At 40.1% G+C, this 122,764-nt stretch overlaps 1 protein-coding gene and 1 non-coding gene across 2 annotated transcripts; both read left to right on the plus strand.

Annotated features, from left to right (window-relative positions):
* Positions 1–22,916: 22,916 nt before the first annotated feature.
* Positions 22,917–97,443, plus strand: FREM3 (FRAS1 related extracellular matrix 3). Its single transcript, XM_010983765.3, has 8 exons — positions 22,917–28,227; positions 29,715–29,804; positions 66,195–66,341; positions 70,872–71,102; positions 73,734–73,859; positions 82,875–83,126; positions 93,675–93,824; positions 97,161–97,443. The coding sequence occupies exons 1-8, from the start codon at positions 23,049–23,051 to the stop codon at positions 97,400–97,402; spliced, it is 6,417 nt and encodes a 2,138-aa protein (XP_010982067.1). The 5' UTR covers positions 22,917–23,048; the 3' UTR covers positions 97,403–97,443.
* Positions 97,444–107,824: 10,381 nt separating this feature from the next.
* Positions 107,825–107,899, plus strand: TRNAG-ACC (transfer RNA glycine (anticodon ACC)). The gene has a single exon. It is a non-coding gene; the product is annotated as a tRNA-Gly (tRNA).
* The last annotated feature ends 14,865 nt before the right edge of the window (positions 107,900–122,764 follow it).

Below are 122,764 nucleotides of genomic sequence, written 5' to 3' on the forward strand. Positions count from 1 at the left end.
AAGGGGGTTAGAGTGTAAATATAGATTTGGGACTCATTAGCACAGAGCTGAGAACTGCAGCTATGGAAAAGGATAAAGTAGGTGAGAGAAAAGATGTAGTGTGAGAAGAAAAGAATACCAAGAACAGACACAGAAGACACCAACTTTTAGTGGCATGCAAATCAATATGGAACTGAGAAAGGACTCAGCGGTGCTGTACACCTGAAACCAACATTCTAAATCAACTACACTTCAATTAAAAAATTTTTTTAAGAATTCATATTGGTTGGTCAAAGGGCAAGAGGAGAAGAGGTTAGAACGTGATGTTCTAGAAGATAAAGAAGCATTTCCAGAATGAGTCACAGTGTCAAATAATTCACAGATCGAGACTGTCAAAGTCACTAAAATTGTCAATGTGGCGCTAAAGAGTTTTCAGAGGCAGAATGGAGGCTAAGATTTCAGTGGATGGAGGAATCAGAGAGAAGTGAAATACATGAATTCTTTTTAAAAATTTGTAGTGGTGGCAGAAGGCTACTGATGGAGCTTAGCTCAGAAAAGATGCAGGATTGATACACACTTTCAACATAAAAGAGGCGGTAGAATCTTTGCTGGTAGGAAGGAGAGAACAGTATTGATGGGGCATCACTGATAACAGGAGATATAAGGTAGAAGTGATGGTTTAGGAAGGAAATTTTCAGAGAAGAGAGAGTTGGGGGTTTAGACCGCATGCAGAACAATCATCTCATCCTCTGAGACAAGAGGAAAGGAAGTGAGGGAGCCAAGGGAGGTTTGGGATAAGAGTTCCAGATTTATAATAAAGGGAAACTACTTAGTGTTCCTAGACTCTGAGCCGGTTGAGGAAACTTGATGGGAACTTGGATTCTCTCCCTCGGGGACAGGGTGCAGGTGTTCTAGGAGTGAAAAGTAGTATGTAGATAAATACTTAGTCAGAAGAGCTACTTGTCCCCTAGTATCCATTTTCTTCTTCTTCCTTTTAGTAATAGAAGCTGGAAATAGGTCTACCATCTAGAGATTACTTTTCTCTCTTTTCTTTCCATATAACCAGGTTCAAATTAATGAGGTATGAGAGGAACTACTGTGTGCAACTTCTGAGTCATCTCTTTAACTAAAATGCTTCTTGCTCTGAACTCTCTCTTTCACCTTCCTAAGGTCAGGAGGATGTACAGAGATGTGAATTAGTCTAAAATATTCAGACAAGGACACACTATAGTGAATGGCAAAGCAATAAGGTGAGACATTGTGTCCATGGAGCTTGGCTGTGGATGAAACTCTTGTTTTTCTTTGTAAGATGGGTACAGATGGAAGACGTGGTTCAATTCTATTTGGACATTTTAAGTAATTCAGAGGAACAGAACTCATGAACAAATAGCTGAGAAAGGAAATAGTTTTTGTTTAAGTTAGGGTTGGACTTACCGCTATAACAAACAGATCTCAATATTCCGCACTTTATATGATAAAACTGTATTTCCTGATCACATAACAGTCTGACCTCTGGGTATGGCTGATCAGATAACTCTCCTCCCTGCAGCAGCAGGGACACAGAGTCCTTTTCATCTTGTGTTCTCTTCTTCAGTATCGGGTTTTCAAGGTCACCATGGGGATCATTTCCATTCCTGCCACCTAGAAGTGGAAAGAGCACGGAGGATTGTGTTTCAGAAGTGTCGGTGACTCAGCCAGGACACAGCACATTCACTTCCGTGCACATCTGATTGGCAGAACTGAGTCAAAGAGCCTTACCTGACTGCAAGGAAAGCTGTGGAAGAGGCCCAGGGGGAGAGAATAAGCTTGGTGATCTCTTCTACCAAGTGAGCATAAAGTAACTATTGAAACCCTGTAGACTTGTATCTATCTCCTGGAATCTAGATCTTTTCATCCCTGTTGCCCCGTAGGTGCTTTGCATCCTCCATCCCTTTTAATGACAGGCATTAAAAAAAGCAGATGCAAAGAATTGTTTTTATTAATAGAGCTTTAAATTTTCTTATGAGATCTGTATAAAAATGTCATGATCATTTTACCACATATTCTCCCAAACCCGTGTCCTTTCCTATTCTGTGTCACCAGTCATCCCCAACCGGTTTCATTGCCCTCAGAATTTAAAGTTACATCAGTAGCCAGGAAGCCACTCTATTCATGTTACCAGATTTTGTGATAATCCCAGAAATTTTAAGACTTACTCCCAATGTAGGGTATGAGACAGGCATGTAAGCAGACTGTACAATGTGATAAATGCTACAATAGAATTATGTGCAAGATGAAACAATAAAGTAGAAGGAGGAACTCCTAAATTAGGCAAAGAGGTGAGATGAATTCACAGATGAGAAAAAGGCTTTAGCTAAGCTTCAGAGGATGAAGATAGCTCACTAAGAGAGAAAGAATGTGTGAAGGGACAGAGACACGGTCAGATAATAGCAAGAAGTTCAGTTTGTCTGGACCAAAGAGTAAATGGGATGCATTACAGTAGAAGAGACAGTCGAGAGGTCACATTCGGATTATGAAAACGGCATGCATAGACTGAAGATCTTTGTTTTCTTCCTTTGTAAATTTGGGATGCTCTTAAAGAATAATTGCATAAGTAGTTAGCATATGGTGGCTAAGCTGGACAGTCTGAGACCGGAGACGGGAAGACTACCCAGAAATTTCTTCAACTGTCTAATTGAGAAATCATGGTGGATTGCATTAAGGTGATTCCAGAGAGAAAGAAATAGGAAATATACTGAGTATGTAGAGTATGAAACATGGTGAGAATTAGTGATAAGTATTAAGAAAGAGGACTTTGACATTAAGCCCTGGGTGTCTGGCTTAGATTCCTAGGAAAGAATGTAATGAAAGGAATATAATGAAGGAAGCAGATATCCCATCTTCCAAGGAGAAGATCAGGTATGATGGCTTCAACATGGCTAGACTGAGTTTGAGGTATGTAGAAGAATATCACCATCTGGAGATTCTCAGAGGAGATTTTATAGAATAGATCCATTCAAATATTCCCATTTCTCTGAGCCTCTGAGTCCTTCCTCAACACTGTGCCAAGGCAACTGTGGCATCTTCACCTCGTTTAATGTGGGCTGTTGTTTCTTCCAAACTTAGGAGCCATACTAGCAGTGTAAGAATGGTTCCAGGAGCCCTTGCCAGAGTGTCATAATCTAAGTCATTGGAGGATGACATATATCAATAAATTCATCCTTATCCAGCCTTACCTTCTGCCTCCACGCCCTGGTCCAGCTTCCTCAATATCCATTTCCACACCCCTGTCTAGGGATTACTGTTCTCCAGCACATCTACCCTGATGTTTCTATCCCAAGTCTCTGAGTCCCATCACTTTCCCATCAGGGTCTAGCTTTGGCTTAGAAGACTTGTCAAGGCTACAAATTCACTTCTTCCTTTCTGATATTCTGTTTTTCCTTTCTGAATTCAGGTCCAAGGACAGGGTTTATAAGAAACTTCAGAGACATAAGAACCAAATGCAATGAGTAGTTCTTGATTGGATTCTGAAGAAAACAGTTGTAAAAGACATTTTGGAAAAAAATATAAAAATGTAAATAAGGATTGTGTGCTAAGTAGTACATATGATGGGGTTCTCGGCGGGGGTTTGTTTGGTGTGATGGCAGTGGTGTGGCTGTGCAAGAAGGAGTCCTTGTCTTTGAAGATGCAGGCTGTGGTATTCAGAGGCAGAGCGTGGTGATGTACGTGGTTTCCTTTGGAATGCTTCAGCAAAAAAAAAAAAAAAAAAGAAGCAAGTATGGCAGAACATCAACTATTGTTATATCCAAGTGTTGTAGATATGGGTGTCCATTATAGTATTCTCTCCACTTTTCTGCATGTTTGAAATTTTTTATAATAATAAGTAATAAAAGGTATTTATAGAGGAAGGAGAAGCTTATACAGGTGTGATAGGTCAAGATGAGGAAACGACCAGGAATCTCACAGTAGAAACCTTTAGGATGGAATGGTCCCAGAAGTGGTCCCAGAAGTGATGCCAAAACTGTCTCTCCGGTTCTTGGAGGATGACATACTGGGCAGCCTGCAAAGGGCTCTCCCCACTTACATGCAGAGGGAGGAAAGATTCCCTACTATAGGAGTCAATGCTCTGAAATGCTGTTTCAAAAGAAAATCAAACAAAATAAGAATATATCTGCTCCTAAAATATAACACTTGCTTTCTCCCCTCCTCCACAAATATTTCATTTTAAATGAGCAATTAACTCTACAAACTACCAAAATACCACACAAACTCTTTCTACAATTCCTCCTTGTATCTTAGAATACGTTTAATCCTTGGAATGAAGTCCAAAACAGAATCACTTCATACTAAGTTCAATTTTAGTATTGAGATTCTACTGTACAGAGAGAAAAGTATTGCTCACATTGCTATTAGGACACATAGTTTGTTCCAGGAGTCCCACCTCTGGGTATACATCCAAAGAAAACAAAATCATTATCCTGAAGAGATATCTGTACGCCCATATTCACTGCAGCATTATTCTCAATAGCCAAGGTATAGAAACAATGTAAGTGTCCATCAACAGATGAATGAATGAAGAAGAAAATGTTATATATATATATATATATATATATATATATATATATAAATGATATAATATATAAAAATATATATAATGACATATTTTTCAGCCTTTAAAAAAAGAAGGATGTCCTGCCATTTGTGATGACATAGAATAACTTGAAGGGCATTATGCTAAGTGAAATAAGACAGACAAATATTGAATATTATGACTTATATGTGGAATCTAAAAAGAAAAGAAAGAAAAAAGTCAAATCTACAAACAGAGTAGAACGGTGGCTGCCAGGGGCTTGGGGGTGGGGGTGAAATATAGAGAGGCTGGTAAAAGGGTACAAACTTTCAGGTGTAAGATGAGTAAGGTTTGAAGATCTAATGTGTAACATGGTGACTATAGTTGATAATACTGTATTATGTAATTGAAATTTGTTAAGAGAGTGAAACTTAAATGTTCTCACCAAGAAAAAGAAAAAAAGCATGAGGCAATGGGTATGTTAACTCGATGCTAGAAAACTTTGCACAGTGTATTCATATATCAAATCATCACTTTGTACACTTTAAATACATTACCATTTTAATTTATTTGTCAATTACATTTCAACAAAGCTGAAGGGGAAAACAGGAACATAGTTTGTTGGTCAGATTAAATCCATCACATAAATTATCTTTCCTTCCACAAGTTACCTCTGTCTTTGAACTTGAGACTTTTTGAGTCTCAAATTCCAGAATCTTAATTACCACAAGTAGATTTCCAGGGGCTTAGACCATGAAGTCACAGAATTCCTAAAATATTGAGTGGTGTTCTGCCTGATGTGCTATATGCTTGACATCTTCACCTTGTAACAATTTAAACATCCATATGAAACTTCTGTATTCTCACTTTTCATCTCATGGTGAAATATGCTCTTTCTATGTCTTCCCAAAGATTTAAATTATTTTCCTATAACACACTGAGGAGACAATTCTGATACAATTTCTCCTTCGGCAGACACTAAATATATAATTTCTCTTACTTGCTTCCAATTCTGGAAAACTTAGTTTTTGTTCTTTTTAAGTAGTAAGTACAAGTCTCCTCCCAACATAGAGTGAACATTTGAACCCATTTCTGCTTTTTCAAATAGAAAAACTGAGGCAAAGACCACATTACCTTCTTAATTATTAGCACAGTCATTACTTTCTTAATTATTAACATAATCATTACCTTTGGATGAACTAAAACATTTTAGCTCCCCTGAAGACTTGAAAATTTTGAGTTTATGTTTTTAAAAAACTGTTTCTGAATTTTAAAAATCAGAAAGGATTGGACTGTTGCCCGCAGGCTTCCTGGAGCTATGTAAAATTTCAGTGCCAGACATGGGTAACTCAGAGGCAAGTAAATTCTCCTTATATAATCCAATGTTCAAATGCTGGCATGTAAACTGGATCTTTTGTTATCTATAAGAGTAAGAAGGCATATGGTAAAGACAGCCTTTCAGAGCCCTTTATGTCTCATTTCAGGAATACAACACATCTTATTCCAAAAATGCAGAGCTCAACATTAAAAACCCACCACAGATTTTACCTGTTGAGGAGAGGGGTGAGGATGGGGGCAGACTGTAAGGGAGAAGTCAGTTACTTGAGGGAAGCCAAGAGCACCATGAGAAACAGAGAAACTCCCAACAGCCGGGTCAAGTCAGAGGACAGAGGGCAGCACAAGAGGACAGAGGTAGGTGTGGAGTAGGGAACATGGGACAGGATGCAGAAAACAGGGCTCCAGGTCTGGCTGTTATTTACATGATAGAGGAATTCACGTATTACAAATAGCTCTCACATAGATGGCTTTATTCAGACCTTATCGTGGGCAGGCAGGCATTATTAACTACATATTGCCCTCAGTGGTACAGAGACTCAGAAGCAGGCCATGAGCTGTGGCCCTTCCCTAAAGGAATAGAACTTATAAGCAGAGTACAGATCTTCCCACCACAAGCCCAGGACTCTTCCCAGGACCTCCGATTTGGACTCCACTGTCAAAACCAGAGGCACTGAACTTCACGGCAACTGTGACAATTTCTCTTACTTACCAGTACAAATTTTAGATGTTTCATCAGTTTAGGATCCTGTTTGTTTCTTTATTCTGCTTGGAAGGAAATCTGATTCCAACAGATACACAGATGTAAATGGTAACAATTTTTTTAATAGCTCCCCTTGCAATTTCAGGAAAACTCCAATTAAACAAAGATAGCAGGAAAAGCTTTTTTCCCAATAACTGCCCAAAAATGAGATCAGCTGGCAGAACAAAGTATAGCCTCCCTGCTATCATTGATTGTCTCCAACAGTGAAGGTACAGAATTCAATTCAATGTGCCTGTTTTTAAATAGTGTCTGTGTGTGTACACACACACGTATGTAGATATATATATAGATATATAGCGATACATATAAATATAATGACAAAATTAGAATTTGGAAAACAAGGTATTATGCTATGTGTGTGCCACCAAGGTTTGCTCTGAGTCTTTGAAGAAACAACGGAGGAAATAATCAGATGACTTGATCAGCGGGAAATGGATTGTACAAAAAGGCTGTGACAGACGCTTACCATGCTGTAGAATTGGCCTTAGATAGTGATACTCTTGTGTCTGCACTTTTATGAATGAATGAGTAAACAAATGAGTTCATTCATTTTTATTTGAAGAAATCAATCCAGAAATATTTACTGAGTAAATTTTGCTTGCAAAAAGCCCCGTGCTGTGAACTTGAGGGCTATAAAGACACTGTCTAAATAGAAGTTAAGGCTGAAGTATGAACAGGAATAGATAAGCCACCTTACAGAGAAGTGAATGATTCATCCCTTGAGAGAAGTCTGAACCATAAGTAGTCAAGGGATTTCGAAGTCACTTCCATTCCAGGGCTCAGGAAGAGCTTTGTTGTAGTTGGGGTTCTGCTAGCCTTTGACGGACAACTAGATTGAAACAGGACTCAGAAAAATGGAAGACAGGACTTGCAGGCAGAGCAGCTAACCCAAACCACTTCACAGGAAAAAAATTAATAATTTTTTAAGGCAGGCTATAGCCTTTGGTTGGGGGGCTGTGTTATCTCACAGACTGCAGAGTTTGAACTTTATCTGAGAGGTAAGAGGGAGCCACAGGAAGCTTTGAGGGAAGAGAGTAGTAGTTGTGCAAGATGATTAGAGACTTGGAAAATAAGGTACTAGTCCAGGTATGCAGTGACAAAATCTGACAGAGAGTAGGTGCGGGGGAAAGGGAAAGGCAAGTGAGGCGAGGAGGAAAATGACGTAATCACCAGCCAGAGCGCTGAATAGACTTTGCGCCCCCTAGAGGACGGAGATTGTATCGTATTCATCACACTACCTGACACTTCACAAGCTCTGGGTATTTGCGGAGTGAATACAGAAGGCAAGGGACGGGAAGGATTTTAATTATTGCACTTTTGAACGTGGGCCACTTAGAAGAAAATGGCGCTGTTCACTAAAATGGGAAAATTGGTGGTGAGAAAATTCTGATAAACAAACTAAAATGAAATGTGATGATGATGTGGAACTGGAGTATCTCTGCTCTTCGGTTCCTCTTAAACACCCCTGATCTGTAACTGACCTACAAAATTATTTTTTTAGGTCCTATTAGCAGTTCTGCAATAACAGGAGTCATTCCTTTGTTCATGATCGTTGTCTTCTTTCCTAAGTTCCTTGCACGCATTAAAAACTGTGACTCTATGAAGTAATTAAGACGATGAAGGGGGGGAAATGGACTGATTGTGTTTTGCCTGAAACTGCAGCATGAAAAAGGCTCAGTAGGTGGGCGTGCTGTCTGGCCATGCTTAACATCCAAGGAGATAAAAGATAACCCCTGGCAAGGTTCCACAGACCTCAGATTTTAAGGACCTGCATTTATACCAAACACGAAATGTATCTGGGATGCCTCGGGCTGTATCACAGGTACAGAGAAGTGGTTAAACTGTGATTCAGTGAGTCCTACTCATGGATTTAACCATTTTAAAGCCCAAACAAGATTTTTTATTGCAAGAAACAGATTATTTAGTTGGAGAATCATTCTCTCAGTTGTTCATCATTTTTTATGAAGGCTTCTGTGGGTCTTTTTTTTTTTTTTTTTTGCATAAAAGGACATTCTCTATGTCTGCCAAGTTTGGAAATGTTATCCAATTCTCTGTCATAGAGATCACAGTTTGCAAACTTAGCTCGCAAATTCAAATAACTATGTAATTTCCAACCACATCTTTAATTTAGAGCATCTGACACTATAAGGCATGCCAGTGAAAGTAATGGTATCGAACACCATAAATGTCTTGAGAACAAATAAACCAATAAAAATGTTACTCAAGATAATGTGTGCAGTAAGAAAACTCACAGGGAATTTATGTCTGCTTAAAGCATCTATTCAAAATTTGCTTTTACAACTACTTTAAATGAATAATAAACATGTTACATTACTAAAAATAAACCCATTCAACAATAACAACAGAAAGCAGCTGGTGTGATGGGCTGTTCTTCCACTGCAGCTGCTGTGTGTTATTTAAATTTTACATTTTGCAAGCGATATAAAAGCAGTCTAGACTTTTAAAAATGCTGTATTCATTGGGACTACTTTAAAATTTTCTCTTATAACTCAGAATTATAATTTTTTCAACTTGAAAACATAAATTTTCACCCCTATATTGCAGTGTTTGTGTTGTAATGTCTATGCTTTCAAATATATGAAATGGATGTGGTCAAAAGCTTAATAAACTTCATATACTACATATTTTCATCTGTTTACAAGACTTTTGTTCAAGAAGTACCAAAGAGGAAAATAGACACAATTTTCCAAGTACAAACTGTATTTATTCTTCTGCATATTAGAGAATAAAGCAAAGCCTAGAAAAATCTATACATGAAATACTGTATCATTATGTGAACTATGACAGCTGAACATAAACTTGGGAATGATTCAGTTAAACAGTCTAAATGTATCAGGTCCTGGGGAACACGAGTAAATGAAAAGCCACTTCTGGTCCCAAATGGAAGGAATAAGCATGGAAACCAACAAGATGCTGGGAGTCTTGGATGCCTAGATGTCAGGCACTTTTCCCACTTCATTTCATTTAATTCTCCGTCTGGGTGGTTTGTCCTGATGCCTTCATCCCCTCTCCCGCCGTGAGTCCTCTCTGCTCTTCTGTGATGTCTTCCCCTACAGTGATCCATCCCTGTTTCCCTTTCCTCTCTCTTTTCCTTCCCCTACAACATCCTAATTTTTTCCCTATGTATCCTCCAGAATAGAATAATAATAATAGGATAATAATGAGTGGTTATTTGTTTAAACAGATGCCCTGTATACAAAATTAAAGATTAATCTACAGAGGACCAACTCTATGGAGTCCACTCCTGGCTTCAACATCCCTTCCACATCACAGCCCACCAAGGTCGAGAAGTGGGTGACTAGGGTGGGGGGGTGCTTCTTTGCCATCCCTACTATGGGGTCAAAGGAGACAGCTCTATACCAATGGTCATTTCTTACGATCTCTATTTAAAATGAAACTAAATGTGTATGAGATCCTTTCTCCCTGACCCATGCTACACTATACACCCTGGTGTGCTAAATATTCCCATAGTGCCTAAAACACGGACATCTTCCAAAAGTCTTCTGTCTTAGCAGGCAAAAGACACTTTGTGAAACAACACTGTGTCCTTTCTAGATGAAAACCATGCTTGAGTATAAAGCATGCACTTTATATTTTCCCAGCAGAGACTGACATGTAGTCTCTCCTTTGTCTTATGTCCCAGTGGCTTAATTAATCCATGCCATCTGCCCAAGCCTCTAAGTATTTGAGTTTAGAGCTCCTTTAGATTCCCCAGCCACACTCTGATCACACCTGTTAACCTTGTCAATCCCCCCAAAATTATAATTAGCAATTGACTTCAATGATTCAAAAATGAATTTGTCTCTTAAGCAAAATTTCCAAAGTGACTCCAAAGTGTACACACCCATCCTTGAGTGGGGAAGGGAAGAATGAGAGATCTTGTTACCTGCTGCGACTTCAAGAAACCTTACCTACTGGTCTAAGGAAGGGTAGCCTGCCTTCAGCAAATCCAACATGTTTCACCCTTGCTAAAGAAGAGCGTGCAAACACAGCCACACATGCAAATTTAATCTCGTTTGATCATCCTGCCACTCTTAGAATCTTCTTTTAAAAATAACTTTGATATGCCAATTATTAATTCGTCATTAACAAATGACTAAGTTTCTTTCCATTGGAATCTCTAATAGAAAATATTTAAGAAAATGTATTCAAGTTTACTGAATGTATTGGAAATGCCTTGAAAGTCAAAATTAAATAAATTCACGACCTTAAAAATATTCTGAACATCAGAATTAAAATATCCTGTGTAACCAAGGAAGACCCTATGAGACCTTCCCAGGGCAGACCCCTCCCCCATATCCTCTACTGTAGCTCCTCCCTGAAGTACCCAGATAACAGCATCTCATGCATATTTCCTGAGTTTCTCAGATGCTGAAAACCACCACCAAATGGAAGAATTAACTACTTGATGATCACGAGCAAGTAGCTCCCAGACCTTCTGACATCTAAGGATCAATCACCATCAACCAATCAAAACTGTACACAGCTGATCACATACCCTGGGCTGCCCCGCCCTCAGCTGGCCTTTAAAAAGCCTCAGCTGAAACCCTTTAGGGAGTTCAGGTATTTGGGGCACTAGCCACTCCTCCTTGTTCAGCCGAGCAACAGACCTTTCTCTGTTCCAGACTTCAATGTTTTGGAATAGTTTGGCCTCACTGTGTGTTAGGCACACAAATTTACGTTCGGTACAATGTTGGCAAAGCCAGCCTAGGAGTTTATGCCCATGGAGATGGAAGGGACTGCCCCTTCCCTGTGTCCCAGCAGCTGCCAGAGCTCACTTCCCTCAGGAGAACCAGCAGTCACAGGCCGGCGGCCCTGGTGCGAGGCTGTTTGGAGCTGAGACACACCGGAGCTGCAGTCCACATTCGCTGTCACTTGGGGGTGAGTGGCTCCAGCTTGCTCAGACTGGGAATTCTCTCCACTCCATCTGGGCTCATCTGCTTGCAGGAGGTTAGCTGTCCTGGGCTCATTGTGAGCCACTCTGAGTCTGTTCTCTTTCGAGAGCTGGGGCAATCTGTTTGGAGGCCTCCATCTGGGAGCGGAAGAGGAATTTTTAGACTACACCTCCTCTGACTCTGTGACCGACCGTAGCTTATCGGTTGTTTGTGTTTTTGTGGGACCATGTTTGTTGTTTGTATGTGCAGGTGTATCAGGACTTGCATTGGCTGGTGAGACGTCTTTGGTGAGTAACAGGGCTCGCGGTAACGACGCCAGGGTATCCTACCCTATCGCTTTGGCTTCACCTGCCATGGAGTTTTGGTTGGAATTTTCCCTTTCTTGCCTTGGTCTTTCATTCAACTTCATCTCTGATGGGGCACTGGTTGGGGTTTACCCCTTTTGGACTCATGAGGCATTGGTTAGGAATCTCCCTTTTGGAGCTACAGAACTGTGACCCTGAAAGACTGTTTTGGATCGTTGTTTGCTTGACATTTGATAACATCAGCTGTGAATAATTAAGTATGGATGATCAGGGCTCCGTTCCATTTTATAGTCCTCCTAGGGCATATTTGCAAAACCAGGTCTTCAGCTATGCTCCCATAAATGAAAGAAAATGATACTTTTTATTGTAACACTGTGTGGGCTCAGTACCCCCTGAGATCTGGAGAACAATGGTCCCTAATGTCTCTGCTCTTATATCAAAGTGGGCCTTTTGCAGTTTGGCTTTTACCCTTGGCAGGGTGGGGTTGGGGTGAAGTGTCTGGGTACTTGAGCCCAAATCTTGTTCTTGTCCCGGTTTTGTGGAAAGTGAGGCATGTGAATGTGAGCGAATGACATATACATACTATTGTCTATTACTGTGAGTTCTTTAAACTGAAGTGGATATATGGGAACTGGGGAAAAAATTCCTGAAAATAACCAAGACGGCTGGGTTTTGTAAAAGCAGTTAGAGGAGGAATTAGCATTTCTCTTCTGTGCCTTTGGGATGTAGGTGATATATCTGGTTTCTCAAGGAAAAAAAGAGGTTTTTTTAAAACTCCAGTGGAAAACTGAGAGATCTCTGGTTCTGCCTGTCTTTACGTTAAAAAAAAAAAAAGACTTGTAAATTATTTAATTGACTTAAAAGTAAGTGCTTACAAATTAAATACTTCTAAGTGTAAAAGAAGATAGAACAAATTTTGGGTTCATGTGATCTGGGAAATGGTCAATACTGAATTGATGTCTTTAATAAGCTAGCTTAAGCTTGTTGGTATAATCAATACAGACGTGTCTTTTATTGTACCTACATTGACAAAAGGTTAATAAGTTCATGTTTCTGTTGCAGAGTTTGTCAGCAGAAAAAAAAAATTAACTTGGTATGATGAAACTCCTATAAATGAATTAAATGCAAATGGGATAACAGCTTTTGAGTGAACTGTTCAGAAATGATTATGTTTTAGGAATGTCTACTTAAAAAGATCCCTCCAGACATTCAGTAACTTGAAATTTTAGAGTCATGCTAAACTGAGTTAAATGATGGAAGTTTATTGAACAGTTGAATAGCTAGGCCATCCCCAAACCAATTAAGATACTGAAACATTCACTGGAGGTTGAGATTTTTGACAATTGAGGGTTCTAATTTAGATGTGTAATCAAAGCTACTGAAAATGATGGGGGAAATATTTCAGTGTGTTTCAATGTGCAGTAGGAAAGTAAGATGTGTTTTTTGAGTTTAAAAAAAAAAAGGTATGAGTAATGGAATTGTCTTTTGTTAAAGGAAAAGAAGGTGATATGGTCCTGGAGCTGGTTGTTTCAAGGTGGGAGAAAATAAAATACCGGCTAACAATGGATACAGAAAGTTGTAGAAGGTTTGTAGAGAGGGAGCCTAAAAAAGGAATTCTGTGCACGGTTGGGCTGAGATAAGATTAAAATTATTTAGGTAAATGGACTTTGTTTTTAAAAGTAGTCTGGTGCAGGACTAGATTTCGTCCCTCTCTCTTAAGAGAACAAGGTTACTTAGAATGCTTCTGACAACAGATTGTGGGAAACATTTTGATATTTTTTTGACAAACTTCCTATTCTAATGAAAGTTCTTTTAACTTCAGCTAACTTTGGGATGCTTCAGGGCCCCTTGAGACATCTCAGAGAAAAATATTAAACGAACTAGGACTGGTTGGTATGTTGAATTATATGGGAAGCATTGACAAATGAGTGATAAGCCTTCTTGGATTATACAGTATGAATAAATGTTGTTAGTGTGAACATTCTAGAAATTATATAAAGTTTCTGAAATTTAGATGTGTCCTGGTATAATGCTGTAGCCATAATTCTGGTTGTTACCTTGAAATGTTGTACATCACAGCAGCGTGATTAAGCTTCTTTGTCAAAAACAATTGTAATCAGATCTTTTACCTTACATTTTTGGGTCTTTTGTCATTCATAGACAGTTAAGCTGATGCTTTGCAGAACTGCTTTATCTTCCAGAAGATTCATAAAAGGAATTTTTTTGACAAGTACAGGTTTCTTTTAAATCTTACTGCTGAGCTGGGTAAGATATTTAAGAAACATAATGAAAACTCTGATTTCATAAAACTGTTAGTTAAAAAGATTGATTGCATAGGATTGAGTGAACTGATGAATATGGTTATAATATTGAGTGTTTGAAGTATGATGGGCTTTTATTCTGTTTTCTAATTGAACTTCTTACCAGATGTTTCTATTGATACTGCCCCTGATGTTTAGGATGGAAAGAGAATTCTCTATGAAAATGAATATATGTATGTATATGCATGACTGGGACATTGTGCTGTACACCAGAAATTGACACATTGTAACTGACTGTACTTCAATTTAAAAAAAGAAAGAAAGAATTCTCTAATGGAGTTGTCACAGTATAACTACTCATGATGTATAACAATGCTTGCTCTAAGTCTACTGCTAAAAGCACATGTACGGTGCTTTTGTAACAACTGGGTATAAGTGATAAAATGTATGGCCTATATAGTGTCTCCCCATTAACGTACCTCTGAGCCTTTTCATGATATCTGATTAGGTTTCCCCCAATATGGATAATTAGGCAAATATAGAGGAGGCCTAGGACCAAGGTACATGATCTAAACCTGGGGCAGGAGCTATCACCTCAGCATCAATGGACAGATATTTTGATCATCAATGCTTTCTACTGAAAGATTTGTAATTAAAGGGGGAAATGATGGGAAAATCTGCACATATCAAGGTATGGGGAATAGTCATTCTGGCTTATGCATGGTTTGACTTAAGCTTTACTGACCACCAAGTAGCCTGTTTTCTGGCCCTTTGGACATGCATTGTACATCTGCTTTGGCCTTGAGGAGGGGAATGCATTTAAAAGTCAAAATGGAGTAGCTGTGGTTCAGACATCCAAGGTAAAACTAGGTAGCCATTGTGGACATAATTTCAGACACATTCCTGCGTTGTTGAGAGCTTGAATTTTCTTAGCTGTGTCATACCTGAGATGCCACCAGCCATTCTCAAAGCAGTGTCTCCTGGCAGATGGCAGCTGCAAACTTATGACCTCAGGGTATCCTCTGGTAACTATTAAATTTTTAGACAATAAAATTGCTTTAGACATTAGGAGAAAAAAGAAATATGTGGTGGCCAGAAGCTCATATGTATATGTTAACACCACATCCAAAGTTAAAACCTACTCAGATAAAAGTAGACAACTGGCTACAAGTCTCCCCTAAAGTGCCAGGTCCAGACTGGTTTTCAGGTTTAATTTTCTTGAATTCCTCAGGGAATGAGATCTTAATCATACAAGACTTGGATCCAGGACTTGGAACTTGGGACTATTTCCAAATTGGATTCCATTCCCTCAATCAAAGTAGGACTGTGCCCCTTTTCAGCAGGAAGGAGTCAGAGTGGTCATCTCCCCAATCCCTGAAAGATTTTGGGAGCGATGAAACAGGATTGGCAATTGAAACTGAGTTCCTCTGCCAAGTTTATGATTAACCTCTATCCAGAATATTATCCTCCTTCTTGTCCAACACTTGTTCTTAAGATTGAGGAGTATCAAAGAAAGGGGTAAGTTGTAACCCAGTAGGACCCTATAGAGCCTTCCTGGGAAGACCCCTCCCCCATATCCTCTGCTGTAGCACCTCCCTGAAGTACCCTGATAATAGTTTCTCATGCATATTTCCTGAGTTTCTCAGAAACTAAAAAACCACCACCAAATGGAAGAAATTAACTACTTGATGATCGTGAGCATGTAGCCCCGAGATGATCTGGTGGTAAGGATTGATCACCATCAACCAATCAGAATTTGCACAGCTGATCACATGCCCTGAGATGCCTGTCCCTCAAATGACCTTTAAAAATGCTCAGCTGAAACCCTTTGAGGAGTTCAGGGTTTAGGGGGCATGAGTCACCTGTTCTTCTTGCTAAGCTAGCAATAAACCTTTCTCTGCTTCAATCTATGACATTTTGGGATTTTGTTTGGTTGGTTCTTTTGGCTTCCTATATGTCAGGCGTACTAATTTGATTTCAGTAACACTTGGAGTGATTCTGAATGACATTTCAAAACCAACAGGTCAATTAGCAAAGCCATGTTTATATGAAATCCTCTCCATTTTTATCCCTGAGTCAGCTTAAATGGGCAAGTTACACTAGTTTTTGGTCCATTCTGAGGAAAATGCATATTGCATAAGTACAGCATTAATTGGAAGACGTCAAACAAGGGGAATAGGCAGCTCACACTCAAAAGACACAAACTCTTCTGTGACTTTCAGGGACGGTTTTTAAGGACAGTGTGAAGGATAGGGTCTCAGGATGCATGGTCAGCTTGTGCTCGATTCTCTGATTGGTTGTGATAAATATACTAACATTATTTTCAGGACTTGGCTGAGCTCTACATTTCAGATCAATACTTAAGAGAGAAAATGTGATTTATTAAAAATAATTCCTCATCAGATAAAACTTGTAGACAAATAAGACTATGCTTAAAAGCTAGACTTCCTATTAACTCATTCAAAATAGGTTAATGAAAAGCCCAAATAATGAATAAAATGGTGTCATCTTTAAGTCATTTTGACATCAGAGTCAACTAAGATTTCTACAAAAACACTACCAATTAAATATTATCAATATTCATCATTATTTGAGCTTTGGCTCCTAAAATTTGAAACTACTCGAAAGGAAATCTCTGCTAAATAGACATGGTACCTACATATACTATCAGTGAGCAATGAACATCAAGGAGATCAGAAATAGTTTTTTACCCTTGATTCTTTTTTTTAACATGTGTTCTTATTGCCTTCCTTTGAAGTAAAAACAATTCTTTTATATGTTGTATGGTTTAAAGTATAATGATCAGTGATCATATGGCAAATCCGTGCTTTTGATTTTGAAGGTCTTATTTTCGACCAGGAATGAGGGCATTTGAATCAGCTCTTTGTCCTGGTACAGAGTGGAAGAGACCCTTCCTCGCTTACCTCCCACGGGCTCCCTGACTTTGACTCCTTGCTGCCCAGCCACAGCCCACACGGGAGCCCTGCGAGTCGGGGTGACACACCCATCAGTCTGAAGGGCAGCTCTCTCTGGCAGGAGTGAGCCAGGGCCACCTGCTCTCATCCTGGTGTCCGTTGGACTCTCAAAAGAGCAGGAAAATAATCTGATTCTCCCTTCTCTCTCCTTCCCCAGACCACTCAGTTCTCAAATGTGCTGACTGTAACCATGACCTTTACATTAACAGGATAACTAGAAGGATTTGTTGGGAGAGTTTTAGAAGCTCATGAGTGCAACATCATATATTTGATACAAGCTGTGTGGCTACTCCCATTCATGATCTTCTCCTTGCCAACTTCTCAGCGCCCGTCCTGCAGGGCATGGAGATCCTTATTCAGATCTACACAAAGGAAGACAAGCTCCTGGGATGTGGTCATTGAGGTGGAACTATGGCCACTGCATTCCTTGCCTGGAAGGGACGATAGGAAATATAGGTGCCCACTGATTCCATGTGTAATGGGGCAAAGCTGGCTCAGCCACTGACAGGCTGTGTGCTTTAACTCACTTCTCTTGAAGCTGCTATCCCGACAAATGACAAATGATCTACATGGCCAATGGATGCCATTTCTTAATGGCTTTTTTGGAGGGAGGGGATTATTGAGTGTGCTTTTTTTTCCCCCAACTTGTAGCCTTTCTGGAACATGTTCTCTTTTTTTTAATTCAAGTAGTCAGTTTATAATGTGTCAATTTCTGGCGTGCAGCGTAATAGTTTAGTCATACATATATTCCTTTTTATATTCTTTTACATTATAGGTTACTACAAGATATTGAATATAGTTCCCTGTACTATACAGTAGGAACTTGCTGTTTATCTATTTTATATATAGTAGTTAGTATCTGCAAATCCTGAACTCCCAATTTATCCCTTCCCTCTGCCCCCATTTCCCCCCTCCTGGTAACCATAAGTTTGTTTTCTATGTCTGTGAGTCTGTTTCTGTTTTGTAAATGATGGAACTTGTTCTTTAATGTCAAGAGTTCATTGCTGATCCCAAAGCCAACTGAAATAAAGTCTCTGTAGGTTTTTTGGCAGTATTGTAATGTGAGATGTTTGTCAGCAATTCGATTCAAGGCATTTATCTTGCAAAATTTAGAGTTTAGGCTCTTTTATTTCTCCAGTTAGCAGAGAAAAAAAAAAAATAGCTTCAGGCAAGGTCAGGTTGAATAGCTGGTCTCTTTAGCCTCGCCGGGTAGCAGAGATACTGGTGTAGAACTTCCTAGTTCGTGAGGCAAAACCTTCCACGTGATCTCAGTCATTTCTCCTGAAGTTGGACATGTCCCACTGAAAACAGACTGTCTCTCTGCCGAAGCACAAGCACAGTATTTGGACACATAGTCTCCTTTCTGTGACCTATTAAATGCCACTTATGAACTGCAAGGCAGACCCGACTATTTATGGAGTGGGCAAGTCCCCAGGGGCATGTGAGGACTCCTCTGTAGGACACACTTTCAGTGATAGTTGAATTAATTTACAAAGTAAAATTTTTCTACCTAAGACCTGTAAATCTCCATTTCCCATCTATAATTGTAACAATAACTTACATTTATTGAACACTTACTGTGTGCCAGGTACTGTTCATAGCCTTTTATGTGCAGTAATCTATTTAATTCTTATAATGGCTCTGTAAGATAGGATCTATTATTATATATAAACTAGAAATAAGACACATTGCCACCTTGCAGGGTTTCACAAGGGTCCAATGATGCAGGGCGTATGAAAACCTCCAGGATAGCACATAGTTTGTAGCTCCTTTCTTTCCCACTTAATGATAGACTTGAAATGCAGCTCAGGTTTAAAGGATATAAATTGAGGATGGTGAGAGATAAAAGAAATACAATATGGATAAGTAAGATTGCCCTGTGGAAGGAAAACTCTAATAAAATAAATATTTGGCTAGAAATCAAATTGTGTTCTCTCAACAGAGCTGTCATCAGCCTCTAATGAGTTGTCATAGTCTGAGGATGGGAGAAAGAGGTTAACCTACATCTGCCCTGGTTTTTTCCGCATAGCACCTCGACTTTATAGTATGTCAGTTACTAATTCCTCTGCTCTTTCATTCTTTGATTCATTCATTGAATCAACAGTTATTATTTACCTGCTCTGTGCCATGAGCATCAGGTACCAGGGATGAACATTGCACACTCCCTGCTCTTATGGAGCTTGAAGTCTAGTGGAGGGGAGGGGCAACAGACCTTAAGTTGTCCGTGAAAGTGTATAATTGCAAACAGATTTAATATGGCTTGGGGAGCATAGGAAAAGATCTTCCTGAAGAAGCAGGACTTGAACTGAGAGGAAAGAGGAAAACCAGAAGAGTGTGGCGAATGAACGATACCAAAACAGTCTCAGGATTTTTCCACCTAGACATTACTAATGACCTTAGCAAGAGTTTTGTTGAAGAGTCTAAAGTGGAAGTGGGACTGGAGTGTCTAAGAGGGAGTTGGTAGGAGGTTAAGAAATGGAGATAGTAAGCAAAAACAAACAAAACACAAGAACAGTAGCAACAAATTATCAGAGAAATGCAAATCAAAACTACAATGAGGTATCACCTCAACCAGTCAGAATGGACATCATTCAAGAGTCTGTGAATGATAAATGCTGGAGAGGGTGTGGAGAAAAGGAAACTCTCCTACACTGTTAGTGGGAATGTAAATTGGTTCAGCCACTATGGAGAACAGTATGGAGGTTTCCTTAAGAACTGAAAATAGAGTTACCATATGGTCCAGCAATCCCACTCCTGGGCATATATCCAGAGAAAAGTCTAATCCTAAAAAGATACATGTACCCCAGTGTTCATGGAAGCTCTATATACAATAGCCAAGACATGGAAGCAACCTAAATGTCGACAGACAACTGGATAAAGAAGCTGTAGTATATTTATACAATGGAATACTACTCAGCCATAAAAAAGAATAAAATAATGCCATTTGCAGTAACTTGGATGGACCTAGAGGTCATCATTCTAAGTGAAGACAGGAAGAGAAAACAAAATGCCATATGACATCATTCATATGTGGAATCTAAAAAAAGAAAAAAGAAAAGAATAAAAGAGGTCTTTAATGAACTCACCTACAAAACAGAAACAGACTCTCAGATGTAGTAAACAATCTTATGTCTACCAGGGGAAAGGAGGTGGGAAGGGATAAATTAGGGAGTTTGAGATTTGCAAGTGTTAGCCACTATATATAAAACAGATTTTTTTAAAGTTTCTTCTGTATAGCACAAGGAACTATAGTTAATATCTTGTAATAACCTTTAATGAAAAAGAATATGAAGACAAATATATGTATGCATATGCATGATTGGGACATTGTGCTGTACACCAGAAACTGACACACTGTAACTAACTGTACTTCAATAAAACTACACTTCGTTGTTACGAGGGAAAAAAATGGGAAAGAAAGAAAGAACAGCAGCAACAAAACACCACTTTTAAGAAGCCTGATGGTGAAGAAGAGGAGAGGGAGTTAGCTGGAGGGGGAGGGTCAGAGGACAAAAATATAAACAGTTTATTTAGCTTTCTGTCATCCTAGCTGCCCACCCCTTCTCTGCCTACAATGAAAATAGCACATGACAGGATAATTGCCAGAGTGAGTGGTGCTTGGACAGGAACCAAAATTACACTCATACAAGAATGTTCACTTGGTAAAATTTAATATATGCAGCCCAGTAAGTTTTATTATGAAAATATCCTTGGACAAGGCAGGAGCCTTATAAAATAGAATGCCTCTTTCATTTACAATGGAATTTTACCTGTGTTTCAATTAAAAAATATATATATGTATTTATTTTTTTAATTGAAGTATATAGTTGTGTTACAATGTTGTGTTTCTGATGTACAGTATAGTGATTCAGTTATACATATATATTCTTTTTCATTATAGGTTATTACAGGATATTGAATGTAATTCCCTATGCTATACAGTAGTACCTTGTTGTTTATTTTATATATAGTAGTTTATATCTGCTAATCCCAAACTCCTAATTTAGCCCTTCCCACTCCTTCCTCTCTGGTAACCACAAGTTTGTTTACCAAAATGTCAATTGACAGATGAATGGATAAAGATGTGGTGTGTATATATACATATATATGTGTATGTACACACACACACACAATGGAATACTAAGCTATAAAAAGTGAAATAATGTCATTTGCAGCAACATGGATGGACCTAGAGATGATCATACTAAGTGAAGTCAGTCAAAGACCAATATGATACCACTTATTTGTGGAATCTAAAAAAAAAAAAAAGATACAGATGGACTTATTTACAAAACAGAAACAGAGTCACAGACATAAAAATATTTTTAATAGTTTCCAGACACACCAGAGTAGCATTGCATAATTAAGCTAAACATATATAGTTTCAAATTAACTGAATATTCTGTTATATGAACAAATCTGTATGTTCATGAGGTATACCCACATTCTACTTTGGTGGATTATACAGACCCACAGTATTTCACTGGCTGGTTAAATTAAATATTTAGGGAGAAAATTAACTCTGTCAAGCCACTAGAAGATTATTTCTGCTCTGGTAGTCAGTTGCTGCTGCTGCTGTGAATAAAATAGGCATCTGTAACGCTGTAAAAAAAAATCAAAAGAATAATTTAAGGATGACAGTCTACTGATTTATATTCCCCTTGAAGCCATTTTTATTAATGCAGTTTGGGATGCATCTGTTTTTTACTGTCATTAGTAAGTTTTTCTCACTTTCATATTAATTGCATAAGAAAGCACATTAACAATCATTTCACTTATAGGAAACGATTACTCTGCACTGTGGCTACATGGACACCTCTAATACTTGAAAAATGAGTATGAGGCTAAGTACCTGACACCACACCATGGAGGGCAGTCATCTTCATCTGAAAGCCGTGAAGAGCCACATTCCATTCCGAGTGTTAAATAGATTAATTCACAGAAATTGATCCAAGGATCTGTGGTATTTTCTCTGCTACTGTTTCTCTTGACATCTTCCCCTCTGGCTACTACATATTTTTCTACAAAGGAAGTAATTAGGAAATAGCATATCTAATCAACTCACAGGGAATTGTTGTTGATCGGATATGGAAACTAGGTTCTAAGAAAATAAAAGGGAAGCTGACCTGCCCACTGGATTTGTGGTACCTGAGACCCACTGACTAGACACAAATTAAAAGCTATTCAAGTTTATCAGGCTCGATGCTAGCGCTTTTCCCAAAAACTGAGCAGAAGAGAAATGCCGGGGTGATTTTGGAAGCACCGAATTGCAGGATCTGGAATAAGCTGCTTTATCAGGCAGACAGCTAGAAAATCCTATTTGCAAAATAGCTCACACTAGCTTCTTTTATGTCCGAAGTGAGACTCAATCTTGGCTAGAAATGCACTCTTGTCAGTGGTAAGGAAGCCGGAATGATGGCTCCCCCCACCATCAGAAGCACCATTGCCTGGATGAATGGACCAAGGGAATGCAGTGTCTCATAGGCACAGAGCTGACCCGGTACAGTCACTGTCAGCCAGCCCTGAGGGACAGTCCCGTTGAGCCGCCCGGGGAGGAGAGTTTCCAGACCAACTGGTCCGAGGCAGGCAGCCTAGGGCTGCACGATGGCCGACCAACCCTCCAGGCGAGAAGGTCAGTAAGATAGCTGCGGTAAAGGCCCCAAGGAGCCGAGGGGAGAGCTCCTGCACCCTCCCAGGTCTCTGGACGCTGGGGCATTTCTGGGCGGCCCCTCGCGCCAGCAGAGGAGAGATTTGGGAAGGGGAGGGAGCAGAAGGTGGCGGAGCCCGTCTTCCCCCACCCCACCCCCCTCCCCGCCTTTACCTGCCACAGCTGAAGCGCAGCCACCGGCTCTTGTCGAGTCCGCTCATCCGCTCCAGAGTGGACAGCGGCCACCGCCGGCACCTGCCGCTGAGCGGGCCACTCTGAGGACGGGGTACCCTCCAGGCAATCCACCGCCTAGATCCCATGGCTAGGATTTCTCTGCGCTCTGCTGGGACGCCCCGGCAGCTTGTTGCCGCGCTCGGCTACCTGCTCCTGAACTACCCCCTGCTACAAGGACAGGTATCCTCGCCTGGGGCTGAGCCCCACCCGGCACTCTACCTGCCCACCTGGGGCTCCCTGGGCCACAGAAGCCCCGACGGCCCCAGGCACAGTGTTCTGATCGCCAACCCCGGGCTCCGGGTGCCCGTGGGCCGCTCGCTTTGGGTCGATCCTCTCCGGGACCTGGTGATTCGAGTGCAGCCGGGAGACCAGTGCGAGGTGACAGTGCTGGACGCCCTGCCGCCGTGCCACGGCGCGCTGTCCCCGCGCCGCTTCCCCTGCGCCTTCGGGCCCCGCCAGGTCCAGTACACTCACTTTGGCGCCCACAGTCCCCGGCGCGCCCGGGTGCGGCTGCAGCTGCGCTACGACGCCCCGACTTCCACGCTGGTGCTGCCCTTCACCCTGGCGGTGGAAGTGGTCTTCCCCGAGCTGGAGCTGGTGACGCGCAACTGGCCCTTGGCGGTGGAGAAGCTGCGCGGCTGGAGCCACGCCATCGACAGGGGAGTGCTGGACTTTGCCTCCCCGGAGTCTGGGCCCGCGGACACCCGCAGATGCCGGCTCACCCCTCTTCCTCCCGAGGGCGGCCCCCTGCCGAAGTACGGGCGTTTGGTGGACGCTGTGGGGGCCCCTCTCCCCAGGGGCAAAAGCGTAGACTGTGAGGCTTTTGTCCGGGCTGGGGTGCGCTATCAGCACACGGCCACCACGCCCTCGCCCAACCGGGACTACGTGCCCATGGTGGCAGAGCTGCTCAGGCCAGGGGACAGAGGCGCCGAGTCAGGGGAGTTGCTGCTCCGAGAACACTTCCAGCTGCTGGTGAGCATCCGCGAGGGAGTGGAGAACACTGCGCCCAGGCCGAGCCTCGGGGCCCTGATGATGATGGAAGTCGATCAGTTGGTGCTGACAGCCCTGACGCCTGACGCGCTGGCTGCCGAGGACATGGAGTCCGATGCTGATGACCTCATTTTCAACATTCTTAATGCCCCCGCCACCACGCCGGGGCACCTGGGCTACATGGTCAGCACTGATGACCCCCTGGGCCTTCCAGTCTCCTTCTTCACCCAACGGGAGCTGCGGGAACTGAAAATTGCTTATCAGCCACCTACAGAGAAATTGGATGGGGAGCGTCTTTTCCAGCTGGAGCTGCAGGTGGTCGACGGAGATGGCGCCACCTCAGATCCTTTTGCCTTCACGGTGGTAGTGAAGTCCATGAACACCCTGGCCCCAATGGCTAACTATACCCGGGGATTACTGCTTTTTGAAGGTCAGTCAAAGTCTCTGTCCAGCGCCCAAAGCCTTCAGATCAGTGATAAGGATAACCTGGAAGAGGTGAAAGTAGTTGCAGTCAAGGGCTTGAGACATGGGCAGCTAGTGGTGCCTGGGGCACCTGCCGGGCGCAGGCACTTCACACCAGTGGACCTGGCAGCAGGGCGAGTGGTCTACCAGCATGATGGCAGCGACACCTACAGTGACAACATCATCTTCCACATGGAGGATGGGCAACACCAGGTGGAGTTCCTCTTCCCTCTCACAGTCATACCTGTTGATGATGAACCCCCGATGGTCAGTGCCAACACCGGGCTCTCAGTGACTGAAGGGCAGGTGGTCCAGATCTCCCCCTTTGTCCTGAGTGCTACAGATATTGACTCTGAGGACTCAACCATCCACTTTGTCCTGGAAGACCATCTTCTGGACAGAAAAGAAGGAAGAGGGTGGGATCCAGCCCCTGGCTCCTCCCACTCAAGTGAGTGTCTGGGGGAGATGCTGCTGCGGCAGGCTGAACCACCTCTGTTCCCTGAAGATGAAGATTGGTATTATGTGGAAAAGGAAGGACTTTATGAGAAAGTGGTGACTGAGTGGCTTCAGCGAGACATAAAGGAAGGGAGACTCTTCTACCGCCATCTTGGACTCCATAGCCCTCAGTCTGTAATGACCCAGATGACTTTCCATGTGCAGGACGACCATGATCCACCCAATCTATCCAACCAACATTTCTTCACCATCAAGATCCAACCAGTGGATCTGCAGAGTCCAGAGCTGTTTCCAGGAACTACCCTAGAAATGACTGTGCAGCAATACAAACTCACTCACTTCCAGAAGAAATTCCTCCAATATGTAGACTGGAACTCAGATGACGAGCACCTATGGTACACCGTACTGACGCCCCCAACTGACACAGATAGCAACCATCAAGTCCAGGCTGGAGAAATTGTGATCACTGATTCACCAGACACCCCCATCATGCACTTCACCCAGGCCCAGGTAAATCACCACAAAGTTGCCTACCAGCCCCCCAAGAATAAGTTGGGGATTGTACCACGGGTGGTCCAGTTCACCTACCAGGTGGAGGATGCTGCTGGCAATAGTGTACCCGGAACATTCACATTATTCCTGAAGCCTGTCGACAACCAGCCTCCCCAAGTCACCAACAGAGGCTTTACTGTCTTAGAAGGAGAAACTTTTATCCTTAGCAGTAATGAGCTGGATGTTACAGACTCTGACACAGACATTGACCAGATTGTCTTCATGTTAGTTTGGGGTCCCCAACATGGACACTTGCAGTACTTAAAAAAATGTATGGTCCCAGGGGAATTTTTCATGCAAGCTGATATTGTTAATGGGAGTATCTCTTACCAGCACAGCGGAGACCAGACCACCAGTGACACCTTTCGTCTGGAGGTAAGCGACGGGGTGCATCACATACCCATCACTGTCCAGATTTCTGTGCATCCCACTGTGGCTGGCAAAAGTCCCACTATCTCTATTACAGGTAGTCCATTATTAGAAGGTTCCATAGATGTACTGGAGAATAGAGCCACTGAGATCCCCATGGACATCCTACAAGGCCAGAAGGACACAGGTGACTTGATGCTGTCTTTCATTGTGGAGGACAGCCCAAAACTGGGCACTATTCTGTTGAATGGTTTCCCCACAGAACGATTCACCCATGAGGATCTCATCAGTGGGGCAGTAGTCTATGCCCACACAGGGGGTGAAGTTGGATTCCAGAAGCAGCATGATACCTTCAGCCTTGCCCTCTCCAAGGATTCTTATCAATGGGCAATGGGGGCCAGCACAGTGGAGAGAGTGCAGGTTCAAGTGCTCGTGCTGCCGGTGGACAGTGTGGCCCCCAAGGTCTTGGTGGGGGAGTCCTACATTGTCTATGAAGGTGAGAAGAGCCCCTTGACCTTACAACATCTCAGTATTGAAGATGTGGACACTCCCCAGGATAAAATCCTCTGCACGGTGACCAATCAGCCAGCCTCTGGCTACTTGGAAAACATCGCATCAGCTCCTGACTCAAAAGAGTCACAGGCTGGTATCCCCATCAGTGCTTTTTCCATCAGAGACATCTGGACGAGACATATCAATTACGTACAGAGTATCCACAAAGGGATAGAGCCACAGAAAGATCAATTCACCTTTCATTGCTCTGATGGCATCAACTCCTCCCCAAATGTCTTCTTCCCTGTAATGATCTTACCCACCAATGACGAGCAGCCTGAACTTCTTGTCCACGAGTTTGTGGTGTTAGAGGGGATGAGTCTGGTCATAGACACCCCACTGCTCAATGGAGCCGATGCTGACTTGCCACCAAATGAGCTTCACTTTCAGCTCACAGCCCTCCCTCAACATGGACGAATTATCCAGCAGCTGGCCACTGGCAGCCAGCCCATCTACAGCTTCACATTGCAGGAGATCCAGGAGGCCTCCACCATTGTGTATGAGCATGATGACTCTGAGACCACAGAGGACAGTTTTGAAGTCTGGCTGAGTGACGGCAAGCACACCACCCACAGGAAGGTACCCATTGTGGTGATCCTGGTGGACGATGAAGCCCCTCAGCTGACCATCAACAGTGGGCTGGAAGTAGAGACTGGATGTACTGAGGTCATCACAGGTCGGGTCCTGAAGGCCACAGATCTTGACTCAGATGATAAAAGCCTCCGTTTTGTCCTCCGTTCTGGGCCTCAACAAGGGCTTCTACAGAGACTGAGGAAACCCAGAGGGGAGGTGAAGGACAACCTCACCCTGGGAATGAACTTCACCCAGGATGAGGTTGACCGGGGCCTCATCTGTTACACCCACACAGGCCAAGGAGTTCAGGACCTCATCAAGTTTGATGTGACTGATGGGATTAACCCTTTGCTAAACCGCTACTTCTACGTCACCATTGGCAGCTCAGACAGGGTCTTCCCTGAGATGGTTCAAAAAAGGGTCACCCTGACGGAATGTAGCAGAGTAACCCTCACCATGGATCTGCTTAGCGCCAGTGATATAAATAGCCCTGATGAACAACTTCACTTCAGCATCTCACAGGCTCCTAGCCTGGGGCACTTGGAAATCTCGGACCACCCTGGGGAGCCCATTTCCTCTTTCACTCAGCTTCAGTTGGCTGGCAACAAGATACTCTATGTCTGCACTTCCAAGGATAAGATAAAGATAGACAGCTTTGAGTTTCAAGTGACTGATGGGCACAATCCCATGTTCCGGACCTTCAGGATCTTCATCACGGACGTGGATAATAAGAAACCTATCATGACCGTCCGTAAGCTGGTACTGCGGGAAGGGGAGAGCAAATGGATCACTCCCTTTGAGTTGACAGCAGAAGATGAGGATACCCCAGACGATCTTCTTCTCTTCACTGTCACCCAGGTCCCCATCCACGGCAGGATTTTGTATAACGGCAGCCGTCCTGTGGCCACCTTCTCCAAGCGGGACCTGAACGAGAACCTGATTAGCTACTGGCATGATGGCAGTGAGACGACCGAAGACAGTCTGTCCTTGACTGTTTCTGACGGCACACATGCTGATTTCTCTGTCTTCCCTGACACTGCCCTGGAGACACGCAGACCTCAGGTAATGAGGATCCACATAAGATCCCTGGACAACAGGCTCCCCCAGATTGCTTTTAACAGGGGCGCCCTGGCCTTAAAGCACCTTCACACTGGACATATGGGCTTCCTAATTACCAGCAGTCCTCTGAAGGCAGAAGATCAGGACAGCTCCCACAGGCTCCTAAAGTATAAAGTGACCAGAGGACCAATGCATGGCTTCATTATCAACACTGGCCTTGGAAATGAGAGCACGCGAGTGTTTACACAAGGTTAGTACACAACGTGCCCTGGTGCCTCTGTCCCTTTCCTTGAACAGATCAGATCTCTCAGTTATGTAAGGAAATTGTCCTGACCCCAGTCCATTAGCAAAAAAATTCTAATTCTATTGAAATACAATGGAACGTGAAATTAACAAACCAAAAAGGTCCATTTTCAGCTATTTAATCAGCATACCCATTTAACAGACACCCTCAGACATTTAACAAGACTTGTAGTTATGTCTTAATGCTGTAAAACACAGGTAGAAAGCTTCTACTTCTGAAATATGAAAAGATGACATTGATTTTGAAAATATCAGTTTAAGTTTGAATTTTACCTAAAGAACTGCATATTTAGGAATCCCTTGCATAGTTTATCAGTAAGTCTAGGTTTCTAAAGATAGTGTTTGGTATCCAGATTTTAGACATAAATATTATACTGCATGTTTTATTATACTTTTCAAATGCCGTTTCTGCATCTAAAAAAAAACTTTGTCTAAGTAGGGGGATATGTTTTAATGATCATTTTTCTTTTATATTTGTCGTTACTACTAATGCTGAACTAGAGGCAGGTCCCTCTGCTTTCCCAGGTGATGTGACACCTGGTGTCTTTGGCTTCTCTTCAGGCTTAAAACTTTTTCAGGTAGCTCTGTGTATGAGATGTAAGAGGTACAAGGAATTTTACGCATTCAGTACTTATAAAGCTAGATGCAATCTAAGAGTAAAACTTATGAAGGTTGTTTGAAAAAAATAGTTTATTTATGTTTTCAGAATTGCTTCTAAAGCAAATGAAATCATGAAGTTCTATAAGAATTATTCTTAGAAATAAATACTCCAAAATGCAAATTGTCTTTAAAATACTAATAATGGGGGGCAGGAATAGCTTAATGGCAGAGCACGTGCTTAGCATGCACAAGGTTCTGGGTTTGATCCCCAGTACCTCCATTAAAAAAAAAAAAAATTGACCAATGCAAAAACAATTATAGACCCAAGTGACAAATTCTCAAAAATCTAAGAGAATGGGCAATAGAAAAAGATCCTGATTTTATTCTCATTTTCTTTTTCCTTACGATGCAGTAGTTATTCTTTAACTTCATTTCAACAAGAGTTAGTGAGTATCCACCATTATTCCAAGCTCTATGCTTGTACAGAAGACCTAAAGCCAGGTGGAATCAGCTGTCTGTAGAGGGCGAGGGTGAAGCATGCATAGCTAGAAGGTTCTCCTTATTGGCCATCACCTCAGAGATCACACATATGGTAGCCCACAAACAGAATTTTAAAACTATAAAGTTCTAATTTTTTTTGCTATTATAACTTTAAGAAAACAGTAGAATCTTATTCACTTCATAATTTTTTTAAAAAAATTAGATCCATGTTCATCTAGTCATTTTTAGATTTATTTATTGTAGTATTTTCATGCCCTATGAAAATACCGAGGTTCTTAACACACTCGTTTTCTGTTGTGCCAATGCGATGTGTGGTGCCTGTTTCTTTACCAGCTGATGTTGATGAGAGGAGGATCTACTACATCTTGCATGAAGGCAGCAAGGCAACAAACGACATCTTCTTCTTCTCTGTTGAAGATAATGGTAAGTCAGTATTGAAACCACAAAAGGGAGTCTCGGTTAATTAAAATCAATGTGAAATGGAAGAGTTCTGTCATTTGCATAGTAATCACAATCAGTAATATAATACCAACAAATGAGTTGTTTTTATTTGTAGTCTTAATGCCAACTGATCCTCGACAAATCACTTTTTAGGAAAGGAAAGCAATGAAGAATTTCAGTAATGAGATATGAAGTATTTCACCTGGCCTGGATTATGTGTGACATCCTTTAAGCAAGTCAGTCTCCTCTTCAGGAGGTATCTGAGAATCTAGCTAGTAGCTTCTGTCACTCGTAAACAAACTTAAAAATGTACTGTTAGATTTTCTTAGGATTTTTAGCTCCAGAACCGAATCTTAGCGGCTCCCCGATCCCAGAATTATAATCTTGGATGGAGTAAAAAATGTATTGACTGGCATAGAGGAAAGTTTGCTTTTAAAAATGCCTGTTTATGCTACACCTATGTTTGTTTATTGTGTCTTCAAAGTAGCATACTGGGCAGCAACTAGTTAACAGAAGGCACTTTCTTCACAGAGCCAGGGATATGCTGATTATGTGGTCAAAGAAAAATCACTTTGCAGTATGACAGGATAATTGCAGAAATTATGTCCATGTACCGCTTGCCACTCCATAACCTCTTTCAGTATAAATCATTACTCATTCTCAGTAAGTAACATGCATTTTCTGCCTAAATTATGTACGATCAGTCAGGACTGTATTTACTGGAAAACAGCCGTATATGAGAGGCTGTATGATATATTGAGTTTGAATCCCTGGTCTTCTTTGTGATCCATTTCCCCCATCTATAAAACGGTGGTCTTCATACATCTTTCCAAGGGTGGCTAAGAGAATTAAGTGAGGTAATATATAAAAAAAAAAACACTTGGCTCATAGTAGGTGCTCAATAAGAGTTAGTTGCCTTCTCCCTTTCTGATGAGACTGACTATGGTGGAAACTGGTTCCTCCTTGCCATCTTCTCAAAGTTTCACGGATCTTTCCCCAAGTGACTAGAAAGATAAAGATGAATTTAAGCCCTTTAAACTATTCACTAAATCATATGTAAGACTCGAATAGTTTATAAGGACTATTTTTCTTTCTGTTCTTGAGAAGGATGATGCCCTAAAAAGATAAACATCTGGTTTGGACATGCGCTTTCTGGTACAAATCAAGAGTTTCACTCTGTGCTTTCACCAAAAACAAGAGTCAGTCTCTGATGGTAAATAATGTGAACTTTACATAGCAACCATTTTTTTTCAGTACTTTCTATGGGCCAATCACTGCAAAACAAAAGGTAAATGTTGGGAGGCCCATTTTAAAATGAAGACGCTGGGGCTGAATAACTTGTCTAAAGTCATAGGGGTAATAAGCAGGTGGGCTGGAATTAAACCCAGATCTCACAGATTCCAAAGCCAGCACCCTTAACCACTAATGCTAGGCTACCTCTGTTTTGGGAAGCTGAAATCTTGGGTAGAAATCAGAGAACAGAGCAAAGACACCAGTGCCTCACCTGGCAAATAAATACCTTGTAAACTAAAGAGGTCAGAATGGTCAAACACAGACTCCAGAACATTTGAACTCATACCTGATCATAGTTGGACCTTGAAATGTATGCATATTCGTTAGCTAAATAAATATTTGCGCATTCACTTATTCAGTGGGCTTTTTAATTGCCTTCTTCTAAGCACCATGCACAGAGCTAAGATCCGTGTCTTTCTGTGATGAGCATTCTTGGAATAGCTTCCAGCTGCTATGAAGGACTTCACATGTTTTTGTATCTGATATTTTCAAGTTTTATGAATTTATATCTTTCAAGAGCCAATGTAATCTATTTTTCTTTTAAAATAGTCCCACTTTTTAAGCTGTTTCCCAAACAGAATGTGTACTGAAACTTACAATGTGAGCTGTTAATAACTGTCTTCCCTGAGAGCACACAGCCCTGGCGGAAGGTAGTGATTCCAGTTATTTAAGCTACTTGTAATGGACACGCTTCTAAGGATGCATTTTTCTCTACTGGGCTGAAGGAGACTTTGTTGCTATTGTTGTTGTTTGTGGTACTGGCATTGGAGCCATTAGAGAAGGTGGTGCCCTGCCTCCAGGACTGGGCACGAGGCATGAGCTCCAGGCAAGCTCCAGGGTCTTATGGATGGAAGTCCTGGCAAGGTGACTCTAGAGGTGCAATTTAGTAAAGCTCCAGGATTGGCAGCAGGAAGGCTTCCAGTTCATAGGCTCTGAAACCAGGCTACCTGCATTCAAACCTTCGTAGCTGTGTATTCTTTGAGAAATCTTCTTTACTTTGCTCATCTGTGAATTGGAGATACCTAGAGCATGTGCCTCATAGGAGTATTATGAGGATGTTGTTAGTTTCCCATTGCTCCTGTAATAAATTGCCACAAATTGAGTGGTTTAAAACAACACAAATGTATCATCTCATAGTTCTGCAGGTCAGAAGTCCAAAAATGGTTCTAACTTGGCTACAATTAAGGTTTGGGCAAGGTTGCACTCTTTTATGGAGACTGTAGGGTGGAATCCATTTCCTTGGCTTTTCTGGCTTCTAGAGACGGTCTCATCCTTCCATCTTCAAAGCCAGAAGTGGTGGAGCATTTCTCATATTGCTTCACACTGACACACGTTCCTGACTCCCTCTTACACTGGGCTCACCTAGGTAATCCAGGCTGATTTTCCTCATCCCAAAATTCTTGGTCACATCCTCAAAGCTCTTTTTGCCATGTAAGATAACATATTCACAGGTTCTGGTAATTAAGATGTGGCCGTCTTTAGAGGGCCAGTATTCTGCCTACCGCAAGCATTAAAGGAATTAACACACACAAGGCACTTAGAAGAGTTCCTGGCACATAGCAAGCACTCAGTAAATTTTATCATCTTTAGAATTATCAGTTGGGATACCAAATTTTGTGTTTTTTCTTTTTCTGGGTAAAAAGAAATTTAATAATTTATTCCTGGAAATGTATAATTAGATGACTTGATTATGTAAGGTCAACTTTTACCCTATTATGGTGAATTATTTTATTGGGGGCACTGCTTGGAATACTTGGCTTCTTGTCTCTCTTCTTCTGTCCACTTACAAATTGGTTCAATATTTGTTAGAAGCCCACTAAGAAGGCAAAGGAAGAAGAGGAGGTAACTTAAATCCACTGTTCTCGTCTTCTCTGCTGTGAGCTAAGCTGCTTAACATGGGAATATTTTGCCTGCTCACATCTTATTTTCTATCTCAATTGTGCCTTTTTCTTTTTCTCTGCTAGAGTGAAATGAAGTAGCACATATACCAGAAATGTAACACGGTGCCTAGCATTAGTATTCCCCAATAAATTTGAATTTTCTTCTCTTTCTTCTCATATACTTAGGAACATAACTGCACTGTGTACACAGATTAACTGGGAATTCAAATGGAAATTTTTTACAGTGTAGCTGTTTATAGTTTCCATCAGTTTCTGCAGTTTTGAGTAACCCAGATGAAGGCTATTTCAGTATAAGATCTTCATCTACTTATCACACTGATGGTAAATGTCAGTCAAGGTTATCCTGAAAGCTACTGGTAACAGGGAATATATCCGAGATTTCTAAAGCTCTGAACGGAGCCAGTTAAGCATAGTATGAAGTTCATTTATTGTCCTCTCCCTAAATTATTGTGCTAACAGATTTGTCTTGAAATGTTGCCCAACTCTACTATATATAACAATGAGTGGGTCTTTCCTACTTACTGCACAATATTACCTTAAATTTATATAGCGCTTAATATTGCTACAAAGTGTTTTCACCGATGTTATTCCATTTCGATCCTTACCACAACCTGTGAGAAAGAAATTGTTATTTCAGATTTTAAGAGGAGGAAATGAGCTTAAGGAGTTAAAAGATTCATAGAAAGGAATCATCAGTGGGGAGGGTATAGTTCAAGTGGTAGAATGCATGCCTAGCATGCATGAGGTCCTGAGTTCAATCCCCAGTACCTCCTCTAAAAATAAATAATTAAACCTAGTTACCTCCCCCTGTCAAAAAGTAATAATAATAAATCAATTTTTTTTAAAAAGAAAAGAACCATCAGAGGATCCAAGTCAATTTTTTCTAATAAGTCACACTGAATAGCTATTGGGAGTGGGATGATTTTAGTTTTGGGTGTGCTATGGCTATTTAACTTTTTTAAGACCAGAAACAGATTGTTTCATTTTCTCTTAAATTATCCAGTGTTTAAAGCCAATTTGATCAACACTATGCATTTTAATATTTGAATTGGACTTGATACTTGCCTCGCGGTCCATGTGAGTACCAGTGTGCTGTTTAGATGAGCAATGGAGGAAACACCTGGAGAGACAGATGAGCCCCACCACCAGTGTTCCCAGGTTCAGTAGAGCCAATCTGTGGAAAAATGAGTTCAGAGCTGTGAAATGTAGGAAATAGCTACAGAGGGCTGAGTTCGCTGACTGTGTGCCAAACAAAATTTTATATCAGCTATGGTACTATCTATATGCTAGCCTTCCCTTTTTGTCATTTGTGGCTTAGTTTGGCTTTGTTCATTTTTATTTTATACTGAAACCATTAATTCTTTTTTTTTTTTTAATTTTACTTTAATGGAGGTCCTGGGGATTGAGCCTGGGACCCACTTCATGCACATTAAGCATGTACTCTACCACTGAGCTGTACTCACCCCTTGATTCTTTAAAGAAGGATGGAAAAGTTGCTTCCTATTTTTTGATCACCGTACAAGCTATCCAGAGGCTCACCTCAGTCTCACTTCCTGTTTGTTTTGAAGGCCAGGCCTGGAGCTCATGTGTTACTGCTGGCACTTTTTTTTTTTTTTTTTTGCTACAAATTAATCATTTTAGAAATGGGAACACCTTTTAATAATATCCAGGATTGAGTCATTTTTAGGAGTCCATTCAATGAATGGCGAATGGTAAGGAACAGTATTAATGACGACCTTAATGACACTATTACACCCTTGTTTTTAGCATTGTTAATTACACTAAAACTGAAGGCTTTAAGTCTAAAATTTTGTGTAAAAATACCTGAATGTACAGGCATCTTTTAGCATAAATAGTCTAAAAAATTTTGAGTGACCTATAATTCCTCCACCAGATAACTGCTCTAAACATTTTTAAAAAGATAATATTAAACTGCACTGATACCTAGTCCCTTTCCCCAAAGAGGAATTTTTCTTTGTTTCCTTACAAAAAGAAATTTATTCACATAGCAGAATATCCTTTTTATTTACCCAAAAGAGGCTGTTTTTGCTTGCTTATGCTTGATTCTGAGCGTTGGCTGCTTTAGCTTAAAATATAGGTACACGTATAAAATAACATATATGGTATACACCTATTATGCACTAGCACAAACAGATACACTTTATCTGCCTTGTTCTTTTTAAACAGCTATATAATATTCCATTTTATAGCTATATTGTAGATAATTAACTGGTTATCTATAAAAGGCATTTTTTTTCTCTTTCATTATCAACTTAGCAGTGGATTTACTTAGCCCTGATTTAACCTGGATGTTTGAATGTCTAAAACATTCTAGCATTTTCTGAAATGTCATACTTGCTTCAGACATGGGTTTTTCATATAAGAATGCCAAGGCAGATGTAACTAGGGAAGAAAATATGACAGCAGTTTACTCTTTTTTTTTATTGAAGTGTAGTTGATTTATAATGTTAGTTTCAGGTATACAGCAATGTGATTCAGTTATACATATATTTTTCTTTTCAGATTCTTTTCTGTTATATGTTATTACAAGAAATTGAATATAGTTCCCTGTGCTATACAGTAGGTCCTTGTTTATCTGTTTTATATTTAGTAATGTGTATAGTAATTAAATTGACTATGAATCCTTAGAAGTTAAAAAAAGGACAAGTAAAGAAAAAAAAAATAAGCAAAGTCTTTTTTGCTGTTAGAGGCTCCAAGATGCCCCTGGAATTAGACACCAAGGTGGTGGTTCTTGCTTATCTTATCTCTGCCAGGGCTGATTCTGGAGGGGTTTCTACCTTTGGTGTTTTCGAGGTCTGTCCTGTTGAACTTGTAAGGATTTGAGTCTGCAGTTTAGAATCAAGTCTGCAGTTAGAGTGATCGGCCGCAAGATGGACTGCTCCTCTGAGTACAAGTCAAAACAAGTTTTGCTAATTCCTGTCGGTGGGTCACCACTCAGTGACAATGAGAGAGACAGGGGAACCTTGTCCACTTACATGTCACATGGTAGAGCTTAGGGCAGTCACAACATTTTATACAACACTGTACATAAATCCTGGGTGCTTGACTGTTGTACCTTGTTCCTGATGTAAGAACAAATGGCTTTTAAACCTTCTCACTCTAGTCAATGCCCACGCCTTATTTTGTATGATGTGGTTTGCCCATGCTCAGGGGAAAAAAAAAAAAGAAAGAAGCTGCTTTTCCCATATACTTACAACAATTAGACTTCTGCAGACCTAGTTTCCCCAGAGAAAATTAAGTAGGGATTCAGGATAAAAGTTCTTTGGATGCTGAGGCATGTGCGAGGGGACTTCCAGCAGGCTTTGTTGGTTCATTATTGTATTCTGCTTGTGCTAAAACCTATGGGTTTTGCCACATTTTAAAAAAATTAAAATATGTGCTCAAATAAAATAAATTCAAATAGTGTAGAAGAGCATAAAATGAAAAGCAAGAGTTTCCTTTCCTGTTCCCATTCATAGTCTTATTCCAGAGAAAAACAAAAACTGTGCCTCTGTGTGTGTGTGTGTGTGCGTGTGTGCATGAGTGTTAGCGCACATACACAGCTCTAGCTGTAATTATGTCTTCCATTAATTTTTAAAGTCCTGGAAGCCTGGAAGATAGTAGATAAACTTAGATTTTATTTACTGATTGTCCAAGTTTTAATCTTTCTGTGAGAGGAAGCTGTTTGGTGTAGCTTGGCCTGTGTATCCCAGAAAAAGAGGAAAGGGGAGCTAATCTGGCTAATTAAAACGATACCTACAATGAAATCATGTAACCCTGATCATAATCTGTGTTAGAATTGACATGCCTCCCTGAATGAATTATTTTAAAAATAATATTAATATTTTAAAAATTGTGAATCACTATGTTGTACCTGAAACTTGCACCTCGATAAAAATTTTTTAAATTTTTTTCAAATTTTTAAATTATATTGATCATAATTGTGGATGATTTGGAAGGAGAATTTTTGAAAATAAATAAATAAATGTACTGTGGAGTTTGACTCACAACAAAAAGCCTCAAAGAAAAATAGCTTTAGTGTCTTTATCTTTGAGTATTTCATGAAAGCATTTTTGTTTAAAGCTTTTTCCCATAAAATAAAACATGCGTTTATTTTTTCATTGTTATTTATTCTTTTAAACCATGCAATTTCACGTACAAAAATAGAAAAGCCAGTCTGAGCATACAATAACCTAAGAAAGTTCCAGTCCAAGAAAATAATCACACTTCACAAAGATGATTAATAAAAGGAGAAAACATTTTTGAGAGAAAAGAAATATTATGAATGATATTCTTTTAATATCCTCTATCAATCAATTAATTAATTAGTAATTAATCAACTACTAGTACTAAATCAATACCTTCTATACTCAGAGTACGTCATTTGGATCACATTGTTGTGTGCCTCTTGCTTTTCATTTCCAGTTGCTAAATATCCTGATTACTGCACTGCATCAATTTAAGAAACATTTTATTGCTTGAAAAGAGAATTTATTTCTTGAAAGAGTCAAGGCTGTTCTTCTCTTGACTTATGTAAGCAGGCTCTTAAATAATCACTTCAGGAATAAACAGATTTTATGAACTCAGGATTAAGTCTTACACTCCACGAACATACATATGTGCCTAATAAATGGATAATTATAAATGAATACTTATGAGTGTCTACACACATACGTGTGTATTAGTATGTGAGGTGCGTATGTACATGTAGAGCTCTCTAAAAAGAGAAAACTGTTTTGACTCATTCGGAATGACGAGTTACCGTGTCTCTGTCTTGATGGTGAGGTAAAATGCTTCAGTTTCAAATTCAGGTTCGGCATTTGAACGTCTTTCTTGTCCCAGGAATTGTGCTAGACATTTAAATACCTTTCTTCTCATTTTATCTCCACAAAGGCATCATGAGATAGACATTAGCTCCCATTTTATGATTTAAGTAAACCTTTATGTCATTGAGTGAATTGGTTGTATCACTAAAGCTGTTAGCATTTGAACATTCTACAGAGTCATGTGGAAAGATAAGAAAATCACAAATTCCTAATCCTTCTGAAATTGTCACTATTAAAATGATCCTTAAATGTACTGATCTATTCTTTGTTCAAAAGTTACATGTTTCTCTGGAATGCTGAAGACATTTAGTTTATAACCAAAATGATAGGGTCACATCTAGAGGCTGAGGCTTCTATACAGTACGTGCATAAAACAGGTCCTTTAGTGAGAAGACAGCAAGGAGCACAAGAGCCTGAATGATGCTGTCACCACTTTGAGGAACCAGAAATGACAGTTTCAGCTTGGGTTGGCTGACCCATCTATAGGCTGGAGTGACTGGAGCCACTGAAGACAGTATTTTTAATAGAAAAAATAGCACAGATTGCGTTCTGACTGAGCTTCAAATTAGTTGGGCCACCGGGCATTTGGCTTGTCGTTCTCCATCAGGACATAAACACGTGGGGTTGTCTCCATGAATGACAATGACTCAAGCTTCCCTAAAGTAATTTGTAAAAAGTGGGAATGAATATGTGTATACTCATGTGCATGCTTCCTCCCAGCCTACATTTGTGAGAAACTGGCAGAGAAACAAAATATATGTAAGGAGCACAGAATGGATATCAAACTCTGGCTTCATTGACAAGGGACCATATAGTAAAATATGCAAAACAGACCCAGTGCTTAACCTGGTCAGGTTTCCGGGGACCCCTGCCCGAGCAGTAGCACAAAGCTAGAAAGTCAGTAGCGATGTGCCTTCAGCCCAAGACGATGTTAACGGTGGGGTCCACTGAGTGACCAAGCACTGGTGTTTTGCCCGTTCGGTGTCTTATTAGAAGGAGGGCCTACAAGTAGAAAGCTCTGCTTTTGCTCCCCCTTCTTGACAGTAGTTTGAGAAAGCCAATACAGGAATGTGCTGTTAAGAACTGTGGCAGAAACAGGGAAATTTGCAGCCCCGGATCATTGTTAGCAGTGCCATCGGTATTCAGTTCTTGGCTTTTACTTTTTTTTCTACCTCTCCTTCTAGTCACTATTCTCATTTTCTTTCTTTCTTTCTCCTTCTTTTTTTCCCCCCTATTCTCTATTCTCATTTTCTCCCTTATTTGCTTTGATTTCCTCAGCCCAGCTTCCAGAATGAGCTCTGGGTTTGCCTCATGCTCATCCTGTTTCTTGGTTCCTGGTTCTCTGTCCAGCCCCGCATATGCTCCGCCTGTGGCTTTGTTTACATTACTCAACCCCACTTATGCCTGACTTTCCATCCTGCAAAATAGTTTTTAGGAAATAGCACATCCTTTACTGGACTTATTAAGAAGTGTGTAAAGCACACAATCCTGTTATTAAAATAATCCTTACATCTTACAATAAACATCTATCTGACTGGAGCCATATCTAATAAATGTGCTGAGGAAGGGGGGCGATTTATTATTAGAAGTAAAAATTCTCTGAAACAGAATGTGTTGTCATGATGTTTACCCCCCAATAAAAGCCAAAACATTAGAAAAGTCTACTAGTCAATTATGTTTTAGTAAAGAGAGAGAAATCAAATTCCCTCTGAGATTGCTATGTAAAATGTTTCATCTGTAGTGAGCTTCAAGGAGTTGGACATCCTCTGTTTTAGGAATCAAGGAAGGCACTAAGCTGTACCCAGGCGAAGGCCCTTGGGGGAGCTGGCAGTGTTACGGCTGGAAGCCTCTCTGCTCAGGAGAGGTGACTGAGTTACTCAGTTGAAAAAAATTACAATAACCTGTAATGGATACAGCTCAGCGGTAGAGCACGTGCTTAGCATGCACAGTGCCCTGGCTTCAATGCCCAGTGCCTCTATTTTTTAAAAAGTTACATGGACTAAAAATGGCCTTTTGTCTCTGCTTCCTGTGAAGAGAAAAGTGAAGTATGCACCAGTTGGCAAGGAATTAGGGGAAAAGGAAATGAGTTTCTTGAGCCAATGACTATATATATTTTTTTAAGTTGCTGGATATAACTACTGGTTTAAATGACTCTTTCAGGGAACACTTGTAACAGATGATACATTGCTATTCCATTGTGTGTATATGCCACGTTTTATCTATCCATTCCCCTGTGGATGAATACATGGGTGGTTTCCACCTTTTGGCTCTTGTGAATAAGGCTGTAATGAACAATGACGTACAAGAGTCTGTTCAAGTCCCTGCTGTCACTTTCTTTAGGTCTGTACTTAAAAGTGGAATTGCTGGGTCTCATATGCTTATTTTATGTTTACCCTTTCTTAATATCTGCCCAACTGGTTTCCATAGCAGCTGCAGAAATTTCTTTTAATATTCCGATAACTGTATAATTGGGTTTTGCATAATTCTATGCCTCGTCTTGTGTGCATTTAGAGATACTGTTCTAAGAAGGGGACCAGAGGATTCCCCAGGCTGCCAAAAGGCTTCCATCGCACAAAAAAAGGACCAGAACCTCTGCACACTGCCTTCTCTTTCCTCTAAGGCAAAATTATTTAAATCTGTAAAATCCTGGCAGGTGTTTGGTGTCAGGAACTGTAATTGAACAATCATTACAAAAATAGTGATTTTGCATTTTCTTGGAAGTGCAGTATGGATGAGCTAGACTAATAAAAAATGCTTTCAGAACCAAGTTTTCCTGGTTGGTAACATAATATGCATTTTTACCAACAGACATATGCTGAGAAAATATAATGTGCAATTCAGTGGATAAATATAAGTTCAGGCCTTTACTATACCAGAGCATAAGGGCTAGTTAGATGAGAACACTTTGAAAAGCCAGATAGTTCCTGAGATATGGTTGATTTGATCAATCAGTTCCATTGGCGTTCTGTAAAGAGAGAAAAATGTGGAGTTTCAACAATTTGCATCCCTTGTGTAGAACTATAGTCAATGTAAAACTTTATGAAACACATTCATTCACAAAATCCAGCTGTCACCAGTATCTATTTTCATCATCCTAAACAGAAACCCTGTAACCATTAAAACAGTACCTTACTGTTAGCATTGCTGTGTCACCTCTATATGGTTTCATCTAACTTCTGTGTTTTAAATAAGAAAAATTCTTTAACCACTTACTCAATTTCAGTGTTCAGAATTCAAAATACGATCTTCATTAAGTATGGAAAGAAACACGTAGCTAGAACTTGGACTCAGATTTCAGAAAAGGCATGATACTCTTCTGACTTGACTATAGCATCATTCATTCCATTAACATCTATTCCTGTCCTATGCCAGGCATATGGGATATGACAGGAAAAAAGGAACTTACAGTCCAATGGGGGATAAATGAAAAGGCAGGGTAAATGCTAAATTAAGAGTCAGCTTAGACTTTTTGCAATAGCCAAGACATGGAAACAACCCAAATGCCCATTTACAGATGACTGAATAAAGAAGTTATGGAATATGTATACAATGGAATACTACTCAGCCATAAAAAAGATGAAATATTGCCATTTGCAGCAACATGGAAGGACTTAGAGGTTATCACCACATGCTCCGCACACATACTTTCGCAGTGTAGAGAATAAATTGCAAGTAAACACAAAAATTTAAAAGGGGGAGATTGCAGTTAAATAACTGGAAAATTATGTTGGTATAAACTTATGTGGTGGCAATAAGGGTGGAGAATAGTGGATAGATTTTTTTTTTTTAATTTGTAGGAGCTAGAATTAACAGTTCTTGAACTTGAGGGAATAAAAAGAGGAAATCAAGATTGATGCCCAAGTTTCTGACATGGGTACCTGGTGACATAGTGGCAGGAATCATGAGTTCTCCTTGGGAAATGTTGAGTGTGAAGTTCCCATTCTAGATCCCATCCTTGCCAGCCCCATGGCTTTGGGCAAATCCTATAACCTTCTTGAACCTCATTCTAAAATAGGCATGCTTTTCTCTTTCTCTTTCTGGCTGACTTACCATACATATCATTTATATGTGGATATAAGTGATAAAAAGACACAAATGAACTTATTTGCAAAATAGAGACTCACAGACATAGAAAACAGACTTACAGTTACCAGGGAGGAATGGGCTGGGGAGGGATAAATTGAGAGTTTAGGATTTGCAGATAGTAACTACTATATATAAAACAGATAAACAGCAAGTTTATACTGTATAGCACAGGGAACTATATTCAATATCCTGTAATAACCTATAATGATAAAGAATATGAAAAGGAATATAAATGCATACATGTGTATAACTGAATCACTATACTGTATACCAGAAATTAGCACAACATTGTAAATCGACTACACTTCAATAAAAATAAAATAGAGGGGCTGATTCCTGCCTGGTTCATAGGGTGTGATGAGTCTCATAAAATTATCTGTGTGGAAGCTCTTTATAAACTATAGTTAACCACTGTACAACTGAAGAGTACTGTGACTGATTTTGGCACTCTAATAACCAATTAAAACCTTATTTATTATCAACATCACTGTGGTGAATTATCATGTGGAAGACAGGCTGAGTGGGAAAGTAGAAGCCTGGGAACTGGAGACCTGAGTGGGAGTCCAGCTGTGCTGCCTGCTAGCTCTGCATGGTGCAGGGCTGGTCCTCCCCTGATGTCTGAAGAGGCTGAACCGTTCATCTGCAAAGGCCCTTCCAGCCCTAAAAGTCTAAGAACGCTATTAACTAGTTATCAGACTTTCTTGAATATTCAGCATGCACCCACTAGGTCTAAGTGGATTATTTTTATTAAAATATCTTAAGAAGAATTTTCAGTCACCATAAGCCTACTGTATGGAGAAACGAAGGCTTAGGCTGTCGGAGAAACCATTATGATACAAACAAGTACATGTATGTGATTAGTATGTTTCTTGATAAATGCAAGTGTGTTACAGAAATAGTATAATTATGACTACAGAATAGTAAAATGGGGCTCATTTGCTACAATGAACAGTCAAGAAAGGTATGAAATAGTTCTGGCATCTCTTGTTGAATTCCATTTGGTGCCTGCAGATATACAAAGCTTGGATTTTTCCTTGTGCTTTTTTAAATTCAAACAGCAGAAAGTTTGCAAACAGCTCTAAACAATTCCCTTCTAGATTGTCTATGTTCTGTATTGTTGAATATAAATGACCAGCCACCCCTGCAGCTTCACTTTTCCCTTAGTTTTGTTTTTGTTTTTGTTCTTTTGTTTTGTTTTTTTTAATTGAAGGATAATCGGTTTACAATGTTGTGTTAGTTTTTGGTATACAGCATAGTGATTCAGTTGTACATACACATATATATATTCCTCCTCATACTCTTTTTCATTATAGATATCTATAAGATATTGAATATAGTTCCCTGTGCTGTACAGAGGAAGTTTGTTGTTGATTTATTTTATATATAGTAGTTAGTATCTGCAAATCCCAAACTCCCAATTTATCTCTCTACCATCCCCTTTCCCCTGTAAGCAGTTTTTTTTTTCACAAAATCAATTTATTTCAAATTCCAAATGTAATTTCATGTAATGTAAAAAATGTAATATATAAAATTATACAATATTTTAAATATTATACTGAATTATTAATAGCTTATATATTAATATATAATGCTAATTTATTAATACTATAGTAATATATTAATAAATTAATATGATTTGTGTAATTAAAGTATACAATTCAGTGGTTTTTAGTGTATGCACAGTATATGCAGCCATCATCACAATCTAATTTTAGAATATTTTCACCCCCCAGAAAGAAACGCATACCCATTGGTAGTCACTCCCATTTTCCTGCACCTCACCTCCCCACCCTAGGCCCTGGCAACCCCTAATCTACTTTGTCTCTGTAATTTTGCCTCCTAAGGACCTTTCATATAAATGGAATCATACCATATGTGGTCTTTCTCTGTCTTCCGTCACTTAGCCTAATGTTTTCAGGGTTCGTCCATGTTGTAGCTTGTATCAGTATATATTTCATTCCCTTTACAGAAAAGTAATATCCCACGGTGTGGATAGGCCACTTTTTATTTATCTACTCATTAGTTGATGGACATTTGGATTGCGTCCTCCACTTTGGGGCTATTATGAATAATACCGTTAAGAACGTTCATGAACATGTTTTTGTGTGGACGTATGTTTTCATTTCTCTTGGGTGTATACCTAGGAGTGGAAGCCTTCCCCTCAGCTTTGAGAACCCAGGGCTTCTTGATATCAGCTCTCCTTGGTGCCTTGGGGAAATCTTTTTTTTTTTTTCCCAGTAGGAAAAGTAATAATGATTGCCAATTGATAGGAAAGCAATTGAATTTCTTTTGAAATTATATTTAGGCTTAGGCATTTTCTGAGTATGCACCAAGGAGTTATTTTCAAGTTTATAATTACGATGGGGTGAGAAGTGTGTAGTGTAATACGTTAGAGACAGTCAGTAACCCAGGCTTGTGATCTTTTTTCTGAAGAGACTTCACAGCTTCAATAACAGTTGTTACAAGTAATATTGGTCATTAATATGAGGTGGTGTCCATGAGCGAGGGGGTGTGGGAAGACTCAGAAAATTTGACATCAACAAACTGACCAGAGTTTTACTTTCCTATCAATACAAGTGCATGTATTATGAAGCAGAATACAAAATCCATAGGGAATTTTAAAGATATCTCAGACTTTAGAGGTCATAGCCATAGCCCCAGGTCCTGTTCCTTGCCCCTCCTCAGGACAGATGCACTCTCTCTGCCCTTTGGATTATTTTGGTGTAAGTTTTGAGAAGCACTGATGGAATGAATTTAATTTTTTCAGGTAGTTTTGACATGACTTCAAAGTAATTTATGTGTCATTTCCTGGATGGAGTCCCATAGAACTGGTTATGAAAAAGGGTCATATTGAAAAGAAAAAATATTCTATTCTGTTTTTAAATATGTTTAAGAAACAATGGGTTTAGCAAAGGTAGGGTGTCTTTAATTTAAAACTTCTCAGATGGCAGAGAATTCTCTTTTGCTCGAAATAAAAGACCTAGAACTCCCTGGACAACCTTTCAAACTGTGATTTCTATCAGTGGCCCTCAAGCCTGTAGAGCATTTTGCCAAAGTTACACCTTTGCCTTTTTTTTTTTTTTGGTTTATAACAGCACATATAACATTATATAAGTTTTAAGTGTACAATATTTTGTTCCTATTTCTGTATACACTGCAGCATGCTCACCACCAAAAGCTTGTCTCTATCCATCACCATACAGTTGACCCCTTTTACATATTTCACCCTCCCCTCACCTCCTCCTCCCCTGGTAACAGCTACTCTGTTCTCTGTATCTGTATGCTTGTTTTTATTTGGTTTAGTTTGTTCAGTTTTTTATTTTTTATATTTCACTTATGAGTGAAATCATACAGCTTTTGTCTTTCTTCGTCTAACTTATTTCATCTGCATGTCTTCTTTAGGAAAATGTCTATCGATGCCTCTGCCCATTTTTCAATCAGGTTGCTTGTTTTCTTCTTGTTGAGTATTTTCAACTCAACAAGAGTTGTGTAAGTGCTTTATATATTTTGGATATTAACCCCTTATCAGAGATATGATTTGCAAATCTCTTCTCCCATTCAGTAGGTTGTCTTTTTATTTTATTGATGGTTTCCTTTGCTATGCAGAAGTTTTTTAGTTTGATGTAGTCCCATTTGTTTATTTTGCTTTTATTTCCCCTACCTGAGGAGACATCCAGAAAGATATAAGACTAGTGTCAAAGAATGTACTGCCTGTATTTTCTTCTAAGAGTTTTATGGTTTCATGTTCAACATTCAAGTCTTTAATCTATTTTGAGTTGACTTTTGTGTATGATGTGAGATAGTGGTCTAGTTTCTTCCTTTCCTATGTGGCTGTCCAGTTTTCCCAACACTATTTACTGAAGACACCATTCTTTCTCCATTGTATGTTCTTTTCTCCTTTGTTGTAAATTAATTGTCTATGTATGGATGGATTTATTTCTGGGCTCCCAGATCTGTTCCACTGATCTATGTGTCTGTTTTTCTCCCAATACCATGCTGTTTTGATTATAGCTTTGTAATAGAATGTGAATATATTCCATAATGTGATACCTTCAACTTTGTTTTTTTTTTTTTTCAGGATTGCTTTGGCTATTAAGGGTCTTTTGTGGTTCCATATAAATTTTACAGTTTTTTTGTTTTATGTCTGTGAAAAACGTCATTGAGATTTTTATGGAGATTGCACTGAATCTGTAAATTTCTCTAGATAATGTGGACATTTTAACAATGTTAATTCCTTCAGTCCAGAAGTACAGACTATCTTTCTGTTTCTTTGTGTTGTCTTCAATTTCTTTCAACAATGTTTTATAGTTTTCAGTGTGCAGAGCTTCTACCTCCTTGGTTAAATTTATTCCTAGGTATTTTATTCTTTTTTGTGATTGTAAATTTTTTTTTTAATTTACACCTTTAACTTTTATTTCAAAAGGTAAGTTGACTGAAACACTTAGTTAGAAATCATCCTAAATGTTAATTTTGGTGCACTGAGAAGAGATTCATGAAAAAGTACTCTCTAAATTTAAACACTCCGATTTTATGAACCTCTGAATACAGTTTGTCCATCTGCAATGTTTCTCTTCCCTCATTTTGTCATGTGTGATGGAGTTGGACTTGGTCATGCCCTTTCCTTTACTGTTTCACCTGAGCTATTTTCTGATAAAATGGCTTCACGCTGGCAGACACATTGTCTTTGATTCATTAAGCATGAAAGGGTAATTTTTTTTTACATAATTTCACCTTTCATGCTTTAAATTGATTTTCCTTTGCAGTTCCAATTTTTCTTTCCTGTGAATTCATTTGTTAGGAAAAGAGACCTAAGTAGGAGATGGCTGGTGCATGGTATAGTCGGAATATCTGGAAGGCATCTCTGACAGTCAGAATTCTACAGAGCCTGTATATCCCAGCCACAGCCTTATGCCCCTAGGACTCACTTACCTGCCTGAACCACCTAATGTGGAAATGGAGGGAACAGCTCCGCTGTGACTATTCTCATCAGTCATTGCTCCTCTGTGCTGGCTCCCATTCCTCCACTTGTAATCTCTCTTTAACTCCAACCTGTTTCCTTACCTGGCCCAACATTCTCTGTGCACAGTAGTGTGGCATAAGAGCACGGCATAATAGAACATAGGTTTGGATATACTATTTCAAGAGTTGTTGTTTGGCAAGTTCAGGAAGGTTGAGTCTTCCTTTTCTTTGGGCAGGAATTCCAAATGCCAAGAAAATCGGGCCAGTCCAGATTATTGGGCCGGCATTGCTTTATTCACAGTTGTTTAGGAAGAACCTGGTGTATACATCATATGGTAAAATCTATAAACCACATTTAATACGAAGCAAGTGTAGCTAGAAGATTGGAGGGAACTGGATTTGCCCTAATTTATCTCTTCCTTTTATCTTTACCAATAATCATTTTATTACTTTTCCATTACACTTCAAGTTACTAATGTTACTGTGAAGACAAACATTTGTTGTACTAATTCTATTTAAGTCAACAGTCCAACTACAGCTCAGCTGTTAGACATTGTTTAGCTTGTTTAAAAATTCTTACTTCTTGTACCTTCTACTGAAAAGAGCTTAATTTAAAAAAAATTGTTTACCATTCTGGTAAACAAAAGAAGAGAGTCTATACTTCCAGAATTACTTAATAGGCACATATAATCCTTGTGACAATATTTGCTGCGTAATTAAATTACCTGAGGAGTTTTATAAAACCTCAAGTATATTCCCAACCTATTAAATACTCTGATTTAATTTGTCTGGGGTAAATCCTGTACATCAATATTTTTAGTAACTCCTTCCCCTTCCCATGTATGTTGCTCTATGCATCTCTTCCATCTGGCTCTCCTGTTATATCCTTTTGTAATAAACTAGTAACCTAGTAAAATGTTTCTCTCATTTCTGTGGGCTGCGTAGCAAATTAATCAAACCTAAGGAAGGGGTTTGTTGGAACCTTCGATCTATAGAAGGTTGATCAGAAGCACAGGTGACAGCATGTGAGGGTGGAGGTAGGGGAGCAGTCTTGTATGACTGAGCCTTTAACCTGTGGGATCTGATGCAATTTCCAGCTAGATAGTGTCAGATCTGAGTTGAATGGTTGGACATCCAACTAGAGTCAAAGAATTGCTTGGTGGTGTTGGGAAAAACACGCAATGGAATTAGTGTCAGAATCATAAAAAGCATGCATAGTCTTTACCTCCAACTCATAAGATCCAAAGGGACTGAATGGAGTTTATTTCTATGTTCAATTTCATTTGTCAGCTTCATTTTCCTTTTTTTAAATTGAAGTATGGTCAATTACAGTGTGTCAATTTCTGGTGTACAGCATAATGTCCCAGTCATGCATATAGATACATATATTTCTTTTCATATTCTTTTTCATTAAAGGTTATTACAGGGTATTAAATATAGTTTCCATGCTATACAAAAGAAATTTGTTTTTTAACTATTTTTAAATATAGTGGTTAACATTTGCAAACCTCAAACTCCCAAATTTATCCCTTCCCACTCCCTTTCCCTGGTAACCATAAGATTGTTTACTAGGTCTACGAGTCTGTTTCTGTTTTGTAGATGAGTTCATTAGTGTCCTCTTTCCTTTTTTTTTTTTTTTTTTTTTTTTTTAGATTCCACATATTAGTGATAGCTATGGTATTTTTCTTTCTCTTTCTGGCTTACTTCACTTAGAATGACATTCTCCAGGGACATCCATATTGCTGCAAATGGCATTATTTTTTATGGTTGAGTAGTACTCCATTGTATAAATATACCACAACTTCTTTATCCAGTCATCTGTTGATGGACATTTCAGTTGCTTCCATGTCTTGGCTATTGTATGTAGTGCTGCTATGAACGTTGGGTGCATGAATCTTTGCGTTAGGGTTCCCTCCAGATATATACGCAGTGGGATTTCTGGGTCATATGGTAAGTCTATTTTTAGCCTTTTGAGGAATCTCCATACTGTTTTCCATAACAGCTGCACCAAACAACATTCTTACCAGCAGTGTAGGAGGTTTACCTTTTCAGCATTTATATCGTTTGTGGACTTTTGAATGATTCTGACTGGTGTGAGGTGATACCTCATTGTAGTTTTGATTTGCATTTCTCTGATATTTAGTGACATTGAGCACTTTTTCATGTGCCTATTGGCTATTTGTATGTCTTCATTGGAGAATTGCTTGTTTAGGTCTTCTACCCATTTTGGGGTTGGGTTGGGTTTTTTTTGTTAAGTTGTATGAGCTGTTTGTATATTCTGGAAATTAAGCCTTTGTCAGCCTTTGTCAGTTCCATCATTTGCAAATATTTTCTCCCATTCCATAGGTTGTCTTTTTGTTTTGCTTATGGTTTCCTTTGCTGTGCAAAAGCTTATCAGTTTAATTAGGTCCTGTTTGTTTATTTTTACTTTTATTTCCTTTACCTGGGTAGACTGCCCTAGGAGAACATTGCTAAGATTTATGTCAGAGTATAGTTTGCCTATGTTTTCTTCTAGGAGGTTTATAGTGTCTTATCTTATACTTAAATTTTTAAGCCATTTTGAGTTTATTTTTGTGTATGGTGTGAGAGAGTGTTCTAACTTCATTGATTCACATGTGGCTGTCCAGTTTTCCCTACACCTGCCAGCTTCATTTTCTATTGTTCATTATGGCCTTTAGAATTCTTATGTTTTTTTCTTTTCTTCTAATGTCAGGAAAAAGCCCATTTGAATGAATAGCTTTGTTATTTTTTAAATTACGCCTTTATGGCACACCAGAAAAACCATATAACCAAGGAAACTCAACATTTGAAATTAAGCACAAAATGGTGAGATGCTATACACAGCTGGGGACTTACACAGAAGTAGAAAACATGGGAAAAACCTTTTGTTTGTTCCTCAGAAACTAAAAAATGTAGCTGTAAGAACTAGACCATTGAAATGAAAATTTAATCTGCGCTCAACTGATTTCTTCTGTATAAAACAGCCTATGTCATCTTCACCTCCTTCTCCCCCTTCATCCTTTAAGAAGTAGAGACAGAAATTACTTTCTCACAAGTCAAAATATTTTCTGATGCTCTCCTTGGATGTACACAGTTCCAATTAACGTAGAAGCGAGATCTTTTCAAGGGTCTGATCAACAACTCATTAATAAAAGAAATAGATTTATAGCATTTTATGTGACCACTTTACTAACAGTATCCACTGAACTGAAAGCTAAATTACTCTCTGTTAGCAAATGAATTTTAAGGCACTCCCCACGCCTCAGCTGCAGCATCCTGTTCTGTGCCTCGGCATTTCCACATCCCCATCAAGGGCATTGGGTGATGCCAGTGAAACTCTGGACCATCTTATCTCCTAGGGCAGTCACTGAGTATTTGAGAATTGCCATGTTGGTCTTTTGTTATGTGTTTCCACCTATCCCCTCAGCTCCTACAGTGTTCTTAGGAAATCAGAAGTCTGTATCTTTCTTGATTCATGTACAGCAAGCCAAATGCTTTAAGAAATTCAATTAACAATAGTTAGAGAAACCATCTAATAGATGAACCATTAACTATTTGCCTGTAAAGTCTGTGAAGAGTAAAACTAGCAACACTTTTAAAAGGGAAAATGGGATGTGTTTTAAAAGCCACTTGAGGAATTTGCTGTTTCTGAAGTCTTTGTTTAGCACTGTGGACTTACTCATCTGTGCTTCTGGCAAAAAAAAAAAGAAAAGAAAAGATAGAATTTAAATAGTAGGCAATATAGAAACATGGAAATTATCAAAAGAGATGCTCAGACCACTGCAGTGATAAAAAAAAAAAATGAGCACTGAGTTTATTGACATGGCAGGAAAGGAAAAACACACCAGTTAAGAAATTCAGAGTGGTTCCCTGGGAAGAAGAGTCAGGGACCAGTATATCCCAGAAAGAGGAAGTTCATCGTGATTATGCTATTTAAGGACTGCACGCAGCAGCAGGTGGAATGATTTCCTGGTACTGATATTATAGATAAAACAAGTCCCACTGTTCAGAGACCATGGAAGTCTCTTCATTTGGGTCTGATAAGGGTCGAGCACATCAAAGTCACTGATTATCTTTGGCTGGTGGGAGCTTTAAGTTCATAGCAGTTTATCCGCTATGGCTGGTTAGAAACAACTGTGGCCGGTACAGCATCCAGTTTTGATATCTCTTAGGCAAGAGCTGCTGCAAGTGGAAAGTTCTTTTGCAGTCCCCTCACCCCCCACTGACAAAATGAGGTGACTATAAGATAGGCAAATTATCCAGTTTTCAGGTCTATGTCACTATTTTGATGAGGGGGCTAATTACACACAATGTCTTGGTCTTTATCAGTCATTCTGAACTCCTTTTGTTGGAGAATCATCAGACATGTGAACTGATGGAACAGTGACTCTGGGATAGCATTTGTGACTTTGTTAGCAATTGACATGACAACAGCAATGATTAGGAACAAGGATAGTAACAGCATAACTCATCTGTATGGAATACCACCAACTAGCTTCCTTTTGTGCCATGAATGGTGTCCAGAGGAATGCAGAGGTTTCTAGAAAGCTGAATGCTGATCAGAAGGCTGTCTGATGAACAACATGAGCAGAGCATAGGAAGATCATAGGGTGTGGACTATAAGTGTGACTAAAGAGAATTTAGATTCAATGAGTTGAAAGTTGCTCCTGCAGATCAGATATGACTGTTAAAATTTTCATACCAGGAAGACAGAACCTACCATTGCAATAGAATCCGTTTAGAATTCTGTAGTGAAATTTAACAGGCATGGAATCTCACTCTTACAGTTTTTTTTAATAAATAGCATTTCCTTGTTTTACTACTGCAATATTATGGTTGGTAAGAAGTATGTATTTGGTCATTCAGGTAACCAAAATACATTTCTCCTACATATTTGGTCTTCACCCACAGATCCTGGCTCACAGCTCTCCTAAGTGTTGAGAATGATGTGAATGGAGTGTCTTTTGGAAAGTACCTAATAATGGGGGATGGTTGTCAGGAGAACCAACCAGATGATGAGAGGGTTGGAACTTTCGGTCTTACTGCCACTGCCACCCCACCCTCCCCTAACCCACTGCCCCTGGGGAGGAGAGAGGGACTGGAGGTTGACTCAGTCATCAGTGACCGATGATTTAATCAATCGTGCCTATGTAATGAAGCTTCCAAAAGGCTTGGGTTCAGAGAGCTTCCAGGTTGGTGAACACATGGAGATTTGGGGACAGTGGTGCTTCTGGAGAAAGCATGGAAGCTCACAGCACCCTTTCCCCATACCTTGCCCTATGTGTCTCTTCCATCTGGCTGTTCCTAAGTAACATCCTTTTGTAATCACCAGTAATCAAGTAAGTAAAATGTTTCTGAGTTCTATGAGCTGCTCTAGCAAATCAGTCAGATCTGAGGAGAGGGCTTGGGAACCTGTTGAGTTCCCTGGGAATTATAACCTGTTCATCAGAAGTACCAGTAACAGACTGGCTTCTGACTGGTTTCTGAATTGAGTTGCCAAGGAAGGGGGTTGTCAGAATTTTCAATCTATAGCTAGTTGGTCAACAGCACAGGTAACAACAGACTGGCATCTGAAGTGGGGAAGGTGGGAGTAGGGGCAGGCAGTCTTGTAGGACTGGACCCTTAACCTGTGGAATCTGATGCCATCTCTGGGTAGATAGTATCAAAACTGTGAATTTTTGCACACCCTGCTGGTATCTGAGAATTGCTTGGTGTTATGTGGAAAGCCATCACCCTCTACATGTTAGAACTGGGTCCAGGAACCTAATTTAACTATCGTAACTAAAATGAAAACTTGGCTCTACTTTGTAAGACTTAAGATTCGTAAGCCACAGAATTTTAAGTTCAGACAAACAATGAATTCTTAGCTCCAGAAAATACACCAGGATATATATCCCAACACAACATTTGATGTAATGCTTGCTAATGCATCACTCTTGCAACTCACGTTTTTCCTCTGTAGCATCTTTGAATGGATGTTAGGTATATTTTATATAAAAACACTCCTAAGTCTTTGTATTATATTTCTAATCTTTTCTACCATTTTGAAGAAGTTCTGAATGTTCAATTGGTTTTATAAACAGAGATTTATTTTTCTTTTCCACCCATTAAGTTTTCTTTCATGATTGATCTGATTTTAAAGAATCCTGACAGCTCTCTGGCAAATTAGCTAGCAGTAAAGTGTTTTCTCTCTCTCACTGGGGAAGGGGAAGGATTCTCCCTACAGAGAGTTTCTGCTACAAAACCTGTGTGCTAAATACTTCTGACTTAATTAAAACAAGCAAATGAAACAGGAAGACAGGGTCTGAATGTGTAAATATGATGATAAGTAACTATGGCAGGACATGTTAGGAGATGCCTGAATCTAGAAAAGTTTTAGAAAAGTTTAATGTATAAGAGAAAAAAGAGGTGGAGGGGAATATCATGGTGACTGTATTAGACAGAGTTCTCCAGAGAAACAGAACAGTAGGAGGGATGTGTGAGAGTATGTGTGTGTGTGTGTGTGTGAGTGAGAGAGAGAAAAAAAGAGAAACAGAGACAGAGATGGAGATTTATTTATTGGCTCACACAGTTGTGGGACTGGTGAATCTGAATTTGCAGGGAAGGCCAGCAGGCAGGAAGCTTAGGCAGGGGTTTCTCTGTTGCAGTCTTGAGGCAGAATTGCTTCTGCCTGGGGGAAAGCTCCATCTGTGCTCTTTCTATCTTCAACTGATTGGATGAAATCCACCCATGTTATACTTCACTTAACATCAACTGAATAGCAGCACTATTTACAATAGCCCAGACATGGAAGCAGCCTAAATGTCCGTCAAAAGATGAATGGATAAAGGTGAGGTGTATATATATACATATATATGTGTATAAATATACATATATATAGTGGAATACTATTCAGCCATAAAAAAGGATGGAATAATGCCATTTGCAGCAACATGGATGGACCTAGAGATGATCATACTAAGTGAAGTAAGTCAGACAGAGAAAGACAAGTACTATATGATATCACTATATATAGAATCTAAAAAAAATACAAAAGAATATATTTACAAAACAGAAATAGATTCACAGACATAGAAAACAAACTTATGGTTACCAAAGGAGAAAGAAGGGATGAATTTGGAATTTGGGATTAATAGATATACATTACTATATATAAAATAAGCAGCAGGGACCTGCTGTACAGCCCAGGAAACTATACTTAATATCTTGTAATAACCTATAATTGAAAAGAATCTGAAAAAGCATATATACATATATATAAAACTGAGTCACTTTGTTGTACATCTGAAGCATGTAATAAATATTCTTTAAGTCAACTGATGTCTTAATCACATCTACAAAATCATAGCAGTATCTAGTCTAGTGTTTGACCAAACAACTGGGCACCATATTTTGGCCAAGTTGACACAAAATTAACTGTCATAGTGATGGTTCTGTCAAAAAGTTGTAATCATTCCTGAAGCAGATAGAAGTACCCTCACTTGATGAAAAGACAGTCAGGGTAAATCAGTGCCTCTTTCTTCGGCTTGATTACTAGGGGAGTTTAGAAGAGCTGGTAAGCAGTTCCAGAGACCACTGACCTCTTCACTCACCCCTAGCGAAAGTCCATGCTGTCACTGATGGTCTCACCAGCCTCCCTAAGTGCTGAGTTATCCTCTTCTGGGAGCAGACAATGTCAGCCTCCTAGAATCTCATGCACACAGGCTGCTTGAGAAGTCTCAAGAAGTATTTCTTCTCTTTTTCCCAGTGGTATTATTTCCAGTCTGCATGTTACCCATTACTGATGTGTAGATGGAAGTCAGTATCTGGGAAATTATGAAAATAATAATTGTAGAAAGGAGAGTCTTGACAGAAATGGTATATTTTAATTCTTGATTCATGACTTCTGCCTGAGCCTGCCTGGAGAAACCAAAAAGCCACTTACTCTGCTATAACTGTGGCAACTCCATGCTGGGCAGAGACAGGACCTTGGCTTAAGGGGCAGCCATATATTTGTTCTATAGCTTGGAGCATGCAGTTCATACACTCTTAGTAGGAAAAAATTTCTTTTTCTTAAAGCTCCAAGAAACACTTTTAAAAAGAAATTCTATGCTTTCCAGATTGGGCTTTTATTTTGTTATTTAAAAAAAAGAGCAAAATTATGGAAATGATTGCTACTGCTGTTATTATTATGCTCACTTAGAACCATGGACCCAAAGACCAGAAATGACTTTGGAGGTCATGCCCATTTTTGTTTCTTTGTTCAATGAAAGATGTGAAAGATTTACCTTGAGATTTTATCACAAACGTCAAGGGAACTGCTAGGTGTGATTCCAGCGGTGGGATAAAGACAAAGAGTCAATTAAGAAACCACTTTGTAGATGCTGCTTATTAAATAATCATTCTTTCTGTTTTAAATTTTAAAAGAGAGACTGTCTACAAATACTAACTAGTCTTCCAGAATCTGGAAAGAGCTCATATATACACAAAAAGAAATAGAAACACAGGAGAGGCAGATACCTGGAAGAGGGGCCAGACACAAGAAAGAGAAGGAGTTTTTGGAAAGCACACACACACACACACACCAGGAAGGGAATAAGAGTAAAGGAAAGACACAGAGAGACAGGACACCTAGACTATCCCATGTGTGTTTGGCCCTGTGTTTGTGTTACAACATTTCTTTCCATGTTAAATGTCCCCTGATCATTATCTAATACTATCCTATGTCAAATTATGCAGCAGCGTCATTCATAAAATAATACATATAATCCAAAGGCGTCAAAACAACTTGTGTTTTAATAAAATATATCTTAAGTGATTTTTAAACTGATTTTTCCTCTGCCATTCATACAGGCAGTATCTGGGGTTCAGTCTGTCGTGAACCTATTAGCTGTGACCTCTTCTGCCATTTTTTTATTCTTGCCAATCCATTGCATCATTCAATTTCCATTTTCCTTAATGGCCCATAAGATTTATGAATTTGACATTTGATCACTTTGGTGGTACCCACTGGGATCGTTTAGAGCTTGTGCTATTAAAAAAGGCATCTTTCTTTTGAGAAAATGAATATTCTACCTGAGAGTTTGTAAGTTGAGTGGAAGCTCTTCATTTACGTAGCAATTGCTGATTTGTGGTCTGGCAGAAAGGAATTGCTGACAAGTAGAATGCTTCCCCTGGAAAGAAAAGCTCAGTGTATACTCTTCGTCTGATACGTGCTTGCCAAGAACTAGGCTGATGACATCTGTCAGCTCCCTGGCTTGATCATTTTTGTAAAGTGCTGATGAACAATGGAAATGATTACTACAGAGCTGGGCTGTGGTTTACTTTAACGTCCAACCTTCCCTCCCTAATTACTGTTTTGTCAAACCTCAAGAAGAACTTCAATCAGAGGTCATCCTCCATTCACTTAGAGGTTTGTTGGATGGCTCCAAGGTTTGGCCAAGCTCACTTACAAAAGTGTGTCCAATCTGGCCTTTGATCAGTAGAACACAAGGCTTCCCTTTGATTTCCTTTTCTTCATGTGGACCTTCAGGTGGCTCCTCCTTTTCTCACATTTACCAGTCAAATTTCTCTTGGAGCTGACTCATATCTTCTTTGAGCATACTAGGTATGTAAGTTGGGGTGGGATGTAATATTTATCTGTTTCTTCTTAGGAGAATAAGTGATTCTGGGTGTTACACCCACTATTTCAGAGTCTCTTGATACTGACATTAGCCTAGCCCCACTGGGAGCTGTGCCCTGTTGCTTGGCACCTGTAAGGAACTGCAGGGGCTTGGTTTGGTAAGGGGTCACGTCTTCCCAAGGTGTGCAGTGTATTAGGGTTTTAAAAGACATAGTCCTTTTCCTCCTCCCTTCCTTTCTTTATCTCATTTCTAATGTCAACCAAGCACAAACTTACATGACCAGTGTTACGGGATCAGTTTCTAAAACATGAGAGGAATGCTGGACCATGGGGAAAAACTTAAATAATAGGTACTCTGGAAATGTAAAGCATTGTTTGATCATTTTTAAAAAGATTTCTCTAGAATAGGGCCCTCAGATGAAAAGAGGGTTTCTCAGCCTGTACACAGTATTCTGTGGAAGAAAAGCTGCAAGCTAAGAATCTAAAGCCTGGCGTGCCGGTCCTGGCTCTGTTTCTAACTAGAATAAAACCCCGGCGTTATACTGTGATATTACTACATTTTTTGAACCATTATCCACATTCTTATGAAACAAGGTCACAGAAGTAATATATTTACAGATTGTACATAAGTTAAATTATTAGCAGTGCTCATTTTATTCTCTAAAGCTACATTTAGGTCAGATTTTTCCTCCAGGAGATATTATTCAGCAGGTACTCATTGAGTCCCAGTCATTTGCTGGGAAGCGTGCTACGTGCTAGGGACTGCTCGATGAAAAGACACAAGCAATCGGCTCCCAATATAGAAAGAGAGTCAGACGTGGGGACAGTTAACTGCAGTACCGTGAGAGGCACTACCAAGGAAAGATGTGCATCAGGGGCAGAGGTGAGCCACTGCCCAGGGAAGTTTCATCAAGAAGCAATGCCCAGGGGGTGGAGGGATAAATTAGGAGTTCAGGATTTGCAGATACTAGTATATATAAAACAGATAGACAACAAAGTCCTCCCGTACAGCACAGGGAACTATAGTCAAAACCTTGTCACAGCCTGTAATGAAAAGGAATATATATATGTATAACCAAACCACTCGGCTACAGGAAACTAACACAACATTGTAAATGGACTGTAATTCAGTTTTTAAAAAAAGAAGCAATGCCCAATCTGGGCCTTGAAGGATGAATAAGGGTTTTCAGAGCTGATTTCAGAAATAGCACCACGAGCTTGGCAAACCGCGCATAGCTTAGTGCAGTTAGCTTCTAGACTCCAAGGCAGCAGGAGAGTCGGAGATGATGGAGAGGTGGAGAGGACCCAGATCGTGGCGGGCTTTGCATATTTCTTAATTTATTGACTAGCTCTGTGACCGCAGGTGAGGCAAAGTTACTGAGCCGCAGGTGCTTCATTTGTCCAGCAGGTGCTTCATCCGTGTAATGTCAGGTGTGATTGCTCCCCTTCAAGGTTGTCGTACTGATTGGATTTTCACATGAGATAATGGATATGAAAGGACTCCTTCCTAGACGCAGCCGAGGTTAAGATCACACCTCAAATGTGCCAGTGAACCTCTGTACCCAGATCGTTGCTCTGCCTGCCGGACAACTCGTTCTCCTCCTCACCTGTGCTGGGAGCTCTGGAAGGCTTGCAGCTCACATTTAATTTGTCAAGATACACTGACTTGGGCTAAGTAATATTATTGTTTGTCCGAGCTGGGACATGATACGTTGATATGTTTTCTCTGTAGCCTCACTCTGACCTGAGTCCGGGTCCCTTCCCACTGTGCTCTGCTGCCTCTCTACATATCCAGTTGAGCTATACAAAATTGCTGATATTCAGCCATTTCTGACCTGAAGAAAACCTGGTTTCCTGTGGTTTAACCTAATAGAAGGACGTGCCCAGCTGGCCAGCTTGCTGCCCAGATTCCCCTCCCTCCATGACCTCTGCCGGTGGAGAAGGCTCTCTTCCCACTCAGATCCCTGCAAACTTAGGTTTAGAGAAACTCAGACTTTTCCAAAACTTCCGCATACATTATCACGTTTGATCCTCATAACAATCTCAAAAGATAGGGAAGAACGTCTGAAAGAAAAGTTTTATTAAGAGTGCACCAAATAAGAGTGCATGCCTAACATGCACGAGGTCCTGGGTTCAATCCCTAGAACCTCCATTAAAAATAAATAAACAAACCTAATAACCTCCCCCACCAAAAAAGAAAAAAAGATATAACCAAATAAATATTTTGGAAATGAGTGTAAATTGTAATGTAATCAGAAGCATGAATAAGAAATAAATGAGACTAAGCACAGATTATGTACCTGGATGTGCTGCTTACCTAGTCAGTCACTGGCTCTCCAGAGTACTGAAGACCACGACCCTCTTGCTACCTCATCTAACCCGTTAGTCTGGTGGGTGGATCTGGAATTCACAGCATCTGTGTCTTCTAGCTAATGATAAATCATGACTCCATTGTGGGCAATTTATTATTTTTTTCACATGAACATATATATATTTGTTTTCATATTTTTTACCATAAATTCCTGTAAGATACTGAATACAGTTCCCTGTGCTATACAATATAAACTTGTTGTTTATCTATTTCATATATATTAGTTAATATCTGAAAATCTCGAACTCCCAATTTATCCGTTCCCCACTTCCCCTACTGCTAACCATAAGTTCATTTCCATGTCTGTGAGTCTGTTTCTGTTCTGTAAATAAGTTTGTCTTTTTTTTTTTTTAGGTTCTACATATAAGTGCTATCATATGGTATTTTTCTTTCTCTTTCTAGCTTACTTCACTTAGAATGACGATCTCCAGGTCCATCCATGTTACTGCAAATTGCACTATTTTATTCTTTTTTATGGCTGAGTAGTATTCCATAGTATAAAATATACCATAGGTCTTTATCCAGTCATCTGGAATTGACATTTAGGTTATTTTCATGTCTTGGCTATTGTATATAGTGCTTCTATGAACACTGGGGTGCATATATCTTTTTGAATTAAGGTTCCCTCTGGATATATGCCCAGGAGTGGGATTGCTGGATCATATGGTAAGTCTATTTTTAGTTTTTTGAGGAATCTCCGTGCTGTTTTTCGTCATGACTGCGTCAAACTACATTCCCACCAGAAGTGTAGGAGGATTCCCTTTTCTCCACACCCTCTCCAGCATTTATAATCTGTGGACTTTTGAATGATGGCCATTCTGACTAGTGTGAGGTGATAACCTCATTGTAGTTTTGATTTGCATTTCTCTGATAATTAGTGATATTGAGCATTTTTTCATGTGCCTATTAGCCATTTGTATGTCTTCAATAGAGAATTGCTTGTTTAGGTCTTCTGCCCATTTTTTTATTGGATTGTTTGGTTTTTTGTTATTAAGTTGTATGAGCTGTTTATACAGTCTGGAAATTAAGCTCTTGTCAGTCTCGTCTTTTTGCAAATATTTTCTCCCGTTCTATAGGTTGTCTTTTTTTTTTTTCCTTATGCTTTCCTTTGCTGTGCAAAAACTTATAAGCTTGATTAGGTCCCATTTGTTTATTTTTGCTTTTATTTCTATTGCCTGGGTAGACTGCGCTAGGAGATCATTGCTGAGATTTATGTCAGAGCATGTTTTTCCTACGTTTTCTTCTAAGAGGTTTATAGTATCTTGTCTTATGTTTAAGTCTTTAAGCCATTTTGAGTTTATTTTTGTGTATGGTGTGAGAGAGTGTTCTAACTTCATTGATTTACATGCAGCTGTCCAGTTTTGGGCAATTTATTTAAACTGCTAGATTGCTCAGGGAACAGAGAGCCCTGTCATCCTGGCCCTAGAGCACAGTAATCAAATAGAGTTACCTCCTCCAGTGGGGAAGCAAAAGAAAACAGAGTGAGATAAAAATGGAGGAAAAGATTCTTTAGTTCAGTACATGAAATGACCCAGTTACTTTGTCTGCATCTGTCTAGATTGTTTCCAAAAATGAGGATGATTATCTGATCTCCAAATAGGAAGTTGCTCCCTTACATTATGTTACATTGCATTGCATTGCATTGCATTGCATTGCATTGCATTGCATTACATTACATTACATTACATTACATTACATTGTGTTGCATTCTCTGGAAAGAAGAGTATGGTCCACATCCTCCCTGAATCCTCTACACTCTGAAGAAGTAAGAATGCACATGGTTTCTCCCTTCCAGTTAAACCGCATGGAACCCCAACTCCCAGACAGAAGTGCCCATTGCATGTGATCATGCAATTAGTGTATTTCTACTTCCCTACTAGTTGCAAACTTCTGCTAATACAACCTTTTTAATTATGATTATTATTACTCTCTCAAGTTTTGCTTTGAGAGTTTTTACGTAATTTTATTTTGTGTCAAAAGCAACATATGTTGCCTCTACTGAGGCTTATAAAAAAATTTAAGAAAAACTCGTGTTCTTTATTTTTTCACACTGCTTCCACTGAGTTTATATTGAAAAACTCTACTTTAAAAAGGAAGAAAAGGGTATGGAAACTTGTATTATTATCCATAGCTGTAATATGCTGGGTTTGTATTCTTCAAAATGGAGAGGCAAATATATCATCAAGACAGTTTGGGGACATCCCCTACCTAACCCCACATTTCCAAAGACTGCAGAAGTGGATTTAGAAACATTGCAGGGGAGGTAGCATTGCCATAGCTTACGAGGATACACCAAGAGAAATGACTACAGGTATCTTATCTGTTTGCTCTGGGTTCCCACCCACCCGTTTCTGGGAAACCAGATGGGAGTTTTCACAAAACAGCCCATTGTTCCTCAAGAAGAAAATGGACAGGAACCTTTGGGGTTGGAAACTCCCAGAGGAGCCAGTTCTCCCTCCCAGCCTGGGGATGTGAATAGCCACTGAGGCCCTGAAAGGAGAGAATCAGGCAGGCCAAGGAATCACTGAACAGAAGTGAATGACACAAAAGAACTGGGAATGGAATAATAAATATCCTTGTGCTGGAAGGGGATGTGGCCTATTTCACCTAACAGAGCACATTTTTGAAATTGCTACCCACAACTCCAAGATCAAAGGGAGACGGCTAGGGGAAAGAAAACGGAGATCCATCTGATAGGCAATTTGACTTTTTCTCTTACCCAATTTGCTAATTCTTCTATCTCAAGTTACTTACTTTTCTCTGAATTTATAACTATTGAAAAAGAAACATTATTTTATAATCTGTAGACATGCAGCTGGAGCTCTGCACATCGAGCCAGAAGTCAGAGTAGCACATTTCCTCACCATAAGGCACTGTGAGCATTTTCCAATTGACTAATGACATTAACTGACACTGAGTGACGATTGTTACTCATGGGTACTGTTTCCAAATGCATGATGAATAGGTGCTTATGTAATTCAAATACATTTTCAAGTTATATTATGCTAGTAATTGTGGAAGCTAAATGCTTATGACAATAAAGCTATTTGATAATGGCATGGAGTAGTAGAAAACTTAAGGATATATATTATTACATTTTCATTGGGTAATTATTAAACATTTAAGATCAAATATCCTGTTTGATCTTTTTCCAAGTTTAAGGTCAGAAACCATTTGACACTTGACAATGGCTGCTGCTTTACCATTCAGTATTTTATTTTACCTAACTGAGCATCAGCATTTATTAGATGTGTTTTCAAAATCTTCTTTAGAAGTATATAATCTTTTTTGTTTTAAAGTTTTATTTTCAATTTTTAAATTATTGTGTTTTTAGAAGAAGAGATGGAAACTAGAATTAGTAAATAATTTGCATCAAAATTAAATCTTCCTGAATACTGTATTTGGATAAAATACTTGGTATATTTTTTCTATTTTTTTTCATCTAATGGGATGTAATTGTGAAATATAAATGCATTATGCCCTTTAAATTTGATAAGTTAGAAATTCTGCAGTTGGGTGTTTTTCTTCATTATTACTTCAATAGTTGCTTTCTCAGTCATTCCTATTCCAAAATCTACCTTTTTTGTACACTCAGACTCTTTCCTTGTCCTACCTAGCCCTGTCAGTGTCTCCTCCCTGACTCTGGTCTCTGCCATCTTCTTTGCCTTCCCTTTTTATCTTTCTATGGCTTCTTTTTTTAGGCAGATTATACTGCCTCGCCCAGTGTCTGGCACATACAGATATTTGGTGCATGTTGGTCCTTCTTTATCCCCCTCTCTGATTCTGTGTTTTCATGCTCTTTTTTAGAACATTAGGACATCAATTTTGTTCTACAGTTTGTTTGTTTTTTTTTAAGTTGATTCTTCTTTTACAGGAAGGAAAGTAGGGCACTTAACAATAATAGCTTAAGCTATAAAAGTCACACTTGCCCACACTCCCCTACCTACAAGGCCTCTCACATACCGTGCTTCATTTCCTTCTGTCCTCAACCCCATTTTACAGAGGAGGGAACAGAGCTGGAGGGACTGGACAAAGGCACTGAGATAATGTGTGAGAAGACAGAGCCTCAGGTCTTCCCATCTGAACCAGACAACCTGATGCTTCCCCTTCAGAATCCTGCCCAGAAAAAGGGTGACAGTAAATCAGACTCCACTAAATAGCTCTTGTCCCCAGCTTGTAAACTCTGATTTTTCTCTCCACAGGAAAAATTATTTAAATGTACTTAATATTGTATCCTTCTCATTTTCCTCAGATTAACTTAGGCAGTGCTCAGGCTACCTTCTAAAATCAATGGGGAGTGTTTGATTATTCAAATTCAAACTTTCTTTCATTCTTTTCCCAAAACACAAAAGAAGTGTGAAACAGATTTTTATCAGAGATGCAATAAAATCCTTTAACTTCATTTACACCAGTGGTTCTCGACCAGAGATGATTCTTCTCCCTGAAGAACATTTGGCAACATCCAGAGATATTTTTTATTGTCACAACTTGGAGGAAGGAGGGACAGCTGGGAGGGACTGCCACTGGTATTTAGTAGGCAGCAAGGCCAGATGCTGAACATCCTTCGATGCACAGAACAGCCCCTTATGACAAAGAATTATCCAACCCAAATGTCAGTAGCAATGAGGTTGAACACCCCTGCCCTAGAGTCTAATAAATAATAGTTATGCCAGTTTGCTGTAGGAAAAACAGTGTCATCCATTGATAGAAAGATTATACTTATGTTTGAAAACATTCTTTTTTTGACTTCTAGATAGTTTTATACCAGACTCCCACATTGTGATAAAACTAACTCAAGTGCTGCTTATTTTCTATTCTGTTACCTGTTTTCCCTTCACTGGCTCCCAAATGTAACTGTCCTCAAAGTTTAATTCTCTGTCTTTTCAACAGTTACTCTCTCTTGAAGTACATACATAGCATCAGCAACACAATGTCCTTGACTTATGTAAATTGAATTTTCATACAATCCAGAATCTTTACTTTTATTCATTATACCTTAAACCACTTCTCATACATGGAATGTAGCTGCTAATGCATCAGCTGGCTGCCTGCTGATGAAGGGGGAGGGGGGTAGGGAGGGGGCACGGGGGGAGTTGTGCCTGTGCAGTGATCCTGGCTAAAGCCTGTGGGGGTCACAGCCAAGGCCAAAGCAGCACTCTCTGGCCTCCACCTGGAGAGGGTGCAGTCACAGTCTTCACCCCTTCTCCCCCTCAGAGTTCCCTGACTTCAGAAAAGCCAGGCATCCTTGCTCAGGGGGCACCGTCATTTCCTCGTTGTAACGTGGGTGGTCAGTGGCAGAGCCAGATCTGGGGCCATCTATCTCCAGAGACCACGCTCTTAACCACTCGATGACAAATTAGCTACATTCGGGGTGGGAACGTGTTTCTGTCTTTATTTCTGAGCCTTTTTTATTATGCTTGTTTTGATTCAGAGGATCTGAACTGCAAAAGATTCTGCCCAGTTTCCTTGTGAAGTTTTTAAGTTGCATTGATCCACGACTCATCACAGTGGCGGCTCAGAGTCAGACACAGAGCCCTGGTCAGACGTCACAGAACTAGGGTCTGGTCAGGGCCGCCACTACCCTGTGTGGACCTGGTCAGGGTACTTCAACAGCCCAAAACGGCTCATCTAGTTATACAGAGAGACTGCTATTTGCCCTACTCTGTAGTGTGATTGTCAGAATAGAATAAAGAGGATGGGAAAGAACTTTGAAAAAGACACAAAAGAAAAAGTAAACATACAGTATAATTTTGACTCATGATTTCAAAATTCAAAGGACTATATACATGAAGAATTAAAGTGGTTTCAAACTGGAAACAAGACCAATCTCATTTTTAATTGCATAGGAGGATTTCTGGGATATTTGTTTTACATTTTTCTGTATTAGGATATCAACAATAATATTAATTATGTGATCTATAAAGAGAGAGAGAAGACAGATGGAGAGTAAACATGAAGTTTGACATTTGCACCCATCAGTGAGGTCCTGGTATGCCAAATGAGCATGATTGGTGACGTAATGAAATTATAATTTTAATTGTATGTCCTTTTAACATTTATTCAATGGTGGTGGTTGGGAGGAAGGACTTGGGCAGGTTACATAACTTTTCTGACGACTCTCAGATAAAAACATCTTACAGTCATATTAAATCAAAAACAGTGTCAGTCTGGTCACTAGAATTCCCAAGGAATAACCAAATCTCAGAACTTGTTCTGTGTTAAGCCTTCTCTATAGCTATGGACCAGAACTTTTGATATGGAGGTGGGGAGGGGCAGAAAGGGAGCAGGGGTTGGGGGAGGAGGGACAGGGACCAACTTCTGCTCTGTCCATGCCCATGGTTCTTCCAGCTTCCTAGCAAGGCTTTGCCCTTTCAGGGTTGACCCCAGAGAGTGAAGGGATGGGGGATAGAGCACAGTCTGGTATGGGAAGTATCATTGCCATCTGATGCCAGGGCACCTGGGTGGCAGCTATTTAAAGGACACACTTTCTTTAGTTGTTATTTTCATGAGTTTCTTGAAGATTCCTGTTGCTGGAGCTCCCTCACCTGCAGTCCTTTTTCTCTTTCCTCCTTTCCAGCCCATGGAATCTGGAGGTCAGTTTCCAGCTTCCTTTCTGCTGAGATTCCATTGCCTTCTTCATTGGCCCTATTGGGAGGATGACCACCTCTGGTCCACACACCTGCTTTCTTTCTCCTACTCTTTGGGATACTTTTTCCCCCCAATACTTTCCAAATGTAGCCCTGTCTACTCTCTCTCCCTGTCAAGACCATTTAAGATTTTTCAGGAATGCATTAGTCAGCTCTCCAGGAGGTTCACTGAAGCCCACTCCCACCAGGCTGGGGATGAAGACGGCAGGCCCACCTCATGCCCACATCCTTCCCGGGTGGTGGTAGAGATTGCCTCCAGTGCACCAGCTTTTCCTAAAGTACTCGCCTCACAAATCCTCCTTTCTTGCCACACTCTGCCCCCTTTTGATAAGCTTGATCTGATGTAGGGGTTCAGTAGTAGTGGAACCGGTCAGTAAAGCTTTCTGCTGTAAGCTTTGCACACAGTGATCTGTCCTGTGCTCACTCTGGTGTCTGATATCTATTATATTGGCCTATCTGAAACTGAGTCAGAGAGTCCTATATGAACATCCTTTTACGAGTGGCTCTTTGCAGCTGCAAGCACTCCCAGCTCTGCTCTTTCTTCCAATTTGTTCATAGTACACAGCCCCAGTAAGGGGCCAGGCTGACCGTCAGCAGAGGCCTTATTTTAAAAACCCTTGGTTTCAGAAGCAAAGTACAAACCACAGTCACTCATCTTATCCATCTCTTTTATCCCCATCAATTATAGGAGGAAATAAGAGAATAAATCAACGTTTCCGTCTCTACTGGGCTTGGATCGCTTTGGAGAGAGAGTACTACATCGTGAATGAGGACTCCACGGGCTTAGAAGTGACTCTCACACGCAGAGGGTATCTTGGAGAAACATCTTTTATCAGTAAGTAACTGGACTGGTTGTTGGCAAAAGGTAATGGAAACATGAAATTTAGGCTTCAAGATTACTATAAGAGAATGGATTGAAACAGAATCAAAAATGGATTGGAGAAAACTTCTGAAAAAAATGTGTGTGCAATTATGCCATGGTTTTCATGCCATGTGAATTACAGGCTTATATACAGCAATTTTTTATCCTCTGTCTCTATTTTCCCCTTTCTTTTTCTTTTCAACTCAAAGGACTACAGGAAAATTAAAACATTTCATAGCCATCACTCAGTTTCTTTCAAAATTGCTTTTAAGCATATAACACATTATTGTGCTTATTTCTAGCTATTTCTTTTGAAAAATTATTTGAGTACATGATCTATTATTGTGTTATTTTCAGCTCTTTCTTTTGATTATGTGTAATTTTTTTTACCCTGCTATTAGGTTATAAGTTCCTCCAAGATATGAACAGTGGGAAATGTTTCTATGTTCTACAAAAAAACTGTGCATCTTTGGGGTAAACAGACATGTAATGCCTACATAATACATCTCATTCGCATCTTTAATAATCAGTGATAATTGCTCTAATAATGCATTTCATTTCTGTAACATTTTTAGCTGCCAGAACTCATCATTTTGCCATTATTTTCATAATCTGTTGTGAAGACAGATAGCAGTGTGTTATCTTCACTTTACAAATGAGCATTTTGAGTTTATCAGATATTTGGGGTCCAGAGTCCTGCCAACCTATCAGGGCTATTGGAGAGAAGCCAGGAAAGAGATGGCTGGGAACAGACAATCAAGGAAAGGCGTGCTTTTCCCCATCTCCTCTCCAGGCTCAGGGCCTCTGAGTCAGGACTGTTCCCCTAGGAGAAGAGGCCAGCCAGAGAACACCCTGATTCCCACGTGGCCCTCAGCCTCCATCTACCCGCAGGTCACTTTGTCAACACACAGTGGAACTTGCTGTCAGGAACTTCAGCTGAAACATGGCCTCTTTCTTCTTGGGAGGTTCTGTGTCCACGATTCTTTATCTTGGGAATTTCTCATGGGCAAAGATTTGGGTTATTATGTTGAGAAGTATTTTCATATCCTGCCTGGCTCAGGGGAAGAAACTGTCTCTGCCCAGAACCGTTTGGATGCTTGTAGAGTAACTAACCTCCTCAGGGAAGTGGCCCCGGACCTCCCCATCTGAGCCAGCACCCCCGTGTGCACTCTCCCTGTGCCCCGCTTTATTGTTTCTTCATGGCATTCACCATCCCTGATATGCATCATATGTCCGTCTGTCCACTGCCTGTCTTCCTCGGTAGATTTCCAGCTCCATAAGGGCAGGAAATACATCTTGGGTCATGGCCAACCCCCCAAAACAGCGTGGGGCATATTGCAGTCAAGCAATATTTATTGTTAAGTGAACTACAGTCAGCTCTTTCGTTCTATAAAATATTACTTAAAACCACATCAACATCACAATATCTACAAAATACCTTACTCGGTGCTCCGGGAAGCCCTCCCTCCCGCCTCTCCCCAGCCCATGCCGGGGTTAGTAGTCCAAGCACAGGATCTAGGAGAAAGCAAGACAAGACAGAACAACTGTGGGATTTGGACTCTTGCTCAGATATGTACTCTGGTTTTTTGTGACACACTAATGACCTTCAATTTCCTCATCTGTAAAGTATCCATCTCAAGATTTATTTGTGGATTAAATGTGATAATGAGTATAAATCAATCTAGCCGAGTCCCTAGCACACAATGAATACTCAATAAATGTGAACGACCACTAGTATTTCACTGCTCTCATCCAACAGAACTGAAATCACCTGTTTCTCTCCCCCAAAGACTTGCAAACCCCTCAGGGGTAGTGGTGGCTGTACCTAGTCCAGCATTACATCCTCAGCACCTTGCGTAGAGCCGGTACTCACCAAAAATTAATGGCCACGTGCCTGCACAATTTATATACCAGTGTCACCTAGCTCTACTTAAACTGTTGCTGAGCACTGTGGGAAGCAATATGGAGGGTTCTCAAAAAACTAAAAATAGAACTACCATATGATCCAGAGATTGCACCCCTGGGTATATGTCTGAAAAAACAAAGACACTAATTAGAAAAGACACATGCACCCCAATGTTCATAGCAGCATTGTTAATAATTGCCAAGATACATAAGCAACTTAAGTGTCCATCAACAGATGAATGGATAAAGAAGATGCCATATATATATTATATATATACATATACACATATGCATACACACAAGGGAACATTAGTCACAAAAAAGAATGAAAGTTTGCCAATTGCAGCAACATGGACATCACACTAAGTGAAGTAAGTCAGAGAAAGACAAACACTGTATAATATCACTTACATGGAGAATCTAAAAAATACAACAAACTAGTAAATATAACAAAAAAGAAGCAGACTCACAGATACAGAGAACAAACTAGTGGTGACCAACAAGGAGAGGGGAGGGGGGAGGGGCAAGGTAGGGGAAGGGAATTAAGAGATACAAACTGTTAGGTACAAAATAAGCTACAAGGACGTACTGTACAACATGGGGAACTTAGCAAATATTTTATAATCACTATAAATGGAGTATAACATTTAAAAATTGTGAATCACTATATTGTACACCTGTAACAGCTACTATGCTTCAATTTTAAAAATAAATAAATAACTGTGGCTGAGGACACACCCTCCTCTTCCTTATCTTTTCCATGTCAACATGGGACTGAAGGAGGCTCTTCCAAATTGGACATCCATTCTCAGTTGCCAAACTAGTATTAATGCAGGCTTTCTTCAGCAGTTTTGAAAAGTCAACGCTAGCTCTTCTATCCTGGAAATTATTTTCATGCTTTAGAGCTTCGGGCATCTTTTACACGATGTCAGATTCTCTGAGAATGAGGCCAGAAATGGCACAAGGGGCTCTGAATCTCATTTTATATAAAGCCTTTCACAATAGCTGGTGTCAGGCCATAATAGTTGATTTCACACATTCAAACAACTGCAGAGTCTAAACCTTATAATGAGACCTGGGTATCCATGCTCCGTTAGGTGTTCATTGGGATGTTAAATCAAAACCAAACAATACTAGAATGCTGAACACTCCCTGGAGAGGGGAGGATCGGTTCAGTTTTGATGTGCTAGTTCCTTCCACCCTTGTATATCACATTGCGGATTTTTAACAGTTTCATTGTTGTTCAGTTCCTTCAGTAAGTTGCTTCTTCCTATTTCCTAACAGTATTCAAATCTATACCCATCTCTCTGTTTCCACCAACGGTGTCTTATTTATCTGGAAAATTACTAACAATCTCTCACCATCAAAAATCAGTAAACACATTTTTAAAAAATCAAGCCACTGTGACTAAAAATCTGCATGAGGAAAATAACCTAGAATTATTCTCCCAGAGGCTGCAGAAATTGAAATGATCAGATACAAAATATTTACTCAAAAAATACTTACTGACTTCCTACTCCATGCCAGGCACCGTTGTAGTCACTCGGAGTCCATCAGTGAACCAAACAGCCAAAGGTCTCTGTCTCCATGGGGTTTACATTCTAGCATCTTCTCCCTCAGACTCTGAGCTTTCTGGAGCTGGAACAGTTTCTTACTCACCTCTGAATCCCTAGCACCTAGCAGAGCTTGGCACATCAAATGCCCTCAGTGAACGTTTGTAGAGTTCTCTGTCCTCTCTCTTCTGTCACTCCTTCCCCACTTTCCTCTCACTTTCATGCCCCTCTGCTTAGATACATTGTCTTAGCCAAAAGTAGAGTTTATAACTCTAATTCAAAAAGATGCATGTACCCCAATGTTCATCACAACACTTTGTAAAACAACCAAGACATAGAGACAACACAAATGTTCATCAGTAGATGATTGGCTTAAGAAACTGTGGTGTGTGTGTGTGTGTGTGTGTGTGTGTGTGTGTGTAAAGTGGAATATTACTCAGCCATAAAAAAGAATGAAATAATGCCATTTGTAGCAACATGGGTAGAACTAGGGAATATTATACTTAATGGAGTAAGATAGAGAAAGATTAATATTATAAATCACTTATATGTAGAATATAAAAAAATAGTACAAATGAGTCTATATACAAAACAGAAACAGATTCACAGACATAGAAAACAAACATGGTTATCCAAGGGGAAAGTGTGGGGTGGGATAAATTAGGAGTATGGGATTAACAGATACAAACTACTATATATAAAATAGATAAACAATAAGGATTTACTGCATAACACAGGGAACTGTATTCAATATCTTATAATAGCCTATAATGGAAAATAATCAAAATTATATATATTTATTTATATATAAAAGTATTTATATATATTAAAAAACTGAATCATTTTGCTGTACACCTGAAGCTAACACAATATTGTAAATCAGCCGTACTTCAATTGAAAAAAAAGTTTATAAGTATCTTCTGGGAACATTAAAAGAAGCAATTTCTGTGTTATTTGCTTTTCATCAACAATAGAATCCACTGTGAAGGAACATCTCTTCTTCAGTCACTTGGCTTTATATTTATAGTCCCTGATTTTTGTTTAGGCATTGTAACCAAAGAAGAAACTGCAAAAGAAGGTAAAGATTTTAAACAAAAGGCCGAGACACAGGTACAATTCAATCCTGGACAGACTACAGCCACGTGGAGAGTGAGAATTCTATCTGACAAGGAATACGAGGCATCAGAGACCTTCCAGATCATTCTGACGAACCCTATCTTGGCTGCAGTAGAGTTTCCAGAAATGGCAACTATTGAAATTGTGGACCCTGAAGATGGTATGTAGTTCCTATTGATACGATCTATTAACCAGGATGGGTTCCGGGTCCATTTCAGGCCTTTTTACCTCCCCCAGTCTCCATAAGCCACTGGACATGTTCATACCATTTAAGATTTAAAGCTAGGTAAATCATCTCAAGGCAGTAATTCTTCCTTTGTTTGTAGGATTTTTGAAAAGGGATATGGAAAATTGAAATAGACAGAACTTTGCCAGCCTTCCTTTAACAAATGCCCAAGTCCTCCTCGTTAGTTCTCTGCACACTCAATATGGCACAGCTTTGCCCCAAAATGGGCTCATTCCAGGCCCACCATCTTCTCACAGTTTTCTGGAAGCTCCCTACCAGATCAGGTGGGGACCTCATATATCCCTTGCCCTAGATGTGGCCTCTGAGAACCAGCCAACTCATTAATTTTAGCACGTGTTCCACAAAGTTCTGTTAGAGTTGTGCATCATATTCTTGAATTCATCAGTTCGTTCCGCTCACTGATTGGTTCATTCATTCAGCAAGTATCTCCCCAGGGAAATTAAAAAGGAAAAAAAAAGAAACTTTAGCCAGTGATTGTGCTATGTGCTCCCCCTTTCTGGGAAAGTAGAACAATGGTCCTTAAAAGAAGATTTTAGCATTCTTATCTGAATTTTAATTAGACACATTGATTATCAAGATAGTTGAAATGATTCAAGTATTGCCCAGAAGTACATGACTTCACTCTCAGGAAGTCTTAGGAAAATGCTACAAGGATCTACGAAGAATCCTCTGTATTAACGTGCCCCAAACTGCATAACAGAAAGCTGTAATATAATAGAATTTCTACAACAGAATTATAAAACTTTTCATGGACCAAATAAGCCTAAAAAACTTTTCAAATAACTCCCCTGTTTTGAAGCATCATAATTCACCTTCGCATACAAGGTTTCTGAGAAACCCTCCTATAAAGAAACCTGTTTAACTATTTAACCAGTTTTCCCAAACTAGACTATAGACCTTTTTTTTTTTTAAAATTTGTTGTCCCCAGAGAATATCCTTTAAAATTTCTGATTTTCTTGAAACACAATTTGAGAAATACTGTTCTTTGGGTTTTGCTCTCCAGCAGACAAAAATAGAAAACACAGCCCTCACCACCCAACGGACTAGGTATCTGATCCATTTTGTTGATAACAACACTTAGACCCATGAATCCATCAGGAAAGCCAGATGTGAGGGCACATGGCAAAAACAGTAAGAGTTCTGAGGTAAGAAAGTGGAGAGATCACCATCATTCTAAGCAGTGAAGCCTTTTGGAGGAGGCAGGATTTGAGCTAGTCTTCAAGAATACAGTGGGCTTTGGATGTGTAGATAGATGCAAACAGATCTTCCAGAATGAGAAAATAGAGCATGTGACTGAATAACTTCATCCTAATGTATCTATTTTTTTCAAGGCAGTAATAACTTTAATTTACTTTTAGCTTCTTCCCCGATGACAACCTTTTGAATCGAGAGATGTGCAGACAGTAGACTACCATAGCAGAGCGAAGTGGCAGAAAGAAAATTATCACTGGTCTTCCTCCTCCGTAACTTGGGACCGGTATTTTCCTAGAGACTGACAGCAGTACTCGTTGGAACCAATTTAGTCAGGAAAAGAAAGAAGAAAAAGATTTAACGTATGATAACTAGATAATTCAATGTTGAATCTGGGTTATTACTTAGTAATAGTTCCAAAAGAAGAAAGGACAGCCTCCTACAATATTTTTCCTTCTTGCTTCCATCACCAAGAGGGGGAATCTTTGTGTATAGATGATGTGGAGGAGAGCTCTGAGAGTCTCCACTTGACTGTGAGTAGGAACAACCTACCTCAAAGTTTTATTTTTTAAACCAACACATATATTTTAACTACAGAATGCATGCTTAATGAAAAGCCTTGGAAAACACTGGAAAGTCCAAAGAAAAATAGTGCATGTAATTCCATCAACAAGAGATGACCAGTATTCCTACTCATATTTTGGTGACTGCTCTGATGATGTACCGTTATCCAAACTGCATAGCAGAGAACAGTAATATAAGAGAAGTACACACACACACACACACACACATACACGCACGTACATACGTACACACGTAAATGTCAGTGGGAATATCATTTTAAGAATTAAGGGTAGGATGACTATCTTATTTTTCTCAGCATATTAAGTAGTCAGCCCTGTATCTTACACATGGTATCTGCTCAATAAATGTTGAATCAAATGTTTGTTAAATAAAGCAGGAAAAATATTTTTATGGTAATGAATTAGATTATCTGATTGTTAAAAGCATTAAAAAAAAATAAAGGTAAAAGAAGGGCAGAAATTTGTGAACTTCATTTAGAAGACCTAAAATGTGACCTCAAAAAAAAAAAAAGGCAACAAAATTCTGTGATTTCTCTTTCCATTTTAGTGCTAGATAATCTTTCCAAAGGGGTCTCCTAAACTCAATTCCACTGCCTCTCCAGTTCCACTTAATGATAAATATTTCCTATTCTTACTGTATTTCATATAGTTAATCATATTGGAAAATATAGGGGTCAAAGATTATGTACATTTCCACTTGGATAAAATATCACCAGTATTGCCAGTCAAATTGAAGTCTTGCAGAAAAATCTTCTTCCATCTTTCCTAGAATCAACAGTTTATATTCCAGAGGCAGAATACAAAATAGAGGAGGACATCGGGGAGCTTTTGATTCCTGTAAGACGGTCGGGAGATGCAAGCCAAGAACTCACAGTCATTTGCTCTACACATCGAGGTATGAGGCTTTGCTGGTACTGATATCCAGGAATAGGGTCTTAGTACAGGACCGCGGTGATGCTGGAGGTGGCTGGGTGGTGACCTCTGCTCCTTGACTCCATGCAACACTGTGTGGGTGCCCTAACTGCTCTGAGCTGATCTCCACCAGGGATAAAATTATACTCAAAACTGGAATTCAAAACCTCTGTTGTGACTATACACAAAATTTTGTGAGGGTCAAATTAGACATTTTATATAAAATAGTGTATATATGCTGGTAGAAAGTATAAATAAGGATTCTTAAATTTTAATAGTCATCATTGCATAAAGGAAACAACATGAAATGGTCTGTATACACCACTCAGTCGCTCTTCTTCGCCTCCCTCCACCCCTCCAACAACTAAAAATCCTCCCCAATCACAGGCCCAGCTGTCCTCACAACTCAAAACAAGCCATTCTTTCTGACCTTGCCATTCTGTACAGTCAAAATTTAGCTCTCCTGTGTCCACTCATATCTTCTAACTCATTAGAACTATGTAATAGACAAAAATGATGGAACTATATGAAAACCATCCAAATGAGAGCAAGAATAGGCTATAAAAGTAAACTACACTCTTCTACACTCACACCAGCATCTCACTTCTGACAGCAGACCTGTGCAGGTTTTCCCCACACTAAGCAATTCTCCAGTTTCTGCAGATATCCAACTAGATGTCCTGAAACTCTATTCAACTCTGACACGATCTACCTGGAGATAACACAGAGCCCACATGTTACGGGCTCTGTCCCACAAGACCGCCCCCACTTCAGATGCCAATAGCAAGTACAGGTTGTCACCTGTGCTTCTGATCAACAGGGTATAAACTGGAGGTTCCCACCACCCCCTCTTTGGATTCGATAATTTTCTAAAACAGCTAACATGACTTGGGAAAACAGTTTACTTACTAGATTACAAGTCTATTACAAAGGATACAACCCAGGAACAGCCAGATGAAAGAGATGTGTAAGCTAAGGTCTGCTGGAAGGGACACAGAACCACCATGCGCTCTCTGGGCACTCATCCTCCCGGCACCTCCATGTGTGCAGCAACCTGGAAGCTCTCTGAGCTCCTTTGGCTGGAATTTTTTTTATGGAGGCTTCATTACGGAGGCATGATTGATGAATTCATTGGCCTTTGGTGATTAACTCAACCTCCAGCCCCTCTCCTGTGCCTGGAGGCTAGGGAGTGGGGCTAAAAATTCCTACCCTTTAATCACCTGGTTGGTTTCCCTGGCAACCAGTCCCCATCCAGAGGCTCTCCAGGAGCCCCAGCACAGTCATCTCATTAGAATACAAAACAACCCATCGCTTTAAAGTCTCTAAGGGTTTTAGGAGCTGTGCGCCAGGAAATGGAGATGACCAAATGTGTATTACTTATGTCCAAGGCTAATTTATTCAGAGCTCACAGTAGCAGGAGGGTCAGCCACCATCTCTAGCATTCAGCAGAGACTCAAAGGCAGGCAGAGGAGTGAAAAGCTTTATAGTGAAAAAAAAGGGGAGTCTTCAAGATAAACCCTGATTGGAGGCTGTCAGCTTGGGAAGCTGGATGCACTCTGTGTAACTGATTAGGGGAGCATGTTTGGCTTTCTCTAGTTGGTCCCAAATTGGAAGCTGGGGCAGAAATTAGAGGAACTGGGAATTGTTAAGTCCTGACCAATTGGGGCCGATTGTTAACAGCAGTTGTGGTTTGACTTCCTACACTAGTTGCTGCAGATTGTAGGTCAGAGTTCTATTTTTATGCATGGTCTGACCACTCTCCTTTCGTATATCCAGTCTGTTGAAATCTCTGCTCACACTTGCTAAACATCTGACAATGCACAACCCCCCCAGTAAAAAATTATCTGTTCAAAATATCAGCTTCGGGGGTGGGTACAGCTCAGTGGTGGAGTGCATGCTTAGTGTGCACGAGTCCTGGGTTCCATCCCCAGTGCCTCTGTTACCCCAGAAGGGGAAGGCCTCGGTTCTTGTCTTGCCAGAGAAGAGAAGAATTCAGATGGGAGACAAAAGCATTGTGTAGTTTAAAATTCTTAAGATTTTATTAGCAAAGCAAAAGTATATGTCCAAGAGCGGAAGACAGGCTGATCCAAGAGAGGATGGCAGCTCCGGTCTTTGTCACTCTGTCTTATACCTTCCTTTAGGGACGATCTCTTAATTGATTGATGGCTCTTGCCCCTGGATTGCTTAGTCATGTCCAACCTCCTTACCCATCATGCACACAGAAAAATCCACAGTGGGTGGGGAGTGTTCCTAAGCCACAGTGCTAATTATATTACAGTGAGTATTGGATCATGTCCAGTTAGGTCCTTGTCACTACCGTGCAGTTGCAGCCATCTGGTCCCAGCTGGTTTCTTGCTGGCACTCATTCAGAGAAAGTAAAGCCCCTTATGCTGAAGGCGGGCATATCACCATCTTCCAGACCTTCCTCCCTGTCCTCCACCTTATCAGCCCAGTGCCCCCACTTATCTAACTACCTAACACCTTCATTTGAAAAATAGAAAAAAAGAAAATATAAGTCAATTTTTAAAAAACAAAAAAATCTCAAAATATCAGTAGTGCCAAAGTTGAGAAGAGGAAAAAGAATAAATTCTCTGCCTCAGAGGACAGGGGATTTGGCAGTAAGCACACAACTTATTCTGAGATACTCGAAACCAACTACAAGGACAAGGCTTTCCAGCACAGCTTCAAGATCTTCCTGTTTGTGTTTGGTTGTATGTTTAGAGTCGGACAGCCCAGTAACCTGTCCTTTAACTAAGGCTCCCTTCTTGAAGGCATCAGATACCGCCAGCTACATGTAACTTCAGCAGTTCCTAAGTTTTACCGTGGTGTTACCTCGTGTGGGAAAAGCAACAAGAAGAAATAACACAGCAAGGCAGTCCTTTGGGTCTTCTTTGTCAGCTGATCCCTGGGAGGACGTCCCAGCACTCTGTTCCAGGTCCACTCAGGGCTCTAGCTGGGGTCTTACAAAGAATGAGGGTTCACAGGGCAGTGGCTGCAGGTGGGCAGAGCAGCTGTTGGAGGAAGGACCCTCTTCATCTGCCCTAGGGTTCCAGCTGGGCTGCTTCCGGGACTGGTGGCATATTCCCTGTCCACAAGCGGAGCGTCTGGAAGACAATGATTCTAGGTCTCTTAGATGTGAGTAGGAGAAATGAAGTGGAAAATGGCCCAACTTGGAAGATAATGTATAATTAATAAATAGAAAGGGGCCATCCTTCTGCCTCTGGAAAGAGCTACACTGTGAAAGGACAAGCAGAGGGAACCGGGGAAGTGCACAGTGTCTGGCAGCAAACCAGCCAGGATACAGGGATGCCTCCTCCCCAGAAGGTTGAAGCTACACCCCAGCTGAGCTTCCCATAAGGGGTTCAGGTTCAAGGGCTGGTGTTCCCGGAAAGCTCCCTGTGTCCCTGGCACACAACTCAGACTCTTTGGCACCTGAGCTTTAACCCTTGATTCCTCACACAAAGGACTATTCTCACACAAAGGACTATTCTCACACCTGCAATAAAAATAAAGGAGAGAGAGAATATGACGGGGTCAGGGTCCTTCCCTGGAGCACGAAGCCACGGTGTGCACACTCCAATCCTGATTCTCGTACACCTCTGTAGAATTGTAAGACAGAGAGCACTTGTACAATTTTAATGCACACTCAAGCATCATTATGGCATCTGTCTTTACCTACTCCCCTCAGACAATTAAATATCTCAGAGGATAAATTCAATTTGGTTATTTAAACTTTTCTGCAAGCCTTGTTAAAACAAATGTCTACCGATTATGCATTTTCATGAATAAAATAAACATGACTCATGTATAAACAGTTGAATGGAAAGCAGACTCACGCTCTATATATTAATAGTGATTCACAGATACAACCGTGTAATAATACACTTGCAAGCAGATGAAAGAGGCAGATTTATGCTGCGTTTTCATGGGAATCGGAAGGTCCCCAAATGTATTCTCAGACAATGATGTGGAAGTATTGTATTTTAAAGAAAAAATTGGGAGAAGAAGAAGAGCTGAAGGAATAAACTCTCTATCATTGGCTGAGAACTATTGCTCTAAATTGTTTTAATCTCCAGGATATATTGGAGAAGGATGTGCAAATTACACAGTTTTGGGCCCTGTTTTATTCTCAAGATAATCATCTTTTTCTTTTCAATAGTCACTTTCTCGTTGGGAAATTGCTCGTCTTGGAAAAATAGCCAATGAAGAACAAGCCACTAGAACCTAAACCCAATAAAACAGAAACAGTATTGAATCATCCTGTGGGTTTGTTTTTTTTTTTCACCCGGTGGTTTTGGTCAGTGCAAAGTCAGATATGTTGAGGTTTTTAAAACAATCAACTTTATCCAGTTGAAGGGACTGTGGTAAACCACAGCCATGGACCACCCCACGTCTGTGATTAGGTTGTTTCTCTGGGTCAAGTTAGGAGGAGGTAGAAAGCAGGTTCCAAGCACATCCAGGCAAAAGACTTTCTCCTTTGCCTAAAAAAAAAGAATCTGTTTTTATTTATTTAGGTATCAGTGTTTTTATAGGTTTTAGAAGTTATACCTTGCATCTCAAAGGGGTTCTTTGGATGATTTAGAAGTCCCTTGACTGAAGGTCTGCCAAGGGTTAATCCTTAGTTTTTTGTTTATCAGAACGTGTCTTCACTTCAACCTCAGTCGTGAAATTCTAGGTGGACGGTTACTTTCTCCCAGCATTTTGGAGTTATTATTCCATTGCCTTCTGCCTCCCATTGTCTTGCTAAAAAGTCTGCTTTTGGTCTAAAAGTCGTCTTCGTTGTGATCTATCTTTTCTATGCATTTTAAGATCCTCTTAAAATTATCTGAATCTGTGAAAGACCTGGGAGCTTTACTTGAAGATGTTTTCCTCCAAGGCAGATTTGCGTGGCTTATCCAGGGATCTGAGAGCAGTGCTGACCCAGAAATACTCCTACTCCCATGCGTCCCAGGCCAGATCGCAGAGTTTCAGATTCATCTCCCTGGTGGTGCCATAGGTCCGTGGCCCAGTCTCCCCTGTAGTGCTGATTCTGAATCCCAGCTTGAGTGGGAATCTCTTCTCTAGCTGTAGTGTTTTGGAGTTTGGGGTTTTAAGGTGTTCTTTTTGGTTTTGCTTGGTTTTGGCCCTTGATGATTTCCCTTACCTCCTGTGAGCACAGAAAAGCCAGAATAATTATTTCTTCTAGATGTTTTGCTGTGGGAGAGCATCTCAGAATACCTAGCCAGCCAAACTGCTGGGAACAGATGTCCCAGACGACTCTAGACAGAAGCTCCCATGCTGCTCCAGCCCTGTTTCTCCTTTCTCCACTTCTCTCCACTGACTCCCGCACCTCCCCCAAGTCAAGGACCCCCCTGAGCATGAAATGAACTGTGCCTGGGGCTTCTGACACTGCCTACTCTGACCAGGAGTTTGATGCGATGTTTTTTACAGAAAGGCAGTATCTTGTCTTGCTGCCGTATTAAAAATATACATTAAAGGAAATTTGTCTATTTAAAAGAATTTGTAATTGAGTAATACAATAAAGACAACATGGGGAAGTTAAAAAATGCTCTGTTGGGAGATGGAACTTTGACTCCTAGACAAGACACTGGGGTGTTCTCTGCCTCGATTTCCTCATTGATAAAGTATCCTAGCCACCTCATAAAGTTATCAAATGCCGTGCTATAGTGATTCAGTCACCCTTTAATGTGGTTTCTTGAGAGATCTTTCTCTCTGACTCTAAGCATCATTTATGGTTTTTATAGAGCAAGTGTACTATGTAGCCGCAGAGACTGAGCCATAGGCACCCTCTGTAAAGCAACAATTAATTTTTAAAATAATTTCATAGATTCTCAGACTCCCTGTCTGAGATGGGCATGGAGGGGAAGCCTATGCTGCTGTCATCATGGATGGAGTGGCATGCTGGATCCAGCCAGTACTCCTCACGAGAGCCAGTTGTGTGCATCTCTTCCCAACTCTGGGTTCAGTAACTTCACATTGATAGTGAAACTGGCCATGGTGGGAATATTTACATGACAAAAATCAGCCAAAGCTACAAATCAGGGATTTTGTGTGGCTTTCTGGTTTGTTTCTTAAACATTTAGCAGCATACCACCATGTTAGTCTGAAATGAATTCTTTGGTTTTAACGTTAATTTTAGAGAATTAAACCCCTCCTCAGTAAGACGGTTCATCCTGCCCCATAATCTACCCCTGCAAACGACGAGGGACGTAGAGTCAGTGCCTTCTGAGCAAATCCTCAGGAGTCACTTTGGAAATAATTCTCATTTTTAAACAAGCTATATTTATACAGGCGGCACACACTCACAGATGACAATCTGTATTTGTGTTGATTCTATTAGCAAGAAGAAGGTGGACGTCGGTGTTCGCATGCATATATGCACGTACCATAGCTATAAGCAAAAGAGACCCTTGCTGGACCTAGAGTGTCTGACCTAGGAGCTCACTGTCGTACCCGCAGTTGCGTTTTACTAAGGAGAAGTGTGGTGGGAAACACTTAGGATTTTCGAAAATTACTTATTTGGTGTATTGAGTTACTGCACAAAATCTCTGTGTCCTAAGTCTGGTCTGTCTGGGTCTTTTCAATCGCTGTGGCTACTTCTTGCTCTTTCAGCTCTAAACCTGTGCATTGCTACGTTTTTAATACTGCAAGGGAAATGCACTTACACTGCTGATGGGCTTGTGAGATGGTACAGCTGCTGTGGGAAACAGTATAGCAGATCCTCAAGAAACTACAAATAGAATTACCATATGGTCCAACATATATCCCACATCTGGGTATATATCCAAAAGAATTAGAAGCAGGGTCTCAGAGAGATATTTGCACACCCCTGTTCATAGCAGCATTATTCACAGTAACCAACAGGTGAAACAACCGACATATTCATGGCTGGTTGAATGGATAAACAAGATGTGGTGTGTCCATACAATAAAATAGTATTTATTCAGCCTTAAGAAAAGAAGGAAAGTCTGACACATGCTACATTGAGGATGTGTAGGTAGCATGAGTCAGAATTTGAGGACATTATGCTACGTGAAATAATAAGCCAGTCACAAAAAGACAAATACTGTATAATTCCACTTTTACCCAGTACCTACAGTAGACAAGTTCATAGAGACAGAAAGTAAAACGATGGTGTCCAGAGACTGGGGTGAGGAGGAAATAGGGAGTTGTTTAATGGGTACAGAGTTTCAGTTTTGCAAGATGGAAAAGTTCTGGAGATGTTTCACAATAATGTGAATAGGCAACCCTACTGAACTGTACACCTAAAAATAGTTAAGCTGGTAGGGGAGGGTATAGCTCAGTGGTAGAGCACGTTCCTAACATGCACAAGGTCTGGGTTCAATCCCCAGTGCCTCTGTTAAAATAAACAAACAAACCTAATCACCTCCCCCCAAAAATAAAAATAAAAATAAATTTAAAAAAAATAGTCAGGATGGTAAATTTTAGATTATGTTCATTTCCCACAAGGAAAACAAGTCACTAAATCCCAGAAACCCCTCCTCTAAGTATTTACTCAAGAGAAATAAAATGATACATCTACTCAAAGACCTGTGCTTGAATATTTATAGCAGCATTATTCAGAATCACCAAAAACTGGAAGCAACCCAGATTTTCAACTGGTAAATGGGAAAACAAATTCTGGTGCAGCCACACAATGAGGAGCACTGTTTAGGAACAAAAAAGAAGAAAATCCTGATGTATCAATACATCTTCAACACATAGTGCTAAATGAAAGGAATCAGGCACAAAAGACTGAAAACCGCATGGTTTCATTTCCATGAAATTGTCATAAAGGCAAGTAAATCTATAGTGACAGAAAATGGACGAGTGGTTTCCCGGGCTGGGAGACAGGGAAGGAGAGATTACAAGGGGTACACATTAACTTTGGTCAGTGGGTAAAATGCTCTACATTATGCTTGTGGTCATGGTTACATGACTGCATATATTTGTCAAAACTCATCAAATGGTGCATTTAAATTGGGGAATCTTAATGTGTAAATTATTATTACAGAATTTTAAGTGTACTGCATCTAAACTAAAATTGATCAATCCTGTACTCCTTGTAAAATAAGTAATTTTGTGGCTGTATTTTGGTGTCATGTGAAGAACTCTAGGCAAGATGTGAAGGTCAGATTACATAGATGGCACTGACAGCTCTGCCACTAAGGGAAGGGCAGGGGCAGGGGATAGATTCTCTGGTTATAATTTTATCTGTACTTCAGTTTTCCAGTCTATAACAGGAACAAATTAAGTTAAACCAGACCCACCATCCTATGATCCTTCAGCTTATTTAGCCCCTAATCTAAACAAACTTTATGCTGGTGCAGCCATTGTGGAAAACAGTATGGAAATTTCTCAGAAAACTAAAAATAGACTTACCATATGCTCCAACAGTCCCACTCCAGGCATATATCCAGAGGCAACCTTAATTCAAAAAGACACCTGCACCCCAATGTTCATAACAGCCCTATTTACAATAGCCAAGACATGGAAACAGCCTAAATGTCCATCAACAGATGACTGGATAAAGAAGTTGTAGTGGGTGGGTGTGTGGGTGTGGGTGTGGGTGTGGGTGTGTGTGTGTGTGTGTGTGTGTGTGATGGAATACTACTCAGCCATAAAAAATAATAAAATAATGCTATTTGCAGCAACATGGAGAATGTCATTCTAAGTGAAGTAAGCCAGAAAGAGAAAAAAAAATCACATGATATCACTTATATGTGGAATCTTAAAAAAAAAAAAAAAAAAGTAAAACTTATGCAATATATACCCTATTTAAAGACCACTAACTGTGGATCATGTTAGAACAGCAGGATCTGTTCTTAAAGCCTTGTAATTATAATATTAATATTTGTGACTGTAAGAGGTAAGTGTGCCTTATAATTCAGATAGCTCTTATCTAAAAATAGTTTGAAGAAAACTCAGTGGGGAGTGGGCTTCCTGTTCAGAACTCCATGTCTTCTCACCTTCTCTGTTCCATCTCCTATTTCCATAGGTTCTGCCACAGGCACCCTACCTCCCACAGTGTTATCTTTCTCTGACTACATCTCACGTCCAAAAGACCACACTAGCATCCTCCATTTTGACAAGGATGAAGTTGAGAACACCTGCCGGGTCCTGATCATCGATGACTCCCTCTATGAAGAGGAGGAATCCTTCAGCGTTTCACTGAGCCTGCCAACGGGAGGGCAACTGGGGGCCAGATACCCCACTACCAAGGTGGTTATCCTCGCTGACCGTGATGATGGTAAGTCCATTTCCTCCTTTCCATTCTTGGCAATAACTACCTTCTTCTCATACTTTCCCTCAACAGTTGAAAGACAAATCTAGCTTAAATGATCTTTTAAAGGAATTTTTTTTTAATTGAAGTCAGTTACAATGTATCAGTTTCTGGTGTATAGCACAATGTCCCAGTCATGCATATACATACATATATTTGTTTTCATATTCTTTTTCATGAACGGTTATTACAAGATATTGAATATAGTTCTCTGTGCTCTACAGAAGAAATTTGCGTTTTTATATCTATTTTTATATTTAGTGGCTAACATTTGCAAATCTCAAACTCCCAAATTTATCCCTTCCCACCCCCTTTCCCCGGTAACCATAAGATTATTTACCATGTCTGCTAGTCTGTTTCTGTTTTGTAGATGAGTTCATTAGTGTCCTCTTTTCTTCTTTTTTTGATTCCACATATGAGTAATATCATATGATATTTTTCTTTCTCTTTCTAGCTTACTTCACTTAGTAATGACAATCTCTAGGTCCATCCACGTTGCTGCAAATGGCACCATTTTCTTCTTTTTTATGACTGAGTATAAAGGAATTTTCGATACTGTTCCTTTTCCAAAGGTGCTGAGTAGCCTTTCAAATACACAGATATCACCAGCACTAAGGACAACGTAGCAGTGCAGGAAGATTAAATATTTGTATATGCGTTTGTTCAAATAAAAAAAGCACATCCCAAGGAAGAGACCTAAGACTGATAAGGAAGCTGAGAAGAGGACCTAGATTAGGTATCTGATCACCCACCAGGACTGCCCCACAAGGACACTCATCTTCACAGGACAGGGAGCCTCCCTCACAGCAAGTACATGAGTCTTCAGATGGTCTAAGGGTACCATGGAGCTCCATATGTAGGCATCCAGACTTCTCTTCCAGCCCCACCTGGCAGGGATTTTGGCTCCAGTCCCATCTGAAACTCAGAGCTAGAGAAGAAGAGAGGGCTCCCCACTGCTCAAACTGTAAGAGGTAAGTGTGCCTTATAATTCAGATAATTCAACCCCTCCCACCCTCAGACTCAATAAGAATCAAGCCCAGTATTATTTTCTTAAGTCTCAATTGCCTTTTCTACAAGAAGCACTCCTAAGAGAAAATATTGATGAAGGTGGGGCCAGGATCAGACTATTTCATTACTAGTCTCAAATTAGGTTGCCCACTTCATCTCCCCAACATGTGTCTGCCAGGACTTGAGGGCTGTGAGTTGCTGTGTTCAGATCTAGGCAGGATTGGACTGGTCTCCGATTACAGAGCCCAGGTTTGTGTGATACAGCACAGAGCTTCCATGAGGCGAGAGCTATGTCAAGAGATAAACCAGATCAAGTCGAGGTTGGAGAGTGTATATACTCTCTAGTTGGGGATGGCCAAATGTATCATATATTAAGTTGTTCTAGAACAAAGGAAAATATGAGTGAGATTAAAGTTCGTTTGTTTTTAGTTAGTTTAGTTGGTCTCCTAAATGCGTTTGCTTGTTGATATCACACCTGTGGACAAGATCTCAAAATGTACAATAGGCCAGTTTTGGTCCACTGAAAAAAAGTTGTCAAGCACTAAGTTCAGTTCCAAAACATATTTTCACAAGTATCAAGGGCTAGGAGTAAGTATAGACCCTGAAGTCTATGTTCTGTTCATCGTGTACTTTCTTTTCAAAAATTGCCCCGTTAGATTTAAGATAGTGATTGTTTTTCTTAAAATAAGGTGTAGGAATTTTCAGTATACGCCATAGAAATTTAGCATTTGTATTAGATTTTCTGTTACACCAAAGAGAGATTAGGGAGTGTCTACTAAGACTATTAACCTTGACTATGTAGTTTTTTGGAAAGAGAAATGTTACAATCTTATATATAAATTATCTGTTGTTTTCCCCACAGAAGAAAAGGAGGCTCTGAGTAAATTTAACTGGTTTTGACTTCTGAAAAATCACTGCATAACCAAGAAAAGAATGACAATATGGTGTGATGTGGTGTTTGAAGCCTAATTGAAAGACGAGATTTTTTTTCGAAATATCAGGGTTAGGATTAGGATTATGGCTAGCGTACCTACCTCTTACTGAGACGTCAGGAAAGGGTTACCTGGACCAAGTTCTAAAGACCAAGAAGTTGTTAGGCAGGCAAAAGAGAAGAGAAAGAAGCAAAGTTATGGAGGCAGGGACTTTTTTTTACACTGTTCTATATTCTCTTCTTCATAGTAGCTCTTTCCTTTATGACTACTTCTCAGTTTTCTATAGTGATGTGGAATTAACATGAAAAAGTTGACATCTGTATCCAAATAGCTTCAAATTCCTCTTCCCTTCACTGCCACACCTTTTCCTGAAGCCAAAGAGTGATGCCAGTACCATATCAGTTCTCTTTCCCTGCCGGACCTAGTTATAGTCAAAGTACGCAAGGGAAGAAATGGGAGAGAAAGGAAGGAGATTGGGGAGGGAGATGATAGAGTGAGGAAAGGTTGAACTGGGGGCTCTTGAATCTGGGGTACCACTACCTGTCCAGGTAACCTTGGGCAGGTGAAGGTATAGAGGTTCCGTTTCCCACTCCATAAAATAAGGAGGTTTCAATGGGTTATCGCCTGAGATCCTTCCAACTCTGTCATTTGATCATTCTTGAAGTCATCTTAAGATCTGCAGCACAACCCACACTTATGAAATGAAGTATCCTGTAGACTATTTGAGTTTTTTCATTAAAATGTTATCATGGACTTTAAAAATCTGTGCCAAAATTTTATTCCTAACAAGTCAGAAAAAGAAAGGAGCTAATCACTGAACTTGAATGGTCTTGTGATTTAAGCTGTTCATTTTGTCTTCTGTTTCTCCAAGGCCTCTCCCTAGTAAACGAATTCTTACTGTTTGACTCATGCTCTGCTTTCCTACTTGGGTGCTGGGAGACCCCAAAATAATGTGTCCATACCCTACATAGTCTTTTATGCTTTAACATTTTCCAAGCATACACTGCATTACACTTTGATAAAGAATTTGATTTTGTGTTTTAAAATCATCCCCAAAAATTAAAGCAAAAGAAAAGAGTAAGATTGTACACTTTGCTATAAGCTTAGAAAAAGCCAGTGTCCTCTGATTGACACCCTCTCCTTAAAGGAGACTCCACATGGACAGCAACTTCATAAGCAGGATATTGTTTGATGAGCGTGGGATCCTAGCAACACCATCAAGTCAATAGAACCAACTCTGTCTTGAGCAGAAACAACAGAATGGTCTTGTGATTTAAGCTGTTCATCTTGTCTTCTGTTTCTCCAAGGCCTCTCCCTAGTAAATGAATTCTTACTGTTTGACTGTCCTAGACCCTCACGGTCCATAGTCAAAATATTCTTTCTCTTAACATGGCTGAAAACAAGCAGCCCATTCTTTACGTTCTTTTGGTTGCGTTCTCTTTCCTAGGTTCCATGCAGAGTGAATGTGAGCTGAAACAGTTGGTCATGCTACAGATGTGACCGTAACTTACCTAGCCCCCGTCTCCTGAAGCTGCAAGGTGACATTACCGTAAGCCCAGCATGACTCTACCCAGTGACTGCCCTGTAACATCTCAATCTCCAGGGTCAGAATTAATGCCATTTCAGATACTAGTTCTGCAAACTATGAAGGTGTGATGTCCTCCATCCCCCTGTTCAGGTGCCCCACAGGCACCCATTTACCCACTGTCCTTGGATGACTTCTATGGGTGCTGCTTTAGTCTCTAGACTATAGATAGTCACAGATTTTGCCACTCATGATGCTAATGGTTCCTTTGAATGGTGCCATTTATTTTGGCCTTGAGGAAACAATCACAGTGATTATTAGCTTGATTATACTGCTACTCGATTATAGTCTTTTGGAAGCGAAATGACAATTTCCCTAATTCAGTTTTTAAGCATTAAGCATTGATCAGATTCTAACTCATGGTATATCATGGGAAGCAGTTTAGTTGTCCTTTCAGCCAGAGATAAAAATGTGTGTCTGATGAAATGGACAATTTAAGAAAAAAATTGGGGAAAGTGCACATTTTCCAGGGTCAGGATTTTACATGTAATTTGGCCCTGTCTGAGCACTTGTTAAATACCGCTAATGCTTTCTTCGTGCAGAAGTGTCAAGTCCATCATCTGGTAGCAAAAGCACATTTTCCTTTGGGCCAGGTGATGACACAATATCCAGCAGCCTAACGATGTACCCCAGCAGCTCCAGGGTTGGAATTAGGATGAAATGTTTTTGTTCTGTTTAGCTAGACTCTGGGAAATGTTTGGCTTCCTTAAACAGAGATCAAATAGCCCCTTGTCAAATAGATCACCTGCAGGAATGCCTCTGTAAAAGCAATTGCCAAGGGATAGTGCTAAGAAAAGAAATGGTACGGACAGAGGCAACCTAACAACCGAGGACCCTGCACTGCCATGGGACCCATTATAAAAAAAAATCAGCTCCTGAGGGCAGAGGCCACAGAATATGGCCAATCAGTGTTAGCTGAACATATGCTCCTTAGACTTCACATGCATGCACCTGGCTTAAGACGCTAGCTTCCACCTGCCCCGTAACAGGGGCAAGATGGAGCTGAGGGCACTTGTTAATTACCACTGTGTGTCTGTTCTGTATACGAACACTTTATAGCAGGTCCCTGCTTATCTGCTGAAGACATTTCCTTCCATTTTCAGGATGTGATTTGAAAACTCTTGTAGTCTGCCACAAAAAAAAAAATGATGTCATTTCACAGGGGGCTATTAATTTTGTCCTGAAGAAATAAGATTTTTATAACATGCATAAAATTTGCCTATAAAGATTGCCAGCTAGATTAGTGTCTTTGTCATTAAATGGACGTCTAACACAATGGTGATGGATTTAAGAAAACACTGTAAGGGAAAATTATGCATAAACAAAGTGTCATTTTGGCAAAATCAGCACATCCAACTTTCTTTAAAAATGTGGTTAATACTGTTGCTATGGACCAAGATAAACTTCAGCACATTAAGTGTTTTTTTAATAATAATTCCCCTCATTTATTTTTGTCCTTTTCTGCTATTATAAAATTTATATACGGTGAATGCACATATTGTAAGTGTACCACTGGATTAATTTTGATGGTTACAAGTACCTGTGTAAATACTACATAGTCAAGAATCTTTCCATCACGTCAGAAAGCACCCTTGTTCCCCTTTCTAATTAATTCTGTCCCATGTTTGGATTTTTGTTACCATAGATTTATTTTCCCCGTTTTTGTACTTCATATAAGTGGAATCATAGAGGGTTGACATTTTTATTTTTCTGGCTTCTTTAATTCAACACTTTAATTTTCAACAACTTTAATTCAACTGTGAGATTCATTTAAATTGTTGCATATACCAGTGTTCCTTTTTTTAAGTCCCTGTCTAGAATTCCAGTCTGCAACTTCTGCATCATCAGCATCCCCCACCAGCATGCTACCTTTGTTACAATTCATGAACCTACATCGACACATCATTATCGCCTGGAGTCCATAGTTTACATTAGCTTCACTCTTGGTGTTTGAGTTTATGTGAGTTTGGACAAAAAAAAAAAAAACCCATGTTTTTAAAACTTGAAAGACATGTTGCTGTGCTGTAAACCCCAGGAAACCATTCGGAAAAATGAGTATCATTATGTCTTATAAGGCTAGTTATATTATAATACAATTGTTACAGGCTTTTAAAGTAGAAAATTTTTATTTCAGTTCTTATTCTTCAACTTGGGTACTTTAGTCCAATTTATGCAGCTTAAGTTTCATAAGATGTATTTTGGTTGTTTTGCCACTGTTACTTGCATGTATCTTAAATTTCTGGATATGCATGCTGCGTTTGACATTGTGATCACTCATATTTTCCAGTTTGCTTTAATCTCTTGATTTTCCTGGATCTACTCCTCTCTCTTCATCAGTCTCTCTCTTTTTTTTTTTTTTTTTTTTTTGAGCTCCTTCCCCTCTGCCAGTCACCCTAAGGGTTGATATCCCCACTACAGTTCTCTTTACTCATTCACTTTGTATGGTCATACCATCTAATACAGGATTGACCACAACTTCTGTGCTTAGGACCCCCAAATCTCATCTGCAGCCCTGATCTGGTTTTTGAACTCCAGGTTCACACATGAAAGCCTTTCTAACCCTGACCAAGACTGTTTCCCCTCCTATATTTCCAGCTGAGTTAATGATGGTCCCACCCTCACACCTGCAGGGCATCCCAGAAGCCACCTACATCCACTCACTGGCTGCTGCTCAGGACACTTACCACATCTATCTCTTCCACTCCATCCCTAGTACGTGCATAGTTCAAACCACCCTCAGGTCTCACTTGGATAATTGTGATTACTTCCTAATCAGCAGCCCTAACTCTTCCTTAAATCTGTGGCTCCCACTGAAGTTAGACAGGTGTAGAGAAAACAAAAAACCAGCCACCTTACCACTGCTTAAAATTGGTTCCCACATTCTACAGAGAGTCTAGAAAGTGAAGTCCCATCTGCTTAAAATGGATCCAGGTTTCTGCAGGATCTGGCAGGACTTTCCACTCTAAACTCATTCTCTGCTTTCCTCCGCTCTCACCTGACACATTTCTAAGAAACACACTCTTGTTTTCCTCCCAAAATGCTAGGATTTTTCATGTTTCTGTGCCTTTTTTCATATTAGCCGCTGTTTGGAACATTCCTCCCACCTTTCTCATTGGTCAATTCCTATTTATTCAAGTCCAGCACAGCGTTATTTCTCTTAAGCCTTCACATTCTGAGCCTCTAGATGGGTTCCTCCTCTTGTCAAAGCACTCAGGGTTTAGCTGATTGGCATTGATGTGGCTGTTCTGTTATGTGAGAAACACCTCAACAGCAAGGATGCCCAGCTCTGTACATCCCCAGTAACTAGCACAGTTAGAGCACATAGAGAGGATGCTCAACAGGTGTCTCTTTAACTGAACTAAAAAAAATTAAATTTGATTTCATGAAGCCAGATGCGGAAGAACTGATGTTGACTCATAGGCATTGCCTCTTTCTTTTCAAAAAATTCAGAAAATATTTAAATAAGCTGTTCTAGAATTTTTCTAGAGACTAACTTTACAAGTTTGTTTCTAGAATCTATTTTTTCTTCTGAAATAACTGAAAAAAAATTCTCCTATTCTCCACCTTTTGGCATCTATCCTGATCCAGGTAGTTTGACCAAGTTTACCAATAAGTTTGTCACTTCACCTGCAAGTCCATTTTGGATCTTGGCATGAAATTTTTCTGAATCTGGACATTGAATTCATTTTTAATGATGGTTATATCTCTTTTGAAAGCTTCACTTCCTGCCTTGTCACATTTCTCCTTCCTATTTCCATTTAAAGAACAGTCTCTTTTGAAGGAGATAAAAACCCATCCAAGGGTGTGGAATCCATTTAACAGAAATATGATGTGGCCAAAACGTCATACTCTCAGAATTGCCCACCCTTAAGGGTTATTGCCAGTATCTCAGTTTTCTAGACAGGGCGAGGGTGAGGACGACCTGGAGGTGCTGCCGGGCTGCACAGAGCTGCCCTTTCCTCTCTGTCACCACATCTCCTGTTGCTCAATACGCAGAGCATCTTGGAAGAGTTTCGTGATTTTTCTTCTAAGTGACATTGTCCTCTTCTTATATCTTGTATCTTACTGTATTCAGAGAGGCTTAATTCTTACAATTTTTCTCTGAACAGTGATGTAACTCAATTTTTAAAAAAATCTTTCTTAGCTCTCTCCCTTCCCCAATACCAGACAGAATAAATTCTCTGCTTAAAAAAAAAAAAAAGAGCAGATAGCTTTGTCCAAACTTAAAAAAAAACTTTTGTAATAAGTTCAAAGTATATCAAAAGTAAATTAAGACGATCCACTTGATAAATTCCTGAGCACGTGTAACACACCAGCCCACCAGATGATGTGTTCCTAAGGGTGCAAAGTCATGTGGGATGTGGTCCCTGATCTTGAGATGTCTGGAGGGCTCTGACAAAAAAGCAGAACAGTGTGTTGGAATGGTGGCTTTAACATGATAGCTTTTCAAATTGGCACTAAATCACAAGAGGGGGTCCTAAGGAGACCATCTGAGATACAGTGAACGGGGTCTGGTTCTACCTGGAAAATCTCAGTGTAGGAGATAAACTTACTGGCTGCTTTGACAGATGAGCAGGAGAGAGAGACTACATTAGGGTTAGGCAATATTCCTAGAGTTTATCAAGGAAAAGGACGCAGGAAGGTTGCAGTGGACCAGATGTAAGCCATGCATGCGATAGAGAGCCAGGATGGACCTGTCTTAGCTCTTGTCCAAAAGCGCCACCTAGAGGGATGAACAGTCCCCAGCACGAGCACTGCCAAGTGCTAATGGTTGAGGAAGGACTGTGACCAGCCAGAATAGAGATGCAGTCATCTTCATCAAGGGAGCTACAGGTGAGAAATTCCCAACTATGGGAGTGAGAGATCTCCAGAGAGGACACAGAAGTGCCCATGAGAGACAGAATCTGTTTTCTTCCATCTTCTAAGACCAGGCCATTACAAATAATAATAATAATAATAATAATAATAATAATAATAATAATAATAATAATAATAATAATAATAATAATAATAATACCATTAAAAATTGTAATAATAATAATAATAAAGGGGTGCAGAACTCAGTGGTAGAGCATGTGCTTAGCATTCTTGAGGTCCTGGGTTCAATCCCCAGTACCTCCATTAAAATAAAAAACATTGGGGAGAGTTTGATATTTGCAAATATTAACTACTATATATAAAAATAGATTTTAAAAATTTCTTCTGTATAGCACAGGGGACTATATTCAATATCTTGAAATAACCTTTAATGAAAATATGTGTGTGTGTGTATATATATATATATGACTGAGACATTGTACAGTACACCAGGGATTGACACATTGTAACTGACTGTACTTCAATTAAAAAAAAATTAAAAGGCCAGGGAGTATGGTCACTATGATGATACCTGTCAAGAAAGACCTTTCCTGCTGCTCTTGCGTCTCCTCCCTCTTTCCTGCGCCAAGCTTGAAGGTATCAGAAACATCCATGAGCAACATTGGGAAGATGGAATGAAAGTTCTGAGTCAGAAGAGAAGATGACCCCATCCTTCTCTGAGTGCGGACCTCTCACCTGCGGTGCACCTGAGGCGAGCAACTAGCAGGTGTGACCAGTCACCATAGTTAGTGATGCAAAGTGTCCGAGGAGCACAGGGTAAGGGATGACTAACCTCTTGAAGGAAGTATGGATGGCTTCCCAGAGCACGTCACTCTTACTCAAGGTCTTACAGAATGGGGAGAAGTGTGTGAAACTGGCACATTGAACAGAGAGTTCCAGCTTAGAGAACACAACCAGCCAAGATGGAGGCCAAGATGACTCCAAGACGGAACCGAGAACCACACGCTGTCCTGGATGCATGTGAGCTGTTCAGTGTCACTAGGACACAGAACACAGTGTCAGGTGTGGTACCTGAGAACTCCAGAAAAAAACAGACTCGGGTCAGATCATGAGAGCTTTTGTATACCGTGGTAAAACTTTTAGTAAAACTCTCCACAACATTAAGGGATCTATTTTAAAAATATATCCTGAGCAAATAATACCTATTAAATTTGATTTCTACCTTCCAAAATTTAAATGTAATTCTGACGTGCTTCTCTGTTGTGTTCTACTTGCAAAAGTGTCATCTCTCTAATGTGGATTTTCTCTCTACTGTGTCAGGGATCATTCCTCTGTGGTGAAGCTGCTTTCCTGGGGTTTACCTTGTTGTTGTTGTTTTTTTTTCTGCCTCTGGATTTCACAGTCCAAAAAAAATGGTCATTTCAAAACCTTTTTCGTGGCAGTACATCCAGTGTTACAGCTAAACCTTGTGCTGTGAAAGGTCAGCTAAGTCCATAGGCTGCTTTTTGGAATGTGGAGAAGCGGATGGATGGGTATATCTGCTTGGCCAAATCTTGGCTTTTCCTCCCATTGGAAGCTGTGTTCCTCTCTCCCACCCACCCTCAGAGCCTGTTGCCCACACTGGCTTCCTTCAGCCTTCTCTTTCTAGGGGGACCTTCTTTACTTCTGGGGGTAGCATTTCCAGCATCTCAGCTGATAGGATACCTCAGATTTCTGTCTATCTTTGTGATAAGCAAATATTAGGGGAAAGGGCACGGCAGTCCCTGGATTCAGAACCCTGGCTGGACTGTCCCTTAACACAAAGAGCACTTCTCTCCTGAGAAAAAGCCTCCTAAATTCATCGCCGTCTTTTCCTCAACAGCAGCTGACTTGCCTGACTGATGGCTAGTTGGCCAGTTTTCCCCAACTGAGAAATTTCTTTGTGCAGTGGCGACCTCTTAAAGGAGAACAATGAGTGGAATTCTAACTAACTTTATCACACTACACATCCTGGAATCAAAGTTATGGCGTGAGACTCCTTGACGTGTTTTTTTTCCCCTGTGTTTTGTTTGTTTCTCCTCGAGCCTGTGGGATCTGTCAGGTCTGATGATTGTGACAAACATCCAGGGCCGAAGGAGACAGGGGGCCTGGGAGGCTGAAGCATTCTTAGTTTGTCCTTTGGTGTCTCCCTAGAGCCTGCCCTGCACTTTGGGGATGCTGAGTATCACGTCTATGGAAGTGCTGGCTCCGTGGAGGTGTGTGTCTGGAGGACGGGCACTGACCTTTCCCCAGTGTCCTCTGTCACCGTGCGGTCCAGGAAGACAGAGCCTGCATCAGCAGAAGGTGAGAGGGATGTTTAAATAAAGTAAGCTACAAAGAGAATAGGGTACAACACGGGGATTGTAGCCAATATTTTATGATAGATACAAATGGAGTATAACCTTTAAAAAAAAAAAGAAATATGTTTAAAAGATATTAAGGAAAAAAATAGCTCTCATTTTTTTAAAGCATGTAAGCAGTTGGGTGAGTCCTCAAAGGGAAAAGGAAACAAATAAAAGCAGCTGATTTGAAAATGGGGGTAAAAAATGTACAATTACCCAGATGTGCGTCTAGGGCGAAGTCCCATCCGTCAAGTGTAGCATGCCAAGTCTGTGTCAGTGGGCTCTGATTTAAAGTTTCTCCCACCTGAGCACAGAGAATGACTTCTGCTGTTTATAAAATAAAGAGAATATTCAAACAGTAGCCTTTACAATTTATTTGTTAACCACTTGCTTGTCATGGGCCCAAATTAATTTTCCAGAGTTGAGAATATTTGTAGATACTGTAAGCAGATCAGAAACACTATTTCAGACCAAGGCACACTGGGATGGCTGAGCAGGTCCCAGCTCCTGGGAGAATCCAGGCATCTTTTAACCCTGGAAGGGTAGGAGGGTTTCCCTCCTGATTCTTGGGCATTTTTCTTGGCTTCAAGCATCATGTCCTCACATCTCACTCACTGTACCTTTCTTGATATAGAAAATCAAGGTCTGGTTGGCAGTGGGGCTAAATGGTTCTGAATACCACTTCCTCTGGTGAGCCTGTCAGCTGCTTTACCAGGAAAACACACACAGACACACACACACACACACACACAGAGTAGGATTCAGCAGGAAGAGAAAAGGAAATTTCCATCTACATTGTCCCTCACATTTTCTCATTTGCCAACAGAGACATTGTAGTCTCCTGGGATATGGAAGGTGAGCCTAGCTCAGGACTAACATCATATAGATCCAAGACACACGAGAGTATTTTAAGATAGAAACTAAAATAAAAGCACAAATCCTGCAAATAAAATTCAGCAATCTAAAAACCTACACTAAGTGACAAGACACAAAGAGAAAATTTATCAATGAAAATGTGAACCCAGTTTCAGCATGTATGCAGAAATGGTCAAGGAAACTAAAGACAACTGGTTAGGTTTCCAGCCCAGAGCTTGCCCTTGGGAGAATTAACATGTAATACCACTTCATTGAGGGTGTTCCATCATGTTGTACGTGACACCAGTGATGGTCCTTAAGAGTTCTTTTGTTGTTATTGTTTTGCTTTTTTTTTTTTTTTTTTTGCTTTCCTTCCTTCCTTTTTTTCTTTTGTTTTCTTAATTTTCTTTCTTTATTAAAATTTTTTTTTAATTTTTAATTTTTAAAATTCAAGTCTTTATTTTTAAATTTTTAGTTATTTATTATTTATTTTTATTTTATTTATTTATTTATCATTTTCTTAATTTTCAGACAGAGCTGTTTCTCACTTTGTAAGGATTTGTGGAAACAAAAGAGAATAGACCAACTGGCTCACTGGACTTTTTTGTTTACGGTGGAGGAAAAAAATTAAAATTTATTTAGATAAATCCCCTTGCATACAAATAATGACGCTCCTGCTGGCTCTCAGGTAGGGATGGATTAATAATCCATGCTCGAGGTGGTGATTTGTGGGTTTAAACAGGAGACACGCAGAGGTAGCAGTTTAGACTTGGTTATCAGTAGAATCTAGTAAATACTTGACGTCTGCTCAGGTGGGTTAGTTAACAATAATAATTATGTGTCTGCATTTATAATATATCATTATTTATTACATAAATGATAATTATAATTTCTGTGCACTGAATGCCTACTGTTTGCCAGAGTCTGTGCTAACATCTTTGCTATATTATCTCTGATCTTCACAACAACCTTGTAAAGTAGCAAAAATTATCCCCATTTTGCAATTAAAGAAATTGAGACTCAAACAGATGAAACCACTTGTACAAGTAAGCACTGGAATTAAGATCTGAACCAAAGTGCATAGGATCCCAAGCCCTCTTTCCCTTACTCTCCTGCCTTGGTAATTTTCACGATAATCTCATTTTGTTTTTTCTTAATGTAATTATTTAATGGCTTTAAAAATTTTTATCCAACTCCAAACTTATAGCAAAGTAACAAATACAGTACAAACATTTTTTTTTCCTGAACCCTTGAGAGTAGGTTGACAGTCAACCTGGAACCATCTCTTCAAACACTCAGAATGCAATTCCTACGAAGACATTCTCCTCTATAACCACAACACAAGCATAAAATCAGGAAATTAACCCATACGTTACCACAATCTAATCTTCAGACCTCATTCAAATTCCACCAGGTGTTCCCCCAAATCATTCTTTATAGCAAAAACAAAACAAAACAAAAACAAAACAAAACAAAACAAAAAAAAACAGTACAGTGTTACCCATTGTATTTAATTGTCAAGTCATTTAGTTTTCTTCCATCTGGAGCAGATCCTTGCCTTTCCAAGACTTTCATGACTTTGATATTTTTCAAGATTACAAACCAGTTTTGTAAAATGTCCCCCGTTTTGGGCTTGTCTGATGTTTGAGCAGGAATGTCCCAGAGATGATACTGTGTTCTCATTGCATTCTATTCAATGGCACAGTTTCAATTTATCCAACTACTGATGCTGTTAACTTTGATCACTTGGTCAAGGTGATATCTGCCAGGTTTTTTTACTATGAAGTCACTTTTCTTCTTGCAGTTAATACATCTCTTATGGAGACATACCTTGACACAATGTAAATACGCTGTTTCTCCATTTATTTATATCACTCAGGGTTTCCTATTTTATTCTATTGATTAGAATTTGTCATTACTTTTGATGATTTTTAAAATAAGTAGCAAATGGGGCTATACGATCAGGTGAGCCAGCTTGCAAAATGATTAATAACCCAGAAAATGGCAGCAACTTCACGGCTGATAAAATGGAGTGGAATGTTGTAAAGGTAAACCAGATTATCTGGCAAAGATGAACGAGTGAAACCTAATCAAAAGTCATGATCATCATCTTAACCATTCCAAATAAAAAAGAGAAGTTCTTCCACTACAAATTGAAGTTGCCTTCAGAGAGCCTTCAGTCTGTTGGTGGGATTTTGGTGGAAGCGCTCAGAAGGTGATGGCTTGCACTGGTGAGGATGGCACATGGTCACAGATGCGTGGCTATTGTGGCATTTGGTAGAATATGGAAATTTCCCCTTTCTGGGGATCAAGTCCACAGAATATGATTCTGAGAGTGCTGTGTACATAGGAGAATGATTCAGACCTTCCATTTTTTTCTCTGAAGGAAAACTTATGACGGTGAATCCTACAGTCTCACTCTTGGCTTTTCCTTTCCCACTAGCTGGAATAGACTACGTTGGCATCAGCCGAAATCTGAATTTTGCTCCAGGAGTGCACATGCAGATATTCCGAGTGACAATCCTTGAAGACCTGGGAGAGCCCATCTTGGAGGGTCCAGAGAGGTTTGAATTATTTCTCGAGATGCCTATAGGTGCGGTGCTTGGAGAACCAAATAAAACCACCATTTTCATCAGTGACATCATCACTGACCGTAAACAAAGTGCTTGTCATTCCCTTGAGTGAAAGACTTCAAGGGAGAAGAAAGAGCCAAAACATGTCCCCTAATAACACAGTTTCTAGATCTTAGCAGTTCTGGGATATCAATGATACTGTACTGTCGTTTGTGTTATATCTATTCTGGTGATATGTGCAAATATAGTTTATGTAACTGTACAAATATATATATATACACACACACACACAGAGAAAGTATTGAACCCAGAAATGATCAATTAGTCTGTGCTCTTTGTGTTTTTCCATTTTCTTTTACTTTGTTACTAAGGCCAGTGAACCCCACTGTCATCAATTAAATCAACAGTTAAAAACAAAAGGATGGACCTTTTTTCGCTGATTGATGCTGGACAGAAAGCACTCTTCAACTATAGATATACCACCATCCTCTTTCAGTTTCCTTACTGACATTTGCAGATAAGCCTAAATCTCCTTTTTTCCAATTGCTCGATCTTCCTCCACTACAAGCCTTAATCGGAGCCACTTAGAAGGGAAATCCTTTCATCGACTCTCTCTTCTCTTGCAAACTCCTTTTTAAAGAGGATAATAAATGAGAAAGTGATAAAAATGCAAGTACCACAAGGGAGAACAAGGAAAAGTTGAAGAGTTGTATAATCCCCAAACTGCCCAATTATTTCTTTACTCATTTTAAGTGGACAGTGTCATTAACCATGAATACATTTCAGCTAATACTACGTAAATTAGAGTTTTCAAAATATTTTGAAATATTTTGAAAACCACATCTTTGTGCCCCATCATTATATTTTAGGCATTTCTTGTAAAAAACATTTTTAAATTTGTATTTTAGACATGACTTAACCTGTTCTCAAGCCAACATAGCACGTGATAAAAACCGTTTCAAGAAGCCAGTTCCTGAAATATGGAGCAGGAGATAAGAAGGCTGTTGACATCCACGGGGTTTGCATGTAGAGGTAAAGAAGTCTTCTCTCGCATCAGCCCAAGTTTTGCTTCATTCGTGGACAACATCACCTTCCCCCACCAGAGAGGAGACCTTTCCAAACTACTTCCCATCTCTTCACCTCATGTCTCCCTCTGTAAAATGAGAGTTTGCACTCCATTTCTGTTAAGATCCCTTCCAATTCTAATTCCTGTCTGGGCAAATATCTACTAACAGAAAGTCACGCTCCCTTGTCTTGCATTTTGTCTGACTACTAGGATCAAATGTCTTTTAAACTCAATTATATTCAACAAACATTTTTGGGGGGCTTCTCCAACACGTCAGAGAGATATGGACTCTTCATAAATGTTTAAAGAAGAAGGAGGAGGAGGAGGAAAGGAGAAAGGAGAAGAAATAATGAGAAAACTACGTCCTGGCCAGGATGATTCTCAGATTCATCCAACAGATCCTACAGATGTCCTGACTCAGTTCCCAAATGAAACATCCATCTTGACCTCTCCAATGAGTACTTCCATGCCCAGGAGAAGTTCACATCATCAGCCTTGTATTTAAAAAAAAAAAAAAAAGCCATGGAGAATTCTATTTTGCACCTGAAATTAATCCCAGTCTTTCAATGTTTTGCAGAAAATCACTCTTTTTCTTGTTCTGTCTTTTGTTAAGGAATTACGTTCAGATAAATGCAGTGTTTCCATCTTTTTTTCTGGGTGATGTTCGCCACAGTGCTTTCTAAGAAGTCAGCCTGTTCCACTCCCAGTTTCCTCCCAGTAACTCATGCCAGGGTAGCAAAACTAAGTTTTTTAGGCTTCTCGGATAAAACCTAGGGTATTCTAGATACCACCTGTGGTGTACTCAGCAGCTGGGTAATGAAAGTGATGTAATGGCTTAAAAGAGAGAAAAATGGCTCATTTCCTACCAAGAATGGAATTACATACTATGGAAAATTGGGCTCATTTTCCGTCCTTGTGTATTCTTCCCCAATGTTAACATTTTTATGGAGAAAAATATATATACTTTTTTTCTCACTTAATATTTTAGTTTTCTTAGGGATTTGGAAGGCATAATGGAGATGTACCAGGTGCTCCATGCAGTCATTGTCACTGTGTAAACTCTAAATGGAAAGGCGTTGTACTTTTCATTCCGGTACCAGGGCCCAATTTAAGGAGCCCACATACAGGGTGAATGAAAAGGACAGGCAGCTAAGGGCAGTCATTTCCCGGAGCGGAGACGTCAGTCACGGGTCCTCACCCACCACCACACCCGCCAGGGCTCAGCCTAGGTGACCATGGGCTACGAGGGGCAGCCCAACACTGATGACTCCACAGTCAGTCTTCTGCCAGGAAAGCATCCTACAATGTATTTGTCTTTAGGCACCACCACATTGCTCCTCCTAGCCTTACTTATAATAACGAATCATTATAAGCAACCTAAACGTCCAATACTTAGGAAACAGTTAACTGAATTATGAGCCATCCACTTGATAGCATGGGATGGATTCTAGATTATCAGTGATCGCATTGCTATTGCAGTCCTTAAGAAAGACTAAAAGGACATCCCTCCAGCAGATAAGAACTTTGTGTTAGAGTAATGAGATCATTGGCCATTTTTTCTCCCCAAACTTACTCTATAGTTATATTGATAAATATATGTGTTCAGTAGCAAGTTGTTTACACCAGAAATTGATACAACATTGTAAACTGACTATACTTCAATTTTAAACAGAACAAATATAGCAACTTCCTGCTATGTATGAAATTAAGGAGATTAAACAGGTTGTAATGACCTCTCGCTATTATATTATCACAACTTGTGACAGAATTACAACATTAAGTCTGACTCTAAAAAAATAAGCCAGACGCCAAGAGGTATATGCAGGTCACCAAAACTAAGTACAGGAGAAATGAAAAGAGAAAAGAAGGGTAAGTGGAGTTCAGAAGCTGGGCCTCACCAAATGTATCTCTAAACATAGTGAGGTAGGAACAAAGGAAACGAAACAAACAGAATTTGGCAGGTGTAGTAGGCTGAGTAACGCCCCCAGAGAATTCAGGTCCTAATTCATGGAACTGTGAATTCTACCTTCTATGGGAGAAGCATGTTTGCAAGTGGGATTAAGCTAAGGATCTTGGGGTGGAAAGACATTCCTAGATGAGACCTAACTGTATTGACAAGCGTCCTCATGTGAGGGAACTGGTGGTGACACGTGGAAGAGGAAGAGGCGAGGTGACCGCAGAAGCAGAGATTGGAGGGACAAGCCATGGGAGGCCGGCAGCCCCCTGAGTCTGGCAGAAGCAAGAAATGAATTCTCCTCAACAGCCCCCTTGAAGGAGTGCAGCCCCACCCCAAATCCCCACTGCGATTTTGTCCCAAGGATGCTCGTTTCAGACTCCTGGCCTCCCGAAGAGAGGCTATGGGAGAGGAAACATCTGCTGTTTAAGCCATCAAGACCATGGTAATTGGTTACAGCAGCCACGGGAAACTCGTACCACCGGCAGTTAGAGATCAGCAGAGCTGCAGATGTTGGCAGAGACAGCAAATGAAGAAAACTAGAAAACCCACTCAGAGAAGCCAGGCAGAGCCCGGCACTCAGTGATCTTTGTACACAAACTCAAGGCCCAGACCTGAAGACATGACTCGGTTCATCTTCCCAAGGTGACCCTTGGCAGGCAGCTTTAACATATACCATGTCATGGGGGTGGGTATGGCTCAGTGGTAGAGTGCATGGTTAGCATGCACGAGGTCCTGGGTTCAATCCCCAGTTCCTCCATCTAAATAAATAAATAAACATAATTACCTCCCCTTCCCCCACAAAAAAATAGGGAAGGAAAATTTAAATTTTATGCACACACACACACACACACACACCATGACATGAAAGCAGTATGAATTCCAACCTCAGCTGCAGTTAAGCTGTATTTAGAAAGAAGCCGTACTGGTCCAGTGTGAAGAATCCTAGTAACCTTAGTATTAAAAAATCCAGTGATTTCAAGACTGTAGAACAAGACTCCGAATTTGGAGCATGATGGAAGGAAAAAATATATGTACATTTCTCTCTATAGATGTAGGTCCTCCTCTAGGTGTCCCTCCGTAAGTTGAATTAATAATAATCACTCATTCACCGATTTCACTTATTTTCTTTTTCTTTCTTTCTTTTTTTCTTTTTGGTTGAGATGTAACTGACACATAACCATTACATTGGTTTCAGGTGCACAATGTAATGATTCGATATGTGTATTTATTGCAAAATGGTCACCATACTAAGTCTAGTTAACCAGCCTTACTTCTTGACCTGAGGTTCGGCTGTTATCTGAAAGACCAGCACTTCCGACAGCTTCGCTCTTGGCATTGTGGCACGTCTTGACACTATGATATGCCAGCTGAGAAGCAGAAAACACCCATGTGGTAAATTTCGTGGACGATGCAATTTATGAAAAAGATGAAGAGTTCACAGCCTTTTATTTGACTCTCAGAAAAGAAGCACCACCTTGGGAGCTGCAGTTGGGGACCCCAGTGAGGCCCTGGTCAGGATGGAGGATGAAGAAGACAGGGAGATTTTAGTTACTTTCTACTTTCAGGGCTGGTAGGAAATACCAAAGTCAGGAGCTAGAAATTCACAAATTAAAGAGGTGTTGATCAACACATGTTCTAAGTCTAGATATAAGAATTAAGTTGCACATACCCTGCCTGAAGATGGAGAAACTATTTTATAGAGCCATTATTAACCGTTTTTCCCACATGAGATTTTTTTCCTACACAATTTGAGAATCCACTAGTTCTCTAAACATGACCGTAGGAATGTCTCTATAGGCATGCATTGTCCAAATTGTAAATGGAATCATAACTTGGAGCAGAACTTAATTAACCCTATTACACTCCATTGTGAGGGTTCACACAAAGGACAGCTCAGCCGCTTCTGGGGGAAACCACAGTCCTGTGTCTAAAGCTGGGGTCACCAGAAATCACGCCCAATGGGGATGGTGTTGTCTTTGCGTCCCATTCCTTCCACTGTGCATTTGTTAGCAGCAGTGCTAATGACCAGTATTTTTTTTTTCATAAAGAGGCATTAAGTGTAAAAATGTGAAAAGAAACGTAGGTCTGTGTTTGGATTATTTTCATGTTGCATCTATAATGATCTAGCGTGGAGACACATTGTGAAATCTGTAAGCAGACAGGGCATCTTGGAGGTTTTGAAATGCCAGGCAGAAGGCACGTTCACAAGAGGAATGTGCGAGGATCCTTGCGCTGGCTCAGTAGATGAACGCGTAGGCAGAAAGTGGCAGATGAAAGACGTGTTACTATGTGGGCAAGACAGTAAGCCTTTTAGAGAAAGATTCCCCACACCACACTGAGAGGACCAAAGTCTCAGATCGCATGAGGAAAGGATGTCGTCCCCCTGCGTGTCCTGAGAGGCTGTCTGTCTCATCTGCCACTGAGGTCAATACCCCAAATGCTGGAGGTCCCCAGGCACTTTATAGGAGGGCCTCAAGAACTGGGGAAAAGCTATTGAAATGAGAAGAGAAATGGTGTGCTGCCTTAGGAAATGAGAAGAAACAATTTCAGGATTTTCACTCAGCGAAGACCAAACCAGCAGCAAGATGTCCATTCATTCAGAGAATACTGTTGGGGAACCCTTTATACCCGAGATGTTTTTTAGGCCCTAGGAATAAAGCAGCAAATAAAGGTGAAGCTTTCAAGCTGAGGAAGAAAACGAAACAGAATCAATAAACTTGTACTATTGGCAAGGAGCATAAAAGCTGTAAAGAGGGAAAAGGGTGAGTAAGGGGATGCAGAATGATCGCGGGGAGGAAGGGGTTAGCTATGTGGGGAGAGAGGATGGCATTTGAGCAGAGACCGGCCTGGAGGTGGAGTGAGCAGGAGGTCTGAGGGACTGTGCACCAGGCAGAGGAACCAGGTGGCCAGAGGCAGGTCACGAGAGCAGCAGGGAGGCACATCTTTGTGAGTCAAGAGGGGACCCATGGACCTTCCCCAAGTAGAAGAGAACCCAATGGGAGGTAGTGAGCAGTCAGTGAGCAGTGAGGGTGACATTGCCTGCCTGGTCCCTCAGATGCTGCGGAGAGATGAGGGTGGTCAAAAGCAGACTGGTTAAGAGGCTACTGCAGGAGGTGAGGCAAGAGATGGCTGGACTAGTCAGAGGAGGCTGGTGAGGAGTGGGGGTTTCTGAATAAGCTCTGTGGGGAGAGGTGATGGTGATAGATGGTGATGGATGGGTTCCTGGAGCATCTTCTAAACCTGCATCAGGAAGGTCGACTGTGTCCTCTCACAAGGTCTCCCTGAATATCCCTGTTAGAGATGATCAGCCTGAGTGGGTAATGGATTTGACCTAGAATTGGCATTTTTATTTGAGAAAATTCCCATCTTTTCCTAAAACCAAAATTTAGCTACTTTTAAGTCAAATACACATTGTTTCTCAAATATGCTATAATCTCGTGGGCAAGCCATATTTTTTATCCAAGCTAGAATGCTGAGTAAAGAAGTTTCTTCATCCCTTACAATCTTTCAGATGTCACATTCCTGGAAGGAGACACTGAACATTTTGTTGGAGTTGAGATCTTTTATGATGAGCTGAGGGAAATGGGAGAAGCCCTGACAGTTTACTTAAAACCAAATGACAGGTGATTATCATTTCAATCAATTATAAGGCAAGTGCCCTAATCTTTGCAACTTTTATTATTTTATAATTTAGTGAAATATAATTAACATATTGTACAATTCACCCATTTATAGTACAGTTTTCAGTGGTTTTAGATATATTCAGTGAGTTGTGCAACCATCACACAAATTTTAAAACAATTTCATCACCCCATAAGGAAAGCCCATACCCATTTACAGTTATTCCTCATTTCTTCCCAGCCACCCCCCTGCCCCCAGACTTAGGTGACCACTAATCTATTTTGTATCTCTAGAGATTTGAGTATTCTGGAGCCTTCTTATAAATGAAATCATACAATATAGATTTCATATGTGACTGACTTCTTTCATTTAGCATAATGTTTTCAAGGTTTATCTACGTTGTAGCACATATCAGTACTTCATTCCTTTTATGGCTAAATAATATTCCATTTTATGGCTATACCGTGTTATTTATTCAGTAGTTGATGTTTGGGTTGTTTCTACTTTGGGGCTATTATGAATAATGCTGCTGTGTACAAGTTTTTGCATGGACGTATGTTTTCATTCCTCTTGAGTAGATACCTGGAGAGAAATTACGAGATCATATGAGAGCTCTATGGCTAACATTTTGAGGAACTGTCTCACACATAACCTTTTAACTTTTGCAGTTCTGGTAATCATGTATGGTCAATGGACATTAACTTTTGAGGGCATTTCCCAACTCTTGAATCCTCTATAATTAAGTGGCTCCTTGTGTCTTTTCAATGGAAAAACTTGCATGTGAGTATCCCCTGGTTTTCAGACATCACATTTGTAATGGTAAACCAGGAATTTGAGTTCAAAATTGTAACCAAAAGAAATTCTACCAGTATTTTGTGTTAAGAATATTTTGTTATGTTGCCTTCCTTTCAAAATTGGTGATTCATGTGGTTTCTCTCTATTAACCAAAAGTTTAATTAATTAAAACTGTTCTTAACCCGTCTCTAGAGATTTAGAAGTTTACTTATTGTTTTTAACTATTGTTTGATCTATTTGTTCTTTAAATTTTAAAATGCATGAAAAAATATTTTACTGATGTAAAAAAATTAATGCTGTGACTATCTACAATAGCCAAGACATGGAAACAATCTAAATGTCTGTTGACAGATGACTGGATAAAGAACTTGTGGTATAGTTATACAATGGAATACTACTCAGCCATAAAAATAATAAAATAATGCCATTTGCAGCAACATGGATGGACCTGGAGAATGACATTTTAAGTTAAGTAAGCCAGAAGGAGAAAGAAAAATACCACATGATATCACATGTATGTGGAATATAAAAAAAAAAAGAAAAGACAAACAAACTTATTTACAAAACAGAAACAGATTCACAGACATAGAAAATAAACTTTTACAGTTACCAGGAGGGAAGTGGATGGGAAGGGATAAGTTGGGAGTTCAAGATTTGCAGATACTAACTACTATATATAAAATAGATAAACAACAAGCTCATACTGTATAGCACAGGGAACTATATTCAATATCTTGCAGTAACTTGTGAAAGAGAATATCAGAATGAATATATGTATGTTTATGTGTGACTGAAGCATTGTGCTGTACACCAGAAATTGACACAACACTGTAAACTGACTATACTTCAATAAAAATATATATTAAAAAAATGAGTGCTGTGGACGTGACAGTGCTGTAAGAAGATGAGATTGGCATGCTCCACATTGTGCATCTTCCCTTACTGTGGATATTAATAGTACCTGCATAAACGATTTGACACAGATCACGTATTCTAATTTCCTATAACATCTTCAGTAAAAGAAAAAGTGATTTTGTATCATGTAACTCTTTTTATGTCTATCACCCAACACCAGACCTAACACAAAGGAAGGTCCGAAGACCATGAGTAAATGGGCAAATAAATTGATGACTCCAAGTGTGTGATCAAAGTGCTATCCTGCCAAAAGGAATTTTTCTCAGGCCAGGGTCGCAGCGGGAAAGCAACGGCACACTCAAAAGTGTGCACCTGAAGAGTATGTGATGAGGGTGCTACTGCAGAGGTGCAGGCAAGATTAAAGGAGCCAAGAGGGGCAAAGAAGCACCGAGGGACCAGCGGGAGTCAGGAGCCATTACCACCACGAGGCCTGAAAAGGCAAGGACAGAGCTCTGTGACCAGAATCTGGGAAGGACAATGGCTGGAACCCTGTGGAGAAAAGAGCCACCCAGTAGACACTGTAGGTGCGAGCCAGCCAGAGGAGGTGGTGTCCTGAGCTCTCTGCTCTCCTCTGGCATCTCCCATTGGCCAGGCCCAACAGGAAGCCAGATGGAGGGGAGCCCAGGTGTCCTGGCTCACTGGGGTCACCTTCCGGGACATGAGAGAAGCAGGGACGATAGATCTGGAGGAGATGGACAGAAAATAACCAACTCACAAGTGAACTGGATGGACAACCTCTTCAGGACCTGTGGGCCTCTGACTCTGCAGAAGCTCAGGTGATCGACATTACGAGGACATTACGAGGTAGGAATTCTGCATCTGGCTCTGAAAATCAAAGGGACAAATGATGTAATAAAAGAAGGATGATGGGTTCTTCGATTGGTACAGTCACTTCAGGATCGTCAGTAAACATCCCAGAGCAGAACACTGGTACAATTTAATAAAAAATATAGCAACACACTAGGGCCACATTTTGCCCATTTTGCTGTTTTTGAAGTCACACTTGTGTGTCTCTGTTTCAGGTAGCCAAAGCCATTGTGTACATTGAAAAAACAGTGTCAGAGATGTCACCGTTCCAGCTCTGCCCGAAGTGGTGTCTCCACTCACGTACGATAGCATACCTGCTACCAAAAACAACAGAAGCCCTCCCACTGGTTTCGCACTTGCGTGTGTGACGGCAGGACACATTTTTTTCAGTCCTCTGCTCAACCCCAGCACGCATCAGCCCTCAGCATGTTCACTTGCCCTCCCAGCCAACAGGCACCACAGCTCTGGCGTAGACAAAATCTGTCAGCCTCTTGGCCTAGGCTACCCTGATTTTTCTATAATCAGAAATCCTTTAGGGCTCGATTCCTTTCAAACCTCTGACCTTGGTGTCCCCTGGCATTTCAAGCTGTGGATACTGATTCTTCCCAAATGGAAGTAGGGGTGTTTCCCAGCAGGCAGCTGACTGTGACAGGCATGTGTCAAACCAGATCAAAACGGAAACAAGGCATCTCTTCCTCAAGCGTTAGTGATACGCGTTTGAAACATTTTAATGAAAACAAATCTGGTATGGGGTGAAACAGAAAATGTGCCTTGCTAAGACAAGCCACAAACTTTAACCACATTTTGCTCAGCATCCCAGGGTGACGTGTGTTCAGTCTTTTGGCGGTCAGAGCTGCTGTCAGTAGAAACGTTTGGTCCACACAGACATGAACTAAAACAGTGCATCTCTTGCCCCCATTTTTGGTCTCATTTTAGGCTTGTAATCCCAAATCCTCCAACTATGAGAAGATAGGAGCCATCTGCTCGACTGAGAGCACTGGTGACACCCTGACCCTCTGGATCCAGGCTCCCGGCAGCAGGGACGGGGTTGCCAGCCCCATGCAGGAAGTGGACGGACTTCAATACTTTCTTCATGGACACGAAATCCATCACACGCAATCCCATCTGTTTCCAAGCCATCACTGCCAGTGGTGATGTGGGACTTGAGCTGCTGAGTCCAGTTGTCAGACAAAGAGGATGGTGAGTGAACGTCTCCCAAAAGGAACTCCCTTGGCACGAGGGCTCCTTAATGACAAGAGAAACTTACTGCTCAAACCTACAGAGGTTGGTCCATGTCACCTTCATTCTTCATCACTGAAATAATATAACATCTGATTTATGTAAATAAATTTATGTAAAATATCTAAGAGCAGGGAGAGGGTATAGCTCAGTGGTAGAGCGCATGCTTACCATGCACGAGGCCCTGAGTTCAATCCCCAGTACCTCCACTGAAAAAAAATAAAACAAACAAACAAAAATAAGTATCTAAGCGTATATTAAACTAGATTTGGGGAGATGGATTTTCTTAAGCATACACTTTGCATTTTATTGTATTGTAATAACAAGAGACAGATGGAAGATAGATTTTTTTTTAACTTTCCAAAAGTTTCCAAAATGTTATAGATTTTGTAAACTGGTCCCTACAGCCGCATGAAAAGGAACGTATAATAATAAGTTCTTGCATTTATTTTGAGTTCACCATCAGCCAGGAACTGTGGTAAGTGCTTCCCACACCTTTTCATTTCGTCCTCACACATTTCCTGTCTGGCTTGTATTACTAACTTCAGGTGAAAGAACTGTTTTACAGGTAATGGAACTAAGGTTCCAAGATGTTAGAGGGTTTGTCCAAGCTCATGAGTCAAGATCGCAACTCACTGTGATTCTACAGGTCAAGTTGTCCAGTTCATTCTGTGCCTCCTCACTGTACTGCACGGAAATAAAAACCAGATGTAATCATGCCCCCAAGTGCTGTGAGATCTGTGTCACCAGACAGTTTTTAAAGATGATCAATATTGCCCTTCCAGTGTCAGGATCAACATATTTCTAATGTCTGCTTTAATAGAAAGCATTTTATATATATATATATATATTACACATAATATATCTATATGAGAGATTATTTCAGATTGTACAAGTATTTACAATTGAATTAAGTTCTTTAACTCAAGCAGACACAATGCTGCCAGGAATATATTGACCGAGGAGGAGCCTTGAAAGCCACAGCTCTTGCACCTGTTACAGGGAGTGTTAAACCGAAGGAAGAGCCACTTTCTGGCCACACAGCGTGTGCCTGGTGTCAGCCTGTGAGGCTTTCTCTAAGATGGAACACTCCTGAGACAGTGTGTGTAAGGGCCCAATATCCGATTACCAGCTCGCCATTATCTTCCTTCCAGTGTTCACGTTCATGGCAGGGGATGCCCTAAAGCCCTTGTTGCCATAGATACAGCAGGACTGATCCTGGGATGGAAATTTTTTGATCACGCTGCACATCTTGGGGGAGCTCCCTTTTGGAATATGTTCTATTACTTACAGGCATGAACTCATTTGGAAGAATAGAGAGCTACCTCCAAAAGGAGGTAACCCTAAGTAAAACTGGGGTTGGACAACACTAGTGCATCTGGCCCATGCTGCCTGAAGCCTTAGGAACACACTGGCCCTGGAGTGGCAACATCTTTGCTCCTGCCTGGAGATACCCAGCATCTAGCTTTCCCAGTGTTTTAAACTATGTCCCCAATACGTCTCATTAGAAAGTGAATTATGACAAAGCTGTGAAATAAAGGTTTATATCTCTAGTTTGTAAAAGAAAAAAAAAAACCCCAAACAAAAAGATAAACAAACAAAAAACCAAACTAGAGCCATGTAACAATTTGGGGCCCTAATAAATGTTGGTGCCCTGCGTCCAGACACCCCTTCGTCAGCTCTCCCCAGCCGGCTGGTCATTGGAGACCCTTAGTGTTCCTGAGTTTCCCCTTCTTTTTTAAGCCAGTCTGAATAAGAACGGATCAGTTACGTGTGCGTGTGTTTATATAAAATCAACAAATACGAAATCATTTCACTAAACTTCTGTTTGTGTGCTTATGATTTTCTGTGTCCACAGTCATATCGTCCAAGGACTAGAAGAAACTCCAATCCGAGGGTCAGCTGATAACCCAGCAGGACCCTGTGGGGCCTTCCCAAGACAGATTCCTCACACGTACCTTCTGCTGCAGCTGCTCTGTGAAGCACCCAGATAACAGTATCCCGTGCATTTTTCCTGAGTTTTTCAGATACTGAAAACCACCACCAAATGGAAGAAATTAACTACTTGGTGATGGTAAGCACAGAGCCCCAGAACTTCTGGCCCCTTAGGATTGATCCCATCAATCAATCAGGGAACTGTGCACAGCTGATCACATCCCTGGGCTGCCCCTCCCTCAGCCAGCCTTGAAAAGGCTCAGCTGAAACCCTTCCCGGAGTTTGAGGGATTTCTGGGTAGGAGCCGCCATGCGTTCTCCTTGCTGGGCCCAGCAGTAAACCTTTCTCTGCTCCAAACCCTGGCGTTTTGGTGTTTTTTGACCTCACTGTCTCTCAGGCACACAAACGTGCATTTGGTAACAATTTTGGAGAAGACGGCCTGGAGTCTGTGCCCACAGCAGGTCAGTCCTGGTCAGGGGCAGCCCTTCCGTGGGTCCCAGCAGCGGCCGGAGCTCACTTGGCTCTGGGAACCTGGAGGGACCCTCTCCGACAGGCCAGGTGCCGGCTGCCCCAGCACAAGGCTGTTTGGAACTGAGACACATCGGAGCTGCGGTCCACGGTCAGTGTCACCTGAGGGTGAGTGACTCCAGCTTGCTCAGGCTGGGAATTCTTTCTATCCATCTGGGTTCATTCCATGGTGGGAAGTGAGCCGCTCGGGGCTCATTGAGAGCCACCCTGGGTCTGTTCTCTTTCAAGAACTGGGGCAATCTGTTTGGAGGTCTCCGTCTGGGAGTGGAAGTGGAATTTTTAGACTACACCTCCTCTGTGCAACCGTAGCTTATTCGTTGTTTGTGTTTTCACGTGTATCATTTTGGGGTGAGCCACTCTGGCTTGCTGCAGGCTGGGAAAATTCAACCTGTGCCACCTGGGCTCCTTCCCTTCAGGGAAGTGCGCCATTCTGGGCTCACTGGGAGCCGCTCTGGGTCCATTCTCGTTGGGAGCCAGGCCATCCTGGACGCCTCTGTCTAAGAGTGGAAGTGGAATTTTTAGAGTGCACCTCGTCTGATCTTTTGTTGTTTGTATGTGTGTATGTATCAGTACTTGCGCTGGCCAGTTAAGACATCGTTGGTAACAGGGCTCACGTGTGACAGACACCAGTTTATTCTTCCCTACTGCGTTGGTTGGGATTTTCCCATGCTAGCCTTGTTCTTTCATTCAGCTTCATCTCTGATGGGGCGCTGGTTGGGGTTTACCCCTTTTGAATTGATGGGGTATTGGTTGGGAATCCCCCTTTTGGAGCTAGAGAACTGTGACCCCAGAGACTGTTTTGGATCGTTGTTTGCTTGACATTCGATAACATTAGCTGTGAATAATTAAGTATGGATGATCAGGGCTCTGTTCCATTTTAGAGTCCTCCTAGGGCAAATTTTGCAAAACTAGATCTTCAGCTATGCTCCCATAAATGAAAGAGATATTTTTTATTGTAACACTGTGTGGGCTCAGTACCCCTGAGATCTGAAGAACAATGGTCCCTAATGTCTCTGCTCTTACATCAAAGTGGGCCTTTCGCAGTTTGGCTTTTATCTTGGGGGTGAGGGTGGGCGGCTGGTGTGTGTGTTTGTGAAGGTGTACCTGAGTCCAAATCCTGTTCTTGTCGTGGTTTTGCGGAAATTGAGGCATGTGAATGTGAGCGAATGATATATACATGTTACTGTCTATTACTGTTAGTTGTTTAAACCGAAGTGGATATATGGGAACTGGAAAAAAAGAAAATCCCTGAAAATAGCCAAAACGGTTGGGTTTTGTAAAAGCAGTTAGAGGAGGACTCTGCACTTCTTTTCTGTGCCTTTGAAATGTAGATGATCTTCCTGGGCTCTCAAGGGAAGAAAGAGGATTTGTTTGTTTTTTAACTCAAATGGAAAACCTGTGAGATCTCTGGTTCTGTCTTTACATAAGAAAATTGACTTGTGGATGAGCTTTATTTAATTGACTTAAAAGTAAGTGCTTACAAATTAAATACTTCTAAGTATAAAAGAGCTAGAATTTCGGGTTCATGTGATCTGGGAAATGTTCAATACTGAACTGATATCTTTAATAAGCTAGCTTAAGCTTATCGGTATAATCAATACAGATGTGTCTTTTATTGTACCTACGTTGACAGAAGGTCAATAAGTTCATGTCATTTCTGTTGCAGAGTTTGTCAGCAGAAAGAAAAAATTAACTTGGTATGATGAAATTCTTATAAGTAAATTAAATGCAAACGAGGTAAAGAGCTTTTGAGTGAACTCTTTGGCAATGATTATGTTTTAGGAATGTCTGCTTAAAAATGATTCTCTCCAGATATTTGGTGACTTAAAATTTTAGAGTTGTGTGAAATTAAGTTAAATGATGGAAGTTACTGAATAGTTGAATAGCTAGGTCATTTCCCAAACAAAATTAAGATACTGAAACATTCACTAGAGATTGGGATTTGCGGGAACTGAGGATTCTAAATTAACTATGTAATTGAAGCTAGGAAAATGGGGAAACATTTCAGTGTGCAGTAGGAAAGTAGGATGTGGGTTTTGAGTAAAAAAAAATGGTATGAGAAATGGAATTGCATTTTGTTAAGGGAAAAAGTGACTTGGTCTTGGAGCTGATTGTTTCTAGATGGGGGGAAAAAAAATAAGGGACAGACTAATATGGATACAGAAAGCTGTGGAAAGTTTGAAGAAAGGGAGCCCTGAAAAGGGAGTTCTGTGCATGGCCTGGCTGAGATTAGATTAAATTTAATTCGGATTTTGTTATTAAAATAGGCTGCTGCAGGTCTGGATTCGCCTCCTCTCTGCTGAGAGAACAAGGTTACTTAGAATGCTTCTGATAACAAATGGTGTGAAAATTTTTGATACTTTTGACAAACTTCCTATCAAATTCTAATGAAAGTCCTTTTGACTTCAGCTAACTTCGGGATGCCTCAGGGGCCCCGAGACATCTCAGAGAAAACTATTACACTAACTAGGACTGGTTGGTATGTTGAGTTGCATGTGAAACATTGGCAAATAAGCCTCCTCAAATTATATGGTATGGATAAATGTTGGGGTTTATATATATATTTTATTGAAGTATAGTCAGTTTACAATGTGTCAGCTTCTGGTGTACAGCATAGTACTTCAGTCATACATGAACATACATATATTCATTTTTATATTCTTTTTCACCATAAGTTACTAGAAGATTTTGAATATAGTTCTCTGTACTACACAGTATGAACTTGTTTATTTATTTTATATATATAGTATCTACAAATCTCGAACTCCTAATTTATCCCTTCCCACCCCATTCCCCTCTCTGGTAACCGTAAGTTTGTTTTGTATATTTGTGAGTCTGTTTCTGTTTTATAAAAAAGTTCATTTATCTTCTCTTTTTTAGATTCCACATATAAGTGATAGCATATGGTTTCTTTCTCTTTCTGGCTTACTTCACTTAGAATGATGATCTCCAGGTCCATCCGTGTTGCTGCAAATGGCATTATTTTATTCTTTTTTATGGCTGAGTAGTATTCCATTGTATAAATATACCATAGCTTCTTTGTCCAGTCATCTGTCTATGAACATTTAGGTTGCTTCCATGTCTTAGCTATTGTAAATAGGGCTACTATGAATATTGAGGTGCATGTATCTTTTTGAATTAAGGTTCCCTCTGGATATAAGCCCAGGAGTGGGATTGCTGGATCATATGGTAAGTCTATTTTTAGTCTTTTGAGGGGTCTCCATACTGTTTTCCATAACAGCTGCACCAAACTACATTCCCACCAGCAGTGCAGGAGGGCTCCCTTTTCTCCACACCCTCTCCAGCATTTGTCATTTGTGGACTTTTTAATGATGGCCATTCTGACTGCTGTGAGGTGATAATCTCATTGTAGTTTTGATTTGTATTTCTCTGATAATTAGTGATAGTGAGCATTTTTTCATTTGCCTATTTGGCCATTTGTATGTCTTCATTGGAGAATTGCTTGTTTAGGTCTTCTGCCTTTTTTGTTTGGGGTATTTGGTTTTTTGTTATTAAGTTGTATGAGCTGTTTATATATTCTTGAAATTAAGCCCTTGTCAGTCTCATCTTTTGCAAGTATTTTCTCCCATTCCATAGGTTGTCTTTTTGTTTTGCTTATGGTTTCCTTTGCGGTGCAGAAGCTTATCAGTTTAATTAGGTCCCATTTGTTAATTTTTGCTTTTATTTCTATTGCCTGGGTAGACTGCCCTAGGAGAACGTTGCTGAGATTTATGTCAGAGAATGTTTTGCCTGTTTTCTTCAAGAGGTTATAGTGTCTTGTCTTATGTTTAAGTCTTTAAGCCATTTTGAGTTTATTTTTGTGTAGGGTGTGAGATAGTGTTCTAACTTCATTGATTCACATGCAGCTGCCCAGTTTTCCCAACACCGTTTGCTGAAGAGACTGTCTTTACTCCAGTGTATGCTCTTGCCTTCTTTGTCAAATATTAACTGACCAAAAGTTTGTGGGTTTATTTCTGGGCTCTCTATTCTGTTCCATTGATCCATATGTCTGTTTTTGTACCAATACCATGCTGTTTTGATTACTGTAGCTCTGTAGCATTGTCTGAAGCCTGGGAGGGTTATTCCTCCAGCTTCATTCTTTTTCTTCAGTATTGCTTTGACAATTCTGGGTCTTCAGTGATTCCATATAAATTTTAGATATTTGTTCTAGTCCTGTGGGAAAATGTCCTGGGTAAGTTGATAGGGATCACATGAAACCTGTAGATTGCTTTGGGTAGTATAGCCATTTTAATAATATTCTTCCAATCCAAGAACATGAGATATCTTTCCATTTCTTTAAGTCATCTTCAATTTCCTTAGCGTTTTGTCATTCTCCGCGTATCAATCTTCCACTTCCTCGTTCAGATTTATTCCTAAATATTTAATTTTTTTGGATGCAATTTTAAGAGGGATTGTTTCTTTATTTTCCTTTTCTGATACTTCATTGTTAGTGTAAGGGAATGCAACTGACTTCTGTATGTTAATCTTGTATCCTGCTACCTTACTGAATTCTTTTATCAGCTCTCTTAGTTTTTGCATGGAGCCTTTAGGGTTTTCTATATATAGTATAATGTCATCCACATATAATGACAATTTTACCTCTTCTCTTCCAATTTGGATCCCTTTTATTTGTTTTTCTTGTCTAATTAGTATGGCTAGGACTGGACTTCCAATACTATATTGAATAGAAGTGGTGAGAGTGGGCATCCTTGTCTTGTTCCAGATTTTAATGGGAAGGCTTTCAACTTTTCACCATTGAGTACTACGCTGGCTGTAGGTTTGTCATAAACAGGTTTTATTATGTTGCAATATGTTCCCTCTATACTCACTTTGGTGAGACTTTTTACTTTAGATGGGTGTTGAATTTTATCAAGTGCTTTTTCTGCACCTGTTGAGATGATCATGTGATTTTTGTCCTTTTCTCTTGTTGATGTGGTGTATCAGGTTGATTGATTTGAGTATGTTGAACCATCCTTGTGTCCCTGGGATAAACTCAACTTGATCATGGTGTATAATCTTTTTATGTGCTGTTGGATTCTGTTTGCTAATATTTTGTTGAGGATTTTTCCATCTATGTTCATCAGCGATATTGGCCTATAGTTCTTTTTTTTTTTTTTTTGGTAGTGTCTTTGTCTGGCTTTGGTATCAGGGTGATGGTGGCTTCACAGAATGAATTTGGGAGTGTTCCCTCCTCTTCAATCTTTTCGAAGGGTTTGAGAAGGATCAGAATGAGAAGAGCTCTTCTTTGCATGTTTGATAGAATTTTCCAGTGAAGCCGTCTGGTCCTGGACTTTTGTTTGCAAGGAGGTTTTTTATTGCTGATTCTATTTCATTTCTAGTAATTGGTCTGTTCAAATGATGTTTCTTCTTGATACAGTTTTGGTGGACTGTATGTTTCTAGAAACTTGTCCATTTCTTCTAAGTTGTCCAATTTATTGCCATATAGTTGTTCATAGTATTCTCTTATGATTTTTTGTTCTTCTGTGGTGTTGGTTTTAATTTATCCATTTTCATTTCTTACTTGTGCCCTCTCTCTCTTCTTGGTGAACTTGCATAAATGTTGTTAATATGAACATTCTAGAAGTCACATAAAGTTCCTGAAGTTTAGATATGTCCTGGTATAATGCTGTCAGTCATAATTCTAGTTGTTATCTTGAAATGTTGTAAGTCACAGCAACTTGAATAAGCTTCTTTGTCAAAAAACAATTGTAATCAGATCTTTTACCTTGCCTTTTTGGGTCTTTTGGTCATTCATAGACAGTTAAGCTGATGCTTTGCAGGACCACTTCATCTTCAGGTGGATTTGTAAAAGTGACTTTTTGACAAGTACAGGCTTCTTTTTAATCATACTTGCTCAGCTGGTAGGATATTTGAGAAGTCTAAGGAAAAACTCTAATTTCGTGGAAGTGTTGGTCAAAGGGACTGATTGCATAGGACTGAGTGAACTGATGAATGTGGCTGTGATTTTTTGGTTGTCTGAAGTATGGCTGGCTCTGTATCATATGTCATCCGTAGTCTTCCTTTTCCCTCCGCTCAGACTCCCTGTCTCCACCCAGCATGCACATCAAAGAGGAAGGCAGGATGGTGGTCAGCTGCAGGACAGAGGGTGGCTGGCCATGTCTCCCCTGAGCCTTGCTGCTAGGCAACAGCACTGCCTCACCCAAAGAAGTCACCAATCTGCGTGAGATCGCAGAAGCTTTGAGAAAAATTCAAGCATTGGCTGCCGAGAAATACCAGTGGTCTGTAAGAGCAGTACACATTCCTCACTGGGTTTCTCCAGGGTTTTTGAAACAAGATCATGTCTGATGAGTGATGGTTCACTGCAGCTGAGCTCTGGAAAGATGCTGCCATTGCCTATAATCTGTCCTCTCCCCAGCTGCCCAGGTGCCTCTCCCTCCTCTCAGGGGATGGCTGCAGACCACCCTAATGCCTCCCTTACATGGAGCCTCTTGAGGAAGGAACCCACCTTCCATCAACCAGCACAGCACTGGTGTTTCATCTCAGATTTCACAGTGAGTTCAATTTTCTGGACAGGATTTAAGTTTGGGATGAAAAAGAAGTTTCTATCATTAACAAGAATGGCATTCAAATCCTCAGTTATTCTGTGACTGAGGAAGAATAAAGAAAAACTTGTGAATAGTCCCATGATTAGACAAATCGGGAATTCACAGCAGTTGAAGATGAAGAAATAATTTCTACTTGTCTCCATTTCTCCAATATATCCAGTCTATACCCATATAAGCTCCCTTGGGTTATAAGCTAAGCAGTATCAAAAAAGAGAATACTCTATAGTAAGAAAAATATATGCATAATCTAATTTTTGGCAAGTACTATTAATAAATCCTTTTTTTTTAAAATCAGTCTGTTATTTAGCTTGTTTAAATTACAAAGCCTCCAGTTTTAACTAAATTCTGAGAGACTTTCTTTTTACTGAAGATACATGACACACAGTGTTAAAGGCTGGTGTCCTAGAGATAAGACACACACACTGTGGATGTTGTAGAATCAGAGGCAACCATCTAGATCCCTCAGTCCTCTCATAACCTCATCATCCGAAGATAAAATCTGTCATCAGAGCTGGGTACCTCTCCAGACACAAGGGATCCCCAGCAATAACAAAGAGTCAAGACCCAGAGTTGCCAGTCTTGACTTGGGCAGAGAAGGTGAGGTAAGTTCACTTCTGAAGCATTGCCCTGCCCACTATGCCTACCGATAAACTATTCCACTTCTTTATTTTGCCAATTAGAATCATTATCACTGCTCTCTTTTTATCTTGCTCCACTATCGTTTCTTACAACTTAGACTCTTCTGATAATCACTGTCAAGTTAAGGCTGCAAAAAGCTATTTAATTATTCTAGTAAAAACCTTAACAGATCTGAGACTACTCTGGGATGTACCCAGAAGTTAATTTCATGTAAGCCACCAAGAATACATTTTACTCATCATCTGTCACCTGCAGGATCCCATCACCTTTGGCTTTGATATCAGGTTCCAACAGGTAAGGATGTTTTTGGTCACAGCTATGGATTTTAAGGTTTTCACTTGGTTAAAACATACTTTCTAGCATGCCTTTAGTTTGGCTTTATCAGTTCATGTTGGTTTATCAATTCACTATACTTGTTTAAATCTCCTCCTTTAACCCCTGTATTTTCAGGAATGTCTCACCACACACATGTTCTACACAAAAACCTCTGCTTTGAAATACAGCACATCATTGCAGAGATTTTTTTTTAAGTCTAAAAAGGGGTAGAAAAAGGAAATGTTTCTTTTTTTCACTCGATTTTTTTCTGGAAAGCCAGAGTGGTATTTTATAATGCTTTGCAAAGTTGAGACTCAGAAACGGACCTAAGCCTAAGATAGCTTAAATAATTAAATGCAGATCAGTTCAAATGAGTGTCCTGTATTAAATTAATATTCAAAGTACTCTATGCCTAAGAGCTGCTTCTCTCAACCTCACAAAGGACTTAGAAATATAGTATTTGGGTCACTGTTAAAAGTATATAATCCAGGACACATTCAGTTGGAGTATGCCAGATGGTTTCCAGAACGATTTTTGATCATTTATAATAGCTGCCAGCACTGTATTTTGTCAGATGTACAATTAAGCAACAGTGCTTAATTAGCATTTTAATATTTAAGGCTTTGGAGTAAACTTAATAATGCAAGAGCGGGTAAATAATGATGAGTGTCTGAGAAAAAACTAATTTATGGCTTGTTTTCTCTACTTATTTCGGAATAATTCAATTTTGAAGACTAGCTAAAAAAAAATTTGGTTTGAGTAACCACGGATAATCCATATCACTCTTTTACTCAAAACCCTTCATTTGCCTATCACTCAGAATGAAAACATAGACTCCCACCACAGCCTTCTCCACCCTAAATGACCTGGCCTCTGTCTTTTTGAAGCTTCAACTCACTCTTCATTCCTTTTTAGCCACAAAGGTCTAGCTTTGTTTCTGAACAATTCTGTCCTCCTCTGCCCTGCCAGTCTTCACACTTGGCTGTTGTCTTCACCTGAAGACTTTACCCAATTCCTTGCACAAAGCTCACTGCCTCACTTCCATTTATGTCTCTGCTTCAGTGGACCCTCTTCAGAAAACATCCTGTCCACGATAGTCCTTGTCATCCCTCATTCTCCAGCCCTTTTAACCCTGCTTTCTTTTCCTCAGTGGCACTTGCCACTTCTTGAAGGTGCTACATATCAGTGCTTCTCAGCAATGAGGGATGATTTTACCCCACCTCCACCCCCCCAGGGGACATTCAGCAATGCCTGGAGACATTTTTGGTTGTCACAGTAGGAGTGTTACTGGCATGTAGTTGGGAGACGCCAGAGATGCTGCTGAACATCCTACAGGGCACGAGACAGGCCCCCACAATAAATACCTGGTCCAAATGTCAATAGAACTGATATTGAGAAATTCTTTTATACACTGATCATTTGTCTCCCCAAAAGCAATACAAAGTCCATGGGAGAGAGAACCATGTGTCTTGCTCACTTACTCCCACAGCCTAGCTTTCTATACATGCATCTTAAAAGGAGTTCAAATCCACAATGCTTTCCAAAATTTTATACCAAACATTTGTAGAGTCTTTCTCACTGTTGTCTCCAATGACTAGGAAGATACCTTTGATCTTTTATAGATACTCGGCAAATCCTGGATCAGAGTGGAAATGCTAGTGTTCACACTTGGGAGGGTCTTAATCTTAAATAAGTTATATTCTCCAATATGCACATATTTATTAATATATAATATATATTCTTTACAACTGGAACTAGGAATTCTCCGAATACTTAACATGGTGATGTCGATTGTGTCTTTAAAGCATAGTGTGGTTGAATCTGTCACTTCCACAGTGTCGCCTGGCACCTCGGATCATGTAACTTTATGTCTGAGAGTAAAGTATCTATCTTGCTTACAAATTCGTTTCATATTTATAAATTTTATTTCGAATTCTCTGGTTTTTATTACACATCTGTCCCTCTTCCTCCCACCTATTAGGTCAATGACCCAGTTGCAGCTGAATTCAGTCCCAATACCCAGATGTTTCTCTTCTCCACAGAGGAGACGTGGTCCATGGGCTTTGAGAAGGGACTGAGGTGATCTTTTCCAAAGGTAAAAGCCCTTCTATATCTCAGGTATCATTTAGAGTTACGTTTCAGGTTCTTTTCCATTTTAGGTTATTACAAGGTATTGAATATAGTCCCCTGTGCTGTACAATAGGACTTTGGTTTATCTATTTGATGTACAGTAGAGCATATCGGTTAATCCCAAACTCCTAATTTGTCCCTCTCCCTCCTGTCCCCTTTGGTAACCATAGTTTGTTTTCTATGTTGGTGAAAGCCCATTTGGGTTTGTTTTTGTTTTTAAGATTCCGTGTAAGTTATACTGTATGTCTGTCTGGCTTATTTCACTTAATATGATAATCCCTAAATTCATCCATGTTGCTGCAAATGGCATTATTTCATTCTTTTTTATGGCTGAGTAATATCTCATCACACACACACACACACACACACACACACACACACACACACACACACACACACACACACACACACACACACACACACACACACACACACACACACACACACACACACACACACACACACACCACCCCCTGCCACCCACATCTTTTCTATCCACTCATCTGTTGATGGACCTTTGGGTTGCTTCCATGTCTTGGCTGTTGTAAATAGTGCTGCTGTGAACATTGGGTGCACCACAATTCACATTGTAACAATAGCCTCCAACTTTTCTCCTCCGTATCATTTCTCATACTCTGAAAACTTCCCCAAAGCAGATTTCAGCATGCCTGAAGAATCACCTGGAGTGCCTAAGACATAAAGTACAGGGCCCCTCCCCCAGATTCCGATTCATTAGAATGGAGTATGATCTGAGCATCTATAATTTTAACAAGCTCCCAAGTGCAGCCACTGCTGCCGGCCCTCGGACCACAGGCTGCTCCAATATAACTGAGATGTAGAGTGACTTAAGTGTTAGTATATTAAAACTCACCAGAGAAACCCCTGCTAAAACTATCTGCATATCCAAAATTCAAGATAAAAGCACTTTCTCTATGATAGTATTAAATCATCTTCCTCACACCTAAACTAAAAGAAAAAAATTCATGTTATCCTGATGATGTCATGTTAGTATGACGGTATCTTAAATTAAAGTGTCATTTTACTTTGCTGTGGTAAAATGTGTTTAAAGCAGTGCTCTGCAATTTTTTCTGTGCCATTGAATCACCTCTGAGGGTCTTATTAAAATGCAGATTCTAACAGTAGGTCTGGCAAGATGCCTTAGATTCTGCATTCTTAACAAGCTCCCAGGTAAAGGTTTTAGAGTGCATAGCTCACTGTGTCCAAAGGTTACTGTGATCTCAGTTTTCAAAATACATCAGACTCAGGGTGGTAACTTTTTTCGAATGAAACTTGCAGTGCTGAGTGATCTCTGAGACACAAGCAGAAAAGTGGTTTCAGAGAGAGGTGTACATGGTGAGGACAGGAGCACGCTACCCCGACTGCTTCTGCTGTCAGGGTTCACCCGTGAGTAGGGACTGCTTAAATGTAGGCAGAGATTGTAAAACTCGGCTCTGCCAATCTGAGTGTGAGGCCTTTGCTCTAGAGTTCTGGCTCCAGATACGCTGATGTAGGTTACGTTTTCATTTTTACAAAGAACTTGTTCCTTCCTTGAAAATGGTCATAGGAATCACAGCTATGTTCTCTGCCTGAAGCAAGGGCATTATTTTACAGGTGATTCAGCCTCTTCATGTTTCCAGCATGAGCCTGCCTATTGAATTCCCCTAGAGAAACACTGCCTAGTGTCAAGGGCTGGTGGCTTCTCAGAAATGGGACGGATAAATGTTCCTTAAAATGTAGTAACACCTGAACCTGTCTACCACACTAAGGACATACAGATCTTTAAAAAACAGTAATTTCTAAAATACATAAACACAGAATCAAATATTGTAAAGCATAATCGTACCTGAGAAAAATAATTACTTGAAACCACCAACAGATTGGTAGGTTAATTGGTTAAAGTGTTAAATAGTAAAAACGGGTCAATATATTAGTATTTATCATATATGTCCCACAACTAGACACTGAGAATCCTACAGAGAAGACCAACATTTAGAGATCCACAAATGCCACTATCCTAAATTAGAGCTGTTTAGTTCAGATTTCCTAAACAAATTATTAACACTTTAACACATCATAATATGCATATGTAAGCAATGCTGTAAAATTAAGCACACTTTGTCTATTATATGAATTTGAAATACCCTAAAATTTTTAAATGTTTGCTATTGGAAAAATTGTTTTTCCTCCAAAGTTACATTAATGTTTAAAATATTGAGGTTGAAATTAATGGTTACGTTTTATGTTTTACCTGTTTATCTTCCCAATAGAATATAGTCTTCCCCAACAGAAATTTAATAGGGAGAGCCTTACTCAATTAACTCCTATCTGAACTATTCTGGCTAACAGATGACTGTGACCCCGATCACCTATGTGAATACCCAGCCTCTTCTAGGTTAGCTTTAAGCACCATTCGTCCCACCTTATAAGGCTTCCTTTTCCTCAACTGGAAATTGCATTCCAACTCTGAGTCTGCTCTATCACCAGCTCCTCTTTTAAAACAGTTTGTTTGAGCTCAGTTATCATTTTTCCTTCCCTTAACTAGCAGTATGAAAACCTGGCTTTACTTTATTCTAGATAAACATACAATACGATTTTCTAATTAACTCATGAAACAGAAATGTCTCACACATTGGCTAAACCAGAATGCTCAATTTGGATATTGGTTTTTTTAATGCTTTTTCTTTGAGTGTTTCCCTTCACATGCTCCTGTGTCACTTGAGCTCTGAAGCGCTGGCACTGAGTTCCCTCAGATGTCTACTCTCCACCTCCTCCTCCTCTCACCTCAACAACAGCCCTCAACACAGTAGTAGGCTGTTTTTCTGCCTCTTGAAAACACCACTTCTTTTGTGACCTCTGTAGGTTTTCTTCAGTCCTTAGTTTCCCAATTATTTCTTCCACAATAAGGCACCATGGACAAAGTAACCATTCTTCAAATTTTGCATTCATTAGGATCCATAATTG

This window comes from Camelus dromedarius, chromosome 1 (genome assembly GCF_036321535.1).
Source record: "Camelus dromedarius isolate mCamDro1 chromosome 1, mCamDro1.pat, whole genome shotgun sequence".
NCBI classification, from domain to species: domain Eukaryota; kingdom Metazoa; phylum Chordata; class Mammalia; order Artiodactyla; family Camelidae; genus Camelus; species Camelus dromedarius.

What these genes read in the sequence shown, in the direction of transcription:
- FREM3 (XM_010983765.3), top strand. Translation starts at nt 23,049, where the DNA reads ATGGCTAGGATTTCTCTGCGCTCTGCTGGGACGCCCCGGCAGCTTGTT. An exon ending in CACGCGAGTGTTTACACAAG is followed by an intron (nt 28,228 to 29,714) that starts GTTAGTACACAA and finishes TTTCTTTACCAG; the next exon opens with CTGATGTTGATGAGAGGAGG. An exon ending in CTTCTCTGTTGAAGATAATG is followed by an intron (nt 29,805 to 66,194) that starts GTAAGTCAGTAT and finishes CATCAATTATAG; the next exon opens with GAGGAAATAAGAGAATAAAT.